The sequence below is a fragment of the Caloenas nicobarica genome, chromosome 1, assembly GCF_036013445.1.
Source record: "Caloenas nicobarica isolate bCalNic1 chromosome 1, bCalNic1.hap1, whole genome shotgun sequence".
Classification (NCBI taxonomy): Eukaryota; Metazoa; Chordata; class Aves; order Columbiformes; family Columbidae; genus Caloenas; species Caloenas nicobarica.
In genome coordinates this window covers 49,573,104-49,683,514 of record NC_088245.1, presented here as the reverse complement: position 1 = coordinate 49,683,514, position 110,411 = coordinate 49,573,104, and the positions used below count along the sequence as shown (strand labels likewise).

General features: G+C 40.1%; 1 protein-coding gene across 4 annotated transcripts; it reads right to left on the bottom strand.

Moving 5' to 3' along the window:
• Window positions 1-20,257: 20,257 nt before the first annotated feature.
• ATP2B1 (ATPase plasma membrane Ca2+ transporting 1) lies at window positions 20,258-85,936 on the bottom strand. 4 transcript variants are annotated; one of them, XM_065627103.1, is made up of 23 exons: window positions 85,559-85,719; window positions 85,247-85,395; window positions 53,781-54,186; window positions 48,464-48,661; window positions 47,344-47,598; window positions 47,138-47,263; window positions 46,634-46,777; window positions 43,743-43,781; window positions 42,521-42,682; window positions 40,684-40,898; window positions 39,258-39,500; window positions 37,701-37,942; window positions 35,112-35,349; window positions 33,967-34,146; window positions 33,796-33,883; window positions 33,390-33,496; window positions 31,086-31,277; window positions 30,696-30,909; window positions 30,354-30,565; window positions 28,398-28,505; window positions 26,342-26,524; window positions 25,938-26,024; window positions 20,258-21,699 (listed from the first exon to the last, which is right to left on the bottom strand). In XM_065627103.1, the coding sequence occupies exons 3-23, from the start codon at window positions 53,983-53,985 to the stop codon at window positions 21,388-21,390; spliced, it is 3,750 nt and encodes a 1,249-aa protein (XP_065483175.1). In that variant the 5' UTR covers window positions 53,986-54,186; window positions 85,247-85,395; window positions 85,559-85,719; the 3' UTR covers window positions 20,258-21,387. The 4 variants fall into 4 exon arrangements, with proteins under 4 accessions (XP_065483175.1, XP_065483177.1, XP_065483178.1 ...); XM_065627105.1 differs by lacking the exons at window positions 85,247-85,395; window positions 85,559-85,719 and adding an exon at window positions 85,801-85,936; XM_065627106.1 differs by lacking the exon at window positions 25,938-26,024.
• Window positions 85,937-110,411: the final 24,475 nt, after the last annotated feature.

Genomic DNA, 110,411 nt, shown 5'->3' with positions numbered 1-110,411 from the left:
TTAGGGACATGGTTTAGTGCTAGAGTTAGGTTATGGTTGGACTCGATGATTCGGAGGGTCTCTTCCAACTGAAATGATTCTATGAAAAAAAAAAACCAACTCTCAAACCCCATTTTTTTCCTACCAGCCTGTGAGAGAACACCCTGGCGCTGGGCTGGTTCTTTGCTGGGCCGCAGTGCAATGCCCAGAGCTGCACTGTCGGTGTTTCGGCTGGGTGGCCGGAGGAGGCCGGGGCCGTGGGGAGGCTGCACAGGGCCTGAGGTGCTGCTGCCCTGGCTGCAGGTGGAGCGGGCTTTCACCTGCCTGCTCTTGAGGACCTGTTCTTTCAGGTTAGCTGACAGCAAACCTGAAGAAGCGAAATCCACAAAGACAGTGAAAGGTCTGGCCCATGTTACCTCCATTTTGTGACTTATACATTGGTGCAGGAAAGCTCTGGTTAACATCTCAGACTGGTTTTGTAGTATTGGCCTTTGTGATTTCTTAGCCTATGAGTGCTTTCTAGATTTCCAAGTGAGCGCTCAGATTTGTATCATACAGATACCATCCTTTAATGCTTTGAAAAAATACAACAAGCTTTTTTTTATTTAAAAACCAAAACCAAACCAAACACAAATTTTGGTGTTACTAGTGCTATGATATTTATGCAGCTTCGTGTAAGCTAGGTAAATAAACTAATCTCACTGAAAAAATACTGCTTCAATAGCTATGCTAGTAAAAATGGGGTTGACATCATTTAGGAAAAGGGAGGGCTGTGATAGCAAAGCCGTCATTTGATATGAAAATCTTCGTGAAGAAGTAACTTATACTGGAATTACCTTTTTTTTTAAAAAAAATCTAGTCTGCATTTTACAGAGTTTCATCTGACATTAAACTCCTACATCTAAAGAAACAGGTCAGTAATTAGGCCAACATGCAAGATTTGTCAGTTATAGGACAGTTCCAAATCAATTGCATTTAACCAAGAAATGCACATTTAAAATAATAATTTTATACATGCTGAAAACAGGATTATCACAAATATGTAATGTTTTCCATTAAAATCTGCTAGACGCTTCTTACATTGATGTTTTGCAGACCGATAGTTTGTCTTTACAGCTTCAGAACACAAAAATGTTTTTTTAAGTGGTGGGACAGGATACATTGGCTTTAACTTGAACATAACTACAGCTACAGTTTTATGTCATTATTTGTTCTTGTTGGTGTTGGGTTTTTTTTGTTTGTGGGTTTGTTGGGTTTTTTGGGGTTTTTTTTGGTTGGTTGGTTTTTTACTTTTTTTGCACAGCTCACTCACCCATCCTTTTGTGTTAGCTCCCATGGTTTAGTTATCACAAAGAAAAGCATAGCACTAAACAAAGTTGGTAATGAGAAGACTTCAATGTCCCACATTCTGTCATGTTGCAGGAGTAGTGAGATAACTATTTAAACTTAAATTCACTTGGCCTCTTCACCACTATTGAAGTCTTCCAGCCATTTCTCAACTGTTTTTCTGTCTTTTTTCTTCTATAGTTTATCAGCTGTGAATGAGACCTCTCATCAGGGAGACAGCCAAGCTACATTTAGATCCTGCCCCTCTGGGAAGCAGGTTTAGTACCAAGCTTTGGATGATCTTAAGTTAGTCTGTGTTCTCCTTTTCTCTTGAATGACATAATCTACCCTCTATGCTCCTGTAATTGCGTATTATGTTATCTCAGTATTCCTGCTATGTTATGTTCTCAGGTTCAGTTGTATTCTGGAAGCTCCTTAAAACCCAGTGAACAGAAGTATATGTTATTTTATTTACAAGCTGAGCTAAATGACAATTCTGTCATACTGAATCTTTCTCCTTTTGCCCTCTTCACAGCTGCTATATTTCCCACAGCCCAGTATCCTTTACTCATTTTAGGGTGCTAGCAATAAACTGGAATCTGTACCTGCCCACAAAATTCCTGAATTATGAAGTGCCAGCTGATAGGCACAAAGCAATGGACAGACTGGGGTTACTGAAAGAGGGCAGCATCCCTCTTTCTACAAATTGCTGGAAGAGCATTTCTCAAACTGTAGGGCTTACAAGGTTAATCTGTTCCTCACTGCTGCTCCTCATGTGAGAGTGTTTTGAAGGCTCCCAAATGCTTGTAGGAAGTAAAGTATTCCCTTGCCGCAGACATATAATTAGCTATAATGATTGTCGTTATAAAGCTGGCAGGTAATAGTTTTTATGCTGACTAATTTTTCTCATTAGCATGCATAGATTTTATTTTTAGAATTATTTTAAGATCATTGTAACTCCTAATAATTTAATACAATTATGAGTTGGCATTGTTTTGTTAAGGTTGAGAATACCTGTTCTGCCACATACAAGTGCGATCTACTATATTAAGTTGTTGTGCACTGTGATGAGAATGATAAATGGTGCTTCAGAAAATAATCTTCCAAGTGTCGCATGTCAGTAGGCTGTTGTTTCAGCAGCTGTGAAGCTTTTTCTCAGGTATTGAGTTAAGGTAGTATATGTCCAAACAGAAATCATATACACAGAAGAATACTAAAATTGCAGCTCAAGGTTCCTGCAGGCTGCATGGTCACTGCAGGAAAGGACCTAATAAAAGTGCGTATAGAATTCAAGGACACATAGATGAACTTAGTACCCTTTGTGCACATATGTCACAGTGCACGCATAAATTTCACTGATCACATAGGATTTCATAATGAATGAGGTAATATGTGCACAAGGGACAAATTTAATATGCTAGCCCATGTAAAGTACTGTCATATCTAAAATGAGGACTTTATAATTTTAATGTTAATGCAGACTTTGAGTGTCATATCCTACTTTAAAATAAAACCGAGGACCTCAGCTTTAGCTACATGGGATCATACTGGGAGCAACTGCATTAGCAGTAGGGCTGCCAAGACCCCCAGAGAGGCCTTTGGCCCTTGGGTTGTTGGCAGATGGGGGACACAAGCAGACAGTGGTGCTCCATGGGCACTGGAGGGAAGTGCGAGATAAGCTTTGCCAGCATCATGCATCCACCTACATGCAGAAGAATGTAGTCTCAGGGCACAAAGATTTAATTGTAGGCTGTCTTGCAGCTGTAGAACCATTAATACCTTATGCCCCCAGCATATTTCCAACGTCTGATCCTACCTTTTTTCCTCCTACATCAAAATGGCTATGAAAATAAATATTAAGACTGTAAAGTAACTTGTGGGTACTGGTTTTTTTTCTCGTTTCGTTGAAACTTTCTTATCAAAATCCCATTAAAGTCTGTTTGCCAACAGCAGCAAGAAAATGGAAAAGAAAAGGATATCAAATATATACAGATAGATTTGAAATGCATGGGCGATTTGAAATATGTATGATGTTATTAGACTTATAGTCTAAGAAACAGATAGTCCAAGAATCCTCCCGGGGTCCTGAGGGAACTGGCAGATGTAGTTGCTAAGCCATCCTCCATCTTACTTGAAAAGTCATAGCAACCAGATGGAGTCCCCAGTGACTAAAGAAAAGGGAACATCACACCTAGATCCCAGAAACTACTGACCAGGCAGCGTGACCTCTGTGCTCAATAAAATCATGGAGCAGATCCTCCCAGAAGTTATTCTGAAGCATATGGAAGATGAGGTGATTAGAAACAGCCAACATGGCTTCACCAAGGGCAAATCATGCCTGACTAACCTAGTGGCCTTCTATGATGGAGTGACTGCGCCAGTGGACAAGGGAAGAGTAACTGATGTCATCTACCTGGACTTCTGTAAGGCCTTTAATGTGGTTCCCCACAACATTCTTGCCTGCAAGCTGGAGAGGTACAGATTTGATGGAGGGACTATTAGGTGGATAAGGAACTGGCTGCGTAGATGCATCTGAAGGGTTACAGTCAGTGGCTCAGTGTCCAAATGGAAATCAGTGATGGGTGGTGTCCCTCAAGGGTTTATTTTGGGACCAATACTATTTAATATCTTCATTAATGACATAGACAGTGGGACTTTTAGACAGGAAGTTTGTGAATGACACCAAGTAGAGTGGTGCAATTGGTACAATAGAGGGACAGGATGCCAGGCAGGGGACCTTGACAGGTGTGAGGAGCGGAACTGGGTGAACCTCATGAAGTTCTATGGAGCCAAGTGTGAAGTCTTGCACATGGCTCAGGGCAATTCCCAGTATCAGTACAGACTGGGGCATGAAAGAATACTTTTTTGTGAGAGCAACCCTGCAGAGAGGGACTTGGGGATACTGGTGGATGAAAAGCTGGACATGAGCCGGCAATGTGCACTTGCAGCCCAGAAAGTCAACTATTTCCTGGGCTGCATCAAAAGTAATGTGACCAGCAGGTCAAGGGAGGTGATTCTTCCCCTCTACTCCGTTCTGGTGACACCCCAGCTGGAGTCCTGCGTCCAGCTCTGGGGCCCCCAACATAAGAAGGACATGGACCTGTTGGAGCAGGTCCAGAGGAGGCCATCAAAATTATCAGAGGTCTGTTGTAGCTGATAAATATTTGATGTTTTTCCCTTCTCAGCATATAGATTGTCTTTTACTGAAGGCTAAATAAGAGAACTGAAAACACCTGAAGGGGAACGTGTAAAGGAAAACCGCATAATTTAAAATCAGCACTTTAAACCAAATAACTATCTGGATGAGAAGCTGAGCGTTACAATTACTCTGCCAAAAAACTTGTCTTAGAATCATTAGAATTTGTATAAAAGTAGATGTGTTATCCAAAGGAGTTTTTTCATCTGTTCCTTTAATTAGACACTTTTGTGTAAAAGATACATATCTTTCTAATGACTCCAGAGACCAAATTCCTTAATGTTTCTCCCTAAGTACCCAAACAACACAGTAAAAATACTGACATAGTAATATGCAGCTGAAGCAAACACTGAGCTGCATGTAAAACTCTTTGGTGTTACTTGCAATATTGGATAATAGCTCACACTCTCTATAATGTGTGTGCATTGTTAGAATCTGAGAATGTTTGCAGCCACCGACTGTTTTCTGATAACAGGACTGGCTTGACTATGGAATTTTCTGGGATAATCCTATTATGGTGTTTTATAGCCGTGGCATCACTACCTGGCTGGAGACCCACACGCAATTCTGAATTTAAAGAACATCTTTCTCCCTTTTTTTTTTTAATAATGTTTTAACGGATGAGCAATACACATAATATTTGCTGTGACACCAGTAACATGGATACGTATGTTGTTGGTGTATGTTTATTTATTTCAGTGAGCTTGTGACTAGCTTTTATAAAAAGTAAAGCAGATAGGTGGTATGATGGCTCTTTGGAATAATTTAGTACAACGTAGCAAAGGTTAGAACAAATTTATTAACACTTCAGGAGATGCTGTATAGAATGGTGTTTATAGAGTGTGTTTATAGAATATCTTCCATTTAGTATTGCTTAATGATAGCATCATTTAAGATAATGCAGATATGAATGGCAAGAGTGAGTTGGTGAAAACAGATGAACAGTGAACTGTTGTATGGAGATACTGACCTTGGTGAAATACCTGTTTAGGTATGTGTCACAAGGCAACACATCACGTAAAGAAACTAGTAAGGAGAATGAACTAGGGGATGAAATAAACAGGACCAAGAGAAACTAAAATAAGAAATTTAAGTAGAAAAATGAGCTCTTGATATCTGAGCTCACTTAATTTTAGGAAAAAATGTAATTTTTCTTCAAGTCTGAACTCTGTGAAACCAAATTTTGGCTTAACTTACAAATTTATGGTTAAAAGGCGGCAGTAAATCTGTTTGCTGGGTGTTAAGGAGGAACTTGGTGTTTGCACATTGCAGAATTCATATTAGCAGGCATCTCCTCAGTTCATGTGGTTTGTTTTAAACTAGACTACATTAAAACTGTATGGGTGAGGTTTTCAACCATTAAACTGAAGATATAGAGAATATAAGGAGTGATAAAACCTTAATACATCACGCGCGACTCAGCTTTTTAAGAGGAAAAATACTATATGCATTCGCTTTAAACAAAAAATGTAAAGAAGCACTTATTTTTAGCACCTCCAATAACAATTGATCAGTAGTTTTCAGGAACCCAAAAAGCTGTTAGAAACACTCACAAAAATACACTATTTTCCCTTTGTACATAGATAGACAAACAGGGTATGGGACAGAAACATGAAGAAGTGAATGAAAGATGTTCAGGTCTGGAGGCTGTGTAATAATCCAGAGCATATCAGTGAGGGTGGGTAGTTTATGATTTTATTTCTGTTTTCTGATCTTGAAGGAACAAAACAGGAAGGGATGCATAGGTGTTACTATAAGGCTTTGGGGAACTTGAATGAAAAATTACAAGATGTGCATATTATAGCAAAAAAAAATCAGATACGTGAATACCGTGCTTTTTATTCAGAGATAGTAAAGTATTTTTCCGGTTCTTCATTTCTATAGAAACATACACAGTGATGAGGCTATTTGAAGGCTGCTGTTCAAAAATGGGCCCTCCAAAGAAGCAAATTTTAGGTGAGATTTTAGCAAAATCAGAAATAGAATTCACGTCTGACTCCCAATTCTGATTTCAGGGCTCCTGGAAATTACTAGTGTACCTCCAAGGAATATGTACAAAAAATATGTTGAAATAAAATTCTGACTTGTAAGAGTTGTTCTTTTAAGTAAAGCCACTTGCTAAAATTACGTATAAATGAGTATAACACAGTCCTGCTTGGTTAATGACATTTTCTGTTCAAAAATCTTGATATTATACCATATTCAATCACTGTTTTGTGTCATGCTTTGTTCAAATCTCATTCTGTTGCTTTATGTTATGTTAAGACGAAAGCAGTCACTTCCGTCAGCTGGTTAAATTCATACCAGTAGTACTGTATTTGTCTGTAGCTTTTGTTTTCCACTAGCTATTTGTTGGGAGTTTTTTTGGTATCAGTGTCATATGGAAGAACAAGGGAATGGCTGTTTCTGTGTTTCTTGCATTGCCTTGGATTTGGTGTTTTACAGCAAGAGGTATACAGGTATGCGGGCATTACCTGGATTCACAGTGTGGTTTAGGCCTAAGTCAGAACTCAAGGGTTTTTTTAAATGGTCTCTTGCTTATGTTGATAAATGCTAAATTTGGTTTAGGGGTCTCATAGCTCAGACTGAAGCTTAATGGGCAGTCCAGTGTCAGCAAGGTACATCGAGGTTTGTGCATTGGCAGTATGTCTAACTATGCTAGCTTAACACTAGATAATTTCAGGTGCTTTTAAAATCACGTTACTCTGGTAATTTTGAATTTTCTTGAATCCTTGTAGCATATTTATACTTAGTCATAGTATCAAAACAATCATAAATAAATCCAGTGGTTAGCTGCTGTCAAAAGGGGCATCATCACTCCTTCTTTTCATGTTGGCATTAGTCATTATCTGACCCAGGAGTGAAGTGGTTTAGAGAGCTAAACCAACGTGAATAGTGGTGTGGTGGTTGCTTGTTTATTGTTGGCTTAGTGTTATTCCAGTTTGGTGCATTGAAGTGGTTCTTCTCAGGATCAGACCAATGGTAACTGGCACATGTTGAGTGGCTGGAGCTTGCTGCTGTGCGTGGGGCTGCTCCTCTTGGCAGTACTTAGCCAGTAAATTGTCTTAGAGATGTTGTCAAATGACACCCTTAGACAATTAATTTTTCTAGTTTCATTGGTGTACAGCTGCTACCTCATGCTCATCTAGTAACAACAACCATCATAATTCCTATGCTAATTTAATTTTTCTGCTGCTGATGAGAGGAGAAAATGGAAATTACCTTATTGCCTGTCTTTCATGAGCTTTCTTATCTGCACTTACCCAAGGAGGACTAGAGGAAAACACGCATAAACATATCAAATGCGAGCAAACAGCAAAGGTACAATAGAAAAACTAAAGCAAGTGCTTGAAACCAATGACCAGAACTACCAGGTGCAGAGTATGAGAAATGATAATAAATGTAATTACAGAAACAAGTGAGGAAAAACAATATACCATTATTATTGGAAAAGAAGGAACTTAATGGTGCCTGAACACCTGCAGCTACACACAGAGGGAGTATGTAGCTATAAAAGAATCACAAGGGGAGGTCAGTGGGCCAATTGGTCTTCTGGGTCCTTCCCTGTGACTTCCAGTTCAACAAGTCTATTTGTAGTGGCAAAGGAGAGGGAACATGGTATCCAGAGAGATGGAGAAGGAAGCAGAAGAGTGCACTCAGTGGATCAAGGATGGTCTTCAACTGCACAGTTTGGTGCACACACCCTGTTTTATCTGTGGCATTAGCTTCTTCTGCTAAGTGCTTGCTGAAGGCCAGGTTCTGACCCATCAGAGACTTCAGGTGCTTAGCACACAGCTGCACGATATACATTTGTTTAGCAATGTCACAATGCTACACTCCCAGCTCCACACCACCCATGCTTACTGTGCCTTCTCTAAAAAGGATCCTTGACTCCACATCTCATGACTGGTCCAGAGATGGCTTGGGCACTGAATTAGAAATGTCATTGCTCTGTCCTCTGCTGCTGCTTTATGGAATGTAGCTAAGGACCAAACTACCAGGTTATTCTACCAGGGCTGAACTATATTTTGTTAGTACACTTAAAAGAACAAGAACTTGATTCCACCCTCCCTTAGGTTAATTTCCAGAGGGACAGGAGTAAGGCAAGGTGTTTCTGACCAGTAGAGGCACCTGTTTCAGGTTCAGGGTTGTTACAGTGAAGACTGAGTCACATGAGAGAGAAAAAACCTTACAGATTACATTTTTGCCACTTCATAGGCAACCCTCAATGCTGATTGATCTCCACTTATCATTGCTATGCCAGAGCAGGGTAGGGATTTCTTTTTCTGGAGAAGGAAAGCCTACATCCGTACATTATTTTTTTTTTTTTTTTCTGTTGTGGGGCTGGCTGCCTGGGCAGGAAGAGCTTTCCCAGCGTGACAGTTGGCAAACCCACAACATGACAGAGTACCACAGATGCTTCCGGCTGCTACCATTTGGGTTTTCTCTTGAATATTATTACCTGTGTGGCTGGTGCACACAGGATGAAGGGGGTACCAGGAGCTTCAGACTCTCAGAAGTTTTATTATTAAATACACGGTCCTGTTTGCATGCCTGCATCAAGAATAAAAGCTGCCACCCTAAATGAAACAGCTAGACACTGGTCTGATTCAAAGTGTAAGTGGCGGTTGCATCTTGTCAAATGCTTCTTATCAAACAATCAATCTGACCAACAGTGGAATAACTCCTGAGATATGTATAATAAATATAGTGGGTTGTTTTTAGGGTAGAAACTCCAAACTGCAAATATCTTCCCCACTCCACACCTTCTTTGTTTAAACTCCCTTTCCTCTCCTGCAGGAAGGCTGTATACGTGCCCAGCTATATGCATGTCAGTTTGCTTTAGGGCTTCTTGCAGGAGCTCTAATGTTATGGAATTTTATGCTGATCTCAGCATAATGACTGTTTTTTTTTCAGAGAGACACAACTTCTGAATGGCTGAACAACCCACATACTGCACAGTGGAGAGAAGCAGAATGTGGCGTCTGCTTAATATCACAAAATGGAGACTGGTCCCAGCTGTGGGGAGGGTCAACAGAGCCTCATGGCAGACAAGACATATAGCACATCAGTATCACTGTAATCCATGAGCACTGCAGAAAAGAAAACAGAAGACAAAGTGCCTTTCCTTTCAAAATTAGAAGGGTATCTGGGCACCACAGCTTCTGCAGATGCAGTAGCAGGAACCGCGCAGGAAGCGTGCTCTGGTGGCTTCTGCCCCTTCAGAGCTAACCCAGGCAGTTTCCTTTTGGTGTGCTGTGAGGCTGCAACCTAACAAGTATTTTTATGCCACACGAGTTCTCTGACAGGGACAAAACATTAAGTTAATGCTAAAAGGATCACGAGGCAGCCTGTTAGAGACAATAGTACCTAACATACTTTGTGCACTGCTTACATTTTTTTGCACTAATTCTTACTCAAAAATTCTTTGCTGGCTACTTTAATTCTAGTTCAAGAGAATCCATCCTTAACTAGACTTTGTCTTGAAAAACACAGCCTGCTGTTAATATACAGCTTGTTCTTGCACCTATAGAACAGACAGGGTGTGCTTTGAATTTCCCAGTTGTTGTCAGAAAAGGGTCCTATGTACTTGCTACAACAGCTGCCTTCAAGATCACTCCTGTTGCAAAAAGGTTTTCCTGCCATAGTGTAGAAGATGATCGTGAAACTTAAATGTTCACCAGAAGCATATGAATGTTTGCAGATGGGCACATTTTATTGAGACACCACTTAACTATGTTAGCCACATTTAATTTTGGTGTTCTAAATAAAAAGTACTAGATTAAGTTTCTTACATCAGTTTACTTAGAACATTTGGTATTCTAGTCTTGTTACACTCCCTCCAACATATCGCTAGTGTGAAATCATACAATGATCCATATTGGTTGTCAGATTTTGGTATTCATATTCACAGCATGGATCATAGTAGGTTCTCCTCCAAACCAAAGCAAGAAGATGACTGAAATGCTCAAGCAAAAGTATGAACTGATAGAGGGCATAGTTGGCACCACTCTTGACATTAGTGCCTCGAGCTGGAGGAGCCGGTTACACCCTTTTCAACTTGTATATTCATTCTTTTTGCTCCTCTTACTCCTTTCCTTTGAAACTTTCAGCAGCCTCTTTGCTGCTCCTGTTTTTCTTTCCACTCTCCCTTTTCACCTCCCACTTAACTTCCTTCATCCACAGTTATTTTAGCTGTTGCTTCCTCCACCTCTAGTCGCCAGGGCACAAAAAGCCACAGAGGCAAGCACCTTTCTGCTTGAGCTTTGCTCTCCAGAGAAGCGCCCACGCAGCATGTTTTGCAGCAGCAGTTTCCCCAGAAGTGGTTCCGGTGCGGTTCACCACTCTGTCACAGCAGCTGTTGAAATGGCACAACTGAGGGGACACTGCAGGATGAGAGGAGTGGGAGCAGAGGAGGTGACCTGAGACAGCATCATGGAGTACAATCACTGTGAAAAGCTCAGCTGCAACCTTATCATGTTCCTCTGCAATCAGGTGGAGAAGTTTGCTCAGAACGGGTATAATTTTCAGAGAACTGGGCAGGGCAATGGGCAAGGCTGACTATAGAGATATCTAGCTGGTTGTGACTTGCCCATGCTTTCCACTGGGAAAGCGAAAGACATCCCCAGCACCAGGAGATCCTTCCTGACAAGTGTCAAAGCTTGTTCAGAAGCTTGGAGATGGTAGAGTATCAGTAACAACAAGTATTAAGAGAAAAATAACACTTCTCCTTCCAATTCCATTCTTCGAAATGGTTAAGCCCTTTTATTTCATAACATTATTGTTCCCTCCCAAAAGCAAACCTCTGGAGCTGTATAATTCTCTTAGGGTGGTTAACAGTTGAACGTGTTTCTCAATGAAGTTTCCTCAAAGGCCTGATTTCTAAGTTACAGTGTCGAGCTTTGCAGGAGTGAAACAAGGCAAGAAAGCCACAGGGGCACTTGTATTTGGCAATATCCCAAATGTAGTCGGTTTGGAAATAACTATCTACGGCTTAACTGTTGAACTTGGATTGATTCTAAGTGCAATATTTCAAACTGGGGTTATTATAGCATGCAGGAGCATGTTTCGGCATTTCAGTCTTTTTGACAATGATTGTCGGAGATCAAGCATGACCTTGGAAAACAAACACTGCAAGGTCTGTTGGTTGTGCTGATTGCCTTTGGGGACAGTAATGAAGAAAGCTGATGCAAAGTAGTGTTCTCAAGTAGTATTTTACCACTCTTCATCCAGTGATCAAAAAGCCTATAGTACTCCTTCATTCAAACATATAAAATGCTGATTGTGTTGATTGGTATCAAGCTGACACATGATCATTTAGTTGACATTCAGGCTTCCACTGTTTGTAGCCCTTTTGGAAAACAGCAAAGTCAGTGAGATTTAAAGCTGTAATAACTGTATTCAAGTACTGACGTGTCTGCAGAATGGCTGGCGACCCCTGCTATCCCAAGCTCTTTAAAAATGGCAGTTCGGAATGCTTTTAACCTCCTTCTCCAGAGCTTAGTTATTCTTTTATTGAAACATTAATACCTTTGAACTGAAATGTGTTGCAATATACTGGCCCTATAGAAGAAAATTCAAATTATTTCTGCACCTTTAAGGTAGAGAGCCAGAACACAGCATATTAAGATTTAGTGGTGTAGGCACTCCTGCACATCTTCCAAATATACTTATTTTAAATCTGGTTTAGTTTCAAAAGCAATGCAGTATTTCTAACAAAAAAAGGACTATGACAACTCTTTTGCAGAAACCTAGCTATTTTTTCAATAGTTAGAATGTCAAATTTTTATTTGAATTATCTCACATTACTTTAACATTTGGTCATCCAGACAGCCAGTTTTACTGTACCATTTATATGTGGAATATTTGACAGAAACTTTTTCCTGTTGCATCCTTCTAAGGCAAGAATGGCAGTTTTTAATGTCAGGCTTCCTACATTAACATTTAAAGTTTTATGTGAAATTCTCTGAGAACCAGTAAAAATAGACTCCAAATCTGATATAACACTAAGTTCTCCAATGGTAAAAGAAGTATTTTTGTAATTCAAGGCAAAAGAGGGAACATTTGTGTGTAACAGCAGAACTGATATTGCATTTAATTTAATGTCACAGGTATTTTGCTCGATTAGATAAAAGCCTGTAACACTACCACTCTGTGAACTAAGGTAAGGAGATAAGTCATCTTTTCAATTCCGTTTAAATGATAGACTTCTATGATTGGTAATATATTTTTCAGTGCTCTTTATTCTTGATTGGTTAGAACAATAATATAGATTTCATTAGCTTTTCATGACTGCAAGAGAACTTTATGTTTCAGAAACTGATCTTAAACACACAAAAGCAGAAAAAACACACAGTATCTTTGAGAAAAAGGAGCAGGTTCTTGCAAAAGTCCTAAGTAGAGAGCAGGGCAGTGAAACCACACAAATTTGGCAATAAGTCAGCTTTCCACTTTCCTCAGAAACAGCTACAATATTTTTCTATATACACTTTAAAGATTTGAATGAGCCACATAAAGGAGTGAGAAGTGTTCTTCTTCCTTGAGGAGCAGCTGTCTTCCACAAGTCTGCAGCAGAGCTTTCTGGAGATCACGTTGAAATCTGTGGTCTTTGTATTACACACTGTTGCCCTGAAGTGGTTAAGTATGTCTTGCTTGTAGTACAAACCACATACATAGATTTTTCTAGAACATTAGAAGGCATAAGCAAAATTTAACAGATATCCACTGAAGACAGTTTAAAAATAGGATCACAGGATAATTCAGGGTGAAAGAGGCCTTGGGAAGTCATCTAATGCAAACTCCTGCTCAAAGCAGTAGAACTTAATGGAGTTTCATTCAGATTATTTTGTGAAGCATCATTCCTTTAATGCCTGAAAAGACAAAAAGGCTGTGAATTTTCCGCATTAAAAAGTTATTTTCTGCTGAATAGTCTTCCATCTCCACAAAAGAATAACTGAATAAGCTTTTATTTTGAACATTTTAATACTGATATAGCCCAGCATCCCTCTTCACAGCTCACAGTATCTTCCCAGGCAGCTGTTCACAGAACTGCATTGCACTGTGATGGGATAAGCTCAGGAAGGAGGGGAAGGAGCAGAGAGAAGGCACACAAAACCTGTGCAGTTCAGCACTGAACAGTAACAACTAAGCTCTGTGTTATTTCTCCTGCAGGTTTCTCTCCTAACAGATGAGAAAAAAAAAAAATCCTTCTACAGAGGAATGGGAACTGCAAGGTTTTTTCAATGCACATATGCTATCCCCTTTCTTCTGCACTTAATGTCCTCATCTTTCCAAAAAAAGATCAAAGCCACTGGAGACAACCGGGGTCCCTCTGTTGTAAGAAGTCCTCTGGAATACCTAATAGGCCAACAAGCACAGGAAATCACCTTACATGCAGTGGCTTAAAGCCTGAAAGTTGTAGCATTTTAGACAAAACACTAACAAGGTAGAGTTGCTTATGCTTAATCATATCATTTTGGGAGTACTTTTAAAACGGTAGTATCTTTCAGTGCTGTTGTCTAGAGCAATTCATAGGAAAGCTCTTTTGAGAAGAAGTATGAAAAGAACTAGCTTTGAAAAATGTATGTTCTTAAGATAGGACAGCTTTTTTTTCCTCATTATAAGTTTAATTTTAAGGTTTCAAAGGTCAAAAGAGCTGCCGTAGAATTGTTCAGCTGATTACTTAGAGCATCAGTATTCCAGAAGGCTCATCATGTATTTATTGAGATTAGCTAAACTTGATGCCATTTTAAGACATTAATTTTTGACTCTCCCAGTCATTGTTCAAAAAGGTTTCCTATAGCAGGAGTGATCAGATCTCTCCTATCACAGTAAGCATTAAAACAGGCAAATATCAGCAAGCCCCTTGGTCAAGTCAGATTAAGATAAGAGAAAGACAAGTGATAGTTTATTTCTTGCTTTGGATGAGGTTTGATCACTCCAGTAATTGATTTCTTTGTTGAACTCCATCCATCCATCCAAATAATATCTGTGAGGCTAATGGGGAAACCCTACAAAACTGCAACTCCTGCTCCAGAATTTCAGGATCACCAAATGGCCAAGGTTGGCAGGGATGTCTGCAGATAATCTGGTCCAACCTCTTGCTCAAAGCAGAGTTTGCTACAGGCAGTTGCTTAGGGCTGCATCTAGCTGGTTTTGAGCACCTCCAAGGATAAAGACTCCATAACCTCTCTGGGCAGCCTGGTCCAGCATCTGACCACTAGCACAGTGGAAAACTGTTTTGTTGTGTTCAAGCAAAATGGCACATATTGAAACTTGTGCCTATTGCCCCTTGTCCTGTCAGTGGGCAACACTGAGAAGAATTTGGCCCCCTCCTTTGATTCTACTCATCACATGTACACAACTGTGGCAAAATAGACCCCTATACGTCTGAAGAGGTTAATGCTTTGGGGTGCTTAGTGTTTTGGGGAATGGTGGGGTGGGTGGGGTAGGGCAGGAGGGGCTGTTAGGCAGGTGTTTCCTACCTGTGGTCAAGGGATCTGTGCAGCACAAGATGGGCCTGAAGGCCACATTGTATGTGCAGAACAGCACAGCCTGCCCCTGCTCAGGTTAATTATGTTGTGGATCGATTGCTCCTCCACATATAGGGGTCTGCTGGTCAGGATCACTACACTTATTCAAGTAAATGTTTTCTTATATAACTACCTTACATTGCCTTTGTATGTGTTTTCCTTATTAAGTCGTCATAGGCCTTTTATGCGTATTTTCAAAGCCCTGCCCTTAGGGCTGTTTAAGAGAAGCTGGTCTTCAAGGCATACCTGACAGAAGTCTGCTGTAAGGTGTAGTGCTTTTGAAGTCTCCTGCCCAAAGCTTAAATTTAAAAGTGTTAGCCTATTTCTCAGCACCTGTACATCTGCAAGGATGATCAAAGTCCCACTATATGTAGAGCTGGAACCTTGTCTATATACCAAGGTGCTTTCATACAAGCAGGCACAGAGGTACAAACAAACATCAAGGGCTCAGCTAGATAAGGGGTTTTTTTTAACTACCTGGGAGAAACATTTGGTCTTAAATGTTCATTCTCTACTCCTTATTCTTCTGTTTATTCACTGTTCATTTTTAGTCCAAAATTTAATTCTTCAAGCCTTCACGCCAATTAAAAAGTCGAAGGAGCACATTAAGGATCCTTCACTGGAAACACCAACAGCCACATAGCACAGAACTTTTCCTGCATGTTTACTAATAGTGGGAGAGACCTTGAAGTAGAAGGCAGGAGATCACAAGGCAGGGTAGGAGGATGATAAAGGAGACAACTTCACAATTGTAACTCTTACTCTACCTGTCCTTCACTGATTCCCTACTGTAGTCCTTGGCAGACTGGAAGGGGGAAGAGAAGAAAGGGAGAAGATACCAAGCCTTAGATCATGTCCATACTACTGCTAGATTTATTAGAACAGAGCCTAGTTCATTTGGTAAAAGGAAAAGTGCTAGGAACGACTAATCTTTTTGGAAATTAAAATATGACAGAAAGTACCTTTTCCAGAGTATTTTTTTAATTTTAAAACACTAGTTTAGTAGAGTGCTTTTTGGATGATAGTCCTCAATGAATTAGACTGTTACGCTGATCAGAATATTAATGCACAATACATGGCAAGTGATTAAAGACATTCCTTCCCATCTTTAAAAGTAGCATTGCTCAGAAAAAAAATCCTAGTGCTTCCTACCAAAATTTCAATTCCAAGAGCTCCCTGTTTCAGGTAATCTGTGCCTGACCCATGTATCCTTTGACAGGTCCTGTGACAAGGATCTGAATATTCCAAATTGACAGTTTTGCAGGTTCCCCCCTAAAGTACATAGAACAACACACTATATAGTAGCTGCCAGCAAAGTATTCAAAACAAGCTCTGTATTTCCCCACAAACATCAGCCACATAGTGGCTTCAGATCTTAAGACTGGCTTAGGTCATAACTGAAGATGCTTTTGCCTACAGCCATCAGAGCAACCAACTTGTGAAAAAGGGAAAATGTCAAGTTAAAGCCTGCATTTGTAAACATGAAATAGTAAGAAATAACAGCTGTATCTTCTGGGGTTTATTTGTAGGGTGTGGGTTGTTTGTTTTGTTTGTTTTCTTCCAAGTGTAAGTACCTTAATCAGAAGTTTTGGGAGGCTATTCACAGAAAGTTTAGAAGCATTTGAACTGCACACTCTGATTCCCTACAGGAGACTCTGAAAGCTTTGAAACAGGAAAAGCTATTATAATAGTACTTGCTTTGTGCCTGAGCAATGCCAAGATTGGGCCTTTGCTAAGCAGGAAGCCTTAGAAAGTTTTCCGTGTGATCATACTTATGGTCTTCCAGCATACTTCAGCTTCATGCCCTGTAAGAGAGGCAGCCTAGGAAAGCAGATAAAGATGTTCAGAATACTGTTAGATACTGCTAACTTTTCAATGAATCAAAGGGATACATAATGCATACTTGCATTTCAGTGAGCAACTCTTGCTTCGTAGTTGGACTGACGCTTGTCGCTGCACCAGAATTCGAGATGCCAGGCGATGTTCCAGTGTTCCAGAATGTACACTTCCATCAACCAAATGCTGTTAATTCCCAGAAATCCTCTTGCTAGTCATTTCCAAGCTTGAATTCCCACCATCTCCCAGTAGGGGCAAGCCAAGGAACCCTTTTCATTCTAACAATTTTATAGATTTTCAGAAAACTAGGAGATGGCAGGTGCACATAACATTAGTAGAGTTACAGAGGAATTAACTACATCTTGAAGATCACATAGGGCTGAAGCAAGCTACTGCCCATCTTCTGCAATGCTAGGTATCCTTATCTGTCTTTTAAAGGAATACACCCAAAACACTTAACAAGAGCTGAAGTGATCATTAAGTTGTATGTGGACCCAGAACAAAATCTTCTGCCTGCTCCACACAGGGCAGGAGAAACCTGCCTGCTTCCTTGCAGCTGTTCATGTTTTGAACATAAACTATGTCAATCTCTTCTCCTTTTATATATAATGTCCTATTAATGCTGCTGAGTCCAATTTGTTGCCCCTACTGAGAAATACTCCCTGCTTTGTCATATTTGCAGTGTACGCACCAACTCTAGCTTTGTGCTTTGCAACTAGAATAGTGCTGCCACTGTCTAGTGAGCTACCTTTTTCATGCTGCCGTCAGGTGTTTTAAGCCCATCCCACAGTTTTCTAAGCAAATCCTCATCCTAGATGTCACTTGGAACAAAAAGGACAAGTAGTACCTGTAGGAGGCTTTTGGTTTAGACACTGTGTAAGCCATATCTCCTTGATGGATGCTGCAGTCTCTTGAAGAAGGTAGTTAGATGGTTCTATATACAGTCCAGGGGAGAAAATTAAGCAGGAACAGCTCTCAGGCTCTTGATTCTGGCCCAGAATTTCTCATGACATGGCCCTGAATAAGCAGGGCAGTTCACTCTGCAGATAAGTTGGAGCTGGACCCTCCATGCTGGTCAGGCTTATCCAACAAAGTTAAGGTATTTCAGTGAGGGCTTGAAATCTGTAAGATCCAAAGATATGCACTGCTTGGGGAGAGGGCGGGGGTTGAAAAAGCAGGAGCTCTTTAGAACCAAGTATTTGCATCAGTAAAGCAGTACAGACATTAAGACATTCTACTTTAATTTATGCAAGGCATAATATGATCTGGGGTCTTCTAGGACTCTGCAGCAGCTGGCACTACTAGCAGACACTGAACTTGTCAGGCCTTTGGAACAATGTCCCAATACCATCAGTCATACATGAGTTATCCTTCCATGAATATTACATTTGCTTGCCTACTTTGAAACACATTGGAAAACTTCCCGTTATTCTAAGAAAGTCTCTGAAAGCGTTAGTTCGCGTTTTTTGGCTGCTTACACTTGCTAGAAGCCCCTGCATTTAGCCATTAGTTTGGCATTAAGGCATTTGCTTCCATGATTCCCTCCAGCCTATTCCGTGAAGCAGCATTTTCCTCTTCCTGTTAAGACTAATACAGAAAAAATGAATACCCTCAAATATAAATTTTCACCCCTCCCTCAAAGCCAACATTAGGTGTTCTAGCATGTCTTATACACAAGTATAGTGGACATCCTGCTCGGTTAAGCCGCTTCAAACAGTAGTCAGTCTAGAACTGCATTTGTGTTAAAATTTACTATTGCTTGGTCAGAAATCAACATACACCATGACCTCTCAAAGGGAATGAGCTGAAAGTCATAGCAAGAGCTATTTTACAGAATTGGCATGCATTTCAGGTTTGAATCAGTACTGTACTGACATTCAAGAATTTCAGTCCCCATACAGACTGAGATGAACAGCACTTTTATTTATTTCAGTTACAAGAAGAAAGACAAGTAAACCTTACAACCAGAAAGGCAATGAAGGCCTCATGAGTTAAGTGATAACCATTTCATAATCTAGGCAACGTTATGATTTCTTGAGATCACAAAGAAAGCACACCCCCTCTTAAACAACTTCTCCTTGTTTCTGTAAGGAAATTTCCTTTAAGAACAGCACACTGATGTTAACAGAACCAAGAGGGACCAGCGATGTACAAAGCCTACATTCACTCTCCTACTACCTGCAAAACGCTTAAGTGTAGACTTTATTCCAAAAAATATAACACGCAGTTGTGATAATAGCTAGAAAGGCAAAAATCAAAGTCTCTTTCCAAATGAAGTCAAATTATGATGTTAGTGAAGTTAAAGGAATATACTTTCTCGCATGGCAGTGTACATCATTGGTAAATAAACTCTCCTCATTTTAAGCCAATGCATATCTGACTTTCGTAGTAGGGGGAAAACAGTTTACACAAAAACTGATCCCCCAACCAAGCATTCTACAAAAGAACTATGACGTAAGGGAAGTGCTAGAAACATATAGGAGAAATTACTATACAAAGTATCAAGTGCAAACCCCCCTTGCCTAGAATCCAGCATATTTACTTAAGTACAATAGAAAAGACTGAATTTGGGAGTGGCTGACAGTGGGATGCAGTGCTACAGGTTTAGCATTCACCACTAAAGGACAAACCCCAGCATGCATGTATCCCACCACAACGGACAGACACGCTTGAGGTTCTTAACCTGCCCATTTCTGCAGTTTGCTCTAGTATTGTCTCCTCCCTCATTATCAGCTTAACTCCTGTACTCCTTTGAAGAGACCTCTTTAAAAATTTCCGAAATTCCTGATTAGTTGGCCAAAAAAAAAAAGGCTGAAGAACACAGAGCTGGAAAAAGAAGGGGAAAAAAAAGTTTAGAACGCATCTCTTCAGTTGCTCTTCTAAACAGTGTTGGACGTAGAAAACATGGGGAAGTACCAGATCAAGTACTGTTCCATCATCCTTTGCTGTTTAAACAATACACTTGAGGCAGACCAGAACATCTTCAGTCAATCACTAGCAGGTCAGTTTTGGTGCACAAGATACTCAGGTGAAGAATGTATTTTCACGCATGCTACATGTCATTTCTCAGTTTCCCCTCATTTAAGTGGTCGGGGTACATTTATTATGCAGTACTCACAGTAAGTCTCGGAGTTTCAGGTAGACCTATTCATTCCCAAGGAGTTTCCTTTTGGCTCAGGTGAAGACTTTTGAGTACCTTAACTTACATTCATTCTGGAGGCAGCCACCGTGATTCCATTTACCCAAAGTACTACTTTTAGTGGGGCTGTTACTATCTTGAAATTGCAGTTTAACTTAACCAGTAATACAAAAGAGTACTTTCCAGTGTTTCCAGTGAATGAGCCGAGGAAAAAAAAAAAAAAAAATCTGTAAGAAACCATCGCTGCAATTTTATTTTAACAAAAGGGCAGATTTATTCATGTTTACAAACAAGTTTCAAAAACAAAAAGGAGAACATGTATGCTACCCACTAACAACCTTTCAAAATGCCAACAGCCCTCATGCTGCATGAAGGATTCTATAGATTAGAAAAAAATCACAGTTCCACTCACAGTTCACCAAGACAGCACTAAACTAACATGTTTAGACAGAAACAAAGGACTAAGATTCCGATGTATTTTGATTTAATCCATTTTGCCCGAGATAACAGAAATATTTCAAGCAAGTTCCATCACATATTGATGTCCTGCATTAAACAATCCTACTAAGTTCTGAACAAAAGTTATTCTGTAAGTTTCTCAAAATTTTTAAAAATTAAACAGTTGTTTCAAAACCATTAAGTAGTAAATGTATTTAAGAAACTAATTAGGACAGAGGCCATAACTTCATTAGAACACCACTGCTCATGTTTTTACAAAGCATTAGTGTTATCTATTTGGCTATTAGTATTAGCAATTTATCTACAATATTTAACAAGGTAAATTGCAGGCAAAATTTAGTACAGTTTCAATAGAAACACCCTTTTCCTGAAAATACAGCAGTATTTGAAGGACTAGTTTTTTTAATTTTTTTATTTTTTTCTCTGCATCATTTATAAGGAAGCTTCCCATCTATGAACAGGAACAAAAAAAGTATCTACAAACCTTGTAAACAGATCTGTATCATTTATAAACATAAATAATCCAAATTATTAACAGCCAACAGCAGAAATTAAAGTATCAATTCAATGATCCAGGGCCTCCTTGCCCTTCCCAGCCTTCCCCTCAGAAAAGGATCATGATTAACTAAAGCTCTGCTAACACACTGTTCAGGACCATTCTTAAGTACAACAGATGATCCACAGGTCACTTATGCCAAGTTACTGTTTATCTGTCAGAGTTCATTATTACTCCCACCCCCAGAAAAGCACCCTCCAGTCTGGCAGAAAGCTTTTTTTTAAAAAAATAAATCTACATTCGTACAAGTGTGTCTTCTGTTGAAGTCCAAGACAAGAATGTCATCTTGTCCATCATAACGTGTGAAGAGACCCAGTTTCAATTTCTTTACAATGCAGCTAGTGTGTTAACATTCAGCTTACAATCAGAGTGATGTTTCCAAACTATGTAGCGGGCTCCCTGGGGATGAAGAGGTAGCAGACTTGTTCATGTCTGTTGTAAGGTGAATTCCACTGTCAACCGCATTGTTATTTTTATTGGGAGAGGGTGGGGGAGTAGAGTTGCGTTTTGTTGGAGCATCGTCTTCAGCATCAGTATCATCAATAAGGGGAATATGAGGCTCGGAGTCTTCTATTCTAAACTCAGGATGCGTCATAAAATTGTGAATTGAACTTCGTGTCTCAGGTTTCTCTAGCCCCTCATACAAGGAGCTACGAAATGCATTCACCACTCGGATCTGTAAACAAAGAAAAAAGGCTGTTAAAATGCTGCAGGTTTACTGGTAATGGCATGGTTCTTATGAGTTTGAATCCACAAACAGCTAGACATGAGTGAATCGAATTTGCATGTGATGCAGTGGAACTTGCAATAAACTGTAAAAAATGAAGAGCATTTCAGTAGAGCACTGCCAGTCTACACAGTAGGAATAAAAATTGTAAAAGTACTGCAAAAAGGTGAAGGGCCTAAAAATTCAGACATGGCACTAGAATCGTTCAATGATTGAACATGGGCAAAGCATTTCCCAGAAGTGAGGCCAACTACTTATTCACAAATTGAATCTCAATGAGTGTTTTATTGGATACTTGGGGAGGTGGAACAGGCAGGGCAGGGAGGGTAAGGGGGGGAGAGGCTGAAAATAAGTTAGAGGATAAAAGGGTTACTAATTCTCATGCTAGGAATTAGGATGTCGACTGACTATGAAAAAGCCAAGCAAGTGTAAGCCAATGTCACAATGACCGGACATTTACGAAGAGTCATGCAAAAAAGGATCCCGCTGTAACAGCTGTAAATATTCGAGTATATAGCCAGTTACCACACTAGAGAAAGTTCCTTACTCAATAGTGATTTGGAAACTTAAAACCAGAACTAGGAAATTGAATATCATATTGTACAATTAAGTAGCCGCGGCAGGTTGCAACTTCGAGGAGACTGTTCAAGTAGCACAAAGTATAAGCAGGTGATTGGCCTTTCCTTGAGTCTTCAATTTACATTGAATTCACGGACGAAGTTTCCAGGCTGAGTATTATTTCAAGTCCTTTCATTGTTTAACTAACATTTTTCAAATCAGAAAGCTAAGTTTACAGAATTCATAAATAAACATTTCAGAGTGAAATTAGACAGAATAAAGTACAGACTCATTTTGCAAATTGTGCTTGTCCAAGTTGACTTGAATTTAAGCTTTTCAAATTGTAATTTGAATGATAGAACCAATTGCCCGCACCTCCCTTCTCCTCCCACGCCACACGAGTTTCCTTAACCAAACTACAGGAAATCAGGATTCATTCTTGAACTGATAAAACAAGTAAGGTTAGGCAGAAGTCAATGACCCCTTTGTCCAACATTTTCATCAAGATACAGTTTCCTCCTTCTGGTAGCACCCTATTCAATTCTGAACATCTTCACTTTAAGTAACCTCAGTAAATCTCCAGCTAAGCAGTTTCAATCCCAAAGCTCCTGTTGTATAGTAAGAAGCAGAGCAACTCTGTATTAAACAAGAACGTACTGTTACAAAACACTAACTCCAATTTAAATATGTTTTTAAGCACAGCCAAGATGACTTGTTTTAAGCTGAGAAGTCATGACTTTGTGCTACCGCAGCATTCCCTGATAGAAAAATTAAAGTGACTTCCAGGTGAAGGAATGAAGCTGGAATATCAAGCAGATCAAGAGCACTGACTTCAAAACAGCTACAATACACCAAAGAACCCCGCTGTAAACACAGAGAAGGGCTCCCCAAAAGCAATGTGCTATCAAATTTATTACCACCGAATCACTGGACGTGATGAAGTCTTAGGTCCTGATCATGCTCTTTGACTTCTAGAAGTAGCATTGTTCCCCCATCCTCACCCCCTCAGAGCACTTGGCACAAAGTATTTTACTCAAAAGCTATCAAGTCCACAGTTTTATACTACAGGTACACAGCTGAGCCCATTAACCATGGCAACCACAGAAGGGAGGAACAATTTCAAGGGGGAGGCCACAACTACCAATAAAAGGAGGACAGGGAATAGTGTGAATGTGCCGGAGAAGTGAAAGATTACAACAGCAGTTGGTACTTTTTACTGTTCATCATACAAAAAACCAAATGAGCACACTGTTAAGGAGTTGGCATGTTACATGAGCTTTAAAAAAGTCCAGCAAGCTGCAGAAACTGTCTTGGCACTTACCAAGAAAACCAGTGGTGACAGTGCCAGACTGAAAGTTTGCAATGCCTTTATTTGGCCTGTTGCATCCCACTGTGCCACTGATTTATGTGGCAAAATGAAATATGACTGCCTCATGGGACTGGTTTTTCATTGCTTACAGATGTTAAGTTAGAACATAAGCAGTAATGGAAAACAATTTTTGGCTTAAAAGGGCACAGCTGTTAATTATCATGGGAAGATAAGCATACCCACAATAAAGACTTGGTTCCCATCCAGAATGCATGCTAAACAAATGGTCTAGATGCTCCTGTGAACCCAGGACCCTTAAAGAGTCCAGCCATGAAGGCAAAAATCAGAGTATGAGCATTTTAAGTTATACTTAACAAGGGAAAGTCTACTGTTTTGAAGGCTTTATTTTCAACTACTCAAGATAATTAAACAAGAGAGGTAACTATAAATAAATTGCATAAGTGAGGAGCAAACAAGACAATTTGTTATGTGTAATTTATACTGTCATTGGGTCTTCCTCATCTTGTACCAGAATAGCAAGGAATGCAGTAAGCACTGCAAATCCTCCTAGCCAGATGGCTGCTTAAGAGTTGCAACCTCACTTCATAGGAACAGCCGAACTATTTTCCAAATGGCTCCAAAAGAGAGACACAATGAAATAACACATCTGCTTCCCATTAATACATATTAGTTATCAAAAGTTGTTCTCCTGGAGGGTGTAGCAGAAGGCTGTACTACTTAATGAGGATCAAAAACTACTTCTCTGCTATTGTAGCTCCGTATCTGCATCGGTCATTCGATGCAATGAGATGCTGCAGTGCCCATGAGATTCTGCTCAAATGGCAGCACGGCATGAAGTTGCTCTCTAGAGAATACTGAATGTCTAATTAATGTTCTTGAGTGCAGTTAGCGATACAAGTTACTAATTAGCATTTTAACTAGGAGATGCAATCCTGTGCATCCTTACTGTTAAATCTACTTTTCATTTCGTCTTCTTCAGGCATGCAAATTTGTGAGCTGAGCTTCTCAATACTGCTGCAAGGTAGGGAAATACCTTTCTCACCCACGGAGGACAAGTACAGAGGTAAATACTTGTGTAGGCTCACACAGGAATTCTGGCCAAGCCAAAAAGAAAAAAAAAAAATCAGGAGAGAACATTTCATTTAAAACAGCTCCTGAAATTAAGGGTCTTCATCCATCTGGTAATCTGAAAGTTTAAAAAGCAGGAGGGGAAAGAAGCCCTTTCAGAGTTATTTTAAAAAACAATTATTTAACCAGTCCCTAGGAAGTTAGAGAAGAAAGTTAAACATGTAATATATAATTAAGATAGAAAACTCTTTCAACAATAGATATTGCTATTAGTATTCAACTACAGCTGTTATGCATCTTCGGGCTCCAGAGTTTAAGCCTACATACACGAGTAATTAAATCTCTAGCCTCTACAGAGAGGAAGGCTGAAACCAAAATGCCACTTAGATCACAATATAAAGAGGGCAGAATTAAGGTGAGACAAACTTTACTTTCACTGATGGCTTACAAACTGCTGCCAGAAGAACCTAGAGAGGAAAAAAACCCTTCGGATTTGAAACTTTCACCACTCAATTCTTAAACCCTTTTTTCCTTTTTATATTAGCTAATTAAGTGTTTCTTCTGACTTGTATGCCTTTTAGAAGCCTTGTTTCACCACCTGAATCCTGATGTTGAGAAAGTTGTGTTGTTCAGTAAAAAAAGGTCCAACAAAAGCAGATGATTCAGAAGTTCCTTACAGGCTACAAAGAAAATGCATGTAGTGCTCCATGTTCTAACTACATTCATATTTTTAGCATACCATTTGCTTTCCCATCGGCTTCTTTACCTTAAGTATCATTTGTGCTGCAGTACAGGGCATCTATTTTTGTTGACCTGGGTCCATGATTATACAGGTAATTCATTTATTCAATGTAAGTCACCCTAAGAGGCATATACTCGAAAATTTACAACAGTTTTCCCATTTTATCTTAAACATCCCCTCTGTACACGAATGGATGAAGGCACAGGATGTGCAGGCTCACAGCTTTCACATTAAAGTCTTTTGTTGAAACTGTTCCACCTGTTCTCAGCCCTCTAAGAAAAAAAAGTCTTGAGGACTCCACTTTGTGGAAGAGCTCTATAAAAGCCTGAACGATGATTTTAAGTACTAAGGAGAAAATGAGAAACGTTAGGTACGTGAATTAGGAAATGTTAATTTCATGCACTTTAGGAACACACACTCACACCCCACAGTAGTAGAAGCAGTAGTAGAGGAAAACACTACATGTGTAGGGGTAGAAATATTTGTTACATCATGGTGCTGGCTGGCGATGGAGGGTTGCCGCCTTAGAGCCCCCTGAATGGTACTTCCACTCTGGAAAGCATTCACTACATCCATCTGCAAGGAATCAGAGATTGTGACAGCTTGCTCAGCAAGAGAGAGAGAGAGAGAACAAGAGAAAGGACCATCTCATCTATAACACACAAAAAGTAAAGAAAAAAGGCACTTTTTTCATAGAGGAGATACATAGGCAAAAGTTGCATTTAGAGCTGAAGAAAACAGAGGACCCTGAGGGATTACACATCCATCTGCACCCCCTTTTGACAGTCTCAGTCGCACCAGCTAGAACTGCCAGCTTAGTCAAAGGACTGGAGATGGAGAAGAGATATTTCCCTCATAACACCCACAGCGCCCTACCTTTTTCAAGACCATACCTGAGTTTGTATCCTGTTTAGGCCCCTAAACCACAAGATCTGACCACGACGCAATTCTCTCTCAGCATGATCGATCTCCTCTACATCCTCTGCTAGTTCTTCTTCAGGAATCTCTTCTTTTTGTGTTCCGTGACCAGCTTCTTTAAGGAATTTCAGACGACTGGTTGGAATTGTTGAAATCAACTAAGAGCGAATGAAAAATATGAATCAGGATTTTTTTTTTAATGTGTCATACCAGACTTAAGGCTTAACATAATATCCTGCATACAATTAGCAAAGTTGAGAAAACAAATTATCTAAGCGGGATAAGTGCATCAATGCAGGGCAATCACTCCAGCTGAACAGCTGCAAAACTGTAAATATCCTTACCACCTCAGCTGAGGTGTGAAATTACACTTGGACTACAAATCTAGGAAACAAAGCATCCTGGCCTGGGACGAAGAATTCCCCTTTAGCTTTACTTGACTATGCCAGGAAGGAGCAATACTGAATCTGCAAGAGCCATTAATTCTGTAGATTGTGCTTGTATCGAGAGCTTTCAGAACTCCATCAGTTTGATAAGCATGATTTTTTACCTCAAGTGAGGACTACATCATTTAACTAAAGTAACCACAGTTAATTTAGAAATATAGAACAGACACGCATTCTTTTGTGACCTGGAAGGTATCAATCCATTTGCAAGGTGAGTGATGTTTCCAAAACCTTTATTCCAAATTGTTACTTTGCTACTTAGTTCATTTATCTTAAATGCAACAAAAGCTACGTATGGTTGTTCCAGTTGTCCTTTTCATCCCCACCTTCAGGGCTATTCTGGTGAACTAGGTAGTTAAGGGGAGTCATCTTTTGATACGTCCCATCTAGCAGAACCAGATCAGTTCCAAGGCTGCTTTCCTTGATCATCACAAACCTAGAAGAGTTTCAGCAGCTGCAGAGGAAAAAGACTGCTCCAAAAGCAAGATAAATAGCCCTTCATGCTGAAATTGCTACTATGAATGCTCCCAGATCACACTTCAGTTTCTACTGTTCTCAGAAAGTCAAAAGCTCTTTGACTTTAATGAGGTGCTAGAGCAGCACAAACTGCAGCAGGCAAGCTTTGCCCTTGCAAGACACTTTGGGTCAAAGGTATTTTGAGCCATCTCAGTTCTCTTCTAGGCTACTTTTAAACCTCAGAGTGACTCTATTTGATTTTTTTTAATAATTAATTTTCCAGAGAACCTTATTAAAAAGCTTGTACTCACTTTTAGAATATGCATCTATGTATGTATTTGTAACTAAAATTCACCCTACCAATTTTCTACTGAAAGCTGAAGTGTCCTTTACAAAATGGAAGGAAAGAAACTGTAACGGAAAACTCTGCATGTGGTATGAAAAGTTTAGACAACTATGTCATTAAATAATGGAAAACTCCATAGCTCTAAAGTTTCATGTAAATAAGCTTGCTGCTTACAAGCACTGTTGTGCATGCAATAGTAATGAAACCCTAAGAGAGGAAAAAGAAATACAAATCAAAATGCAACAGCTTGATAGGTGGGAGAACTTTACAATTATTTCATAATTATGCAAATGAAGATTAAAGAGAAAATAGTTCTGAGCTTTGCTGCATTTCTTGCTACTCCAGGAAGTTTTTAAATCAACAAAATACTAGCAAGTTTAACAATTCTGATTTTTCAAGAAAACCATTCAACACTAAGTTAAATATTCTTCAACATTAACATGTTCATTGCATCTGTATTCTTACAGAGCTTCTTCTAGTACTTATCTGGCTAAAGATATAAGTCCATATTTAGCTACAGGGGCTTCTAATTAAAAGTTACTAAACATAAACCAGCCATAGCATCTAGTTACAAAATGTAACTGATTGACCAAGTCAGCGGAAGGAATATCCAACTAAGAACTTCTAGCTATTGAACTAGTCTATTTTAATTGGTATTTACTGTTCACCTACACATATTCATATAGTCCACTTGAAAGATCTGAATGTTTAAGATAGCGTAATTGTATTTTTCATATATTCTACTACGAATGGATATTTGGCATTTTGAAAAAGTCAGTTTACCTGGCCCCAGAGTAGTGTTCCCATGCCCAGGAAAATGGACCACAGCCACTGTTCAATCGAGAGTTCTGAGCAACTGAAAGGCTTCCCACCAAACTGCACAATAATTATCTGTGAAGAGCAACATCATTAAATACCACCTACCAGAGACCTGTTACTAGAAAACACCCTAATGCTTCGAGATTACTACTGACAACTCTGCATTAGGACATAGTATTTCCCATCTTATTATGCATGCACTTCCACTGTGTCAGCAGTTTGAGAAAGTTTCCAAAGCTAAGCCATCCTCTTATGCTTTTCAGTATTTCAAGAACTACCCATTTAGTTGTTCTTCAGGTCACGCTCAGAAAAACCTATTGACTACTTCTCTTGCATTTCTTTCCCTTCATTTCACAATCATAGTATGAATTCGATGCTACAAATTTATAGTTATTATTTATCATATGAACACCCATCCCAGGACCAAGTTGATTAATAAACTTCTATTAACACAAGTCATAGATCCACAAGACATTTCCGAAATAATTCAACAGAATATTACTATGTATCCTGTCAGAGTTAAATGTCAGACTTGAAATCATCACACTATGATATCTATGTAGCAAGGCCTGGAAGGAGGGGACAGAAATCTCAAAAGCTAAATTAAATGAGCTCCTATTGACTTACCCATTATGACAAGCTGTATAGGCCCTAATGAGCAAGGTATCCCTCTGCATAGGAATTATATGCATGAAAGTCTGCCCTGGAGCAGGGCGGGCATGAAAAGGAGATAGTATTGACCATTAAGTAGGACACCTGACAGCTGAAAAGCCCAAGAGTATCTTCTTTTATTAACACAGAATAAAACACTGAGACAACATCTCAGGAGTTACTTATTTGGGAAGGCATTCAGTCTGTCAAGTTTATAAAGGGAACACAGTTGCAGTCAGGAGTAATTTCTACATATTTGGCTTTGTTTCACAATAACAGTCAGTCTGCTGCATTTGCAACCCTAAAAATAAGAGCAGCTTCTGAAGAAGTATCATCTGAAAACCCCTAAACCTGGGACAATAAGTGAACTAACTTCATGCGCAGCAGAGGTACATACATTTACATTGTTTAAACTGCTATGAATTTGGTCAGCTTCATGGAATCCCAAGTCGAAGGACAAGCTTAAGGCATGAGTTACATCTCAAGTCCAAAATAACTTAAGCCAAAATGAAAAAAAAGTAGTAGTTTACTGATTTGTTGGTTATTTTTTTTCTGATTTAATTAAAAGTTAAGGCCATTTAGAAGGTGAAACTATTTCTTATCAACTATTTTCTTCAGGCTCAATTTTGACTTGGCGTTTCTCAACACCAGTGTGTTAACCCAATCAATTTCAGATAATGCTATTTAATTGGTTAGCATATACTGAGTTAACTAACTAGCTTTTACAGATCTGTTTAGATGTACCAACAGAAAGTCCATAGATATCAGTGTTTTTCACATGAAAATTACACCTAAAGCAGCATCTATAAAGATAACCAATTTCTGCATCAGGAAGATAAAACCTGATACTTAAGTTCCTAAAGCTTATTCATGTCCTAATCTCATTAAGAAGATACCAGGAGTTGTAACTTTTTTATAGTTGTTTAAATGGGCTTTTGTTCAGATGCACAGGCAGATATTAAGAGTTCCGACTAGCGGAGGGAACATACAACTTCTTCACATTTTGTCAAAATACTAGCAAAGATCAAATTGAAGGACCAGAAAATTCACAAGTACTTCTACATTCCAGTTTGGCCAATTTCAAAGAGGTCTTTCCCAAAAACCCTGTCAAGCACCACTTCCAAGTGGTTTATAGCATGTTTGACACTGAAGGTTTTTCACATTGCAGGAATGAAATGCCTGGCACTACCTGATCAGCATTTACAAGGTGAGCAAGTACATCAGTGTACTAAATGCATTTTCCCCCCCACCCTCCAAGAAGTTACTTACCTGCACAACAAATGTCCCCAGAACAATAGAACAGAAGATAGCGTTGTTAAAGATGCCTTCAAAAACGTTTCTTTCACCATGAATTTTTCGGGCATTAATTTCATTAAAAAGCTGCATCATCACAAATGTATTAAATACAATAGTATAATGCTCTGAAGGAGGAGCATGCAGAGGTGCATTTCTTCCACTATCGATATCAAAAATTCTCTCACCTGTGTACAAAAGGCATTTATCAGCAGCATAATTGGTGTCTTTACACACGCACTACAGTAAAACACTAGTTTTAAGAGCACATCTCTGTACAACTTTTATAGTAACTTTGTAAAGCCTCAGTATTCTTACCAGCAAACAGGAGTGTGAAGACCACTACGAGCTGGTAGAATGCATGACCCAAAATGTTCTTCATCATTGTACGAGAAATCAAAGGTTTGTTTCTACCGTAAGGCTTTCGCAACAAAAGAGCTTCAGTGGGTGGTTCTGTTGCCAGGGCAAGAGAAGCTAATGTGTCCATTATGAGATTTACCCACAGCATCTGCACAGCTTTAAGCGGAGAATCCTATAAAGATAGATACATAAACCCTCCAATATAAGTGAACGAATTGCAGCTATTAAAGGCATTTATTACACAACATGGGCATGTTCTTCAGACTAGTATTTAACTGAAAGTTTGAATTAAAGAGTCAAGACATTTTCAACCTTTATAAGCTGAAACAATTCACCACCAGTACATACTTGTGTTATGCATGCTCCTGTAAAAGCAACAATTACTGCTACTACATTGACAGTAAGCTGGAACTGAAGAAATTTGGAGATGCTGTCATACACGTTTCGTCCCCACATAACTGCTTTAACAATACTTGTGAAGTTGTCGTCTGTAAGGATAATATCAGAAGCTTCTTTCGCTACATCTGTTCCAGCAATTCCCTGGAAGAAAAAGAAAAATGCTATGAAGTATAACAGGATGCACTAACTTATATAATAGAATATATTATTATATTCTTGGTCAGCGTTCACTTTGATGCGCCATGTCTGAAGGACTATTTTAATGTAAGCACCTAAAGTTCTACCGAATGAAGTTCTGCTTGCAAGTTCTTCTCGCAAGTTCTTCTCAAGCATGGGAAAATGTAAGCAAAAAAAGGTAACGTCTTTAAAAGAAAGACCTTAATAACAAAAATCCTCAAGTTGATGACAAAGACACTGTATAAGTTTCTCCTGAAGAAGCATTACTGAACCCTGTTCAAGTTTAAGGCCACCAGGTGGTGCAGTACTACAGTTTAGTCTATGTCCTAATGAGTTTACTATATGGATTCCAGCAGTAGCACAATGCATGTGCTCACAACACAGCAGAATGATACACATTACCAAAAACCTTTTGCAGAGGAGCATCGACATTAAACACTAGAATATGCAATGTCATTGCATATGACGTTGCAATGCAATATGACATTCTTAAATTTTAAGCGCCTGGAGTCTTTTTGCCATATGTTGAGTCTCCTAACGTATCTAAACAGTGAGTTCTATGTAATACCTACTTCAAGGATATTTATCTTGCTTTTGGCATTTCAAACCCACGAACTCAATAGCAAATTTAATGATACTTATTCTTGATCCATTATTTTGCCAAGGAAATGAGTCACCTGCACAGCTATGTGTTCACCTTAAAAGGTATCTTTGAATATCATGCAGTAGATGGTATATTTTAAGTGCTATTTAGATAAACAGTTACAGAAACCAGTTTCTTACACAGATAAACATAGATGGCAACTGCAGGAAACATTGAAGTTCTGGAAGATGAAAATAAATCCGCCTGACAGTGCCAAGTACAGCAGCGATCCAATAGCAGAAAACAGATACTCATTAAAACAAGACTGTTACAGTCTAGAGAACAGTTCATGTGTAGCTGTCAAATTTGTAAGTTATGCTTTTGCAAAATGCTCCTTGAAAATGACATGAAAGTTCTTCTTGTTTTTTTCTTCAAGATTAGCATCTGAGTCAGTGCATCTGCATGTGGTATAGGAAGAATATGGTCTTATTTTTTCCTTCAAATGCTCAATAATGAGTTTTTAAAGATTAAAGTGACCTACTAGTACCAAACTATACCTTTTCAGCTCAAGACTGAGGAGGCATCTTGAGGCAAGAGGAAGCTTGAGGAATCTATCTTATAGTGTTTTGAAAGAGACAGAAGCAAGCTGAAGCCTACATACTTAAGTCATGAGCGTATCTAGTGTTAACACTTGAAGAAAAGTTTGTTTTAGAGCCTGCAATAAATTAGTCCTTAATACAAGGTAAATCTAGGCTAAGAAGTTCTACCCCCAGCAGTTAATTTTTTTGGATTCTGTGCAAGACTTTGTTTGACTACTATTTAAAAGAGTGTTCGAGAATTTAAATTGAAAAAGCCAAGTAATCTAAGGAACCATCCATACAAATTCATATCCTAGATTGCCATAAAATGCTCTTACTTCAGTTGCATTAGAAATGTCTCTTAGTATAACTTCAAAAGCCATGTTAAACATCAACTGGCAGTCTTCTCATTACAGTCTCCCTATTCCTATGCATAGTTTCATGGAAAAGAGATGAGTAAGCTCATTCGATATTGTGTATAAACTTTACTGAAAGTCAACATAGTATGCTATTTACCATCTAAAGTCATTTTGCCATATGTTGAACAAATCCCATTTCAGAAACCTTCAGTATCAGTAATTTTGCTCCTACATTTTGCAACAAGCCTTTGTGTAAAAAGGTTTTGATCTGCAAGTGACCAGGGATTTCCAGTTTTTAAGTTTTATTCAATGGCATATGCCATAAGGGCATTTTCCATCAAATAAAAACATGGTTAAGTTGGAAGACTGAGGAAGGAGAAAAAAGTAATTAGTATTAAGTGTAAGAGATGTTGAATCCATTAACTTGTTTATATATTAGGCTCATGAAACACGCAACATTGTTTAATCTTCTTTTAAGTGATTTGATAGGCTATTTTATCAAAATAGATTTCCAAAATACTGAAGATCAAAAAAAAAAAAAAAAAAAAAATCGTACCATAGCAAATCCAACATCTGCCTTCTTCAGAGCTGGACCATCATTGGTACCATCACCAGTTACTGCTACAACTTGCCTCTGTTCAAAGACAGTGCTGTCAATTATACCTAAAATAAAATGACATCTTGATGTTACTGTTCAAAACTGACAACACAGCACAGATTAAACCTGAAAGAGAAACCCAGTTTTGTCTTCCTCAGAGTCATCAAAAAAAAAAAAGTCACAACAGATAGTTCTAGTTGGCTCCATTTCTCAAGCGGAGACAAAAAAAAGAGAAAAAAATACAGTTGGTAAATCAAGACACCCTCATAGGCACTACCCACTGCTCAGTCCTAGAGTTTTTTCTAGAAGTAAGAAAAATTTAAAAATCTAGCTTTACTTAAAAGGTCAGATAATTTTTAGTTACCTTTTACTAGAGTGTGTTTGTCAGTGGGAGAAGATCTTGCAAGAACCCGAAGCTTTGGCCAAATTTTATCTATTCGCTCTTGCTCTATCTGCAAAAGGAACATTGGTTATATTTTACAGTTAGGACACTTGAAATATCTGATGAGCTACTTTACACCGTCAGTGTGCTTACCTCTCCTTTTTCATTGCGTATTCTCCTGTTAAAGTCTTTGCCCTCTAAACACAGGAAATCTTCACCAGGATTCAGAATACCACATTTTAATGCAATAGCACGAGCAGTGTTAATGTTATCACCAGTCACCATACGTACAGTTATGCCTGCACGTTGACATTTTTTTATTGCATCAGGTACCTGTAAGAAAAAAAGAAAAAAAAAAATCACAGAAGCTCAGAGACTGTACATTAGCTGAATAAATCTAGACATGTAAGTGAAACAAATGTTTTTGGCTCAACCCAGGATAACTCTTATTTTAAGATCAAGACTGCTGTTGTGGAACATTTAAAAAAATTAAGTAGCTTACCATACTTATTTTCCTGAAAAAGACAAAAATGTCCATTTCGGCAGAGGGGCCGTGTTGTTGTTATATCATGTGCCTTCCTTCCCCCCTTCATTTTTCAAGTACTGCAGTATTCAAAAATACCACAAAAACCCTCATGACATATTAGGCTGTAGTATTCAAAGGTACGGAAGTACTGGCTTTTCATTTATGATTATCTGAAATAAACTACAGCTCACACTCCACTACTTCACCCATGACTCTTACTATGAAGTGATGATAGTTCAAATCAGACTGGAGTTCCACTTACGTGTGGCATAAAAGCTTTCACTATTGAAAAATACTGTCCTCCTTAGACCTCAACTACAAGCCAGACTCCTTACCTCAGTTATCATGGGGCAAACCCCCCTCTCCATTATTCCCCATGAGAAGCTGTCAAAAAGCACAATGGGTACTATTATCCTAAACAATACTCATAATACTCCAAGTGGTAAAAACCCCCCAAAAACCAAAACAACAAAACAACAACAACAAAAAACACCAAACAAAAAAACCCCCACAAGTTATTCCATCTACTGAGACCCTGCACAGTAAGCGCTTGAAGTCATTATTTTGTACAGAGCTCCAGTAACACAGCATAAGTGACATTAAGAAGTTTTAATCTGCTTTTATATACTTTCCCCCCAATAAAATTAGATTTATCAACTATGCTTAAGGCATACAATAGCCATTCATTTGCTTGTACTCTCTGCGTGACAAACAACAACATGAATACAGATCCATTGTAACAGAATCACTGCAGCTCAGTCAGTGACCCTACCTCAGGTCTCACAGGATCTTCAATCCCAACAACAGCAATGCACGTCAGACCAGTAACAATATCATTTTCATTGTCCCATTCCGGCTCAGGTTCCCCTGCTGGGAAGTCTCTGAATGCCAGGCAGATGGTTCTGAGCCCTTCAGAAGCCATTGGCTCAATTACAGTTTTCACGATATCATCGCGGTCCCTAGGTCTAAATACCTTTGGTTCTCCATTAGCACTCAGTATTTTGAAGCACCTGAAAAGGAAGGTTTAAAGAGTTATCAAATTTTAATCAGAAGTTCAGCCCATTCAATGGCTTATTAGTCAACTCCATTAAGTTTCCACAAGCTTTATTTTCACTAGACTCACATACACACAAAAAAGCCAATAGCAGCATCTCTAAGGTAATCTCCACACACAATCTCTTCCCAGTTGCCGAACGTATTAGCTGTAGAAAGTTAACTAAGCCAGTCATCCTAGGATGAAAATAATGTCCAATGAATTTAGAACAGAAACATTAGTTACCTCCCAGAAGTACCCATTTCTCCATTGTATTAAACTGACTGGTGTCTACGCTGGTTTAGTCAGTCAATCCAGTTTCAAGTTCAACAAAAGAATCCCTCCTTGTTAACAGTTACACAAGTCTCAGAAGTACAGCATGCTTCCAGAACATGGAACAGCTCTGTACTCAACTTGCAGCACTAAAAGCAAATTCTGGTACTGCTGTCCTTAAAAGTGTTCAAGTTTGCTCCCCTCCGCCACCCACTCCAAGTACAGAGAATCCAGAGAGCATCTGGCATAGAGTCCTTAATGTGAAGTATTAAATTGCAAACAAATACTTAAATCTTATTTAACTGTTTGTATAAGAGACTAGATTCAACACTATGTACTCTGGCACTTGAACACATGCTCTTTTACTTGTGCTCCTTCATGCCAAAGATGCCACTGCTTTCACAGACAGCATACGTACTTTACCGATATTGATGCCATGAATATAATAACACTACCAAATATTTCACACAATAAATTTAGTCTTGTTCATCTGAATCCTTAGCAAAGTTTTGCCACAAAACAATGCTAAAAGCACTTGTTTTACAAATCAGTAATAATGTGGCACTGAAAAAATATAATTTATGACTTTTTTTAAAACATAAAGTTCAGAACTGGCACTGACTTCTAGGCTTATTAGTGGCTCATTTGCATCTTATAAATATTCATGTTTAAGCTTTCAATGCTCAAAAATAGTCATCAATGGTATAATAAGGAATGAGCAACACAATTGACAAACCAGGTTACAAGCTCTGAGATTAATTTCTGGCACTGCACAGGTAGCAGGTAGAGAAAGTGGCTTATGATAAGACTTTTTCCTAGTTGGTGCATACTCTGAAACAGTTTTGGAACTACAGCTATTCCAATAGTAACCAAATCGGTCTAGGTTTTCTTGTTCTTTGCCAAATGCCCTTATTATTTATTTTCTTATCTCATTTATGAAGCCAAATGGACCATATGAGTTAAAATGAGTTCTAATGAGCTAAATGAGTTCTGGCAACTTCTACAGTTCAACTGCTCAATAAGATAGTAAGGTACAAAATACTTCTGAAAGTAGAAGTAATTCAAATATATTCACCTATGAGACTTGGCTTAAAAACTGGCTATGAAAAAATTCCCACGTATATTTAAGTTCTGTGTCACAAGGAACAAGAGTCCTTTAAAGATTGACCTTTTGTTGTCAGCACTAAGTTGAGGAGAAGGAAGATTTAATAGTTTTTCTTTAGTGCACTAGTATTTTCCTAGATAATGAATTGGGGGGGCTAGTAGCAAGCAAAAATGTATGTGCTGCTCAGGCTAGAAATAGGGTGATGTTGGAACCAAAACTAGACTGGTTACAAATGGTGTTCCTAGGTAACATGATGCATACATATTTGACTTCTCACCTAGTGAGGAGTTACCAGAGCTTTCTTCACACCTAGAGGTTTGTCCCAGTGGGGACTAAGCTCTCACTAATAGTCTAATCTCATGGATAAGGAAGTATTTTGCTTTCTCACATTAAAAACCCTTAAGTTTCTCAATTGGTCAAGTTCAATCTCCTGTTAAAATGATCAACTTAAGACACCAACTTGCACAGTCTTTTAAAGTTAAAAGTAATCACTTTTCAAAGGCATGAGCCCTTCCTGGAATTTAGGCATATCAGCTGTTGGGACTTTACTGAAAGATGGGTGAGCGTTTTGATCAACCGCATCTAAAATGAAAACAGTTCAACTAGAGAACAGAATAATTCATAGATGCTTTCCTGTATCAGAGCAAAGTTCACAAGTTAAAATTAATCACAACCAGCTCTTTTTCTGGGGGGGTCGGGCTGAGGTGTGAGAATTAAAGTAACTGAAATGCTAATTGCCCGTCTTACAGTAGAAAGTCAAATGATTGAGGTAGAAAAGCTGGGAAGCTGGCTGCAATCACAAGGGTATAGGACTGCAGCGCTTGTTTGTCAATAGGCGACAGAAATATTTCACAGACTATGGCACAAGTATGTTTAGCATTTCAGTCTCCTCACCTATCACAGCATTTAGCCAAATTTAAGTGCTGAATGACAATAGTAGTTGTTCTTACTTTTTGAGAACTATCTCAGAGGCACCTTTACTGAATATCCGGAAACTGCCATCAGAGTTTTTTAACACAGTACTCATAGATTTTCTAACAGAGTTGAAGGTGTACACTTTGTACAAATCCTCTTCTGGTATCTCATTTCTTACGTCCTGATAATCACGTTTTAAATCCAAGAGCAATCCCAGCAAGGCACATTCAGTTTTATTTCCAACATGACGGGGTAGGCCACCTTCTTTTTCAGGAGGCTGCAAGAAGAACAAGAACCTCCACTGATTAGAAAGTTAACGTATAAATCACTGAAGTAAAGCATTCAGAAAACAAGGAAGCTAAGAGCAAACTTAGGTCTGGGATGGGGAATTTTTACTTTTGCAATGATTACTCTACGAATTCCTGTGAGCCATGAGCCAAAGTCATACTGCTGGCTTTTGTAAGTGACTTCTTCTGTACCTGTTTAGGATTTTTCAGTCCCTTTCTCAGACCCAAATATCACCCATTACGTTTGTATCGAATCCCCACATGACATTTCTAAAAACGCATTTTCCATTGCTTGAAATGTCTACCTAATCAATTGAGAGTAGTCCCTGAATAATTATTTTGCATTTTAGAAGTGCGGATAAGTTTAGTTAAACTGATTTAAGCAAGCTAAATTGCATTATTTCTGCAAAATTAAAGTATCCTCTCCTGTAATAACTCTTCCTCAATGACTTAGACTACAATCACATCACCTGTTAGCCTTCTACTGAACAAGCTAAGTCTTTAATCTTCTTAAGTCTCACTACAAGTTCCGTTTTCCAGGCCATGGCCTATTTAACTGAAAAGAGTTCAGAAACAAGTTTCCAACCTGTTAACACCAGAACAAGTTTCTTATGTCAGCAATGCAGAATCTGCACATAGTTGTGCTATAAGTCAAATATTTCAAGATATTTCTGAGGTTATATAGCTATAACATTGCAGAATAGTTTGTAGCAAAAATGGCAGAAGCAATTTCTCAGCCTGAGATGCCTCAGGCAGCTAGAGCTGAACTATATTAATCATAAATCAGTGATCCATTTTCGTTATTCAGAGCTGCAAGTTCTTTGGTTTGGCTGTACTGAATACTCAAACCTTCAAAGTGTTCACTTTAATGTGCAGTTTGAGATGTCTAGGTCTGGGCTCCTGAGTACAAGAGACATGGACATCTAGCAGTGAGTCCAGCCATGCTTTTACATGTTTCCTTTGAAGTAGTACTCAAATTGAGCCAAGATGCTCTTCGAGTAAGGTAAACAGCCCCACTTACAAAAACAAATTTAGACACAATCGTGAACTTAAAGGAAGTTATCTTCCTGAGATGGTATCTTTGAATTATCAGTTCAAAACTTGAATTATCAATTCTAACTGAAATAAACTATTTTTGAAGTTTAGTCTCAATTGAACAGTTGAGCAATTTGCTGCAGGTACAGAATACCTAACACTGCATTTTGCCACACACGCTTAACTGCCTACTGTGTGGCCACCAGACAATTTGCATCTTTTTGCGGAAGTTGTTTAGTTACCTTGATTAGAATGAAGAAATCCACTTACCAGTATTTTGGAAGTATAAGCACAATTAACAGAAATTCCTGTGACAAGGTAAGCCATAGTTTTCTCTGGAATAGCTTCTGGTTCTGGAATTTTTTTATAATGTTTTTCATTGATGTAGGCTTGGACCACTGTCATTCTGTTCATGGTCAGTGTTCCCGTTTTATCTGAGCAAATAGCTGTTGCATTGCCCATTGTTTCACATGCATCCAGATGTCTCACCAAGTTATTATCTTTCATCATTTTCTAAGAAAATAAAAGCAGTCAACAGCTATCCATGACCATTACTTCACATTTCAGAAATTCATATTTAGGGTGTCCTGTCTTATACAGCAGTTTCAGAAGACACTCAGACTTTAAGTTATCTGGCAACTTACAGAGGAGGAATTTGTAGTTGCCACATTCTGTAGGAATTCTTTTAAGTCTATTATGTCACAGTAAACTTCATTTTTGCACAAGGTTCATAAATACAGTCTTAACCTCCTGTATCTGCATGTCACACTGATGCTGTTCAGACTGTCATAAGCAAATAGTTTATGATGATATTTAGAAACAGGAGAGGTACAGATTGAGCTTCACTAGATACAACACTAAAAAAGTCTGCTTACAAGAAAGATCAAGTAAGCTATGTGACAGACCTACCCAAACATCAGATGATATGTATTTCAAAGATGCTAGAGTCAGACTTAGAATCAAATACAAACGTGAAGCGTAATATTTGGACTAAGACAGTGAGTACTACACCAGTTTCATACATCAAAATACCACTTTATATTCTTTATTTAACAGGTTTGGATAGTATTTTAACTTTAAAGAGGCAGTAACTTTAAATGATACAACACTAAGGCCACTACTAGTTTATGCTGTAAGTTATTAAGTTTTAGAACACAACCTAAACAGCCATTGTCTTTACAATTAGATTTTCAGATCTCTAACCAGTCCCAGCATTCTGAAGCAATAAGAAATTAAGAGAATAAAGAGCATGAGTTGAAAAACATGCTGTATAATAAATAGAAAGCTACATGTTCTACATTCAGTCCTCACGAAGAACATATCTGGAAGCCTACCTACAAAAGGTAGTAGTTGCTTAACACTTCAGTTAGGTAGAAGTTCAGGTTTACAGAAGAGTTTGTTATTTAAAAAATCTAACACGTCTATTTATTAAAAGTAAATGCTATGTTATGAGCTAAACCCATTCATCTTTACTTGGTGACAACAGGCTGTCACTGCTCACTGTTCATGTTAGTGTGTATTCAGAAGTTAAGAAAAATACTGCAGCAGATTTCTTGTGCAGTTCAGGGAAACAAGAAATGCTTCTCCCCACAGTCTGTTACATGTATGTTATGCAGCATATCTCAAAAACTGAGATTTTACAGCTGATTAATACACCCGCCTGCCTTTAAAATCTGTTCCCCATCTGTCCACTTACCTTAACAGAGTAAGCCAGAGATATAGTGACTGCAAGTGGAAGACCTTCTGGTACTGCCACCACCAAGACTGTAACTCCAATAATGAAGAACTTCACAAAATACTGAATATAAATTGGTGTACATTCAGCAAGCCAAGGTCTCTTCTGAACCCAGAAGGTATCAATTACAAAATATAACACAAGGATAATGACTGTGATCGCAGACATCAACAAACCTTGTGAAAAAGAGAATTAACAGTTTCAGAAATTATCTCAAATGTGTGGCAATAGAGACTGTGGATAAGCCAAGTGCAAATACTTCTCTCTTTATAGAAGTTAGCTTATAATTAAGATTTTAAACAGGCAAGTCAGGAAACATTTAGGTCATTCTCAAAGGTGTTCCGACTTCCAATGGAAGTATTTCCTCATGTGTTTCACCTAGAAACTTCTAAAATATTTTTTTCCTCCCATTTAATTGAAAAGTGTAGATCTAATTATGAAGAGCAGAGACCAATACGTAAAGTCAATTGACTAAGCAGAATAAGAACCAAAATAATTCAGCAGGCCTTCAGCGATTGTACTGCTGACTTATTCAGTAGAGAAAGCTGCTGACAGTCTGTACCCTGCTTCCTGCTGAAGGTGGGATTAAATACAGCAGCTAAGCACAGTGTTCAGTGAACTGGGAGTAACTGGGAAGACAAATCAGAACTGCTGTTAGCAAGCCGAGCGGCACAGTTAAGGCACTGCATGAAAACAGTGAAGGTAAATGGAGCTGCCTGGAATAAAGGAACAGAAGTCACTGAAGTGTCAGCTCTTTACAGAAAAAAGCTTCAGCGTGTACACTGTCCCAAAGCAGTAGGACAGAAAAACACATACATGAAGTAGATGAGCAATTAAGGGCGTGTGGGGAATTACAGCAGGTCAGAAGATGCATAAAGGAAAACAAGAGCTCTTAATTATGAAAGACGTAAAAGAACTGTTGGATAATAACAGTATTTCACATACCCTGGAACCTTTTTTCAACATTTGTTAGTACAAGTTTCTCTGAAAAATTAACATTGCTATACGTAACTACGGAGTGCTAAAGCTAAAAGTTTAATTGCATTGTCCTTAACACCATAACTGCCTTATGAAGACAGCCCCTTTTGAGCTGTGGGCTGGGCTACAGGACTTCTAGAAGTTCCTTCTAGCCTAAATCTTTCAACAGTTCTACATGGATCTAAATAAATCCTGAGATATTTGAATTAAAGCTCTATATACTAGAAAATAGACCCTAAAATTTACACTGGACTTCATTGTTGTTTTAGTGTACTTCCAAGAAGCAACAGTTTACCAAATGTTTTCACAAGACAGCTGAATCATAGCTGAGAGAAGAGTAAGAGAAGCTAAAGGATAGTAGAAAGTCAATAATGTTATGTATCAGCAAGGCATATATTAAGTGGAAACTCCTAAGCCTCTGGAAGTACCAGAGATAACCTGGTTGACCCTACCACATCTTCCAGACTTCATTAAATGTATAGTTCTTCAGGCAAATCACTAAATGCCATACCTTATCTAAAAACATCTTTCATAACAGTTGGCCAATGTTATGAAGTTGGAATTTTCTCTCCCAGAAGCTGACACTCTAAAGTCTGAGTCTATTTATATCAAGGAAAAATAAAAGTCATCCATATGACAGTCCGAGAAGCCATCAGCATGCTCGGGCATGATGGCATACTTGCATGCATTGGAATTTGGCACTTAAACTAATCAAACCACTCAAGGCTAACTACTTAAGCTATCCCCTCACAAACTATGCATGTTCCAACTTTATTCAAATGTAAGACGTCAATATAAGGAGGGTACCGATACATCATACCTGCTTTGCCAATCTGAACTGCAAGCTTTGTGAGTTTCCCTTGAAGAACCGACTTCTCTTTCTTTGGCAAGTTTGCTCTCTTCTTGTCTTTCTCATCTCCGTCCCCACCATCCTCACTCTTCAGTGGCTGCATTTCCATGGCTGCACCATCCTGAGCTTTAGCTGGAAGATCAAATAAAGTTTAGCCATTGAGGAGTCCCCAAAACAATGATACTTAAAAAGCTTCGTAACACCAGGTGCCGCTAAACACCAGTACCATGTAGTACCTTGTGTCCAGAGATGCCACACTACACATGAATGTTTAAACAAGTTTATTGAGTGTAGGTGCCCAGGTGCTGGGAGCAGGGGAGCTGCAGCCTGTGGATAAGACCACGGTGGGGTAGGTTGTCCCCCTGCAGCCCACTGGGAACCACAGAGAAGCAGAGATCCACACTGCAGCCCACAGAGGACCCCATGCCACGGCAGTCAGATGTGCCCTAAAGGAAGCTGCAGCCTGTGCCAGAGCAGGCTCCTGGCAGGAGCTGTGGCCCATGTGGGAGACCCACGCTTGTGCAATCTGTTCCTGAAGGACTGTACCCTGTGGGACAGGCTTACACTGGAGAAGTTCATGAAAGACTGTATCCCATGGGCGGGACCTCACAATGGAACAGGAAAGAGCATCAGGATGAAGGAACAGCACAGACAAGTCTTACAAACTGAGCAAAAAACACTGTTCCCCATCCCCCTGCACTCCTCAGAGGGAGAAAATAGAGCAGCTGGGAGTGAAGTTGAGCCTGGAAGGAAGGGGAAAATGGGGGGAAGATGCTTTTAGTTGTTTTTGTTTCTCACCATCCGACTCTATTTTATTTGGCAATAAATTAATCTTCCCCAAGTTGAGTCTGTTTTGCCTGTGAAGAACCCACAAGCTTCTCCTCCTGTTTTCTGCCCCATCGTGCTGAGGAGAGGAAGTGAGCGAGCAGCTGAGTGGGCATCTGACAGCCAGCCAAGTAACTCAGCTCAACAAGACAGCTTGAAAATCATTGGCAAAGTTTACTTTACCACTGTTGAGACTACCAAGTTCATTTAAACATTTGTTCTGGGCAGATTCACTTACGCCATCTTTAGCATAAGCACTTTGGATCTAAATATTCAATATGCTTTTTCATAGGAAAGTATGCATTCATTACATACATTCTCAGAAAAAAAGGAACTTAAAAGAAAGGATCAGAGAACCTGCATTTACCTTTGTTTCGGTTTTCAACAGCTCCATCTTGCTTTTTACCTGTCAGAGAGGGGAACAAGTTGCATTTTAAATTCGCTGTGCGGAGTTCATTTCAGTTCATACATTACCATACGCTGAAACAAGGAACTGCATTTTTAAAAGACAGTGTAGAACAAACTGGAGATGAGTGCTGACATAACTGAGGCTTGAAAAGCATAAGTCAGCTCTCAGAAAAAGCTTGTGTCAGTCTTTTGGACTTCACTTTTCCCATACAAGATTGCTGCTGTGTTATGCTACCATAATTATGTTTGCACAAATTACTGATACAGACATGTATTACTTGTGAGGAAAGCTTTTAAAAGGCTTGCTTAAATATTTTTCTAGAAAGGAAATTTGTGACATTGAAGTGATTCTGGTGGCCTCAGTCTTACTCTCTCTTCTTCCAGCACTTGGCAACTACATCTGACTGCTACTGTAAAAGAACTGTAGGAACTCACTTCCAGAATCAGTGTTTTTGTACAACATTGCAGAAGCTACTGTAGTATAAAATATTTATAAATCCACACCAAAGCTTAATGGATGTACATCACTGGATTACTGGATCTATGCTAACCCTATTTACGCAAGCATGAACATAATCTGTTGGCAACATACCAATATAACACCGCTAAGAGAATAGTTCAAGTTCATAATAAAATACAGCTCCTACCTCTGTTCAGAAATTGAGTTCAACAAGAGATCATAAAGAAGGACAGTGAAATAATGAAAGAAATTAATGAGTAAAACATTAAAGGTAACTACAAGACCATCACATGCAGCTTATTGGGGTCAGGGGGGAACCCTACCTATTTTTGTTTGGATTTTTGAGTAAAAAGGCTTAGATACTACCTTGAGAAGTGACAAACTTTTCTCCTAAATAGAGAAAGCAAGGGTTATGGTTACTATTTGCAATAACCTGAGATGAAAGCACAAAATTGATGGACTTAGAACAAAACCCAGAATTTTTCAGTCTCGCTGGTAATTTGTTAAATCTTCAGCCTCAGGTTAAGCAGACTGAGATGCATGAGAGTACTCAAGTAGAAGAAAATCAAATTGTGAAGCAGCCTGTCTGGCATGGCATTTAATACCTCCACTGCCTTATTATTGTAGACACAGTCTGACTTCTACACACAAGATTTCCCCCTCCAGGCATCCTCAATACAGCTGAGGAAGGAAAAAAAACATGTTCACCTTCTCCAGAAGATGCCACTTCAGACTTCTTAAGAACTCATCATTGTCTCCTAATTTAATACTTGTTCTTTCCTAGTTCTCCTTTCCCTCTTACGAGAGCAAAGTTCTACACTTTAGTTACTTCTAACTCCTTGCACATACATTTGCTTTCAGCCTGAACCAAGCCATTCACAGCCAACTAAAAATAGCCACTTTAATCTTCTTAGCAGTCACAGAGAAGCTAATTTAGTTTAACCTGAGTTTTACCAAGGAGAATCTTATCAGGCACCTAACTTAAAGGAAAGAGGAAGTTGTCTGTCTTGGAAGACAAATAACCCACAGGTGTTCAAGCCCTAGGGTATACCAAAACACGACTTGCCAAAAAGACTTCTGCTTATAGAATAATATACACTGGCAGAATATTAACAAAAGCTATAATCTTCTCCGTATCTCCTGTAGCAGCTGGTGCTGTTGCTTGCTTCGTTATCCTTCCTCTGTAAGGGAAAGAGCAAAGGATGGACACTGTTTTACACTAATCCCTGTAAGTGTTGCAGGTGAAATTTTACTCTTTGTTACCGCACTTTAGCTTGAAACTAATTTTGAACTTTCAATTCTTGTAACTTCTGAAGAAACTTACTAAGTTTCAAGAAGGGTCAGAACTGTAAGTATTTGTAGGTTAGGACAAGAAGACAAGAAGTACAGTTCAATCCTAGTTGCTGCACAAAGCACACTTTTCAACAATTGCCTCTTTATTTGGAAGGCACCAGGATTCCTAAACACATTTCTGTATGGCTTTCCATTTACAGCTTTCCATTACTATTTCATATTCCTCTGAAAGAAAAGTACATTTTTCTGCCAAGAATCCTCACAGTCACATCCAGTCAACTTCACAACAGTTTCTACAAAAATTTTTGCTTTGGTGAAGCTCAGTGCTGACATGCCTTGTGAGAGCTAGTCTCAAAACATTACTGGTTAACATTCCTTAGCTTTGATTCTCAGGATAAAGGCTTAGATAAGTGACCTTATAATTCTAGCTACTGACCAAGTCCTTCACAATGAGGAAGACAGCTCATTTCACGCTTCACAGAAGAACTCCAAAATGCTTTGGGTTACAAGCCCCTTATCCCCCTAAAAGTAGTTTAGAGAAAAGTGCTGGTAGGGATTTGCCTTGTGTGTCTCTCTGAAGAAGCTGTCTGCTCACCTTTATCAAAATCAAGTCTTACATATGTTTAAGACATCCACAAACTCAGCAGTATCAATGATACAAGCTTTTCCCCTTCAAGTGTCATAGAAAAACTTCCTATATGGGACATTTTCTGTCCGTCAAAAGCAGAACTAGATACTTATTAGGTTGAGCTACTGGTAATAACCTGTTTGCTATTAGACATGAATGTACTTTGAAGTTACACAGGATGGCACTTTAACAATTTATAGATGCTATGGCTGGTTAGGAGTTGTAAACTTTCCAACCTCTAATTGATCAATGACATTTGAAGTTTAACTAAAAATCCATGTGACAAGAGTTAGTAGTAGTAGTGTACTCTCAGGTAACTGGACCTGAGGTTTTTTTCTTGTGAAACCTACTGGAAGTATGAGGTTTAAAAAAAAGATTTCTGGCTTCAGATGACTAGAACATATTTTTATCCAGTCACATTCAGGAGTTCAACCCTCCCTCCCCAGCGATTTAAGAATATTATGCCTACTTTTCTTGTCCTTCTTCTCTTTTTCTTTCTCCTTCTCCTCTTCATCTCCTCCAGCCCCAAGTAAGGTAAAGATGATTCCAGTCTGAGAGTTCACACCTACAGCAGTGACTACCATTCTTCCAGAGCCTTCCATCACATGTGTACCTGAAAGATTGAATCAGGTTTGCCACTGAGACTTAAACAGTTATATGGCAGAGCACAAAGGAAATGAGTTCTCAGACCTCGCATTGACGAAACCAGAAGATTTGTTTAGATACCACCTAGAGCTTCAAATGCCAAAACTATCGGGAAAATAAAACCATAAGCAACTACACAAAATGTTTGTCAGTTTTAAAAGTCTACTCACTTTGACGAAGTTTTGTACTAGTTGCGCAGTTTTTGGATATTTTTAGGAGTCAGCCTAGCTGAGGTCCAGTTTGACAGATTTTAACCTCAAAATTTTAAATAACCAGTTTATCCCCACAAGCAAACCACTTTCTTCAAGAATTGTCAAATGTTACCCACCTGACAGCAGCATAGGATCTCTGTCCAGAGACTTCTTAACGTGATCAGATTCTCCAGTCAGTGAGCTTTCATCAATTTTGAGGTCATTTCCTTGAATGAGTACACCATCAGCCGGTAAAAGATCACCTACGAGAGATCACTGGGTATGTTGACTGCAGTTCCTTTTTCAAAAATAAAAGAAAGTTCAACCTTAAAAATATGTTTACCATATTTCACTTGTGCAATATCTCCAACAATTATGTCAGCTACTGGTATTTGGATGACTTGGCCACCTCTGATGACTGTGAATTTCTGTTCTTGTTCAATACGGCTCTGCAATCCCCGAAATTGTTTCTCTTTACTCCAGTCATTGAAAGCTGTTACTAATACCACACAAACTACAGATAGGAGGATTGCTGCTCCTTCAATCCAACCTGCTTCAGATTCCTCCTCTTCTTCACCAATATTTACTGATCCACATACTGTAGAAAACAGGTTTTAGATTTAAGAAAGTTCATGCAGATAGTTATTTCAACAACAACAAAAGTTTTGTCAAACCGAAGAAAGTACTAATAGTTGCTAAACATTTTCCATGTTAGCCTTCTTTGCAGGTTTAGATTTATTTTCAGTAAGGGTACACACAAAGAAGCTAAAGAACCTGAAAGCTACAGCATCTCAAGGAAGTTAAACCACCTAAAATTTACATCTCTGCTTATCTGAACACAAAAGAAGTTGATATAGAAAGTTACTTGTCCTTATTATCTTGTTAAATGATAATGTAAAAATGCCAGACTAGACAATTAGTTAACCACCTTCCACTTTCTCAACATTTCCCACTTTATCTTAACAAGCCAGTTATGATTGCAAAAATTGAGTTCAATTAAGGCCAGATCCCTTCATCTTCCATTTAGAAGTATAAATATAGCTTCATTTCTTAAATTGGAAAGTTACCAGTGTCATATTGCAAATCAAGGAAAAGACTTGGTGGCTCCCCAAAGAAAGCACATGATCACAAATTCTAAAATGCATAAATATTTGAAGCAAAGCTGAAAAAAACCACTTGCACGTAAACATGACTGGATCTAAGATGAGTCCTTGTTCCTGCTTCTTGCACTTGACCTTTGGCATTATTTTGGTCATTGTCATACCAGACCATGACAAGGGAAAATCTCATTTTGTCCTTTTAAGGCAAGCTAGAGTTTTAGTCGTGTTCTCTCAATCACAAACAATAAGCTACTTTTCCACTGACTTACTGTCTCCCATCAGATTTACAGTGTAGGCATGTTGTACCAGGAAAGTCAGTAGTATAGCACAGGTAGATACAGAGTTCATAAAAAGTTTACTTACATGATTCATTTCCTCCTGGAGGCTGGTAAAAAGAAAGGCCCAAGGATACTACAGCTGCAATTTCTAATATAATTAGTGTAACGTCCTGTAGTGCTTCCCATACTAACTGAAGAAATGTTTTTGGCTTTTTAGGAGGTATAAAGTTCTTCCCAAACACTGCTTCTCTCCTTTCTATATCTGCTGGATTTCCACTTAAACCTATTTAATAATAAGACAAAATTAGTGACACTTATTTGCATTTCACCCTAACATCAGAAGTGATTTAAGTTTCTTATTCATGGAGTCAAGTCCCACTCCATGTTTCAGTAACAATACTGAAAAGCCATATGTCAAATATAATTATATAAGTATTATCCTTAAATCAGAGTTACTGTAGAAAACAAGCTATATTTTATCATTCAGATGTTGTCCCATCCAACCCCAACCGTTCTGTGATTCTGTAATATAAAGTAAGCTGATAGTCTACCTAATTGCACTTAGTATGACATATGAACAGAATAACAGTGACTGACATACCTTTGTACAAAGTAAATGAGTTTGCAAGACAAGATCATTAGCAGAGTTACTACTATCGAGAGTGAATAGCATCATGCAGCTTTAGCAAGACCACAGCCTGTCAAGCCAGCTCTGGTTATTTCTGTAGAGATTCTATATTCAGAGATAACATTCTGGAATCCTACATTTATACATGTACACTTGTAATGAAATATTTAAAAAATAATATAAAATACTATAAATGTTGTATTTGTATATTATTTAATTATTAAATCAAATACTATAAAAAGCTGGTGATGCTCTCCAGGTGTCATGTGGAGGGAGGCAATCACTTAATGATGCTGCTTTTGCCTGCATAGCAGTGGTTTGTTCTTCTGAAGCTTCACTTTCTGTCTCCTCTCTCCTAGAGAGAGTCCATATTTAGCACTGTGCAGGGTCTGTCACCTCAGCTTTGTTCCTCACTTCTTTCTTATATGACATATGTCTTTCAGAGTCCTCTGTCTCAAATCTTGTACCATCCTTAAGGGACACTAGCAGGCAAAACTGATGGGCCTTCACTAGGACAAGGGCACTTCAAGAGTTAGCCAAGTCCTTAAAAATAAAGGAATACCAAGTATATTCAGTGTAAGGTCATGCACGCAAGGTCTTCTGTAAGTTTACTCCTTCAACAGATTCCAGCTGCCTAACCCACCATTCAGGATTTAGGCTGCTAGCTCATTTTTCCAGGCAAAAAGGTCAAACATCCAGCTGTGTTCAGAGCAAAGATCTGGATACTTCAACCATTTTGTCCCCAAGGTTATGATAAGCGCCTGCTTAAAGACAACAGTTTTCCTAGTAGAGGATTTTTTTATTAGTTAACCCAACTGCTTAGTGATATCAAGGCATTGCAAACATGCTAGGTAATCAATAAGAACAGCAAGGACTGCAACTAGCTTTCGTAATAAGTGGGGTATTTAACACAACTAACAGACATTTCCTAGAACCATCACATGATATTTCAAGATGCTTTGTAAAGACTACTGAACTGCAAAGCTCAGTTTTAAATGCTACCAACTGCTACAGAATCACTTAACTGAAAAGGAAAATATTATGTGCAGATCTTTCCAAAAGTGAAATGAATTAAACCTACTCTTAGCATATATAATGGATTTTTTCTAACACTCTTAGATCCACCTGGAATTCACGGCTTTGGAGGTTTAATACAAAGGAGCAATTTTACTGGTTAGGCATAACAAGCTTTACTTACTTTCACTCTCAAAGAGCACTGCAAGACCATTTTGAAAATCAAGCTATATGAGAAGAACTAGAGAAACTGAGGACAGCTTGGCCACTCCAAAAGGCTATAGCTATTATATATACAACATATAGCTATTTTGCAACAGATACTATTTCTCTCACCCTTTTATCACGACAGAGTTTGGAAGATTGATTATATAATGTCAGTGGCACCACTTTGCTCCTCCCTTCTCAGGGTATCAGGATGCAGAACATCAGCAGTGTACAGCAATGTTTTTTGAAGAATGAAAAGTGTTTTCCAACAAGGCTATATAAAATCAAGCTATTATGAGAACCACTTAATGAAGATTAGTAAATAAGCCTAGCAAAGACAAAAAGCATTTGTATTTTTAGTATCTGCCATAATACACCATCACTGAACTTGCTACATTTACCACCTGGCTTGCGATTTCGTAGTTCACAATCTACAGTTCTGAGGTTGCAACTAATGCCATTGTATTGTTCTTTATGTATCTTAACAAGGATAGTCTATGTTATTTGGGGTTAATTTTGAAAAATATTAGGCATGGGACTAGTTATAGCTTCATATCAAATTTTATTAGAAAGTAGAAACTACTAGACAATCAAAATTATGTAGACCTGTGGAAATATAGATGGTGGTCCCTCTCTCCAGAATAGAAGGACTTTTGCTATTACAGATACATCAAGCATTCATTTATTCACATTTGTATACATTTGTACATGTGTACATGGACATAATAAACATTAAATACTAAGCAGTAAAGTCTGCTTAGTTTCTTTTTTTTTTTTTTTAGTAATATTGGTAAAGGACAGTTCCCATTTCTCATTTCGAATCAGGTAGGTCTGATCCACAGTTTGCCTGAAAACAAACATTGCCTAATATTAACAACTTCAAGAAATTATACAAGCTGAACTCATTCACTGTGTAGTATTTCTGAACTACCTGTACTTTTGCTGTGAAGCCACTGGTAATTATGCATGTCAGTACTTCATATCATAAAGAAAGCCTCTGAATATAGAGAAGTGTCATAGGGTCTTGTAAGGGTTCACTCAAAATTTTAGAGAGCTAGAACTAGTGTAAACAGAGCAGCTTTCTGCATACATCTTGCCTAGATTTTCTTCATGAGAAATGTCTCCACTTCTGTACTTGAATTTGACAAAAGAAGAGACCTAGTTCTACTTCTACAAGTGTTACCTCTGACAAATTTATAGCAGCTTACTTGACAAGTAGCCTGGTTCTCTAAAGGTTCATGTAGTGATTTAGAGGCAAAATGACACCTTTATAGAGGACACTGCTCTAACTCATCTTACTTAACCTTTTCTGAACTAATTATCACATTTGACTATTGAGGCCTTGCTGTGTTTATGAGCTGCTCCCACACTTCAAAAAAAGATGGCGCCCTTTTATCAAGTTAGTGATCATATTTAAATGATTGCAGGACAGCACATCTAAATGTCAAACCCTTTTCAAAGGGAAAGGCCCTGATCACACAGTCCTCAGTACAGCAGAATCAATCTGCAGGAAAGGGCATCTAACCTTTTCTAGTTATAGCACGCTGACACTCAAAATTCCCATGCGTTAACCTGCTTGTTACATTAAGGGACATAAAGTGAACCCTGCAGCATACCGGGTATTTGGTGCTTAGTGCAATCTGGCCATCTACAGTCATACGCCCACCTAGCCTGCAGTAAGAATGGGCCTTAAACCTTGCAGATTACCGCAAAATGGGATTCAGCCCTCAGTTCAGTTCCTGACTGTGGAAAGCTACAGCCCTTTTCACTGAGAAAGAAAACTGTCTTTCAGCACTATGCAACAGGTCAACAGGGTAACAAGAGACTGCTGCTCCTGCCTTCTTAAGAGGTGCTACACTGCTAGTACACAGCAGTGCTTCACACACAGGCACTAATTTTGCAACTCCATTAATTGCCAAGGAACAGAAGTTTGCAGTCCTGATGTTTTACTAATTTCTTCTTCAGACAAAAACTAGTCTACACCCATTCCCTGGAAGGTCAGGCACGAGAGCTGGCTACTTCGGTTCGATAAGAGAAACTCAGCTTGTGTACTGAAATAATTTCAGGTGTCTGGAAATCAGGAGTCTGTCTTCAAAAGCTGATCAAGCCAAAACACACTAAATGCAGATGTACCCAGAGATACCATATAGCAGGGGTGGCAAACTCATTTTCACCGGGGTCTACATCGGCCTCGCGGTGGCCTTCAAAGGGCTGAATGTAAGTTTAGGTCTGTATAAATGTAGGAGTAGTTATGTTTATACAGTCCTAAAATTACACTCGGTCCGTTGAAGGCCACCGCGAGGCCGATGTGGCCTCCGGTGAAAATGAGTTTGCTCTCCCTGCCTAATGACATTAGTAGGATGTTCATGATCCAAGGAGACAAACCTTTCCATAGCATTTCTAAAGAACAGAAAGCAACAGCTTTCCAGGATTAAGACAGCACGTACTTTGCTGTCACCAACGTTGACACCCCATTGGTTAAAAGCTATGCAAGTGCTTAAATGCTGAGACACCATACTTAGCCAAAATCTTGATATTAGTACTTCTCAATCACTACTAACAGCAGGACTTCATGCTAAGTTTGAGTTAATGTTAGATAAAAATATGTAAAAATATGTCTACAGGATACTACCATTTACATATTTTAAGCTATATGACTTGCATCTTTCTTTCACAAATTAAAGCTAATAGATTTCATTTACATTGGCAGAGGGAAGTAAAAGAGGGCTGGATCTTAAGGTTAACTTCTGAAAAGCTCTCAGGAAGGAGACTTGATATTTCCTTCTTTATATTTGTACAGTCAATCTTGGAGTAATAACTCTAGAGAGCAAAAACATCGGGTAGCCACACTTCACAGAAGGCCATCAAGTCCAACACGGCAAAGACTCATTTAAAGATGTTTATTTCTAGAGAATCAGGTTGTGTGATCACTTTGCAAACCTTCTGCTAATAGTGACAGTACCTTTAGTGCCTAAAGTTGTATTGATAGTTGCTTTGTATAGATCAAAAGAAATCTGCAGAAATATTACAGATTTTAAAACTAGATCCTGCTATTAGGAATTCAATGTAGTACAAATAGAACATAGATGTCCCCAGTTTCAAAAATTGTTGCATTAGGGAACACAAGAGCTAGGTAGCAATACAGAAGCATTAATAAGCCCTGCATTAGACTATTAAAACCTCATGTTCTATGACAGCATGATCTCAGTTGTGAACTACAGGTCATATGAGCTACTCACAAAACTTACACTTCCACAGTGAGTTAAACATTGCTACGTTGCATTGCGGTTTCATATGTGGATGCCTACATCAATGAACTTTATTCCAAAGTGCAACTTCACCACTAACCAAACATCTCACATGCAGTTAGACCAATTGGAAAAGCTCTTGCTTACTTATTACCATTGAATACCTCTGCCTTAGAGGACTAAGAAGCATTATGGTAACCGAAATACTTTTATAAACGTCGTTATACTGAAAAAAGAAGCAGTTTCCTTCGCTAAGGTTTTTCCTAAATGGAGTTTCCTCAATGACAGTGCCAAAATTGACTTACCTTCATTTGGTGAAGTTTTCAATTTTGTACAGATGCCATGTACATCTCCATAACATTCTTGTATTTTATGCAGTGCATCTGTAGCTCGAAGTTCCATAAGAGAACGGAGCTCTGCAAGAGTAACTCCAAAATCTCCATGATTAGCTTCTTTTACAGCATTTTTTACGCCACTATATGCAACCGAGTTGTTTGCCATATCACCCATGATGCGTGCAGTCTTTAGTGTAGACAGTTTCCAGTAAGAAACAAGATTTCAGCTTATTTCCAAAAGAAAAATAAATCCTTTGGGTGTGAAGACAGTCAGGAGAGCAGACACATCAACCAAGTAAGAGACCCCGTCTGGAGAGATATCTTTGAGGTTGTCCCATGGTGCGTTCTGTTCCCCAAGCCAAATGGCATGTACGGTCTAGGGAAAGAATAAATATATGTTCAGTTACATAACAGCTATATTGAATACATTGTAAGACAATCCCAGTCTTTCTATTGAGGTTACAGAACGAATTTCTGCTTAAGGACAATTTCTTCCTATTTCCTATGATATTTTTGGTTAGCATTTAACTGGCAAGAGTGACGAGGCATAAAATGGATGTTTCCCATCCCAAAGTAATCTTGCATTAGTATAGCTTCCTAAATCATTAACTTCTTTAAAGAGCTGTATTCTTTAAGTCTTGCATTTTGGTTGGTATATCCATCTAGATAATCATCAAGAGGAAACCTTTAAAAACACCTAGAAGTAAATCCATTTCCAGGGAAATGGAGTTTGGAGCATCCACCACTGATGTCACATGGGGTAAGAACATGCTGCAGTTAAAAATCCCAACTTTTCACTGAAGCTTTCACCTCAGAGTGTGGGATGAGCAAGCTTTTGTGCATTCCTATGAATTAATTTGTGCAAACCTCAAGGAAAACAGTTTCAATAGTAAGTTAGCCCACACCTGAAGTATTTTTTGTAGTGTAAGTAGAAGTTTATCTTCAGGCAGACCTAGGTCTTATTGCATTTTCATGTCCAGTTTTAGCCCCCCTCCAGCCCATTTCATCATAACTCAATCCCTCCACAGTATCTGTATTTAATTCTTTGAAGAGAGGGAAAATTGCACAAAACCTCCTTGCTACAGAAGGGATAGGGATGCTAAAAGCAGCTCTTCCAACTGATTATCAGAGCACCATAGCTGAGAAATTAACATCTACCCACAGGATTCTTAACCTGCACAGGCACCCTATATTTAATTCCTGCTTCAGCTGACACATCTTGCATGTACACGTGTCTACACAACAGCATAGTGACTGCACAAACACTTCATGCCTATAAAAGATCTACTGTGTGCAGAAGACAGAAGTCTGATCATGTAAGTCAGCTTTATCAACATAATGGGGCACAGTGAGCACAAGTAATGATATAACCCCCCCCATGAATCATTATGACTGGCAGGCTCAGGTGAACAATAACTTGGACACTTCCAGGTCAAAAAGACACTCAGCTGTCAAATTCCCAGCAAACAGTCACCACTGTCTGCATTGCTTTATGAATGAAGAGTCAAACAGCAAATAAAAGATTTCTGGCTATTGCCCTGTCAGGTTAGAGGATTCTTTAGGTGAACCATCATGTTTATGTTGAGGTCCAGGTATAAGCACCTCATTGCCAGAAATTAAAGGTCTTGGTTCCAGAAAAGTCTCAGTTCTCTGCCTTGGAAACCATCAGCTTCAGCTATAGTTAATGTACAGTTTTAAGCACCGTGCCACAGTACTGTATTTGCACTGAAGACAACCACTAATGCTGAAAGACCCTGAAGTGATGTGACCCAACCACAAGTGACAGTCCCATCTTCCAGCAGAACTATGACTGCTCTTCTCGTCCTATCGCCAGGATATTCTGAGAAAAGAACTGTCTATGGCTCTTTTCTGGAGAGTGACAAAAGGCATAAAGCAACCACTATTCATATGCATAAAACTTCAACATCCTATAATATCAACAAGGTACCCAATTTATGAATTCATTTTAAATCTTCATTGTTTCCTTCGTTACTTGCAAAAAAAATATTACAGCGGTTGAAGAGTTCATGGTGATGGAGCTAACCTGCATGCTAGGATGCAGTTTTCATTAACACACATTCTTCAGCTGATTATAACATGTTCTGCTAGAGTATCTTGTAAGTGAAGAAATTCATGCAAATCATGTATAGAAGAGTGTTAAAGCCACACCACATCTTTTTCTAATGATCAAAAGCTCGACGCTGTTGGCCGACTAGTAACCTAGAAGGATTTATAAATTGGCATCTGATCACAAGCTGTGACAGTATAGCAAGAAGCAGGTCACATAAATTAGATTGTATAGCTATGGAGAACATTCTGCAGCTGCTAACTAGGCAAAAAAATAGACCAAGTAGAATGCCCCACAACTAATTACATCAAACTTGATTCAAATTTAATTAAGAAAAGCTCTGTTCAAGCCTCTTAGCAGGAGCCCTGCACTTGAGGCCCAAATACACCCAAATCCAAGTACAGACATGAGGTTACGAAAAGCTACAGTAGCTCTAGTCACTGCTCACTCGGCACTGAAAAGCTTTGAGACTGAATACTGGGCCAGGGCAAGACTTGCTTTCATGTGCGAGTCATCCTAAGTGCAATAACATTGCTTAATCATAGCTCATACTGTGCTTTGCACTCCAGTTCTATCATCTCTATGCATCTAGACTTATTTTCGTTAAGACATAATAGTCCAAGGATTAGCTATTACTATCAGTTTATACTGGAAGGGATTCTTAGATGTTTTAAGTACCTCAATGGTGTCCTTACAACACCAACGGACCCTTAGGGTTCACAGACGAGTTCAATGAGCTTACATTAATGCTACAAGAGCAGTGTGGTTCTGCAGATCAGCTCAGGTAGTTACAGACTATTTGGTACATCCATGTTAAGAAACAGCTCTGGAAAAATGAGAAGAACAGTGTGAAGATTCTTCAAATTCTGAATACTGAGCAAGGGCAGTTTTGCTCCAAATTATGAAACCTTGGTTAAACATTAGCAATTGTTATACCAAATCAGATCAAAAAGAATCCGCTCCAGCAGCCCATTTTACCAGGCATTTCAATGGACAGTACAAAAGCCTTTTGGCACAGCTGAACAGAATGCACTTATCTTAACAGAGTTTCTTTGCTGATTCCTACAGGAAAATCTTGCTACAATTTCTTTAAGAAGTATCCTTAAAGCAGTTTTGGTGACAAACCTTGCAACATTCAATCACTTCCTGTTACAGCAAGTTCCAACAGTCCACTTTTGTAACAAAGTGGCGATGCATAACATAACTATAAACAGCGACATTCAAGTATCATAAAAGAAAGCATATTTTTAAGCTACACAGATCATCTAATATTTATCTCTTCAACTGGTGGAATATTTTATTTGTTTTGACCAGTGTTCCAGTTCTCATCTCAATTCTTGCAGCAGCCATTTGAGATCTGTTATTTAAATAACAGGAGCTCTAAAGCATTATAGTTAAAAGCAACTCATCTCGAACTTCCAATCTACTTATACCTCAAATTTTTCAATTCAAGAAACAGTTACAGCTTAAAGTAACATATACACCTCTACTAAAGTTCCAGCTTATTTAAAGTTTAATTCAGTTGAAGTTATGTTAGTGTCCCACTTAAACAAGCTGCACACAAGACACAAAATGGTGGATAAGAGACTGGACGTGAGCTGGCAATGTGCACTTGCAGCCCAGAAAGCCAATTGTATCTTGGGCTACATCAAAAGAAGCATGGCCAGCAGGTCGAGGGAGGTGATTCTGCTCCTCTACTCCGCTTGGTGAGACCCCACCTGGAGTCCTGTGTCCAGCTCTGGAGCCCTCAGTACAAGAAAGACATGGACCTGTTGGAGAGGGGCCAGAGGAGGCAACAAAAATGATTAGAGGGATGGAACACGTTTCCTATGAGGACAGGCTGAGAGAGTTGTGCTAATTCAGCCTGGAGAAGAGAGGGCTCCAGGAAGACCTTTTTGTGACCTTTCAGTACTTAAAAAGGGCCTATAAGAAAGATGGGGACAGACTTTTTAGCAGGGCCTGTTGTGATAAGACAAGGGGGAATGGTTTTAAACTAAAGGAGGGGAGATTCAGGCTAGACATGAGGAAGAAATTTTTTACAATGAGGGTGGTGAAACACTGGCACAGGTTGCCCAGAGAGGTGGTAGATGCCCCATCCCTGGAGACATTCAAGGCCAGGCTGGATGGGGCTCTGAGCAACCTGGTGTAGTTCAAGATGTCCCTGCTCATTGCAGGGGGGTTGGACTAGATGACCTTTGAATGCCTCTTCCAACCCAAACTATTCTATGATTCTATAATAGATTAAATAGAAATCTGTCTTTCATTAGGCACATCAACTTTTGGATAATCCTTTGTTTAAATATCACAGAGACTAGGCACAACTTTAAAGCTGTCATACTTTAATGTCTTTCACACTCAAGTGACTAAATATCCTGTAGAGGCATCTTATGGTAGCAGCACATGCTCTCATAGGCAGAATTCATCTATTTGTGCAAAAACCCTAGTGCTTTATGACTGTAATAGCATCACTGACATGTAAGATCATCATGGCTGCCTATGAGGAGTACTGCATCTTAAATTGGCTAGCCAAATCAAATTGGCCGAGTGTGCTTAGTTACCCAAGACAACAATTCAAAATCATAAAATTTTCTAACCTTTGTTTCATGCGTTATCAGTGTTAGAAGTTCAAAAGCGTCACTAGCCTCTGTAGTTGGACTGGAAAAAGGCCAAGCCCTAAAGGTTACATGTAGAGATATTTACCAAAGCATGAACAGATTATAATTTACAGCTCTGTTTAGGGCCATCAGAACATACTGCTTTGACCAAGCTAGAAGAAATTGTAAAATGTTTCTTGAAGTGTTCTTGTAACAACACTTTAAATATAAACCCACGTTAATTGTCTCCTCCCTCCTCCACCTGCCCTGAACATTAAGTGTGCTTCAAAAAGGACTCCAGAAATAGCCCTTCACAGGTGAAAGTATTTAGTAATTAGTAATTTAGTATTTAGTAATTCCCTCTATTTGGAAGAAATCTGTGTTCTACATTCATTAAAATTAAGGTTACCTTGAAGTGATAGCTTGCAATGCCAACACACTGACAACCAAATAACAGCAGAGTTTAAGAGTGGCGTAATTACTATTGCCCAGACGCACAGGACCTAGCATGCCCCAGATCTCTATCCAAGCCTTTCCTGTCATTGAATTTGCATTTAATACTTGCTTCACCAACCTACAGGAAATGCATGTTAATATTAAGAAAATTAAAACACTTAAGCAAACTCATACCTCAAGAGTCAAAGCTCCAGCAATTATATACCCTGTGTCATTCAATTCGATTTATCTAACTGCTTGAACACTCTGCATTCAGATGTTAAGCATTAGCTGGTACTAGCATTTGACCTTCAACAACAACTAAAGCTGGTTGCTGTAATATGGGAAAAGGCTTGCAAAGTGATTATCTCAGGAAAGCCTTCATTTAATCCAATTAGTTCAGTGAAGACCGGACAGATCTACATACCAAGAAGCTGCAGGGGTAAAACTGTCCCCATATGTTTCAGTTGTCATGCCATTTTAATCTGTTTCAAATAACAGCTTTTAAGATACTGAAAAATATAATATGCCTTTGCATACTTTAGTTTGAAACCCACAGCAGTGGGTATCATAGAATCATAGAATGTCCTCAGTTGGAAGGGACCCACAACGATCATCGAGTCCAACTCCTGTCCCTGCATAGGACAACCCCACAGTTTACACCATGTGTCTGAGGGCGTTGTCCAAATGTTTCTTGAACACTGTCAGGCTTGGGGCCGTAACTGCCTCCCTGGGGAGCTGTTCCAGTGCTCCACCACTCCCTGGGTGAAGAACATTTTCCTAATGTCCAATCTAAAACTCCCTGGCACATCTTTCTGCCATTCCCTCAGGTCCTGTCATTGGTCACTAAAGAGAAAAGATCAGTGCCTGCCCCTCCTCCTCCCCTTGTGAGGAAGCTGTAGACTGCGATGAGCTCCCCTCTGTCTCCTCTTCTCCAGGCTGAGTATATTCCACAGTTTCAAGCCATCACTTCCACTCCTCTACCCGACACCCGCCCCCACCCCGAGGGAAAAATGTGAAGTCGTCTGTAGTATTATTATAATGGAAAGTAATGGTAACTGAGAAAGTGACCTGGAAATTACACTGAAAAAGTCTGAGGTCTTCTGCTCTGGGGGGTAACTTTTCTTACTTCAAGACACAGACCTTCACACTTACTTGAAAGGCTACAGAAAACCACCAGCTGCTTCACAAGAAATATAAATGAATGCTAATAAAACAAAAAGTTCATACAGAACAGTATGCACTTAGAGGTCACTATCCCTCATGTTTAGAAGTGCCTAACTGAACAACTAGGAGTTAAATCATTTCAGTGGCATGCTGTTGTTTCAGTGCAAGCATCTCAGAGAGCCTGACTGATGAAGAAACAATTACACTGAAGAGCTAAGAAGGAGAGAGCACACTTGGGGAAGACGCTCTGCAACAAAGTTTTCAATACATCACCTTCAGCCTTAAATGTGCTCAACAGTGTTGTAATGGCAAGTTTTCCTTATTTCAAATCCTGTGTTCTAAATGGTAAATTAATCAAAGGTCAAGGGTTTTGCTGAGAAAGAAAACTTTAACTTCATTCTGAAGCTTAAACTCTTGGGAGGCAGATGTACTCACTTCATTGAAATAAAAACTGGCTGCTGTTCCTAGACTCTGCAGTGGGTGTAAACACTGGTATTTACCACGCTTAATCTAACAGACTGCTGATGCCTACAGCGGTTGCCACTTTTGCAGTAGCAGCTTCATCCAGTGGTAGTTTCCTTAAGATCCCAAATTATTTCTGATTGAAGTGATGGCTAACAAATTAGAACTTCAGCAGTCTGAACTCAAATCAGTAATACACATTAGCCATGTTCATGCAAAGGACTCCCATATAATTTCCTTCCTATTTAGGCAGCAGCAAGGGAAAACTGTAAGTCTTGAAGGTGAGTTATTACAGCATGAAAAACAAGACCTCTTACGAAGCAGATCACTTCACAGCCTCTGCAAGGAGCCCAGCAAGCAATCAGACATCGTCTTATACCATGAACAAACCATGCAGGTCTGTTACTGTCCTGAGTTTCCCAAGCCATGGCCTTTCCACACTCACGAAACAAGTCAACGCTGACTGACACTGGATTAAGAAACAAGACTGGAAAGTGCTGTATAGAATAGTCTGAGAAGAAAAAATATTTTATCAAAAGCTTAAACTTATCATTAGCTTTCTGAATTTAAGGTATTTAAACTTGAATATGAGAACTACTATAAACAGATACAATAGATGGACCCAACAAGCAGGGCTTCAGAAAAGCCTGTGAACATCAAGGAACGTCAGACTTTGAGACCTACTGGAAAGCCCTAGAGCAGAGGTGTCAAGCCCATTTTCACTGGGGGCCACGTCAGCCTCGCGGTTGCCTTCAACGGGCCAAATGTAATTTTAGGACTGTATAAATGTAGCAGTAGCTACATTTGGCCCATTGAAGGCAACCGCGAGGCTGATGTGGCCCTCAGTGAAAATGAGTTCGACACCCCTGTCCTAGAGAATAAGACAAATGTGATTATCATTACAGAAAGCATCAAGTGTCTCATGTATTTAAAATACCCGGCTTTCATACTCTTCTATTTCATATTACAATGCTGAGTTGTCCACAAGAAGCCACACATGTCAAGACGAAAATGCAGAAGAGCTGAGTTTACTTCAAATGCTTTTCTGGAAGCAGGAGCTACTCATTCCAGACAGCCATTAACAGAACAATGTCTTTAAGGGTCTCCTATGGTCCACAGCTCTGACCAGCACTCAGACAGCTTCTCCTTTCTCCACCCACAGGCCCTGAAGCTTCCTTTTGAGTACTTCTTTTTACTAGGCTCATCTACTTTTTGCTCTCCAATGACTTCGTAAACTAAACCAAAAAGTCTAAATTTGACAAGACTGCTTATAATACTAGGTGAAGACTACAATGCCAAGAGAAAAAAGTTTTAACCTCTAGATATGACTCTGTCTGGTTCGGCATCGTTCCTAGTGTGTTCAAGTACCTAAGATGCATTTACTGTGTGCGTCACCTTCCTCAGATAACTTGAGATGAGCAGAGCTGCCAAAATCTGGACGAAGGCAGCTGCTGGCTGAAGGCAAACCTGGGATATCAAAAAGCTCCACCTACTGGTGTTTAAAATGGAGGGAAAAAAAAAAAGTTTGCTCAACGCCCATTCATATTTTCCTTTACTTCAGATCCATTGAGTCCAAAGTAAGATGACTGAGGATTTAAAGTCTCTTAAGTTCAGGCCAAAAATGTTTATTTGGGATAATTATGCTGTAAAGGAAGTTCTATCAACAGGTATGTCATATTAATAACTTAATATATTAACCCTAAAAGTAGATAGATATACTTTTTGTGTGCTTGCAGTAAAGTTATCCATTGACAAATATTCACATTAATAAGTTCAGGAACAACTTAACACACTTTTCTCATCAATACTTATCAAAACCATATTGGCAAAAAACACAAAAGGCTGAACATTAAAAAAAAAAAAAAAGAGAGAGAGATGGTAGCATGGCATCCTACTTATTAAAATTATGCTTCATAAGACTACATTCCCAAATTACAAGATGCATTCCAGTCACAAAATCTGACAGGCCTGTGTTAAATGAGGCATATGACATCATTATATGCAGCTAAGTTTCAAGTAAAGGGAAAGTGAGATGGTATCCAATTTAATCCAACAGAGCTGGAATTGTATTCCTGGATTTCAGTTACTTGCTGCATTTAAAGCTTAGTGTGTGCCTGTAAGCGATGCATCCAGCTGGGCAGTTCTGACAATAATGACTCAGAGCAAAACAGCAGCTGACTTCCTCATCACAGTTATTCTCACAGTTATATTACTTGTCTTGAGAAATCTTTTTACCTTTTTTCACAAAACCTCCAAATTTTGCTGCTTCTCCTTAACCCTGCTTCCAATACTTTTTGAGCTAAACACATTTCACCTCTATTTTTACTTCCGTCTTTCAATTCCCACAATACCATACACGCAGAGCACTGAAATTGCTTTAGTCAGTTTGAGCAATGATTTTCTGCCTTCCCTTGTCATCAGACAGTAAGTAGCATTAGTGGAGCTTTTTCTGTTCTGAAGCTCCAAGTCAGCTTCAAGAATTCTTAACACCAGAAATCTTGATTCAGAGCATGTTGCAGCCATTTGAATTACAACATGTTCAAGTTAAACTGCATGTAACACTTCAGCCAGAACCATCCATTTACCATCTCATCCTGATTTGGACACTCCCCCTTTTTTCTTCCAGAAAGTATTCTTTCATATTAATATCCATTTAAGCAGAGTGGTATGCTTTTGACTGTAACCTTGCTTCTTGATATCAAAGAGGTGCCAAAAGCTCTTTAGAGCTATGAACCTTCAGGCAAAGTGCTAAAGTCCATGCCTACCGGATTCTCCTATTCAGGAAACCTTGAAAGAATTTTAAAATTAGTCTTAGAACTACTAGGAAATATTTATGCCTAATGACATTAAGCCTAATTACTTCCATAAAGTCACTCTGCATATGATGGGCTCCTCTCTATTAGGGCAAAAAAATTAACTTAGTGGGGTAAGTTTAATGGCTTTTTTTCTTGCTATCTTGGACTAGCTTACTGCGATGTTGAAAAAGTACTAGGAAATACTGTTTGTTCATTGAACTGTAAACACATAATACATAAATAGTAATATTTATGTGGTAACTCATCTATTTATGATCCTCATAATCATCATCCCTGCCAAGCAACATTTTGGAACATAAAAGATAAAACAAAAACCCCAGCTCTGGTCACCCATCTCAATAAGAATACACTATAATGTTATGTTGGGTATCTGTTTTGTCCTCTTGTGGCCAAAGAAGCTTCTGTCTTGTCCTGTAACATGCCAGTTTAAGAGCCTTCATCTTTAGATTTTTCAAAGGCCTTTTGAAAATACAAGAACACAGTTTATCCATATCCTCAAACCCTTAAAAAGCCTTACTTCTTGAAAAATCTGTAGTTTGAAAGCTATGCTAGCTTGCCCTGCATGTCATATTAATCCTTGCCTGCCAGAAATACACCAAGTAAACTGGCTAAAGAGTCATGCTGAGAAAACGCCTTTCAAAAATTGCAATTACATTTGCTATCTTCTATTCCTAAACAGCCAAAGTTTTAATTCAAATGTCATAACAAGGCTACACTTGAGTAGCTCTTTCAGAACTACTGCACAAGTTTGCTATTCCTGCTGGTGGTGGCAAGAGGAGGTTCAGGGTTTTTTTTTGTTGGAGTTTGTTTGGTTTTTAATCTCAATATTTGAATTTCAGAATCCACTGTATGGCTTTGCAAGAAACACAGGTGTGGAATCACTTGCAAACTTCTTCATTATGATAATACTGATCATACCTTTAGCTCTTTTTGATAAATTTGGAGAGCTTAGCTCACTAATCCATTCTAGTGGGCCGCCTCTTTCAGGTACAGCATAAGAAGCATCTGAAGTTGAGCCTCAAGGTATTTTTCTACCATTTAGTGAGGCTACATACTGCTTTATCCTTCAAGCACATCTCCAGTTTCAAAACTGGTCCTTCCTTGTGATTATACTTTTTAATCTTCCTGAAGTGTGACCCTCAATTAAAGGCTACGTTCTCACACTGTCTGCACTGTCCTGCTCTTTTAGCTGCTCCTTCTAAAGAACTTTCTCATTTATGCAGGGTTGGTTGCTGGGTTTGGGTTTTTTTATGTACATTTAAGCATTATTGCAATATAGCTATTGGTAGAGGCCACAGAATGATGATGAATTAAACGCTGTGTGATTAGTATGAGTAACATGGTCCACCATTCAATTTAAGGTAATAAATTATTTTATTTGCAGTTTGTTTCTTTGACATAGACAGGAAGTGTATAAGCACTGCAAGTAAACAGGATGCACAAAGCTGAGCTTCCTATCATAGCATTACCTAAGTCTAACAATGCAAGCAGCAAGTCTGTCATATCCTCAGGTAACCAAAGGTATGGCTGTGCTAAAGTGTCAAGGCATAAGATTTCCACCCACAGAGGTCCCAAAGCAGGTCTCATTATTTGACTCTAACAACAACATAGCAACTTACACCTGCCACCCTCATCCTTTTGCACTGGGAAAAGCCACCCACATTAATTGGCAACTGCGTTAATGAAGTAGTAGACTATGTGAAAGCTTGTTGTCGCAACAGGCACACAGGCAACTCAGGGCTCAGAACAGTAACTTCTTGTGAACTTTTTTACTCTTCTTTCACAGCACCTCAGCCACTGACAGACAGACTGCACTTCAATTTGGGTCCTGTTCTATGTCTGTCTACCACGGGACACACAGCACTCCAATCAGTTTTAGCACCTTTTCCTTTACTAATTCTTTTTCCACTCCTCTTGCCTTCTCCTTGCACTTCCATGAGCTTTAAGAACAGATAATTTTTTTTTACAGCAGTACTATCAGCCCATCCAGATCCAAGGAGGCAGAAAGCACCACACATGTTCCCAAGCCTCCCCTCTCCCACTAGCTGTGATCGTAGCCATGCAGTTCACTTCTCTACAGTCTAAGAGTGGGCTACTCGCAGCAGCCTGGCAGAAGGCAGTCATCAAAAATGCATTTCTTCCTGTCCAGCCACAAAATAAAACCAAAAGGTTTAAATATCAGGGTTTCTATTGGCTGAGCAAGTTATCACAACAGATTCCCCAGAAGTTTTTCCACAAGCTGCCAGAATAGCTGATTTATTTGTAGAAATCAATGTGCTAACATCCATTCAGCTAATGCTAGGACCATCTTCATCATGGAACTATGTTGCTGCCACCTTTAAGATAACATTAGTCTCCATTCAAGGAAAGGTTCATCTTTACTCTGTTATTTCAGGTAAAGTGACATGCCACTAAACAAATTGCATGATACATGGCTTTACTGCCAAGGCCAGACACTGTTTGAGCTGAACAGCAAATTCACCAGTCTGTTTAACAGAAGCTTAAGCAGATTTAGTAAATTTAATTCATTCCTCAGTTTCAGTAGGCTATTTAATAATTGCTGTATAAACTGGCTATGCATAATTAACAGTTGTGTCTTCATTTCTCAAGTCTTCAGCTGTGAAGATCTGTACTGTGTATAACTCTTCAGGTTTCTGAGAGCACAAAGACATCAGTTGCATGATTAATTCATTAGAAAAAAAGTAACTGGGGAAAAGAATGCAAATGGAGCCAGGCTCCATGACAATATTTAAAAGTCCTATTCCACCCAGTAAAGGAAATCCCTTCCCTAGTTTCCCATAAACAAATTTCTTAACTAGCATCAGTGGATCCTAACACAATTTGTAGATGGTCGTGCTTCCAGTCTAAACAGTAGGCATTAAAAAAAAAAAAGAGGTGAACTAGGCATCAATTAGCTCTGGCATCATGCTTATTCTTCTAGGTAGGGAAAGGCCGTGCCTTGAAAATCTTCATAGCAACCAGCTAGACCTATTCAGTGCTGAGGATCAGATACTTGTTTCCCTCACTGCCCTGCCCAATGGAAGCACAAGGCTCTCAGGAATAATGTGGTGACCCAGAAGGCACTCAGGTACCTAAAGCATAACTACCATTGGCATACGCAGTAAGGTGTCAGTCTCCTGCTAAGGCAGCTCTGAATCCTCAGCAGCAATTCCTAGTAGCTAGTTCAATAAGGGTAATATCAATCCTTCCAAAGACAGCATCTGAATTGGGAATGTACTGCCATTAGTTCAGCTGCAACTGATTCTCAGGGACAAGAGTCTGTCCATCCATGAAGACCACAGCTCATCATTCTGACTCAGCTAAATCAAGCCTAGTCTGTTCCTTCTACATAGAGCTACTTCCCACAAGTGTTTATTTTACAGTGGCACTGCAACTTCTGCAATCGGGTTGTTTTTAGCAATAGCATACAGTATTTCTGAAGAAAAGGAATTGGGAAGGGCACCAAGTATCAGCTCCTCCACTCAAATGACAAACTGCAAGCAACTTGCTAAACTGTTGAATTCGTGCATGTTAGACTAACTCCAACTGGCCACTACTGAAGGCGCAAACTCTTTTAAGAACCAAGATTTGTATGTTCATCTCGTGGTTTCCGATGAACTTCCTTAAAGGACCATTGCAATTGCATGTCTGACTGTAGCACACCTCAGCTCAGCATGAGTTTCTTTCCCCATACAGCTCACAGACCAGCCCTGATAAGTCAGAAGCTAATTACATTTTTTTTAATCTACCCCTTGCAGCTCACAAGTTTCACTTGATGCAGCAAACAGGTAAAGCACAGTAGAGAAGCCAAAAGCTTCCTCTAGCCCGAGGTTAGCAAGACTCAGCAAAATTACTGTTTCCCCACTGGAGGGAAGTGACTGAGGAGAGCATCAGAGTATCATGAAACAAGAGTGACACAGCACCATGAAACAGAAGATAACGGGAATTACCAAAACTCCTGGTTAGGGACTGAGTCTTTCTCAAGGTAATTTTAGAAGATGCATAGAAGTTTCCCCCTCTGCCTCCTAGTGCTCCACAGTTTCCTAAGCAGCCTCCTGTATCCCTGTCTTCCTCCCAGGATACCATCACTTGGTTTCTCAGCACCTTCAACAGACTCTTTAGCTTGAAGGACATATAGCAGTCTGTCTCTATTTTTAATGAAAAAGAGAAAGTAGACTGCTAGGAAGCAACTGTGCTAGGACTGCTCTCCAAAAACCTGCTTATTATTTCAGTCCCATTAAGAATGACTTATTTCAATCAGTTTGTCAAGGGAAGAACAGGAAGAAGCCATCTGTAAACCTTAATGAAGGATGACTTCAGTAGTGTTTCCAAAAAACCCACCTGAGGTAGACGAGACAGAAAAAACTGGTGCAAGTATGAAGTCTGCTAGTAACAAGTAGCAGACTTGGTTTTTCACACTTTCAGACTTCATAAGTTCTGTCTAGGCAGGCTACAAAACACTGGGTGAGGAAGATGTGAAACTTCTAACTGAGAAGTCCTACACATTGAAAAATAACCATACACCTCATTTCAAAGTTATGTTATGAATTTGGTTGATTTAAGTTATGTGCAATAGTCAAGTCTGTACATCCTGTCAAGCAGGTTGACAGCCAAGTTCTACCATGGTCTCTAATCTATGTTTAGTTAAATTCTTAGTTCGCTTCTACTTCTAATATTTTACAACGTCATTTTCTGTTTCCTCCTTTTCTGGTGGAAAGGGATGCTTTAAAATAGACACAAATTTATACCAACAGAATCCTGAATATCCTTTGTGTGTTTAACATCCATAGGTACAGCAGCACAGCTTAAACTTTTATGTGTAGTTTTGCATTTTGCAGGTGTAGACTTGATATTAGAAGCTAGTAGCTTTCTCTAGACTATTAATAACAAGTTGACTTTTGGTGTGCTACATTCCTTCTATAGGAATCAGATTTTTGCACATGTATCCATTCCTACTGAAATCTTTCCCTGTAACGAGAACAGCATGAAATTGGGGTGGTGGTTGTTTTGTTTGTTTGGTTTGGTTTGGTTGGCATTTGGGGGGAGAGTGGGTTTTGTGGGGGTTTTTTGTTTGGTGGTGGTGTTTGGGGGTTAGGGGGGAGGTGTGTGTTTGGTTTTGGTTGTTTTGACATTTTGGTGGGGTTTTTTGTTGTTGTTGTTGGGTTTTTTGGTGGTTTTTTTTTTTTTTTTTTGGATGGGGGTGGGTGGGAATGGTGGAATATCTTATTTGGTTGGTTTTTGAACACAGTTTAGACCAATTCTCTAACTAACAGAACTCCGCAATGTGATCAAACAGTATACAGTCATAATCCAGAATCAAACAATTTCAGGCAGTTACACAGCTGTCTGTCAAAACCACAATCTAGTTTGAGGAATTATGCTTTATGCACATAATTAACACTAAACAGCTTTCAAGACATCTTTCTTCCTTAAAACTCAGAAAGTAGGTACTTACAAAAACATTACCTTGTTGTTGAGCAATTATTAAAATGAGCCATTAGCTAGCAAATGTATTTTTCACTGTGCAAATATTTTCAAGTATTTAAACAATTGCCTCACAGCAAAATCGCTCAAAAAAAGCCTAAGACAAGCTATTTTAAGCTACTTTATTATTTTAAGCTATTTTAAGATTAGGAGTCTCTGACTGCTTAACTTGGACATTTCTAAAATACGCCAGGCTTTCCTAGAAAAAGGATGCATTTCCCTGTGCAGAGAATCCTCAGCTGTACTTGCTTGACAAGATTACGGTTCAAGGCAGGCATTGCTAAACTAAATTTTATGGCCAATTTTATGCAGGTCAGCAAGTTTCGGTTTACTTGTCGACTAACGCGAAAGTTATTAAAATACAGTTTTGGACATTAAAACAAAAATTATTGAGCATGGCAGTAAACCTCTATAAATTCTGATTATAAGTGGGGGATATCCAAGTCATAGGGCTAAACTTCAAGACCTCAATTCACAGTAGCATGCCCAAAGAGGAAAAACTGGAAGAACAGTATATTTGGTAGGGGGAACACACTCATTGTGAGAGGAAGACTTGTTCTAAACTTTGTGTGAATACCTGGACAACTGTCTGTTTTTATACAGCCAAGCAGTCCCTTTCCAGTACAGTAATGCCTAAAGACATCTGCAGACTACCACAGGTATAACCAAAGAGAAACTGAACAGGAGGAACCACAGAGTGTTTGGCTGCATCTAATTCTTAATTTCGGTTTACACATTAATCTTACTGTTCTGAAATATCTGACAGTCATAGAATCACAGAATGGTTTGGGTTGGAAGGGACCTTAAAGACCATCTAGTTCCAATGTCCCTGCCATGAGCAGGAACATCTTCCACTAGACCAGGTTGCTCAAAGCCCCATCCAGCCTGGGCTTGAACACTCTCAGGGATGGGGCACCCACAGCTTCTCTGGGCAGCCTGTTCCAGTGTCTTAACACTCTCATGATGAAGAATTTCTTCCTTCTATCTCATCTAAATCTACCCTTTTTCAGTTTAAAGCCATTACCCCATGTCCTATCACTACATGCCATTTTAAAAAGTCTCTCTCCAGCTTTCTTGTAGGTTCCCTTTAGGTACTGGAAGGCCCCAATAAGGTCCCCCTAGAACCTTCTCTTCTCCAGGCTGAACAACCCCACCTCTCTCAGCCTGTCTTCACAGGAGAGGTGCTCCAGCCCTGTGATCATCTTCGTGGCCCTCCACTGGACTATCTCCAACAGGTCCAGGTACTCCTTATGTTGGGGGCTCCAGAGCTGAGTGCGGTACTGCAGGTGATGTCTCACGAGAGTGGAGTAGAGGGGAGAATCACCTCTCTTGACCTGCTGGTCATAGCAGGTCATGCTTCTTTTAGAATCATAGAGTTGTTTATGTTGGAAGAAACCTTTTGACATCATCAAGCCCAACTGTTAACCTAACAATACTGAGCTCACCACTAAAACATGCCCCTAAACACCACATCTATATGTCTTTTAAACACCTCCAGAGATGGTGACTCCACCACTTCCCTGAGCAGTCTGTTCCAATGCCTGACAACCCTTACCATGAAGAAATTTTTCCTCATATCCAATCTAAACATCCCCTGGCATAAATTGATGCCATTTCCTCTCATTCAATCACTTGCTACTTGGGACAAGAGATCAACACCCATCTCACTACAACCTCCTTTCAAGTAGTTGTAGACAGCGATAAGGTCTTCCCTCAGCCTCCTTTTCTCCAGGCTACACAGCTCCAGTTCCCTCAGCTGCTCCTCATCAGACTTGTGCTCCAGACCCTTCATCGGCTTCATTGCCTTTCTCTGAACATGTTCCAGCACCTCAATGTCTTGTAGTGAGTGACCCAAAACTGAACACAGTATTTGAGGTGAGGCCTCGCCAGTGCCGCATACAGGGGGACGATCACTTCCTTTGTCCTGCTGGCCACACAATTTCTGATACAAGCCAGGATGCCGTTGGCCTTTTTGGCCACCTGGGCACACTGCTGGCTCATGTTCAGCTGGCTGATGACCAACACCCCCAGATCCTTTTCTGCCGGGCATCTTTCCAGCCACTCTTCCCCAAGCCTGTAGTGTTGCCTGGGCTTGTTGTGACCCAAGTGCAGGACCCAGCACTTGGCCTTGTTGAACCTCATACAACTGGCCTCAGGCCAACAATCCAGCCGGTGCAGATCCCTCTGTAGAACCTTCCTACTCTCCAGCAGATCAGCACTCCCACCCAAAAACCACCAGCTGGCATTTGTTGAATACATGCAGTGGGTTAGCTGAATATCCATGTCTCTCCAATTTAGAGACAATGATGTTGTGCAGGAATGTCCTGGTGAATTTTCCTTTCAGCTAAGTTCTTCTAAGTAACTGTACTTTTCTGAATTTGGCTGCATGTTTTTTCAGACACTGTTCGCTCCGGAGCTGTTAACAGCAGCAATGGTATGCAGAAGAGACCCAGGTTTAGACTTATTGCTATGGCAGCCAAGGTTACTGATAAAGTTTGCATGTCCCATAAGTGAGAGGGGCATATTTGCAAGGAGGGGCGAACAGAACAGGTGACTAAAATTGACCAACTAAGTATTCCATCCCATACATGTCATACACCCTATAAAAGTGGGAGATCACGAGGGTCTCGCTCCCTTTGACTGTGGCCGGCATCTCAAGAGGACCCTGCCTGTTGTGCCTGCGATCCAAGACCTGGTTCTAGACCCTGCATCCCTGAATCCAATTCCAGTTTGCTGCGGAGTCCAGCCCAGGACTTCTGGGTGCCTGCTCTGCAGGTGCTGGAGCCACGCCAGCTCCACTGCAGGCAGGGCAGCGCTGCACTACCCTGGGAAATTCAAAATTGGTTTTGTATATTTTGTATTGTTTTCTCTATTTTATCAGTAGCATTAGTAAAGCATTTTTAACTTTCTCCAACTCGCAAGTCTCTCTCCCTTTTCCTCCTATCCCCTTTCCTTAGTGGGGAAGGCGGAGGGTGAACAGAGAGTATCTGCCACGGTTTATTGTCACCCTGCAGTGAACGGTGACAGGGACAGTGTCAAATGCATTTGTTACACAGTGTCAAATGAATTATGTAAGCAAACATCTGGACAAAAAACTGCACTTCCCAGGAAATGCACCTGATGGGTATGAAAAGCCAGAGAACATCCTCAGGCTCTCCACATCACAAGGCTCAGGGGTTCTTGTTCAGAGATATCCTGAACTAGCAAATGCTAAAAAGGCAGTTTGGCTTGTTATACCACTTATCCAGCTTCAGACACGTTATAGGAGGGTAAGTTATTCTCTCCGTCCTCCAAAACTGTTAAGCCATTCCTAAATTCCAGAATGCAAAAATAACTAGAATAGTTGCATAATCAAGTAATAGTATCAGAAAACAAGGAAACAGAATGAATTGCATTAGCATGTAGATATATCTGTTGACGTCCCAGAGCAATTGTTTTGATTACGGACATGACACTTATCTATACCAAGACCTCATTCAAGGCCTGAACTTCTTCCATTCTGGGTGAGAATTTTTATGTTCAATATCTCTTCACATAGGAAGAAACCTGTAGTCTCAGAATAAGCAAATAAATGCACTGAGCACTGTAAGCTATAGAAAGGTAAGTTCTATTCCCCCATGGAAGACTTCCAGATATCATACCTCTTTATGTACATATAGCACACAATACCTATAAAAATAGGGCTCAGACATATGACTATATGTACAAGTATTTGGTATCTTAATTTGGATAGGCCCATCCAGTTGTTGATACACAAAAACAGCCCAGACTACAATTACAAAGGTATATACAACACCAATGTTTACCATTATAGCAGGAGATAGCATCTGAGACACCTGATTAGCTTTCAGTGACTATTTGTTGACCCATTTTTCAGGAAAATGCTTCTTCCATTAGTTAAACTGTTCTTATCTCAGAATTTCACACAGGCATATTTGTAAGAGGTGTTACTCAACTATTTAAACTCATGAAAGCTATTTTTGCAGAGCCAGCAGAGGGAGTACAGACATCATTTTACTTATCAGCTGTGGAAAAGATACCTAGTAAGAAAGCACTAAAAGAACTGCTCTTGCAAACGTAATGCGGTCAGTTTAAAGCATGCCAAGAACTTCCTTGGGCTTTCACTGACATGTATGTCACTGGCCAGCAGAGCTGATGTTTTGTTTCTGATTCCCAACCAGCAGTCACATCTCAAAGTCTAGTATCTGACGAAAACAGAGGTATCAACTCTAACAGTACTAACAAGTACCATAAGCCTGATGATTCACATGTAAAAAAAAAAAAAAAAAATTACAACTACAGTTCAAGCTAGTCAACAGTTTTTATTCCTATGGATTCTGCCGTTTTTCAGTTTCAGAAAAGCTAAACCCATTTGAGTGTTCATTTCTTAAAAAGCAACTTCACCTGGAAGAAAAGTTGAGAAACTCAGAGTTGAAGACGACGCACTAGCAAAGGAGCCAGGAAGGTATGGATGGCGTGGTGTTGGACTGGAAGGTAACAAACAGCTAACCTTTCTGCTGGCGTTTGCAGAGGCATGCTCCTACTGGCAAATCTAGTTTTACACATCCTCTGAGGCAAGAGCTCTCCTGCTTTATTTAGCATTTCCATTGATCAGCCTGCTTTGGAGTTGGCAATTATGACTGAACAGTGTTGACACAGCAGCGGCTGTGGAAACAGTTTGAAAGAGGAACAGGCTTGAGGCAGACAGATTGATAGCTTTTTGCCATCTTGTGGAGGTGAACACTAAGCTCTAGACCAACAACATACCTTTCTGGCAAAAACTCCACAAATAGACACTCCTTGCTTGTTTAGACTGCAAAACTTTGACCAGTTTTTTTTCTTTTTCTTTTTTTTTTTTTTTCAAATAAAGTCAGTATTTCCCAACTTGTTGGGAAGAGGCTAAACTAACACAAAATTCTTGCCAATCTTAATCGTTTATCAAATTATTTTATTGGGTGGCTATTTTTAAGTTTCATCATTTAAAAGTTTGTATACAAAAAGCTTACACAAATATAATGAGCTCCTTATTCTCAAAATTTCCTCTAAACAAAGAGCAAAACACTCTCCTTCACCGAAAGATAAATTTCTATCATATTAAACTTTACATGAACTTTAAGAAGATTTGACAGCTCGAATAATTAGATTTTGATTACTACCTACCAAAGAAGAATGTGCCTGTAGCCACAGAATTTAATCTTCACTTGTTTCAAGTTTTGACAACAGAACCACCCTTCTGGAAGTTAGATGGCTGCTTCTGCTCCCTGCTTCCTACAGGTAAGTGGCATTCACTTCTCAGCTTCGTTTTCATATAGTAGATTCACTAAATGAATAAGTCAAAGTGAGCCATACTGGTTCCCATCTTACAGAGCTTATGGTTAAATATAGTACAGCTGACTAAAGTTTCTCCCCTAGCACAGAATGAGACCACCTCACAGTTTTGCTGTCAAAATTCAGGGCTCCAGCAGCATTCCTTATTTGTGTGCTCTGCCTGGTTGGTTCCCAGGACTCCAGTCAGGATACTCCATATGCTTTTTGTGGGGCAACTGCAGCAGGAAAAGCCCTGCCTCTTCCATCACAAACATCATGATGCCCAAGTATCAGGATGTGCCCCAACCATTCCTGATTCTCCTGCCCTTCCCCAAGTCATTGCTGTCTCTTGTGACATCAGTTAAGTTTCTATAGATACACGAGAAGCTGATAAGATAGGAAAAATGCTGGGTTTTGGGAAAGCTGGTTATCTAACCAGGCTTACCACACAGATAATCCATTACCAGTGCCAAGTCAACGCGGGGCACAGAACTACACTGAATCTGCTTGAGTCAAATGTGAAACCATACTTGCAGGAAAGATTCATTTTTCAAAAGTCATGACTGAATGTATGACTACAAAGTAATAAACAGGTGGTATAAGCAAGGTGAATGCAAAAAAAAAATCACATAGCAATTTATTGGTTGAGTATGATACCACAACTCTAATTCATCCTGCAACTAGAGCCTCATTAAGCTCCTAAATAATTATGTTTATAATATCCTTTACATTTGAGACACTGACATTAGGCTTCTAATCAGCAAGTTAAAACATGTGGTCCATTTATATGGAATAGGTAGGGTGGGGAAAAGCACTGAAAAGCCCCTTGAAACATGAGTATGCTTGGAGAACTTTTCCTCTTGGATAAGTTTCTATGGCAAATTCCACAGAATTTTACACTTTAGAATTACTACAGCTGCCTTTAAGGATTGAGGGAGGTTTGTTGTTATCTCAGTTTTTAACCTGAAAAACTGAAGATCTTACACTTAGTACACAGCTGAACAATTACTGATTCCAGTATTTATCAGTCCCTGAGTTTAGTACTTCAATGGTTAGTAACAGACGGCATGCAGCAGATGCAAGAACATTTTTAGAAACCAATGCTGAAGTTGTGCTCTTCCCCATCCCCTTTCTCCTCTCACCACCTGCAGGTCTGATCTGAAGTTCTGAAGCCTGTTTGCATTCCACAGGTTTAAAGTTTACATTCCTCCCATCACATGCAAGATTCACCTGACCAAATGGGTAACATCTATATCTAAGGTAGGTACTTTAGGTTTTTGTTGTTTTGTTGGATTTTTTTTTAATAGGCAATGGATGAATTATAACTTCTCTGCCGAAAGATTAAATTTACATACCTAGGACACAATCTAAAATAGTCATATGAATCTCACCTTAGATGCACTTGTGTCTCTTCAACAACAGAAAAGGGCCCAGAGTGACTAGTTTTAGTTTTTAAGATGTTTATAGACATGGTCAGTATTGCTCTGCTGAAATTAAGCGCAGTCGGGTGGGCTGAACTCACACATCAAGCAGCTGCACTACCATGGCGGAGCAGGCACACACAAGAGGAAGGATGTGGTTTCACAGTTAGTGTAGGATGATCCAAGTCTACGCCAGTGCCAGGAGGTCCAGTCCTGTGCCCTGACCGGCACCAGCACTGACATTCACCTGAGCTCAGCGTCAGGGGACAGCCCCAGATGAGAACTGGTGACAAGGAAGACACTGGCAACACCAGCAGTTCCTCTTGAAGGTCACACAGTTGATGGGGATAAGCCCCTTCCAGTGCAGCACAGGCCTCACCAGCTCAAGTCAGTCATGAAAGCTCTTCTCCTCACCTCCATGTCCATCCTGGGAAAGAGAAGAGCCTGGCTGCACATCCTCTGTATGGCCCCACTGAAGACCATCACCAGAGTCCCGCTTCACCTTCTCCCTTCCAGGCTAAGTAAAGCCACCTTGCTCAGCCTCTCCCCACACATCACAGGATGGCCCTTAACCAGCTTAGTGACCCTTCGCTGGCCTCTCTCTGTCAGAAGAGGTGCAAAACAGGACAACATTTTGGATGTGGCCTCACAAGCATGATGGAGGGCAACAACTAGCCGGCTATGCTCTTGCTAAAGCAGCCCAGCATGGGCTAGACCTCACCAGCACAGGAGAACCCCATTGCTGACTGAGGCTCCTCCACCCAGGAGGATGGCAACACCTTTCCTACTGACCTCTTCCTCTAGTCCCACTGCAGGCAGACAGGCACCAAGCAACCCCGGCTTCCCTGTTTGCCCTCAGCCCCAGGGATTCAGACCACCCACAGCCCCAGGACCACAGCCTAGCACCGGCCGCACATTGCCATTTCCAGGTACTCCCAACTGTTGCAGCGAAGAGAAAAGCCCTTCAGGAGTGATTTTATTTTGCTGGTTCAGTAATACACAAGAGGGGCCTTTGGCAGCTCCCATCAGGAGCTTGAAACAGGCCTTTTTTATGATCAGTGACTCAAAGTAACTTGTACTTACTCTGTCCAGTTCAAAGTATTTTGCCCATGGTTGTATTTTGCCCGTGGTTATATTTGCCCCTAACTACAAGAAAGATATTGAGGGGCTGGAGTATGTTCAGGGGGCAACGAAGCTGGTGAGGGGCCTGGAGCACAAGTCTGATGAGGAGCAGCTGAGGGAATTGGGGCTGTTTAGCCTGGAGAAAAGGAGCCTGAGGGGAGACTTTATCGCTGTCTACAACTACCTGAAAGAAGGTTGTAGCATGGAGGGTGTTGGTCTCTTCTCCCAAGTAGCAAGTGATAGGACAAGAGGAAATGGCCTCAGGTTGCACCAGGGGAGGTTTAGATTGGATATTAGGAAAAATTTATTCACGGAATGGGTTGTCAGGCATTGGAACAGGCCGCCCAGGGAAGTGGTGGAGTCACCACCCCCGGAGGTGTTTAAAAGGTGTGTAGATGAGGTTCTTAGGGACATGGTTTAGTGCCAGTGTTAGGTCAATGGCTGGACCTGATGATTTTGAGGGTCTCTTCCAACTGAAATGATTCTGCGATTCGTATATAGAGCCTTATTCTCCATATTCCCTTCTCTAGTTTTAGATTTGACAGTAGAATGAGAACATAAATCTTCAAGCCTATGCAAATTCAACATTTCAGTTTTGGAGTAAGCAGTCCACTTACCAAAAATGTTACTACAGTATCTTCCCAGAAAATATAAAGTATTGCCCTCAAGCATCTGCTCCTTTTATTTTTCCATGTGGTAAACTGATTTCCTATGCTTTGAGGTAGCTGAAGTTCACACCACAGCTTTAGAGTGTCAGACTTTGCATAACCAAGACAACCTTTTCTGAACAGTTTTGGTAGTACAGTTTGAGGTGCTGCTCTCCAGTGCCCAGAAACGCTAGGATCAACAAGGAAAAAAGCCACATGTGAACTGTTCATTCGCAAGCAAATGATATCCTTAGTATGTACCACTGCTTTATATGCTGGGATTTCATTTTTGGAAGTGCATGTTTGTACTAAAGCTCTTTCAAAAGGTCCCTGTAACCTAATATACACCATGAGCAGCCGTCTCCCTCTGAAGGATAGCTCCACGATGAGTGCCTTCACTAATAGAAACCAACTAACACACACACACAAAAAATTAAAAGCTAAGAGACTATGCTTTTCTCAAATCCTAGATAATGTAGTGCTTTATTACCAAATCTCTTTCAACTTGCTTTAGAAATACAGCTCCAGCTTAGAAACAAACCACTAGACCTGCAGTCACCACAGCCAGATCAACCTGTTACCAAAACACATCTGAAATCAGACTTCGTGAAGACATTAAGACATTTCACTATGCAAAGCCAGCTCATTGAAGAATGTGAAAATCATTGTCACTGTTAGCTACATGGATTTCAGAGGTGAAGTGAACACAAGCTGAAATTATTTGAGTTGTTAATAGAGCAGAAGTAAAACAGTTGTGCTAGTGGATAGACCACCTTCCCTACGCTCCCCAAAATGTCAGTCTCAACTATGTACATTTGAAAGCCTTCTGCTACAGATCCTGCCAGCCAGTTTAAATCACGTCATGTTTCATACAACCTCACCAGAGTGGGGCTGCTAGACACTGCTCTAATTTAAATATTGATTTGTACTGTATTCCATAGGCTTCATTAAGTTTTGCACCAGCTGCATTTCTGAGCAAAGAAAAATTGGCAGACCCAAGCCATGTAAAGCAATTTAAAGCGTAGCATCAACAGTGACAGCACTAGATGGAAGCAAAAAAACTCCTGCTCAATACCCATATTAAGATCTTGCTTTAGTCTCTATCTAAATAGCCAGAAGAGGTAATTTAAGGGCTAACCATACCCGTCATCTTTTCTACCCATTTCTTGTTACTATTTCCTCAGTCTCATCCAAGTAAAAACCTCAGAAAGCAAGTCTGAATGCACGATATGACACACACTTTTTCATTTCCTTCACTGCAGTATCAGAAACCACCTAGGCATATAGCTAATGTGTTGTAATATTCTTTAATATTTTACTTAGTGCAAAGATCTTGGATAGATCCAAATAATCTTTTCTGGAAAGCCATTAGTTGAAGACTGACATGAAGACTGACACTCAAGCTGCTCTCCAATATACTGTCAGAATCACTTCAAGTTCTTTTGTCAGAAAAACTTCAAGTTCTTCTACATGAAAAGGTTAATACTCTCTAGGGAATGGTTTCACATGATGACTGAGCAAGAGGAACATTCCCACACCACCAATCCGAAGACACATGCTGCTTCCCTCACACAAGCCTCGCCTCTCGCCTTGGAAAGGCCAATCTTTGCATGAAGATTTTGTAACACAAATCATCTACCAGTGCAGCGAGTAGATGTAAAGGAGCAGAGATGCCACAGAGGAGGAGGGAGTTACTGAGCAGCCCAGGACAGGATGGAAATGAAAATAGCTACCAGGCCACCTCAGCCACCCCATGAAACTTTTCACTCATGCTGACAAGCCAAATAGGCAAGTACAAATGAAGGTGTCTCACCATCCTCACAGTCTCTTGGATTATGCTGATCAACACAGCAGCTTCAGAAGGCCATAACAAAAGCGTGCCATAACTTGAGAATATTAAAAAAGCAATCAAACATATTAACAGAAGTGACGACCAAGTCTTTTGATCAGGACTTAAGACTCCTGTCTCTCGAAACACCTACCTAATACAAACCTGAATGTTTTCCAGGCTTTTGGAGAGTCACAGTGGCCATCCTCTGAACTTTTAGTAACATTCTAAAAGTATTCCTAAAAAGTTTGCAGTAGGTACAAGACTTCCTTACTGCTCATGGCCAAGCTCCTTATTTCAACAAAGAGCATAGCACTATGGCTATTTTTTTCTATGGTGGAAAAACTCCATCCAACACAGCTAATGTCCCTTCTTCCTCCTCTCTTCATATGGAGCTATCAGTTGTTTTTTATCTGCTTGAAATCCAAACAGATATTCTGAGCTGATTTACAGATTCTGTTTATTGTATCATACAGCAATATATTTATTTTTACTCTATTTTTTAAGAAATCTGTTATCATGTAAGATCCAAGATGTCTTGATTTCAGTAGAGATACAGTAGTCCAGGAAGTTAAAGTACACACCGCAAGCAACAATCCTTGTATTTGCATAGCCATAGAAGAGCCATGTGGACAAGCTGCCAGTGACTTGTCAAGTAACAAGTGCAAAAAAAGTTGTGTGATCTCTATGGAAGGGCACATCTGTAATATTCCAGCAAAAAAACACTTGATTTTTTTTCCTCCACTGCTGCGTGTATTGTAAAGGTGATTAAGATAATCTCAGATTCAAAATCTAAAAATTAATATCAAAGTTGGAGTTTCACTGAAGACATAAGACAAGCAGAAAAAGAGCACACCACTGTGAACCTTGGGTTGCATCCCAGGAACTTAGATAGTTGCTTTAATCAAGAGCAGCTGAATCATCCTTTCTGCCTTGAGATGGGGTTTGTCGCTATCGACTATGCAGAGTACGGTACATCCCAGGCCTCCTCTTCGCAGACCAGACACTGTACACCAAGTGGTCAGAACCCAATAGTGTTGTATTCCCTGCTGCCACCTTATCTTTCTGTGAATATAAGGGCACAAGTAAGGGTAGCAGATTACAAGTGATAGGCTCTGCAGAAGTGTGTTTTAAGAACACTGTATTTCCTGTGCTCACATCCAGCTCATAAACAATATTAAAAAAAAAAAAAGACCCTGAGACCTGCAGATCACTGAAGTTCACCGTAGGTAGGAGGCCATGCAGGAGCTTACCTTCCTCTCTCCTCCAAAGCAATATCAGAAAATAACCAGCAATAAGCCACCGCTACCCCTAGTGCTGAGACTGGTCACATTTTAAGTGGCAAAACCAGCCAGACTTAACAGCCAGCACCAAAGCTCTGTCATCCTCAGAATGCATCCATGCACTCCTTAACTGCACAGTGCAGTTGCAAACAGCAGAAAGGGAAGGGTGTACCCTCTTCCTCAGTCCATTCCCCTCCAACAGCAAGGCAGATGTTATTTGTCTGTCTTGTAACAGCATGTTACATCTTATCTCGTACTGGACAAAAAGAATTTGGATTTATTTTCAGAGCTATTTCTGTTTTTTTTGTTTTGGTTTGGTTTAAAATGCCTCCTACATTTTCTTTACATTTCTTCTCCCACCAGACCTTTGAAATACCGACTTAGAAAGCCTCATGCCTACTTTGCAATTCACCAAAATTAAACTAATAACACCTCCTGCTGTCATCTGGCACTTAGATTAAGATTTATAAGTGGCAGCAGAAATCACTTTCATAATGTTTACCAGAATATGAATAGCCTGAACAGGCAGATCCCTCAAATTTACTGTTCGTATTAAGTGAAACCTGTCATGACAACTAGAAACTCATTTTTATAAACAGTATTTGAAAGCCCAAAACTTTAAAAATAAAAGGCAAACTGGATGATACCATGTTCTTGTGTTGAAATTACAGTCGGTGTGAAAAGGTGCAACTGTTTCAAGATGGGATAGTCTAATATTTTGCCTGTTGATTTCACTGTACATTACCTCCCAGAAATCCTCCTTCTATACTGCTTATTATCATTGCTCCCATCTTTCCTAAGGAACTGCCCTGTTTCAGAGATGCTGAACACATTTTTAGTTTTTACACAAGGATATACAGGTTTGAGGGGCTTCATGAACAAAAAAAATCCTTCCTTATTTTTTTATCACTCTGCTGTGCAATAAGTGAGCAAGGCCTTTTCAACTATTTGAAGCCAAAGCTAGGGGAAAACAAATGTTACTGAGTTATTGAAAAGTGAATAAATACGAATCTGAAGACAAGACATTTTGAGTTAGATTAGTAATTCTTAATACTTTTGAGAAATATCCATCCTCTACACAAATCATCATAGGTTCCTTTTTCTTTTTCAAACAGGCAACAGTATCACTCCATGTCCGCTACACTCTCTGTTCTTCAATCAGTTAACTTTGTAAGGAGAAATAAAAATGACACTTTCAAGAGAAAATTTGATAGGTTTGAATAAAAAAAAAAAATAAACCTACTTGAGACTGTTGCACACACTAGAGCAAGCCAGTAGACAGAGTTAATCTTAGGTTTTTAGACACAATATAGCAACCTCTAGATTTTATCTAATTTTTAATTAAAACACTCTACAAAGATCATTATCTCCTGAACAGCAGCTTTTAACAAGTTTTATTATTATTATTTATTTTAAGACAAGTTGAGAATACTAAAGAGTACAAATATAAGAATATTATTGCTATTTTATTGAGCCTTCTGGAGGAAAGTAAGCATGTGTTTCTATAACAAAATCTGCCATAGGTTCAAGCAGCCTTCCTTATTTCTTGAAAGATATTTACATTAGCACTAGGCTAATAATGCCTGTTCTTTATTCTGCATTATATTAATTTTTGCTAACTGAAACCTGACTTGAACTCTGAGAGAAACGTGCATCCTTGTTGCACTAGTGCTATTTCCCCTTAAAAAACCAGAAAATAACATATATTAAAATAAACAGTTTAAACACTGAAAGACATCACTGAGGTCACATTTCAGCGGTAAAGAATGCTCAGTGCCATTAATATTTAGTCTACCTTAATGGAAGAAATTTGAGTTAGAAGATACTTTAGGTTATCTTGTCCACCCTTATGTCAAGGGAGACCTGCTTGCTATGGCATGTTATTGATTGCTTTGCCACGTCCATTTTGAACTTGTCAGTTAATACTGAGTTCCCAGATCTAAAATCTTAAATGTTGGCAAAGTTAATTCTTCCAAAGCATCCAGTTTTGAGGTGGCTTTGAGCAGATCCAACCTTCCTTCTTAATATCTTCACCTTTTGACTGTCTCCAGTTCATCATACTCTTCTTTTCTGAATGAACTCGAACAGTAAAAGAAAAAAAAAGTAGTAATTACTAGACCTTCATGAAGGAGTTGCAGAACATTTACAAGGCTCTCAGCTTCCTTTTAAGCTTCCACAACATGGTTTAGAGGTTCTCAATTTTAACGGCTGACAGTTCTCTATGTTGTGGTCCATGAAACAGTCACTTCCTAAATGAGATTCTAAGGTTAGACTGAAGAGAATTTTAATTGGTAGCATCACTCACAGAATAGTTGATTGTATATGACACAAATGGGGATCCTTTGCTTATATCGTTACCTGTATGCAACAGAACTTTGTAAGAAACCAACACAAGGTGCACTCAGTGCTAATGTGACACTGGTCTGTTTTCTGCTTTAAGTTCCCAAACACATCTGCTTAATATGCAATAGTGAGTCACTGTATGCGTGCAGACATAGAGCACAGCCACAATTCCCTTTAAATTTAGTTTTCACTTGTATCACTTTAGTTACCCACATCACAAGTAGCATTTTTCTTTGAATGAACTGAAGTAGTAATGTTGCAAGTCAGCAAAGATAGCAATATCGACTGAGAAAAGCTGCAAGTGTCTGTACACAACACAGGATCCTAATTTTCTTCAGATAACCCAACCTGAGTGGGTTATCACAACAAACTGAAAAAACAGCAATACACCGAATGACCCAACAATGTTGTTCCAGGCTGAAAATTTCACATTGAAGTGTACGAGTTTTTTTCCTTAGTGAATTCAGTGACCACTTTTTCCACTGACACCGAGAGAGTTTCCATTCATTATGCCGTAAGTATTAAAGTCCTAGTACATTGGAAGCTATTCCTGCCAAAAGAGCCAATACTTTAAAGATACAGAAGTTTACTTCTGTTGGAATTCACGATTTGTGGTGTTTGGAACAAATCCTTGAAAAGCTCCATCAAACTGGAAAAAAAAAAAAAAAGGGGCACTGCCTATAGCTACAGTTACCACCTTTTGAATACATTGTATGGTCGACCAAAAGTTGGAAAGTTACCTAGCCAAGATCTTTTCAGGCACCTAAAGACACTATTTCAACTCAAATTCATTAGGACCCACGGGTGTTTTAAAGATGCAGCAGCATTTGGACATGCGGTGGTTTTCCAGAGGCATTCTCTGCTTCTCCCTCCAGCAAGTCAAAATTGCCAATCGCTAATGATGCAAGAGATGTTTCACATTTGGCTTGGGACTCGCTTCGAGACACGTTAAGGGATGCGATTTGAATATTCATCTAGCTAGTCATCCCTCAAATACTGTTAAGCCAGATACCAGTGCAAACACATGTTCAGAATGATAGTTTAAGACACAGAATAAGTTGTTATCACTAGCTCCTTTTAAACAGACCCTGAGAAGAAAACCTCAGCACTTGAAGTTACGAATTTAAGAATGCTGTTTATAACGGGTATTTAAGGATTTCTGTAATGGGGATCTTAAAATTACAAGAAAAAAGCCTCCAGAATGTTGTTACTGTGTATCTTTCTTCCCCCCCTCCCTTCTCATACAGTCTAAAAAGTGAAACAGAAAAAAAAAAAGGAACACACATTTAAAGATCAGTAAGGATTTAGATTGCTGACAGAAACGCTGCTGAAGACCACGCGACCACCTCTCTCTACCCGTCGGCTTTCCTGGAGGCCTTCCTCCCGAAATCCTAAATCCTTCCGACCTCAGCGTTTTTTTCGACAGTCCGAGGGGCTCGGCGGGAAGCCCGGGCAGGCGGCGGAGCGGACACCAGCCCACCCGCCTCCCCGCTCCGCTCCACCGTGAGCGGCGAGCGCTCCCTCCCGCGCCTGGCAGCGGCCGGCCAGCCAGCCATTCCCCGGTGGAGGCTCCGTCCGGCTCCCAAACTCACGTGGTGCCACATCCATAGGTTCCCCGCACCGCCGGGACGAGGATGACACCGCCGCCGCCGTTCGAGGCGCTTCCCATCGCGGAGCGGGGCGGCCCCGCGCGGGTCCAAGCTCACCCGCGGCGCAAGGGGCGCCGCATCCCTTCCCCGCCGGTCAATGAGCAGCCCGGCCAGGCATCGATAAATCAAAACGGCCCGCCCGCTCCGACGGAGACCCGCGTCCGACCCAGCCGCGGCCGAAAACACCGCCCCGGGGGCGCGGCGGGCGGGAGAGGGAGGAGGAGGCGGCGGCGGGGGAGGCTGCGCGGGTGCCGGGCTCCCAGCCCCCGCGGGGCGGCGGAGAGGCGCCCGGGATGTCGGTGTCGTGCAGCCGCAGCGGGCTAATCCCGGCTACTTAACCCGGCGGGCGGCGGGGGCTGAGCACCACCTTAATCCGCGGCGTGTGCGCGCCCGTCCGCCCGCCGGGGGCTGCGGCGTGCCGGCCCTGCACGGCCGCGGGGTCCGCGGCGGTGTGGCGGCGCCTCGCCCGGCGGCTGCACTCCCGCCGCGCCTCAGCCCCGCATCCGCTGCCCTCAAGGTCACGCCGCGCCCCGGCTGAACGGCGGCGGCCAGGTACGCGCTCCGGTTACCTGCGGGGAAAACCGGTGAAAACCGGGGAGCGGGGCACCTAGCCCCGGCAGAGGCCCCGCTGCTGCGGCCGCCCCGCTGCTCCAACCGCGCCGCCCGCCGCCTCTCCGGGCGAGCCCGGCCATGGCCCGCAGCCCCGCGGCGGGAGCGAAGCGGAGCAATGCTGCACCTGCCGCCGCGCCGCTGCCCGCCCCGGCCGGGAGAAGATCCGCTCCGAGCCGCCGCTGCCGCCGCCGCGCTTACCTCGGCGCCGCGGGGCCGACCTCGCCGCCCAGCCGCAGGCCAGGACGAGGCGCCCGTGAACCTGCCGCCGCTCGCCCGCCGAAGCGCACAAGGTCCCCGCGCTCCCCGCTCTGCCCACGGCCGGTCGGCCCTGCCGCGCCGCCCCCGCCCTGCGGCCGCGGGGGAAGGGAGGAAGGAGGACGGGAGAGGGGGCGGGGGAAAAGCGGCGACCGAATTGGGGAGGGAAGGAGAGGGCACCGGCGCGGGGAGAGCCGGGGGAGGAGGAAGAAGGAGGGGGGGCGCGGACCGCCCGCCCCGCCCCCGTCGCCTCACCGGCAGGAACCAGCGATTCGCCTTCCTGGCGGGCGCTCCCGCCGCCGCCGCCGTCGCTCGCCGGGGCCCGCCCGCCTCCTTCCCCCCGCAGGCACCGGGCAGCGCCGAGCGTGCCGCCGAGCCCTAGCGCCGCAGAGCAACCGCTACAGGAGCCGGGCGCCACCGGGCAGGGCGGGGCGGAGCGCAGCGATCCGCCCGCCTCCCTCCTCCGCCCACCCTGCCCGCCCGCCGCGGTCACTCACTTGTTCGCTCCCACCGCCCCCCTCCCCTCCCGGCGCCGCAGCCGCCGGTCCCCGCCGACCCCCTCGCCGCCTGCGGAGCGCCGGTCACGTGACAGGGCTCCTCGCACGGCCGGGGAAGGGGGGGTCCCGACGTGCGGCGTCTTCAATGGGGGAGGAGAAGGCGGGGCTGCGATAGGCACGGCGCCTGAGGGGGCGGGGCCCCGCGCCTCGCCCCGCCCCCCCGCCGTCGCCACTGGCGGGCGGGAGGCTGACGCGCTTGTTTCCATGACGTCGGTGGGCGGGGCCGCGGCGTTTGATGGAGCCCGGCGGGCTTCGGGGGTCGGTGACTTTGCCACGAGCAGCTCCGCGGGGCGGGGCGGGGGCGGGGGCGGGGCGAAGCGGCGTGTCCCCCGGAGTCCCCCCGCCCGTGGGTGCCGGGGCCGCCGCCGGCGGGGCCGGGGGCTGCCTCGGGGCGGGGATCCCCCGGCGGCGGGAGAGGCCGCGGTCCCTCAGGAGAGCGGCGGGCTGGAACCCGTCGGCGGGGCCGGGGCCGTCCCGGGGGCGGTGGCGGCGTCGTGAGGGGAGGCGTGACCGCGCGGGGCCGCCCTAACGGTCCGGCGGGGCGCGGTGCTGCCCTGCCCCGCCCCAGGGGGCGCGGGGTCGCCGTGCCGGGTCCGCCGCGGCCCGAGGCGGCGTCGCTTCTCGGCCTCCCCCGTCCCGGGGGCAGCCGGGCGGCGCTGCGCTCTCCGTGGGAGCCGCGGGGGCCTCAGCGGCGCGTTGGCGGCTCCTCGCCAGCGGGCGCGGGAGCACGGCGGGGCCCGGGCGGGGCTCCGCTGCGGCCGAGGGGATGGATCGGGCGCCCCGAGGCGCGGCGCGGCGGGAGGTGTCGGGTCCCCTCTTGCGCGGGGCCGCCGCGGTCCGGAGCGGCAGGGCCGAGCGTGTGGCTCGCTGCCCGTGGTGGGGACGGCGGAGCAGCGCGCCCGCCTCCCGGGGAGCCCTGGCAGCTCCCGCGGGAGGCCGGGGAAGGCGTGGGGGCCGCAGGTGTTCAGCGTCTCTGTCTCCAGCCGAAGGCTCTCCGATTGGAGACAGACAAATAAATGGGGTTGTGAACGGCTGAGCCCAAGTGAGCTGTCCGGGGGTACGCTGGGTGTCAGTAACAGCGCTGGGAATGAAACTGGAAATAGAAGACTCTGATTTCAGTTCTTTTCCGATGCAGTAGATCAAACCCCTCAATGAAAAATCCCCATCCATAAACCATACATAATTCTACAAGCCCTTTGTGGTGTTTTTCGTGCCTTGTTTTGACATCCTACACACCCCTCTGTTGAGCATCTCGCTGGAATGATGGACCAGCTGTGCCACAGGCTGTCAGGTTCTTTGAGCCTGCAATAAATACCCTGCTTCTCCTTTGTTACTGCTCAAATCCTGCTACCAGAGCCAGTGCCGCAAAAGAAATGGAACAGAGAAGCTCATATATCACTACTGTTGCAGACCCGAGACAGCGCAGAGCCTAGAGGGTTAAAGCAACAGGATGAAGTCAGCACAAAACAGCCCACAAAGACTAGCAAATAAATAAATCATCCTAACTATGTTATTATCATGGCTTGCCTGAGCTTCATTGTCTCTTTCTTTCTTACCTGAGTGCCTGTTACATTTTTCTTCTCGTTTGAGAGAGGCAATCAAAAGAGACTGTGAACAGTAATTGGCTCCTGCCCATTTTGGATGTTGCTAAAAATACTACCTTACCTCTCCATATCTAGAGGTCAATTGAAAAATCCAAATAGTGAGGTAAGCAATCCCGCAGACTGTTCTGTTGAGGAGATTTCTTGCATTTCTTCCCAGAAGGAGAATATAAAACTATCTGCACACATATAAAACAAATTCTCTTACATTCTGTCTGCAGTTCAGCACCCTTCTCTGCACTGATCGCTGTAGCTCAGCGAGGCTTCCCCAGGCAATTGGAAATTGCATTTCTTTATAAGACTGGCAGTGGTGTTCTGCATGGTTGTGTCATATCTCCTAGGTCTCAGGCAGACAAAACTAGCTTTGGTACAGCTAAGAAGGAGGTGATGTGTTTAATACATTGCAGTTTGGGTACATGTCTGTACCTGCTTCCTTTTGTCTTGAGGGAAGGTAGGTAGGTTGTGCTTCAGTTCTTTGTCTATGAAATGGGAATAATATCCTATTTTATTCACAGGAAGAAAGCAAAGGTGGGAGAGGTACATATCAACATTAATTTTTTAAAATACTGTTGTGGTAGAATTCTCTAAGTGGACACATTTTTCAAGGCACAAAATAGTTATAATTTAGTGTTTCTCTGATAGCATAAAAATATGTAACACATTTAAAGTAAGAAGAAATTTCTTCTAGCTCTACAGAATCTTCTCTCTAAGGATTTAAAAATGTTTTCCAAATTAATCCTCGAGCTCCAACACTCTTCATGATTTTTGTGAGAAAAAAGGCACTCCTTCTATTTCTAAAGGTTAGAACATGTAATTGACTAACAGAAAACATTCCATGTAATGTAGGTCACCAGTTGTATAGAGCAAGCAAAACCAAGATGCACAAAGGAATATTTCTGGAGATCTTTCATTTAACTTTTAAGGAAACATTACCATTTCAGGAAAATTCAGTGTGGTTTGCAGACAAATTGGAAAGGCCAGACTTGACAAATCAGTGACAATAACTCAACTCATTCTGTGACCAACACTCTTAATTGCAGAAGTATCATACATTTTAACAGAGCCAGAAAATGTGTCACAGAAAATTTAAATGGCTTGCCTGAATCTGATACACTTACTATGAGGCTTTTAACATAAAGAGCATGAATTGGAGTGTTGGGATCACTACAATATTTGGTCAACAATGAATAAGGCAGCCAAGGTCTGAGTGACCACCTCACCATCCCCTATGAACTAAGGGCCTTTTGGCAAAATCACATCATGGGATTGACCTGGGAACAGACAGTAGAAAACGGACTTTTTTGTAGCTTGTGCATAAAACTGAAATTTATTTCATTTTTAAACTGGTTTCTTGACTATCCTGCTAGTTCTGATTCTGTTAAAACTCAGTCAATTAATTAAATTTGATGAAACTGAAGAGCATGGAGAAAGTGTGAGAAGTTGGGAGAATATTTGTGTATAAGCACGGAGAGATGAATATCCAAATTTTCCACCACGTTTGCAGAGCCAAACATTCTCCACACCAGCTACAAACGACCCTGGAGAAGATTCCTGACCAGTGTGCTCCTGGCTTGGGCCCTGCCCAGTTCCTGTTTGGCCATGGAGGCAGCGTCTTGTGATGGTTCCAGTATCCTGCCTTGTAACAGATCGGTTTGTTGCCTAAAAAACCAGCCAGCCATCTAGATAAGTAAACAATTGAACTCTTGCTTATCTTGTAGGTGTCACAATGACCAAATTGCTCTATCATCCACCCATGCAGCCTAGCAATGACCTTGTGAAACAAAATATCACCCAATTCATCCTGAAGTCATCCACCCCTCCCTTAGGAAAGAGGCCTATCTGTAAACATTTGCATTTTTATCAGCGCAAAATTCTTGCTCTTGACTGTTCAGGACCTCAGGATTTGTGCATAATATGTTTCCTGTTGTGAATGCGTATGATAATTTAAAACGCTTTATTTTTTTTTCTCTATTCCAATTCCCTCACAACATTTTTGGTTTATTTTTGTTTCCTTTTACTATTATATTGCTTTACTGCAATACTGCAGGATCAGGAGGATGAAAGATAAAAAAGAACTAAACAAAGGAATGTGAAAAGCAACAGTTATTGCACAAATAACTTTTTCATATATATTATATTAGAAATATATCAGAAAAAAAAAATAGACTGGACTTCATACGTTAACTGTTTCTTCTTTACATGTTCTTTTCAGGCACCACCACAGCACAGCAGCATTACAGCACCAGATCAGATGAAAGAGTAGAAAGATATTCACAAACGAAGGCGCACTGTCTACATGCAAATAAAAAAAATTAATAAAGCATAAAGTCCTGGAATTGATGGAGAATCCAACCAATTGAAGAATTTGGATCAAGCATGAGAGAGAAGAAAAAAAAGAGCAAGTCAGGATAGCCATACTTTACACTGCTAGGAAGAGCAGGAAAAAACATACTTGGGAAGCTTTTCATCATAAAACTTAAAAAATAAAACCAAGTATGGATGTGATGAGATAGTATAACCATGGCTGCCTCTTAGAAAGTGAGACATGAATAGCGTACTAGTGAGAGCTAAAAAATGCACACAGTGAGCATCTAGCTACTTCCATGGCAGTGACTTTTCCTATGTAGCACTTTCTCAATTTGGAGCTGTTACTTTGTCACCCAAGGCCAGACTCTTGGTGTTTCATTGTTGCATTCCTAAAGAATGGCCAGGGTCTCAAGCAAGGCTGTCCTGGAAACAATTCACTCCAGTTCGCTAGGACAGTTTGTTAAAAATAACTCTACTGTTGCCATCTCCTTGGCCCTGCTAGGAGCCATCACCTCTCTGTGCCTGTCCTTGGTATGAATATGTGTTGGTCAGGCAGCTCACCTATCGCCCCAAGACTCCAAAAGTGGGAGTAGCCGTTAAAATTACTGAGGTGCAAAAGTGCTTTGTGGGGCCTCATGGTATGTACATTTCTGGATTGAAATAAGATTTGTTGGTTCATTTGATTCATGCTGCTGTAGGTGCTTTTAGATGTGTTGCTTTTTATGGCTTCTCTGCTCAACTTGTCTGACGAAGTTGTGGTCTTATCTTTGAGAGCCTCTTGTCAGCTGATGCTCATTTGTGAAGCTTCATTGATTTCTCTCTTTTTGTGGACCTGTTCCAATTCAGGCTGACTGAATATCTGGTTCATAAATTGTCATGTTTTGATGCTCTCCTCTGTGATCAAGTGACAAGGGTTCCCAAGATAAGAAGCAACACGGGTAACCAAGCTGTCTTTCTCTGAGGCCAACATCAACATCACTGACCAATCTGAATCCCGCTCTTGACTCACAAAAATTAGTTTTGGGAAAAGTAAATGTAGCCCCTCCTTTCTCTCACGAGTGCTGGGTAATTGTCTTGAGAAGAACAATAAATTGTCTCTTAGCAATGCTACTTCAAAGTCCTTTGGATAAGGAAATAGATAATTCAGTTAAGCCTTAGGTTCCTTCAGCAAATGTTATCATTTCTGCCCCTTGGTGATTGTTCAAAATGGTTTTGAAACATTTAAGAGTCATTAGAGCTAATAGCTCCCATTCTGCATTTCCTTCAAGGAGGAGTATCAGAAAAAAAATACACTACCTTATTCCCACTACCTTAATCAATAATTAATCATTCAAATTATAAACAATGAGCAGAACATACTTTAATAAATTACTTGTTTTCTTTGTTGATCAGATACCGCTCTAAATCTTCTTGCCTGTTTTTAAGATACCAAAGAAAGCATATCACTTACCTAAAACTGCATTTAAAAATAGGAATAATGACCTATTTCGCATGGATAGTTTGAAACTCTGGGCTCAACCTTGCAGGCCTTATTTGGGAATAAGCGTTTCCAGGTCACAAATAACAGATCTAAAGATTATCGAGATCAAAATTTGGATAGCTATGGAAAGGTGTGGATATAAAATATTTAGTATCAAAGCCTCAAAATAAGTGACTCTTCATAGTAGTATAAATTATAGTAAAAGTATTACATAAAATATTTATACTTGAGTATATATAAAATCAAGTATGCTTAGAGTCCTTAAGTGTAGATTATGGGCAGTGAAAAGAGGAAAGTCTTGACTAGGACATTGTTTCTCCTATCAGGTAATACTACAGCTATAAATATTACAGTGAGTAGGAACAAATTTACTAGCTCATAAAAATGAGGAAAATTAACTGAGTTCTTGTGACATCAACTCTATTCCTATTATGTACTAGTAGAAAAGATCAATAGGGTTTTCCTCTGCCTGAATTCTCTTTTGTCAGTTGGATAACATGGCAGACTGGTATTGAACCACCAGAGTTTAAATATACTATGTTCTGGACACATCTAGTAATAACACTGCTGTAGGTTATTTTCAGGCTACAACATGTTATGCAGTAGTAAAAGCAGTTTTGTTTAGGACAGAAGTGGATTAAAAGATATAAAAATATTTTGTACATGAGAGCAGTCCAAACATTGACAGTTTTGTTTGCTTCATTTCTGACTGGATTCAGTGAGAGCTGCACAGACTTAATAATTACTAAAACTGACACCTATGTTGCTAAAAATACCTTGGATTGCTAAACAGGATTTAGAAATGAATCCCCATTAAAGGCTTTTAGATCTATTCAGTTTTAGATTGAAAATAAATCTTAAATTTCTGTATCATTTGTGTTTCACTCAGCTTGATGTTAAAGGCAATTGGGTCCATTTCACTGTTCCAGTCAGTTCTCAGGGCCTTTCATGTTCAAGCCCCCAAGCCCCAGCAGTGGCTTTTGAAATGCAAACCCTGTGCTCAGAGCAGTCCCCCAGGATACCAGCAAGGGCCCACATCTGATCTGTGGGTCTCTACTTAAGAGTAAACATATGATATATCCTTGATAGCATATGTAATGATCTTTAAAAATGTTAAGGGCTGGTAATAATCCACTGGTCCAAACCATCTGAGAGCCACTATCCTAGCACATTCATGCAGTTTTTGGCTATATGCATTGAAAACACATATTTACTTACCGTAATCAGTCTCTACAGGAATACTTGCTCTACAGGTTGCTGCAGAAGAACTTGTAATGGCACTGGAGTGTGGGAGGTTTAAATCAAGCTCAGCTAGAATCACGTCTCCCCATCGTCTGCTCTGAACTAAAAATACTAGAGGGGAGACTTATAATGAAGTTGACCCAAGTGTTCATATTTATCTGCTGTACATAGGGAAAATGCAGAGGTGAACTAATCAAGGATTCAGTCACATCATAGTGTGGTTTCAGAAACATCCGCGGTAGGCATTTGGGAACTTCTGGAGGTCTTTCATTAGGACTTTGCCCAGTCCTATGCCGAAATGCTGAGCCACACTCTTTCACCCACTCGGTTCCTTTGCATAACTCCCTTTGCTTCTTTTCCTTTTATGTACTCTCTCCTTCACTTTTCCTTCAGTTTAGCCTTTTTTTTTTTTCCCCCGAGTAACACCTTTCCCACACTTCCTGCCAAACAAAGCAAACCAAACCCCAAGAACATCCCATGGAATTAATGCATCAGATGGTGAATTTGCAGTTTATGCTGCTGGTGTGTGGTATTCCTCCTCTTATTAGTAGGGTGGGATTTATTTGTCCTCATATGGACATCTAAAAGGGACACATCTAGACCTGTACTAGTAACCCTAGACTCCTTTTGTACTCAATGGTGAGAAGCTGCAGCCTCCAGAAGGCAATATATGTCATTCTAAGTTTAATGTTTAGGATAATTCCGCAGTTGTCTATGTATCTCCTTTAATTCTGGAGGCAAACAAGGGTGAAGTCATAGAAAGTTAACAGTCGGTATGTGAGATGAACTTCTATTTCAGACTGCCTGATTTTCTGGACTCTCTTAATCTACCAGCCATTACTTTTAATTGGCCACTGAACTGGAAAATGTATGCCAAGAAGCCAGAAGTAGAAAAATACACTAGGAGAACCAGGTTTTTAAACTATCTATTGCCAGCGATTTGAATGCCAATTGTTTCATTAGTGCAACTTTTGCTAACAGCCTTTAGTAATTAAAGCATAGAAACTCGAGATTAGTAATCTCTATGAAGTAAATGACATGATTTTAAGTAATGACACAAATGAAGTATGTCAGAGTCCAGTGGAGCCATCTATAAGGAAAAGGACACTGGCGTGAAGAAGGCTTGCAGGACATGGCTCCTGGCTTTAATTCCACTGAGCTGGTAGGTCATGGTCCTGATAGACTCAGTTTAGGTTAAATTTGATGGGGACAGACTTTTTAGAAAGGCATGTTACCACAGTACAAGGGGTAATGTTTTTTTTTAAACTAAAGGAGGCATGTTCAGACCAGACATGAAGAAGAAATTTTTTACAATGAGGGTGTTAAAACACTGGCATAAGTTCCCGAGAGAGGTGGTAGTTGCCCCATCTCTGGACACATTCCAGGCCAGGCTGGACAGGGCTCTGAGCAACCTGATCTAGTTGAAGATGTCCCTGCTCATTGCAGGGGAGTTGGACTAGATGAGCTTTGAAGGTGCCTTCCAACCCAAACTATTCTTTGATTCCATGACTCCCTGAGATTGTACACTTTGTCGCTAGACCAGCCAGACACAGGAAGAAAATGAGTGTAGGGCCCATACTGGATATAGCGCAAGGAGTCTCTTAAGAATAAGATTTGAGACACAGTGTCAAATTGCCAGCACTATTACAGCCTATTTTGAAAATGACACTGGGACTTGAGTGGCACTGTGACTTTAGCTCTGATCTTTCTAATCACTATATGTTTGTCCGCCTCCCACGTTTAAGTGGTTCTGTCGAAGTCCACGATGCTCTGCTGAAGTGCAGGGAAATGTTAGCACTCGGAAAAGTGTTGAAAATGCCCTTTAAAAAGATAGTGTTAGTGTGTCTAAATAAATACAAAAATATACATATACTTAAAGAAAACTTCCTTTAGAAGGAAACTATAATCTAAAAATATGTCCAGCTAGTACTCTAAACCAGTATTACATTTATCAAAAATAGTAACCATTTAAAAATTATAAACCAACAGTGTCCATAAATTCTGTTGACACTAGAAAATCCAGCTTGTTACCTTAAACAAAACCGTTCCTTTCCTTATTACTGATCTTTTATACATATCTCCATCCATTTTAATTTTGCTGAGAACACAAGCAAAAATATCCATTTTAGAAAAAAGTTAGAAGGTCTGAAGGTCTGTTCTTTTTTAAAAAAGGAAACAGAACTCTTGTGGTAAATAATGGAAGTTAACCATGAGAAATGAAACTAGAAAGAGTTAATTAGGACCTCCAAAGCCAGAAAACAGGTAGTGTGGCACAAATAAGAGGTTTTTCCCCGGATCTTTTTTCCAGATTAGATAAAAAATGATGTGAAACATTAAATTGGCAGACAAGTAAAGCTAAAATAAAGTGCCTTTCTTAAATGCATAAAGCTGGGAAATTCAGAGATGAAGCTACAACATCACTGTTATGCCATATTGCAGTACTTTTGGTGTGTGGAGTTTCTCATTGTTGACATAATGCTGAGACAGGTAAGAACAGATAATTTTTTTGCCTTCCCTCAAAATTTTTTGGTTTGAGGTTGAGAGGTAGGGTTTTTAAATACCTTATTACAACATCTCTATTTTCCACTTCAATGTGTTCCGCACATTGGAATGTATTCTTATTTTATTTTTTGGGTTATTGTTGACAAAAATAAATAAAATTATGTGAGAGAAAGTGATGAATATAATATATATATCTCTTGCCTATACTAGATGAGGGGTTTTTATTGTTCTGTTGCAAGCTCCAGACAGAAACATGCACACAGATTAACTTAAACTTGTGCATGCCTTTGCAGGTTTAAGACATAAACTGCCTAAAGGAACTCATGAAAATATATTGCTTGTGTTGTATCAGGGAGTTTCTGTATCTCTCTCAGCATAGTCATTGTTTTCCATCTGAAATATTAAAAAAGCACTTGCCAGAACCCCAATCTGTTCCTTTGAAAATTTAAACATGTGCACTTATTTTCCATTGTTATGAGAATAATGAAAGTTTTTTTTCTTAATATATGCCAATTTTATTGCACTCCCGAAATACATCAAAGAAGTATCTGATCTGAAGCCTCATAGTGTGTGTCATTTTCAGCAGGGTTACAAGGATTAGCAAGCGTTTTTGAAACAGAAATCACTGGGCAGGTCCAATTTATCTTGCTGTTCAACTTTTCCCAGTTTTTACCTATGTCCCACTGTGTGGAAAGAATGAACGACTTTGCTGAGTATTCACCTCTTTCATGAGGTTGTATAAGGGAGGGAGGAAGGAAGAAAATTAATTGACAAAGTCCTGGTTCCCCACACCCCTACTCAGATGCCACTTTATATATGTTGACCTATTATACTAGAAAGATGTTTATTAGTTCTTCAGAGTCAGGAGAAATCAGAGGTGTATTGGATCTCAGGCATGGGCCTCTGAGTAATTATGTGTTAGATATTCATTCACAGACTGGTGCAATCTAGCTTTCTCCTATTTTTCAGGGCTGTCTTTAGAGGTACTTTGCCAGTCTACAGGAATTGAAAACTAACTGAGCACAAAAATACAAATAATTGATCATATAAAATGCATTCACCTGTATTCCAATTCCTTTAATCTGTATTTTGAACCACCAGTGAAATAAGAGATGTAATAAATCCAAATTTATCTAAATTATGTTTCAAAGATAAATTTTTTTAGTGTTTAAGACAGATACTGCATTTTTTATACCATAATCTATATAAATATCAATGGCATGGTCTGCTTCCACTTGGCTTTAGTTATGCAAGTTATTTTATGTTTTATTTTGTTTTTAAACATGACTCACGAGTCTTCTCTATGCTTCTTATACAATACTTCTTCCTTCCTGATAATGCCTATTTGTTCTCTATTTTTGGCTTGCTTTTCCATTGTTGTCTCTAAATTAAGTACATTTAGTTGAAGACTGGAGGATCAGTTTAATTAATACAACAGTTACAGAATAGTTTCTGTATTTTGCTATATACTATATGTCTTCGGATAAATAATTTTTAGTATTCAGTGATTTCACTTAATTATTCTACAGTGTTCCTATACTATGATACATTCTATGCATTAATTATGATTTATCTGATTACAAAGCCAAAAGTAAGTTTAAAATATAGTCGGATTTTCATGAAGAAGAAAGAGTTTCACATTATCAAAATCAATTGCAAGAAGGAGTAAAAGATGATATTTTTGTAAACTGTGGAAGATATATCAAAGGTTCATGAGGATTCAAATGAGCTAGAATAATGTTTGTGTACATTGAGAAGACAATATGTTAACTTTTTATTGTGGTGAAAAATGGAACAGCCTTCTAATGAACTACCAATGCCATAAGTTTGAGAAAAACTTAGTCACTGAGTGTCAGGTACTACCAGTTTAGTAGGTAAATAAATAAAGCAATATTAACCCAGAATGAGCATGACAGAGTCAAGTTTCTACCAACCTAAAGAAGAACTGGGGGAAAGGTATCTAGATTTTTTTCTTGCCTTCCCTGATATTTGGTTCCCTCTGTAGTTAATATTTATCCTAACAAAGGGTTTAATATTGCTCTGAGAAACAGATGATATAGTGAAAGAAAATATATATCAACCGTGTACAAGATTGGTTCTTTAAATCTTAAAATTCTAATTTCCCTAATAAAGTTTGCAATCCTTATTTTTGAAGATAAAATCTAACCTATGAAGAAATGTTTGTTATTCTTTGGTACACTTTAATTTTCATACATTGTTGACTCATTAAATTTCATTTTACAAGATAATAACAGGGATATATTTTTATGAATATAGTTTGATAAAATTGCTAATCCCTATTTAATTATAGTATTACCTTGCAATTAAACAATTTGCTTTACCCATGCAAAAGATTTTCATGATATATTATATAATTTTCTTTTTGTCCACAGAATTGCTGCCAATTATTAAGTGAAACTATTTGCCTTTTCATCACACTCTTTTATCCTCTTATTTAATGCACACTTAAGTATTCTCCTGAACTCTGGATGTTTGATGTCAGGTTCAAGTCATTTGATTCGTTCAGTGATGTCCTTTGAAAAAACAAAAACACAGAAGAAAAAATAATGTTGCCTCTGAAGACTTGAACAGGATATAAATTGTCTTTCATAGCCAGTATAAACCTATGATGGTCATGACTCTGCAGGATAATGATGAGACACTTGAAAGGAGAAGAATTCAAGTTTATATTTTTGATGGGTGGTTGTCTTCCTTTATGTGTAGCTGACTTATTTTTTAAGTTATGTGGTCTTTCACTGCTAAGCTATGTAGTCTCTCAATACTAAGTTATGTAGTCATTCAAGAGTTCTGTCTGTAGTACAGTGTCTACTCATCAAATCTGTAATCAGGCACCACTTGTATAATGGTCTGAAGTGCTGTGGCACAACTGAATTTTTACATCAACATCACAGTCTACCTGACAGAGACTGCTGAATATTTTGGATATGCTTTTCAGAGACATCCTCTCCTGGTTTGTTGTTTTTGGAGTTGCTTTATCCATGAAATACCTTGTTCTCACTTAACAGCTTGAAATTCCTTCGAGCATATTCCCGTTGGAAGAGGGGTCTCACACACAGTGTAATGACAATATCCATCAGCTCTTCTTCAGAAAAAAAAACCCTTTAGTGTAGGAAACATGGTACTGAAGTGCTTTTGGGAAGTTCTTTACTAAAAATTATCCACCAGATTGTTTATGCTATGGGGAATCTGGTGGCAGGGAAAAATAAGGCCAGAATTAACAGAGCATCGAGACCAAAATCTTAGAAATGTAAATCCAGTATCTACCTACCTGAGACGTGTGAGGGGGAACAAACCAGATTCTGTTTCAACCTTACATCTTCTGAAAATATCCTCTACTGAAGGTGAGAAGAAAAACTTGCCTGTGTCTATTTGACTATAGCATTTGGTTTATTTAAAAAAATCACTGTTTTACTTGTACTGATTCATATGTGTAGTTCTTCAGTAGCTGACAAGCAATAAACAACACACATACGTGACAGTCCAGCTTACTCACTCCAGCTTGAAATCCTGGATAATGGCTAAGCGAGGTTCTTAACTAAGTTTTTCTGCCTTTTGTTCAGTTTTCACAGCAAATACTGCATATTGCATCCAGATTTTGATAATATAAGGCGCCAGTTCAGCCAAATGGCCCCTATGAGTAAGGCAGAAACATTTTTTATTTTCTAGGGCAATTAATTAGACATCCACACTGTCACTCCCACACTTAAATTAATCTCCATATGTTCAGTTATCACAGGAAAAAAATAAATGAAAGAAGAAGCTGAAGGGAAAAGTCATAGCTACATCTCTGCAATGTTTTTTTTCAGACACTTAGATTTCCATCAGTGTGTAGGGAACTCATAACCTCATTATTACATGCTTAACTAATCAGCACACTTTATAATTTCCACACAAACAACACTGGCCCTGGCACTTGTCATCGTATATTTAAAATAGAGAACAAAAAAAAAAAAAAAAAAAAGAAATCTGACTCAGGAGACTTTAGTACTTTTATTACATGCAGTTTAGGACAGTTACTCTTTACCTGTGAAATATTACTTCCAATTTAAATAGCACTTCTCAAGTTTCTTGTTTTATGATATATTCTCTTCGATTAATTTAATTTCTTGTTTCATTTCCTTGCTAATTTGGAAAAAAAAAAGGCCATACTTTCTCAGTCATTTTTCTGAATTATCAAAGTTCTAATAGGTCTTGTTGGAAAGACTTTTAGATCATTTTTAAATAAAGTATCTTGTGTGACGAGTGGTCTCGAGTAAAAAAAAAGAAATATGAAAAGCACATTTGTGTTGAAGCACTTCAACACAGGAAATGTTAAGAAGCTGCAGCTAGTAAAATGTAGAAATGTATCATGTGATATCTTGTGTATCCTTGGTCTGATATCACAGAATCACAGAATCACAGAATCACAGAATGTTAGGGATTGGAAGGGAACTCAAAAGATCATCTAATCCAATCTCCCTGCCAGAGCAGGAACACCCAGATGAGGCTACACAGGAAGGTGTCCAGGCAGGTTTTGAATGTCAACAGAGAAGGAGACTCCACAACTTCCCTGGGCAGCCTGTTCCAGTGTCTGTCACCCTCACCGAGAAGAAGTTTCTTCTCAAATTTAAGTGGAACCTCTTGTGTTCCAGTTTGAACCCATTACTCCTTGTCTTATCCTTGGTTGTCACTGAGAAGAGCCTGGCTCCATCCTCGTGACACTCACCCTTTACATATTTATAAACATTGATGAGGTCACCCCTCAGTCTCCTCTTCTCCAAGCTAAAGAGCCCCAGCTCCCTCAGCCTTTCCTCATAAGGGAGATGCTCCACTCCCTTAATCATCTTTGTTGCCCTGAGCTGAACTCTCTCCAGCAGTTCCCTGTCCTTCTTGAACCGAGGGGTCCAGAACTGGACACAATAATCCAGATGCAATGATATAGTTGTTTTCTCTATGTAACATTCCTTTGTTTCAGGGCATTAAAAATGTTTCCAGGTGAAAGTTTCCACCCTTGCCCCAGCATTTCAGTTGCAGAAGGTGCAGACTGATCAGTACATCTGAGGGAACATGACTCATTCCTGCAGGGCTGCACACCTGGCGAGGGACAGACTTGTCCCCTCATTTAGCCTGGTGCACACCAGTGGTGAGGATGCTAACCACATAGTTCTGGCTGCAATAAGGAGTTTTCTTCTCCCAGCTTTTGGAATAGAGTATGACAAAGGAATCCTTACCCTCTGCTGAGGCTGTTGGACCACACCAGTGCAATCACTCTTTGCTCTTCAAGGCATAGCAGGTACTTGAAATCCATGGTTTTAGGAAGTTTCAACCTGCAGGATTTTATAGACTCAGTAAACAAAACCAGATTAAGGAGGAAAGGGATCAAGCCTTTATGTAAAGATCTGCTTGATATGCCCTATATTAGTTCTGTGACCTTCCTGTCTTTAAGGTTTCACTTTTAATTTCCACATTTTCTTGAATATCAGGATCTCATTGCTTACTTGGTTCAGTGTTTTCTTCCAGCCACTGCCTCCTTGCTAGCTTTTTAAATTCCAAATCGGTTATTCTCCATGTATAGCTTTAAGACAGAGAAGGCAGCGAAGACTGCTTAGTTATAGACACAGCTGTGCTTTTTTATTTATTTTTAATTTTTTTTTAAATTTGAGGATATTGAAGAAGGATGTTGGAGCTTAATCAGTTGTATTCAGAAGCAGAAGGCCTCTCTCCATTTCTTCTTCTTCTTCTCCTCCTTCTTCTTCTTCTTTTCCTACCTTTCTCCTTTCCCTCTCATCTTTCCCCCCCTTCTCTTTTCCTCCTTCTCTCCTTCCCTGTCCATAGAGCCCTTAAGGAATTCAGCAACATTTCTGAATTGATTGTAACTATATAACTAGATGTTAAAATAATTGTTCTTCTATGTAAGGGCAAATAAAACAGGAATTTAGTGAGAAAATTTCCATGGAAACAATAGTTTAGTGACAAAAATATTTCTCACCGCAATGTGCTAAAAATAACTTCACAAATAACTTTATAAAATTGGACAATATTTTATTGATAGCATGGCAGGCAAAACCGTTGTACTTTTCATCTGAAGGATAATATGGCTCATTCCGAGTTCTGCATCCCTAATTCTTGAATAAGATAACTTTACATTTACCAACCTACTTTTTAAAGTCTATTCTGATGTTAGGTATTCCTACTCATCTAGATAGAGGGATTACAAATCAAAGAGTGCTACATTGTGTGCTCAGTTTCTTGTCATTTCCCAAATTCTTCTGCATTGTTATTTCACAGCAATACTAAGATCTGTTCCCTGGTAAAAGCATAAGCAGCTTGGATCTGCACATTCTTCACCATTGCAAGAATGCTGTGTCTTCTTTTACCTTTCCTACAGTCTTTAAAGAAAGAAAGGTTGATTTGCAGTTCCTCTACAAGGTACAGTAGGGCAGTTAAATTGGATAAGAAGTCCTCCTTTGTGAGAACTCTCACCATACCGTATATGCTGCAGCTTCTGTCATTTGGCTTATGAAATTCCTTTCAAGATCTTTCTTTTATGCTAATATGTCCAATAGTCATGTATGTGGTTTTGTTTTGGTTTTTTTTCTGCATTTGGTTTTCAAATACAAATACATGAGCACACCACATCTGTGATGATTTATGTATATAGCTATATACAGTTGATTGATACTGGTTGATGTTATAAGGTATACACAAGTCAGTTGCAGACTGTGACTCTGATTTCCTATGGTGTTTCACTTTTTTAGTGAACTAAAATTGCAGTGGAATTCTCTGTATAGGTTGGTTTGTTTTGCTAACTGAAACATCATAGTCATAGAGGAAGGAAATAGTTTCTATGAAACGAAGTATAACTGTACAGATCACTTGGTCAACAGATTTGTCCAACAGGGTTTTGTAGACATCTGATGGGTCTTGTCTGACATGCAGACTGGAAGGTTTGGAACGGAAGGAGCTAAAGTAAACGCATATACTTTTTCATTTTTGACATCCTACCTAAGGAGAAATTGTCTGCAGTTTGAAGGAAGAGCAAATATTCCTGTCTTCTTGCTGACTGCTGGGCTGTCAGAGCTTCCAAGATGAATGGGCTTAGAAGTCTTGTATTGAGACCTGCTAGTTATAAAGCAATCTCTGACTGTCTTTGTTTTTTCCTTGGAGTAAATGAAACTGTACGCTTGAAAAGGTCATGCAGGAGTGCAGTTGCTCATCATTATCATGTGTTGTTTTCTCAGAAAAGGTATGTCTAGCTTATGGTGGTAGCTGGAACTGGCTCCTCCATAGACATAGCCACATTGTGGGTTTGGCTCTTAGGAGAAATGTTTGATAGTTGGTCTATATGTTCTCAAAGTGAAAAGTAGCACTTGGTTTCCATCCAGATGGTGGACATCTCAAAATGGGGTCAGTAACTGAATCTCTGCAGTCATGTGAGAGTGTCCACAACTGGGTGCTATATTAGGTGTTACAGTGGTGACAACATAGGTTATCTTGTGGTATCTTCTGTCAAGGGCCTGCTTCTCTGTGACTGTGTATAAACAACTCACAAGAAGTATGTCAGCAGCTTAAGTGTCTTAAAAACTGACTTACAGAAATTTGGGGAAACTATCACAGTTCAGATAGGCAAACATTTAAAGAGGAACAAAGTCTTTAGGACATTAGGGTCAATACACCAAGACTGCAAAGCATCCTCCAGTTATTTGAAAGTAAAATAAATGTAATGCTGTTTTGAACATGAAATCCTGAAAAAAAATAGTTTGAGATGTAAGATGGGACATGCAATGATAAAATAATGAGATGTTTGTCACATTGATTAAAAAAAAAAAATCAATGTATTTTTCTTCAATGTTTTGTCCATTTTTGTAGTAGGACCTATTTACTTTTAGATCACTGCAACTTTAAGTCAAATATCTGTGACATATTTATGTACTGGTGGGAAAGAAAAAACCCTAAAATTTGGATCCTGAAGAAGAAAGTGGAGATGGAGCTCTCAAATGAAAACTTGGCTGAAATAACAGATTGGAGGGGGATCACACACTCCTTATTTATAATTTAGAGGCAGAATGAATACAATAACTGAGATCACTGAATAGGGTCAGTATAGAAGTGCAAAGAAAATGAAACCTGTCTTAAATGTAATTTCTAGGTGAGGTAAGGAAAGCATGAAGCCTTGTTGGCCATTCTGCACGTGGTTTCATGCCTGACAAAGTGGACAGGTCCAGAACCCATCCATCTTGACTGTCAAAAGTGCCTTTAGTCTACTAGTAGACTTTTCTGGAAGAGCAAATTGCTTGTAAAACTAGTCTTAATGTGCAAGTTTTATTATGTAAACATGTTCAAGGCATCTCTGTATTGACTGAGTGACTTTAATTTCTTTGTGCTTAGAAGTTTCACGGCAATCTCATCAGTAATCACGCTTAAAAATACTTGCTTTGGGTAGACACTCTTATCTGCACAGAGGATTTAATAAATACTCTGAGCTTCAGCATTTGCAGTCAGAACTTCTTTTAAGTGGATTTTGGAATGTCAGATTGAACATACCCTCCTGCCTGTGATGTAGAGCAGTTACCCATGTGAAACATTTTCAACTTCTATTTGTTTGTGCTCTTGGCTCCACTGGCAGTGCCGGTCTTGCATAGTCAATTTAAGCTGACTGTCAATAAGTAGTTTTCTTTGCTACCTGTTAAAGATACTGGTAACAGCTTATGCAGAACATGTAGACCATAACTTGAAAATCTTAAACTTAAGAAATTGCTACGCTACCTTATATGGCATATTAAACAGTATATAGTGTGGCAGACTTGAAATAGGCTTGTAATAATAATCATCTTATGCAAAAAAATCTTTCAACTAGATCGTTTTCTTTGTGTTTCCTGAACCTAGATCCAGAAAAGCATATATCTATATGTGTCTTTACTGATAGTTCATTTGGCCCTAATATCGACCATCAACAAAAACCTAGTAGCCATTTACATTGTATATACCTAAGCTTCAATCTAGCAGAGTCTAGTTTCAACCTGGAAGATCCAAACATCCTCCTCAGAGGCTAACTCTGTTCCTGTGGAGTTTGGAAAGTTAATACATCCTGAAGTGCTATTTATAGGCTGCAAAAGTAGGTAATTAATTCAAAAATATGGAACTTCATACCTGACATCACCTGAGACCTGCGTTGAGATTGGTCTGTTTCTATTAATACCAGTAGAATTCCCCAAGTGGGCATAGGTCTGACCTGAGGGTGCTCAGAGGCACTGACAAACTCACAGGGCTGAAAGAGTCATTGAAATGCACAAATTAGGCACCAGCTTCCAAGGTGTGAATATTCAGATAACCCGCTGCATGTATTCAGAGAACATCAGCTAAAGAAAACCTAACCTAAACTCCCATTGTGATGCTGGAAGAAAGTGCTTTATCTGCTAACCTGATGGTTAAATCTCTCACCTGTTAGATGGGGCACACAAGTCTGATTTCCTTCTGTAGGAAATTTCAACCTGTCACTTCCTGGTGAAAGTCTGAAGATCAACTGGTAGGATATTCTGGGTTGGGCTTTTTCAGCCTCATCTGATGAAAGATGAGAAAGAAAAGTCATTTTGTGGAAACAGTGTTTGCCCGGGCGAGGCCATATTCAGGATACTAGCAGCTCTGGTGGGCACTTGAACATCCATTGTGACCCTCCTCCCAAGCTGATGAGAGCTCTTTCTGCTTGGTGTGCTTCAGTTCTTCAATTCATCCATTTTTCTCTCAGAGGATGTGAGGCTTTCCTTGTCTTGTGTTTCCCAGAAGTGGAATAGGCTTTCTTCTGTTTTTTAATGAGATTTTTTTTAAAGTATTCTAGTAGATAGCTACTAATTGGGATAAGATGGTTGTTTTCTTGCTGTTTATATAAATAGGTTGTCAGTGTTTCATTCAAAACCCAAATAAAGCTGAGAGAAGACACAATCTAATCTAAAGGAAAGGGCTGCAGGTTCTCTAAACTCTTCTCCAACTTGGCAGCAGATGTTGCTTGAGGGAGATGGGTCAGACATCTCTAGAGATCTGACTCTCATTGGCACAGGAAAATTCTGCAAACCCATCCCAGTGCCTCGAAGAGATGGTTTGGTCTGCAGGTCCTGGCAGCATTTAGAGCCTTCAAGTAAACAAGGCTGCCAGCATTTTCAACATTGTTATCTATTTAGAGTAGGCCTAATCAACACTGCTTAAAATGCTAGAGGTTGTCTGTGCTCTGTTTATGCTATGGCTCCCAACTTACAGTAGGGGAGATGAATCAGACAAGATTTTAGGTGTTGCCATGACTTCTTGTTCATTTTTTACTGAAGCCTGTTGTCAGAGTGCAGAGCATCCATTCTGCTTCCACTGGGCTGGCTGTGCTCTGCCTTTGCATCCTGGAGCTGTAGTAACACATTTTTGCTGCTCCCTAAGAGCTGGGATGATGGTCAGAAGTACAGGACATTCTGCAAGAATGCAAGAGGTGTTGTGGTGGGCCTTGGAGAAAACCTGCTCATAATCTTGGTCCAGACAGGAGGCTGCTCTTTGGGAAGAACTACCATCAATTGTCATCAATGATGTAACACAAATCTTCTATCAGAGCAAAAATTGAACATATATGACTTTTTTAAAATTTTCTAGTTAAAACCAGTAAATGAACTTTTCTTCCTAACTTTAATCTAGATCATAAACCAGACTACATCAATATAGTCCTTTGTACTTCAGTTGGATCAGAACACATTTTCACAATATTAAACTGTAGATAGTCTCCTAAAACTTTTTATTTGTGTTCATTGGGTCAAATTCTCAGCTTCTGTGACATAAATCACATTCTGATCTTATGAATGTTCATATAGGGTGCTTTGCACTGTAAATCATGTATGCTTTTCAATATACATGACACTGCAAAGTAGAAAACATATTTTTGAGAGCCAGAGACTGGGAAAAAGAGGTTTTCCAGCTGGAAAACTTCACAGTGCCTTTTAGTGTGCCTTACATGACATAAAAATATATCTGAACACAGGGCAATAAGGACAAAAAGCTTGATGGAGGCCCTTGGCTATTTCGGTGACACCTTGACTGTCTGCTATATTTGCTTTGGTTTTGTCTTGCCTTCACTGCATATTTCATATTTTTAAAATATTCATGTATTTATCAATGTTATTTTAAGCTTTAGTTTCCTTTAGGTAATTTGTATGTATTTCAAACTACATTTTGTCATAAAATTACCAGAGTGTAACCTTTAAAGGCTTGTCTGGACTTCATTCTTGCTTGTTAAGTGAGATTCTTGGGGAAACTCTTAGTTCATTTCAACTGGCATTTTCCTTTCAAGTTTTAGGATAACATTCCTAAAAATGGAGACTTAGTCTATGCAGAAATTATTTGTCACTGACTTTTTGTATTGCTACTCTGCCAAGTTCAAAGTACTGTAGATTTGTCTTTTTCTTGTTTTTTTCTTCAAGTTTTATTTGTTGCTAAGTTCCCACCACCATATATGGTGTCATTGTTTCCCTTATTCTATGTATTTTTGTATTCTGACTAAATTTAGTGGAATGATTGAAAACAGACAAGTTCTAAGCATGCTTTGTGGGATACTAAAGCAATATTTTATTTCTTGCAACACATTGTAGGTATTATCTCAACTGTGCTGTAAAAATAGAAGGAAGGAAGAGGAGAAAGGGGAAAATCTTGTTCTCCCTTACGTGGTGTATAAGACTGACAAGGGTGTGGAAGAAGCAGAGAACTTCTTTTTCATAGCCTGTGTGAAGGCTTTGGTAAGACCACAGGGTAGCTGCTGTCAGTTTTCCCATCCTGAAATAAACTTGTTGGAAAACGATGGAGAAGAAGCGGGAATACAGGTCACTAGCTAGTCTGGATAAATAGATATTGCACCTGTCAAAAATGTGCACCAGTTGACTTCCCCTCCTCCCTTATTGGCACAGCAGCATATCTTAGGAAGAAGCTGTGAGTAGCAGAATGCTTCCACAAGAAACCTCCAGGAATCCTAGAAGGTTGAAAACCTATTTTTTTTAGTTCCATGCTTTGCCAAAAAAACCAAACCAAACCAACCCAAAACATGGTTCCAAGCATGAAGATTTTCCAAAGGTCAGCTCTGGACAACACAGAACATGAAGAAGGTTCAGGAAGAGGAAGGCATGAACAAAGACTGCGTAGGTTAGTAAAGGTGCAGTGAGGTAGTGGGTTTTAAATGGGCCTTGAAAGCAAAGAAAGATGCTTGGCTGAAAATGAGTGGGAGATTTCCAAACATAGGAAGCAACACTAAAGAATGTAGAAGTTGAAAGAGGCAGGAGGATAAAGGAAATGAAGAGAGAATCCAAAGCTATGTGCAGGGACAGAAAGGGTCACCTGAAGTTTTCTAGTTCTATTAGATTGTTTCACCCCCACCTCAGAATCTTCATCTCTTCAGTTATCTACTGTTTTAGTGGCTTTCTCTTCTGGCATTTCCTTTTGGAATGAGTTACATATCAAACATCAATTTCAACATATTTGTGTTTAAAATTGCTGGGCAGTACCAATTCTTCTCCCTCTTTTCTCTATTCTGGTAGTGGAAGAGAACTTAAAAACGTTTTCTTCCATCTGTTCATGAAGCCGAAATGAACAAGATTGAGATCTGAGACTTGGTACTCAGCACCTGAATAGCAACTCCTTTTTAGCTGGAAAAAAATACATTGATCTGAGACTTGGCGGGTTTTACATTTTCATTAAATATTGATACTCAAACATCATCTTTGTTTACACTGCATGCTGCTCCCTCTAGGTTTTAAACAAGCTGGGGTTCTTACAGATAGTGTTGAAGTCAGGAGTTCATAGCGACATTATCTATTGATGTGCAATGAGAGTTTATCAGTATGTATTGAACAATCTGGATATACTTGGTATTGTGAATGATGATTATAAGATGTTGTTTTTATGATATCAGACTTCTGACTCCAATCATCTTACAGAATTCTTTTAGTTAAATCAGTCATAGCCTAACAAATAATCTGCATAAACATCACGTTAGGTTTGGTCAATGCAATGTGAATGGTAAACTTTAAGGACGTCAACATTCAAAACTGCCATCTTGTTCCAGTTGTTTATATTGTATTTGCTTTCTAGTGAAACATATTCTACTGATCCGAATGAAAAATATCATGGTGTATATAGTCATTTAGTTTGATTTTCCTGTTTTCAATAAAATACTATCTTTTGTATTTGTCTCAAGGTTTAGGAAGAGGCAGAAGGAAGGCTGAAAACAAACAAGTTAAAACGGTTTAGAAGTTAAATTTTGAGATATTGTGAAGATAAGCAAGGCCCTGCTTATGTGTTTAGGTTTCCAAATGAGGGTCAGATACTTCCCTAAGGTCATTACAACAGGGTAAATTGGCTGCTGTTGTGTGTTGCTGCCTTGTGGATGGATGTGCAGGAATTGCACAACTGCAGAACTGACAAGTCACTTGTAACATGACTGGAAGCAGATTTTACTTGGGGTATGATCGAAAGGGGAAGAGCTGCCTCCATCTTACTTCCCCATGTCTCCCCTAATAAAATCACAAGAGGGAGAATTGAGTCAGCATTTTTTTCACTTGCCTATGATATCAGTACCCTGCAAGTTCATGGGAAAGGAAAGTTCAGGATATCTGCAAAGTCAGCAATTCACAAGGTGGTTGATGTGGCATGGTTATAAATCACAGAATTACAGAATGGTTGCGGTTTGAAGGGACGTCTGGAGATCATCTAGTCCAACCCACCTGCTAAAGCAGGTTCACCCGGAGCAGATTGCACAGGAACGCATCCAGGCGATGCACAAAGTTTCCATGTTGATACATCAGCCTAGATTTAAGTGGTCCTGACTGCCACACAGAGCAGGTGAGAGCATAGAGCTGTACCACAAATACCTACCACAAGGGTGATGTAAGATGGCACCAAAAAGCATGTTAGAAGGCATAGGCATAGGGTAACTCCCGCTTAAGTCTTCCCATAGCCACCTGCTCAGAGCTCTTCTTGCTTCCACTCCTTGTGTACAGTAATTCTTACTTACCCTGGTGTCATCTGCAGTGCCAGCTACATCTATGTTACATTACTGTCTTATCACATACCTCTTATCTATGAAAGATCCTGGCAGATATCATCTGCTTGCTAAACGGAAGCTGTTTGAATCAGCCTCGAGTTACCAAGAAACATCCAGATTATACAACCGTGGCCTCCCTGCCATCCTCCATTCAGACAGCATTCAGGTTGCTGAGACCATCTTCTGCCTTCTGCACTCTGCTGAACTGGATTCATTGGTCTTCTTCCTCATGCTGATGTTGCTGACTCTCAAGACAAATGTAAAATAAACTAACTCAAGAGGGTAAAAACAAATCTGTCCAAGATAGAGAGCTCTGAGCCGCAGATACACATTAAGCAAGCCTGATGGACTATTAGAATAATTTATCAAAGGAGACAGTGGATTATCTGTTCAATCCTTACAGACTGATTTTCTCTTTCATAGACATTCTGTAGTTCAATCAGAAGTTATGGGCTTCATGCAGAAATTAGCTGGATTAAAACTGATGACCTAGATTATCACTGTGAATATATTTGTTTTGCAGGCAGAGTCCATGCAATAATCTGCTTATATCTAGCTGCAAAGAGTAGGTAGGCATCAACGTAATTTAAAGAAAATAAATCTAAGCATAGATGCAAACTAGAAAAAACGTTCCTGAAGTGAGTAGAGCTATTCTGATGTAAACTGGCATAGGTTTGCAGTGAATTACAAGCAAGTCATAAATACTCTTTCAAAAGGAAAGAAGGCATATGGAATATTTAATATCTCAAACAAAGAGTAAAGGTGAGTTACTATCACCAGCTCATTTTGTTTATCATAGTAATGACTGGCTATGGAGGGAGGCAATTATTTCATAATTTTCCATGAGTAAGTTTTTCCATTGTATCTTTTATGCCCACACATAACAATCAAAGATACAATGAGGAGTTGTAAAATGGTTTCTGAAATTGCATACTGCTGGCAGGCTTGGGTTGGAGGTAAATGAGTGTATCTGCCACTGCACAGGGTTGAGCTGTGCTGTCTGCCATGAAAGGAGGCACGCTGGTTTGCTTTGCTTTGTTCATCCTGCCTCGAACTCCAGATTGTGCCTTAGGTTCCATCACAAGCACGAAATCTGTTAGTGACTGCTAAGAGAAACTTGATGTTTGAATGCTGATAGCGTCAGCAGATCTGAGAAAACAAAGTGAAAGAATGAGGATGGGCTGGGTCAACCCTAGAACTTCTGTGCAAGGAAAAATGGGCAACAAAATAATTAACCTTCGCAAAAGGCACAGAAAACTGGGCATCCAAACAAAGAGGGAATTGATTGTGGAGTCAGTCTTTCCACTGGACAAAATAACTGATACAGCTAATGCCTTGAAGAACACCGCTATCCCTTCTGCTT

Bases quoted from the DNA above. Each gene is read 5' to 3' on its own strand.
- ATP2B1 (XM_065627105.1), bottom strand. From the start codon at position 53,985: ATGGGTGATATGGCAAACAACTCGGTTGCATATAGTGGCGTAAAAAAT. The intron at 35,350-37,700 runs GTAAGAACAACT...CTTCCTTTTCAG, and splicing joins TCTGAGATAGTTCTCAAAAA to GTGCTTCAAAATACTGAGTG. The intron at 30,566-30,695 runs GTAAGAATACTG...TTTTGTACACAG, and splicing joins CTTCACACTCCTGTTTGCTG to GTGAGAGAATTTTTGATATC.